The 144,179-nt window shown below is 43.8% G+C and overlaps 1 protein-coding gene across 1 annotated transcript; it reads right to left on the bottom strand.

Moving 5' to 3' along the window:
• Window positions 1-28,042: 28,042 nt before the first annotated feature.
• On the bottom strand, window positions 28,043-29,092 carry LOC141060646 (uncharacterized protein F54H12.2-like). The gene has a single exon (XM_073556962.1). The coding sequence runs from the start codon at window positions 29,090-29,092 to the stop codon at window positions 28,043-28,045; it is 1,050 nt and encodes a 349-aa protein (XP_073413063.1).
• Between the last annotated feature and the right edge of the window lie 115,087 nt (window positions 29,093-144,179).

Consider the following 144,179-nt stretch of genomic DNA (forward strand, 5'->3'; position numbering starts at 1 on the left):
TCTGCTACCCATCCGGGTTCCAGTACCGTCAGCTGGTTCTCGGCAGTGCCTTTGGCTTAGGTGCCTCCTTCTCGGTATCCGAGTTCCAGCAACGTCTGCTGGTCTTTGGTAGTGCTTTGTAGCACAGGTACCTCCTGCTTAGTAACCGGGTTCCAGTACCATCAGCTGGTCCTCGGTAGTGCCATTGGCTCTTGTTCCTTCTGCTGCCCCTCCTGGTTCCAGCACCGTCAGCTGGTCCTCGGTAGTTCCATAGGCTCTTGTAGCTTCTGCTACGCATCCGGGTTCCAGCACCATCAGCTGGTTCTCGGCAGTGTCTTTGGCACGAGTACTCCCTCCTGCCCAGCCTGGTTCCAGCATGCCAGCTGTTTCCGGGTAGTGTCAATGTCACTTTGCCACCAATACGTTGTCCTGTCGTGTTGCGGTCGGGTTAGCCGACTCTATAGGGCCTGCAGTTTAGGTGCTTCCTATGTGGGCTGCGGGATCTGGCAATAAAGGCTGGTTCCGTAGTGCCAATAGGGCAAGCACCCCCTGTAGGACTGTGGGTTTCGGTAACTGCGGCTGGCTCACGGCCTTGCAACTTTGTTTTTCATGGGTACCTTCTGCTACCCCTCCGGGTTCCAGCACCGTCAGCTGGTCCTCGGTAGTTCCATTGGCTTTTGTTCCTTCTGCTACCTATCCGGGTTCCAGTACCGTCAGCTGGTTCTCAGCAGTGCCTTTGGCTTAGGTGCCTCCTTTTCGGTATCCGAGTTCCAGCAACGTCTGCTGGTCATTGGTAGTGCTTTCTAGCACAGGTACCTCCTGCTTAGTAACCAGGTTCCAGTACCATCAGCTGGTCCTCGGTAGTGCCATTGGCTCTTGTTCCTTCTGCTACCCATCCGGGCTCCAGTACCGTCAGCTGGTTCTCGGCAGTTCCTCAGCCTTCTTGTACCTTCTGCTACATTTCCAAGTTCAAGCTTTTTGAAATGGTTTTTGGTAATCACTCTGGGTCTCGCTGACGATGACCCTAAAGACGACGACCCTGAAGACCACCCCAAAGAAGACCAAAAAGATGACCCTAAAGAAGATGACCAAGAGGACAAAGAACATGAAGACAACCACCAAGATACAGAAGACCAAGAAGCAGAAGACCAAGACGCAGAAGAACAAAAAGCAGAAGAACCAAAAGCAGAAGAACATTAAGCATAAGACTAAAAATCAGAGCAAAAGATATTATCTAAATTATAAGCAGAAGAAGACTAAGCAGTGTATGGGGATGAGTTCGTTCCTCCTCGTAGTGCCTCTGGAAAATGCCTGCTGCTGCAGGCCAAACTGAACGCGGACAAATCCTGTTGTAAATCTTTGGGACAGGCAGAATAGAAGGTGTAAGCTTCAAACTTTTAGGCTGAGTTCACACGTGGCGTTTTTTTCGCGTTTCCACTGCGGTTTTAACCGCGCAATATTGCCACGAAAACGCGAAAAATAAGCATCCCATGCATTCCTATGGGATTCCGCAATGCTGTGCTAATGCTGCTGTTTTTACCGCGGCGGAATCGCTTTGCGGTAAAAACCGCAGCATGCTCATTAATTTTGCGGAATCGCGGCGATCCCGCACCCATAGGAATGCATTGTTCCGCTTACTTCCCGCATGTGGCTGTGCACACCATGCGGAAAGTAAGCAGAACATTTGCGGATGGTACCCACGGTCCGGAGGAGAGGAGACTGTCCTCCGCCTCTGGGTACCATATCCCTGTAAAAAATAGAATTTAAAATAAAAAATATTGTTATTCTCACCTTCCGGCGTCCCGCGCAGCCTTCCCGCTTCTCTCCACGCTCTCTTTCCCAGTAATCCTTTGTGAAAATGCCCGCGATGGTGTCCGTTCTCTCGGGATCGCGAAGTCTCGCGGTCATTCGCGTGACTTCATCGCGAATTACCGCGAGACATCGCGATCCCGCGAGAACGGACGTCATTGCGGGCATTTTCGCAAAGGATTACTGGGAACGACTGCGCGGGACGTCGGAAGGTAAGAATAACACCATTTTTTTTTTTTTTTACATTTTATCTTTTACTACTGATGCTGCATAGGCGGCCTCAGTAGTAAAAAGTTGGTCACACTCGTCAAACACTATGTTTGACGAGTGTGACCAACCTGTCAATCAGTTCTGCAAGCGATGTTACAGATCGCTTGGAAAACGCTAGCAGTTTGCAAGCTAAATACGCTTGCAAAATGCTAGTTTTTCCATGGGAAAATCACTGGAATTTAAAATGCGATTTTCCCGCGGAATGGAATTCCGGAATTCTTGCGGTAATTTCCGCAAGAGTTCCGGTACGTGTGAACTTAGCCTTATAGATAGCAACTACATGAATGCCTGTCACAAATAAGAATATGATGAAGAAAAAGAATAGGAAGAAGATGAAGAAGTAGAATATGCAGAAGAATAATAGTTAAATAAGAAGAATATGAAGAATGTAAAAAAAAAAGAATAATAGGAAGAAGGTGAAGAAGAGGAAGATGAATAAGGTGAAGAAGTTGATGAAAAAGATGCTGCTGCTGCTGAGGATGATGAAGGAGAAAGTGTGGGAGAAGTAAAAAAGAAGGTGAAGAGCATGGAAGTAGTGAAACATACATATCTGACAAAATATAAAAAAGGTTAACATAGTCAATATCTTTGTAACTCCGAACGTCTTAAAAAAAAAAAATTATTCCTGCTATTCCATTTGATTGGGCTAAACCTCTAGGCCTTTAATGTCTCCTCCACCTCCCCCAATACATTTTACATTATTCTTAGTTGTTTTCCTTCATGTAGAATTAACCTACAAGGAAAGAAAGGGTTTATTTTAATTCCGATATTTCTGTCCCATTGACTTGCATTGGTTTCGGTATCAGAATCGGCGATATCCGATACTTTTTGGGTATCGGTCCGATCCAATCCGATCTGATATTTCCCGATATCGGAAGGTATCTCTCAACACTACTGAAGACTCTTTCAGATAACACACTATCAGCAGGGCAAGCGAGCTCCTGTAATGCATAGTGTGCCAATTCAGGCCAGGTGTCCAGTTTACAGGCCCAATAGTTAAAGGGGAATGACCTGTGAGGGAGAATATCGATATGGGAGGAGAAATAGTTTGTAACCATAGTTGACAACTGCTGTCTCCTGTCACTTTTAATCGATGCAGTATTAGCAGTCGTGTGAGTGGTACTTGAGAAATCATTCCACAACATGATCAACCCCTGTCTCCAATGCCACTTCGGCTCTGTGCAACGCGAACACCTCTTCCATTGTGCCCACTACGGCTCGTGGGAGAACCAGCACCACTGCTGTGTGCTGGGAAAGCCTCAAACAAACGGTTTACCAGAGTTGCTTGTTTGTTAGCCAATATTATCTCTAGGTTCTACTGTGGCATGATGTTGCATAATTTGCCTTTGTAGCGTGGATCGAGGATGCTGGCCAGCCAGTAGTCGTCATCCTTCATCATTCTGGCAATGCGGGGGTCCCTTTTTAGGATCCGCAAGGAATAATAGCACATGTGGGCCAATGTTCCAGGTGTCAATAATGCACTGCCACTGCTGGGTGGAGGTGCACTTTCTGACAAATCCACATCCCTACAGTCACGCACAAACACTGTACCTGACCTTGGAATGCCAACATTTTCTCTTGCCCCCTGAGAAGCATCCTCCTGCCCAAAATAATCATCCCCCTCATCCTCCTCCTCCTCCTCCTCTTCCTCTTCTTCCTCCACCTCATCCAGGACAAGCTTCCCTCCTCCTCCTACTCCTCCTGTTCCTCCTCCGCTGCAGACGCCAGATCCTTAATGTGCAACAAACTTTGCATGAGTAGATGCATAAGTGGGATGCTCATGCTTATGATGGCATTGTCTGCGCTTACCAGCCGTGTGCATTCCTCAAAACACTGAAGGACTTTACAGAGGTCTTTCAGCTTTCACCACTGCACACCCGACAATTCCATGTCTTCCCTCAACCTGCCTGCCCGTGTATCCTCCCACAAATGCATTACAGCCTGCCTCTGTTCGCACAGCCTCTCAACCATGTGCAGGGTGGAGTTCCACCTTGTTGCAACATCTATGATTAGGCGGTGAATGGGGAGGTGGAGCAATCGCTGCAGCTTCTGCATACGAGTGAAGTGGACGTTTGAGCGACGGATGTGCGAGCACAGTCTTCGCACCTTATGGAGCAGGGATGTTAACTCTGGATAATTATTAAGGCAGCACTGCACCACCAGGTTCAAAGTGTGAGCCAGGCAAGGTATGTGTGCGAGTTTTGCACGGGCTATGGCTGCCACAAAATTATGGCCGTTATCACTGACTACCTTGCCTGGCTCAAGATGTAGAGTGCCCAGCCATAACTCACTTTGTCACTGCAAGTAGTCGGCCAGTACCTCCGCGGTGTATCTGTTGTCGCCCAAAGACATCATCTTTAACACAGCCTGCTGACGCATACCACTAGCTGTTCGATAGTGGGACACCTCGTGTGCAACACTGCCAACTGCGCACTGTGGACGAGCTTTCGCTTAAGGAGGAGGAGGGTCGAAAGCCTACAGCCAACTGTTTCCTATACTGTGGGCTAGGCAGCACTGTTCCACCGCCGCTGTCCCCTGTGGAGCCTGCATCCACCACATTAACCCAGTGCGCAGTGATAGACACGTAACGGCCCTGGCCATGCCTACTGGACCATGCATCTGTTGTGAGGTGCACCTTTCCACTCACTGATTGCTTGAGTGCATGGTCAATGCGGTCTTTCACATGCAGGTGGAGGGCTGGGATGGCTTTTTGAGAAAAGAATTGCCAACTGGGTAGGTCATAGCGTGGGTCTGCATAGGCCATGAGCTCGCGGAAAGCTTTGCTTTCAACCAAACGGTAGGGCATCATCTCTAATGAGATTATTTTGGCAATGTAGGCGTTCAAACACAGTGTACGCGGATGAGAGGATGAGTACTTTCTTGTCCTACTCAGAGTGTCTGGTAGGGTGAGCTGGACTGGAGAGCTGCATATGGGGGAAGTAGCGGTGGACCGGACAGAGTAAGAGGGGGGTGGTGATGGTCTAGATTAAGTGTTGTGTTGCAATACCATTGCGATTCCCTGAGTGCTTTGGCCTTGTGACGACACCTCAACATTTAGTGCTGGTGGTGTGCTTAACGGTGGTGGTGGTCTTACATTGGGGGAAGCGATGGAGCATTGCTGGCTACCTTCAGTCGGAGCAGGTGCACATGTAGTCCGTCCACGCTTGCAAGTGCATGTTGATTAAATGTCTAAGCATGCAACTGGTATTCAAATTTCTGAGTTGTTTACCTCGGCTAAAGGTCCTTCCGCACTTCTAACTGGTAACCTTTGCCTCATCAGTAGGATTTTGGACAGAGAAGTGCCACACTGCACTCTTCCTAGTATGTTATACTGTTATGAATGAGTCACCGAGGAGGAAAAAGCAAAATGCAAGCTAAGCCCAGAAAACCGGAGAGGTTGGTAACTAGCGGATTGCAGACCCCTGATCCTATCCACAACAACTAGCAGTAGCCGTGGAGCGTGCCTGCGGTGGTCCTAGACGCCTCGTCATGGCCGGAGAACTAAATAAGCCTAAAGAAAGAAAGGGAAAATCTAAACTGCCCCAGAGCAGACCCCAAAGCAATAGACAGCCCCCAACATGTATTGTCGGTGAAACAAGATGAAAACACAGACACAGATAGAAAGATAGGCTGAGCAAACGATGGGGCCCTCACTACCAAGAAAGGACAGGAAAGAAAAGCTGCTGTCTGCAATCACGCAAAAAACCCTGCCAAAAAAAATGTCCAACACGTCTGACAGAAAAAGGCCCTGAAGTCGCTAGACTTCAAATAACTATATCAGCATTCAGGTATATTCTGAAGACAGAGCAAAAGAGATCAACTGATCAGAGACAAAATGGGGATTCAGCCCAGTCCAGGCCAGGGCTGGCTGAACACAAAAACTAAGTAAACCAGACAAAACCATTATGAACAATGGCAGAGAAAAACTTAGCTTTAGGAAGGCAGGAACCAAACTGGAAACCAGGAGCCACAGTCAGGAAAAATCACCAGCAAGAAACTAGGGAGTCGGCTGCCTTAAATCCAATCAGAAACTCCTGATGTCCAATCGCAGTCCTCTTCCCCAGGTGGCCGGTCTCTGCCATTTAGATCAGCTTCATTACCTCCCTTCACCAACAGAGGGAGTCCAGATAGAGAACTCACTACTCCTCTGTCAGCACAGCCAGCTCCATAACCCTCACCAGAAGCCAGAGGCAAACCCAAAAATGAGCTCACAACAGTATACATTTTCTGGCCTTGCACGCTGTGCTAAGTTGACCGTCTGACCAAGCTGTCCTGCAAATCTTTTAGTTTTTGGTCCACATTTTTGGACAGCTACGGGCCTGCCAGATAACCGCTGCTGCGATGTCAATGCCTGCTGCGGATCCTTCTCCTTATCTGAACTATTGCCAGCGCCACCCTCCTCCCCCAATGCATGCTAGTCCGGGTCAAGAACTGGGTCATCAATCATCTCCTCTTCAAAGTCATCTGCACCTTCCTCTTTACCTTCCTCTGTGTCACCGTGTAAGGTGGTATAGTATGCAGGAAGGGGCACCTGAGTTTCATCAGGGTCAGATTCTGGATCAGTAGACTGCGAGGGCAATGTAGTGCTCTGGGTAGAGTTGAGCGACTTTTGGTTTTTTAGGGTCGCGTTTCGTTTCGTGAAACCCGACTTTTCCAAAAGTCGGGTCGAGCAAGATCGTCCGATTATAGGGAAAAGTCGGGGTCGTCCCGAAACACGAAACCCAATGTAAGTCAATGGGGAATAAAAGTCGGCAGTGAGAGGAGGACAGGAAACACACCTACAGTGCCCATTTGAATGCCAAAAGCATCAATTCTTCTTACTTAAGCTTGTCAACCTTAATTAACTTCATAATACAAGTTACGCACTGAAAAATGGGGGTTATTTGGCTAAAGTTGTGGGGGGGGAGGGCTGGCTGCAGGTTTTCATGTGCCCTGGGCGAAAGAGCGCCCCTTTAACACATACCACAACTCATCATGCTCCGATACGGCAGAGAAATAGCGGTATAGTACAATGAAAAATACCTCACTTTTTACATCTCATGACGAGGCCCATCTATTTCTCCATACAGAATCATTGGTCCCATATAATGTTTGAAACAGTATATGATGAGCTCCACATAATGCTACAGTATATGTTGGTCCCCATGGATGAAGCTCCACTGTCTTATGGGCCCAAATAATGCTCCAAACATAATGGGCCCCATTTCTAATGCTCTAGTGTATAATGGGCCCTGTAAATGCTGCTCCAGTGTCTGATGTCCACCTTTGGAATGTTCCAGTGTATGGTGGGCCCCATCTATCATTCTCCAGAGTATAGTGCTCCCCAAAAATTGCTGTCCCAACATTGAAAACAATCAAATAAGTCTCCTCGCTAGGGAATCCCTGTACTTGTCTGGATTCCTCGTCGTCCCCATCTTCCATCTCACTGCACAGTATTTCAACTTTGCAAGTGCTGTGATCCTGAGCAAGCAGGGGGGGGCCACTCGTTGGCGACGGCACTGGCACAGGGCCCCTGATAGTACAGTGGTGTGTCTGATGGCGGGTGGGCCGAACCTGCACTTTCATCTGCAGCTTCCTCTTTGTCACCGTGTAAGATGGAACTGTATACGGGAAGGGTAAACTGAGTTTCATCAGGGTCAGATTCAGGTCGTGTAGCGTGCGAGGGGAATGTAGTGGTCTGGGTCAATGTACCAGCAGATTCATCGAGCAGTGGCTGGGCATCAGTGCACTTGTGTCGCCCCCAGGAGTACGGTCGCCACAGTGGCATTACCTCCTTCCTAGGGAGTGTGATGTCATGCTTGGGAGCAACGAACGATCTCTCTAGCAGGTTAACTGATTGGGCGGCGTTATTCCCACGAGTCATGACCCTCCAAACAGCGTTCATGAAGGCAAAGTGTTTGTTTTACGTGGGCAGTATGGTTGCAAAGCTGAACCTTAAAGGAATGTCCAGAAGGGCACCACCAGGAGTGGAGCCTACGGTTAAATTCGACTCCACCTGGGAAACCTCAACCATGACAGCTACAGAACAGATGCACACATTGCAAGCTTAATTCCGTTAACGAACGAGACTCCGTCATGCCCCGCGGTCCGAGTCCGGCTTACTAGAGGGACACGTGAGGCTCTGGCACATGAGATTGGCCAATAACTGGTGTGTCATGCCCTTACATGTCCGTAGATGCATGTGCGCTACACTGAAAAGGCCAGCGTTTGTCGCTTACAGGTGCAGATAACCCGCTGAACAACGTTAGTGATGGGGATCACTGATTACAATTATTACCCGCGAACAATGATTTCCCAGTAAGTGCAGGTCAACCGCAGTTCCGGAATTAGGCCTAACCGTCATTCCTGAAAAAATGAAAAACTTACGTGTGCAAACCACAGGTGCTGTAGCTTGCTTAACAGCTCGCCAGCCGTTCTCACGCCCAGTATGGATTACACGTGATTGCACAAAGGTGAGAAAGGGTACCGTATCCCCAGATAACATGTATGGATAGCGTACACATTCAAAATATATGTCTATACATCAGGAGGCAGGCTCAGACGGTGTTAGGCCCAGTATGGATTGCACGTGATTGCACAAAGGTTAGAAAGGGTACCGTATCCCCAGATAACATGTATGGATAGCGTACACATTCAAAATATATGTCTATACATCAGGAGGCAGGCTCAGACGGTGTTAGGCCCAGTATGGATTGCACGTGATTGCACAAAGGTTAGAAAGGGTACCGTTTCCCCGGATAACATGTATGGATAGCGTACACATTCAAAATATATGTCTATACATCAGGAGGCAGGCTCAGACGGTGTTAGGCCCAGTATGGATTGCACGTGATTGCACAAAGGTTAGAAAGGGTACCGTTTCCCCGGATAACATGTATGGATAGCGTACACATTCAAAATATATGTCGATACATCAGGAGGCAGGCTCAGACGGTGTTAGGCCCAGTATGGATTGCACGTGATTGCACAAAGGTTAGAAAGGGTACCGTATCCCCAGATAACATGTATGGATAGCGTACACATTCAAAATATATGTCTATACATCAGGAGGCAGGCTCAGACGGTGTTAGGCCCAGTATGGATTGCACGTGATTGCAGAAAGGTTAGAAAGGGTACCGTTTCCCCGGATAACATGTATGGATAGCGTACACATTCAAAATATATGTCTATACATCAGGAGGCAGGCTCAGACGGTGTTAGGCCCAGTATGGATTGCACGTGATTGCACAAAGGTTAGAAAGGGTACCGTTTCCCCGGATAACATGTATGGATAGCGTACACATTCAAAATATATGTCTATACATCAGGAGGCAGGCTCAGATGGTGTTAGGCCCAGTATGGATTGCACGTGATTGCACAAAGGTTAGAAAGGGTACCGTTTCCCCGGATAACATGTATGGATAGCGTACACATTCAAAATATATGTCTATACATCAGGAGGCAGGCTCAGACGGTGTTAGGCCCAGTATGGATTGCACGTGATTGCACAAAGGTTAGAAAGGGTACCGTTTCCCCGGATAACATGTATGGATAGTGTACACATTCAAAATATATGTCTATACATCAGGAGGCAGGCTCAGACGGTGTTAGGCCCAGTATGGATTGCACGTGATTGCACAAAGGTTAGAAAGGGTACCGTATCCCCAGATCACATGTATGGATAGCGTACACATTCAAAATATATGTCTATACATCAGGAGGCAGGCTCAGACGGTGTTAGGCCCAGTATGGATTGCACGTGATTGCACAAAGGTTAGAAAAGGTACCGTATCCCCAGATAACATGTATGGATAGTGTACACATTCAAAATATATGTCTATACATCAGGAGGCAGGCTCAGACGGTGTTAGGCACAGTATGGATTGCATGTGATTGCACAAAGGTTAGAAAGGGTACCGTATCCCCAGATAACATGTATGGATAGCGTACACATTCAAAATATATGTCTATACATCAGGAGGCAGGCTCAGACGGTGTTAGGCCCAGTATGGATTGCACGTGATTACACAAAGGTTAGAAAGGGTACCGTTTCCCCGGATAACATGTATGGATAGCGTACACATTCAAAATATATGTCTATACATCAGGAGGCAGGCTCAGACGGTGTTAGGCCCAGTATGGATTGCACGTGATTGCACAAAGGTTAGAAAGGGTACCGTATCCCCAGATAACATGTATGGATAGCGTACACATTCAAAATATATGTCTATACATCAGGAGGCAGGCTCAAACGTTGTCAGGTACAGTATGGATTTGACGGCCCAGACTACACAGTGGAGGAGCAGGGAGAGGTAAAGATTGCAAATGCTGGGGCCCTGCCCAAGCAAGGGGGGCCCACTCGTGGGCGTCGGTACTGGCACTGGGCCCCTCATAGTACGGCGGTGTGTCTGACGGCGGGTGTGCACCACCACCGTCAGAGACACTTGATTGCACTATGAAGGACCCTGTACCAGTGCCCGCGCCCAAGAGTCGGCCTACCCACCTGTCCAGGGCAACGGCACTCGCACGGTGTCGTGCGCTAGGTGGTGACCCCGGCCATGGGGGGGGAGGCAGCACAGTTAGGGAGTTTTATAAAGTGGCATATGTTGATGTTGGACATTCAGCTGATGCAAAAGGTGAAATAGGTCAAGTCCCAGGAAGAGGTGGACCAAAGCAAGCCATTTTTCTGTCACCCTATGTGTCATCAGAGGAAGGTGGGACGAAATCCTTGGAAACCCATGCGTGGTTCATTTTAATGAAGGTTAGATCATCCACATTTTGGGTTGACAGACGGGTCCTTTTTTCTGTCAGGATTGATCCAGCTGCACTGAAGACTCTTTCCGATAGCACACTTGCAGCTGGGCAAGCGAGCTCCTGTAAGGCATATTGTGCCAATTCAGGCCAGGTGTCCAGTTTAGCGGCCCAATAGTCAAAGGGGAATGACCTGTGTGGGAGAACATCGATATGGGAGGAAAAGTAGTTTGTAACCATAGTTGACAACTGCTGTCTCCTGTCACTTTCCATCGATGCAGTATTACCAGTTGTGTGAGCGGTACTTGAAAAATCAGTCCACAACATTGTCATGAAACCCATGTCTCCAACGCCACTTCTGCTGTGTGCACCACGAACACCTCTGCCAAGCTGCCCCCGGCCCGTACGGCTCGTGTGAGAACCATCACCGCTGCTGTGTGCTGGGAATGCCTCAAGCAACCGATTTACCAGAGTTGCTTGTTTATTAGCCAATATTAGGTCAAGGTTCTCCTGTGGCATGATGTTTTGTAGTTTGCCTTTATAGCGTGGATCCAGGATGCTGGCCAACCAGTAGTCGTCATCGTTCATCATTTTGGCAATGCGTGGGTCCCTTTTTAGGATCTGCAAGGCATAATCTGACATGTGGGCCAATGTTACCGGTGTCAATGATGCACTGCGAGTGCTGGTTGGAGGAGCACATTCTGGCAAATCCACATCCCTCCAGTCACGCACAAACCCTGTACCAGACCTTGCCACGCCAACATTTTCACTTGCCCCACGAGATGCATCCTCCTCCCCTAAGTAATCATCCCCATCATCCTCCTCCTCCTCCTCCTCCTCCTCTTCTTCCTCCACCTCGTCCAGGAGAGGTCCCTGAGCAGACAATGGCTGAATGTCATCAAGGATTCCCTCCTCCTCTTCCTCCTCATCAACATTGGCTGCAGACACCTGCTCCTTAAGGTGCGTCAAAGTTTGCATGAGCAGACGCATAAGTGGGATGCTCATGCTTAGGATGGCGTCGTCTGCGCTTACCAGCCGTGTGCATTCCTCAAAACACTGAAGGACTTTACAGAGGTCTTTCAGCTTCGACCACTGCACACCTGTCAACTCCATGTCTGCTCTCAAAGTGCCTGGCCGTGTATCCTCCCACAAATGCATTATGGCCTGCCTCTGCTCGCACAGCCGCTCCACCATGTGCAGGGTGGAGTTCCACCTTGTTGTAATGTCGATAATGAGGCGGTGGTTGGGAAGGTGGAGCAATCGCTGCAGCTTCTGCATACGAACGGAGTGTACAGGCGACCGGCGGATGTGCGCGCACAGTCTTCGCACCTTCTGGAGCAGGGCTGTTAACTCCGGATAATTTTTGAGGAAGCACTGCACCACCAGGTTCAAGGTGTGAGCCAAGCAAGGTATATGGCTGAGTTTTGAAAGGGCTATGGCTGCCACAAAATTACGGCCGTTATCACTAACTACCTTGCCTGCCTCAAGATGTACACTGCCCAGCCATGACTCAGTTTGTCGCTTCAAGTACTCGGCCAGCACCTCGGCGGTGTGTCTGTTGCCCAAACACATCATCTGCAACACAGCCTGCTGACGCTTTCCATTAGCTGCTCTATAGGGGGACACATCGTGTGCAACAGTGGCAGCTGCAGATGGAGTGCTCGTACGACTGCGCTCTGTGGACGAGCTTTCGCTTCTGGAGGAGGAGGAGGAGGAGGGTTGAACGCCTACAGCCAACTGTTTCCTATACCGTGGGCTAGGCAGCACTGTCCCACCACCGCTGTCCCCTGTGGACCCTGCATCCACCACATTAACCCAGTGTGCAGTGATGGACACGTAACGGCCCTGGCCATGCCGACTGGACCATGCATCAGTTGTGAGGTGCACCTTTCCGCTCACTGACTGCTTGAGTGCATGGACAATGCGGTCTTTCACATGATGGTGGAGGGCTGGGATGGCTTTGCGAGAGAAGAAGTGGTGACTGGGTAGGTCATAGCGTGGTACTGCATAGGCCTTGAGTTCGCGGAAAGCTGTGCTTTCCACCAACCGAAAGGGCATCATCTGAAACGAGATTAGTTTGGCAATGTGGGCGTTCAAACCCAGTGTACGCAGATGAGAGACTGAGTACTTTCTTGACCTACTCATAGTGTCTGGGAGGGTGAGCTGGACTTGAGAGCTGCATATGGTGGAAGTAGCGGTGGACAGGGCGGACTGAGAGAGGGTTGATGATGGTGATGGAGTTGGTGTTCTTTCTGATGGCCTAGAATCAGTCTTTCGTTGATATAACAGTGGGATTCCCTGACTGCTGTGGCCTTGCAACGACACCTCAACATTTGCTGCTGTGCTAACCGGTGGGCTTACAGTGGGGGAAACAATGTAGCGTTGCTGACTACCTTCGTTGTGATCAGTTGCACATGTGGCACTTGAGGTTTGGTGTTGTGTCCACGCTTGCAAATGCATGCTGGTTAAATGTCTAAGCATGCAACTGGTATTCAAATTTTTCAGATTTTTCCCTCGGCTAAAGGTCTTTGCGCCCTTCTTACAGATAACCTTGGCCTGATCATGAGGATTTTGGTCAAAAAAGTGCCACACTGCACTCTTCCTACTTTGGCAGACATTTTGCGGCCTAGCACGCTGTGATCTTTTGACCCTCTGGACAAGATGTCCAGCAACTCTTTTGATGTTTGGAACCTGTCTTTGGAGTGCTCCGGGCCTGCCAGATAACAGCTTTTGCGATGTCGATGTCTGCTGTGGATGCTCCTCATCTGAGCTATTGGAAGCAGCACCCTCTTCCCCCAATGGATGCCAATCTGGGTCAACAACTGGGTCATCCATCACCTCCTCTTCTATGTCATGTGCACCTTCGTCTGTGTCACCGTGTATGGTGGTATAGTGTGCGGGAAGGGGCACCTGAGTCTCATCAGGGTCAGAATCTGGCTCTGTACACTGCGAGGACAATGTAGTGCTTTGAGTGAATGTACCAGCAGAATCATCCATCAGCGGCTGTGCATCAGTGCACTCCATGTCAGATTCATCTTGGCCTGGGTAATTCACCATTTCACTTGATAATCCAGGCATGGTATGTGAAAACAGCTCCATGGAGTAATCAGTAGTATGGCCTGCGTCATCCTTCAATCTTGGTTGGGGTGAAGGACACAAGGAAAGGTGTGGTTCATGAACATGAGCCTCCAATGACGACTCAGTGCTTTTACTTTTTACAACTGAAGAAGAGGAGGCGATAGAGCTGGAGGCTGAGTCAGCAATGTAAGACAAAACTTTTTCCTGATGCTCTGGCTTTAAAAGCGGTTTGCCAACTCCTAGAAAACTAAGCGTTCGAGGCCTTATGTAGCCAGACGATGACGCAGGCTCAACACCTCCTGCATTCGGTCCTATTTTGCTCTTGCCACTACCATCAGATCCACCACCAACACCATCATTACCAGCTGCCAACCCCCGCCCAATTCCACGGCCTCTTCCACCAGCCTTCCTCATTTTTGGTAGAAATGTAGACAAAATCCAACAAACTATATAGTAATGTAAAACAAGGTACAAGGTGTCTATAGGACAGGGGAGATTTTGAATTTCTGCAGACACTTGTGGACACTGGACACTTTTGGATTGTGTGAGGCCCACTGATATCTGAGCGCTATGTCACAGGCTCGATGGCACAGCTGTGACAAAAGTGACGAGAGGATAAGGGAGATTTTGAATTTCTGCACACACTTGTGGACACTGGACACTTTTGGATTGTGTGAGGCCCAATGAATATCTGAGCGCTATGTGACAGGCTCGATGGCACAGCTGTGACCAAAGTGACTAGAGGATAAGGGAGATTTTGAATTTCTGCACACACTTGTGGACACTGGACACTTTTGGATTGTGTGAGGCCCAATGAATATCTGAGCGCTATGTGACAGGCTCGATGGCACAGCTGTGACGAAAGTGACTAGAGGATAAGGGAGATTTTGAATTTCTGCACACACTTGTGGACACTGGACACTTTTGGATTGTGTGAGGCCCAATGAATATCTGAGCGCTATGTGACAGGCTCGATGGCACAGCTGTGACCAAAGTGACTAGAGGATAAGGGAGATTTTGAATTTCTGCACACACTTGTGGACACTGGACACTTTTGGATTGTGTGAGGCCCAATGAATATCTGAGCGCTATGTGACAGGCTCGATGGCACAGCTGTGACCAAAGTGACTAGAGGATAAGGGAGATTTTGAATTTCTGCACACACTTGTGGACACTGGACACTTTTGGATTGTGTGAGGCCCAATGAATATCTGAGCGCTATGTGACAGGCTCGATGGCACAGCTGTGACCAAAGTGACTAGAGGATAAGGGAGATTTTGAATTTCTGCACACACTTGTGGACACTGGACACTTTTGGATTGTGTGAGGCCCAATGAATATCTGAGCGCTATGTGACAGGCTCGATGGCACAGCTGTGACCAAAGTGACTAGAGGAAAAGGGAGATTTTGAATTTCTGCACACACTTGTGGACACTGGACACTTTTGGATTGTGTGAGGGCAACTGATATCTGAGCGCTATGTCACAGGCTCGATGGCACAGCTGTGACAAAAGTGACGAGAGGATAAGGGAGATTTTGAATTTCTGCAGACACTTGTGAACACTGGACACTTTTGGATTGTGTGAGGCCCACTGATATCTGAGCGCTATGTCACAGGCTCGATGGCACAGCTGTGACAAAAGTGACTAGAGGATAAGGGAGATTGGATTGCTTTTAAAAAAGTAGTTTGCAGAGCAGTGGGTAAACAGCAATGCCAGCCTGTCAGGAAGCCTTAAAAGGCAGCCCAACAACCAACACCACTGATACACCACAATATAGCCTCCCCTTGCACTGCACACACAGTGACTGGTGTGTTGTGCAGGCCAAATTGCTAGCAGCAGAAGCAGTTTTTTTTTCTTCTCAGCAGGACAAAAAAAAATTGGCATTGCTTTTAAAAAAGCAGTTTATGGAGCAGTGGGTAAACAGCAATGCAGGAATGTCAGGAAGCCTTAGAAGGCAGCCCAACAACCAACACCACTGATACACCACTATATAGCCTCCCCTTGCACTGCACACACAGTGACTGGTGTGTTGTACAGGCCAAATCGCTAGCAGCAGAAGCAGTTTTTTTTTCTTCTCAGCAGGACAAAAAAAAAAATTGGGATTGCTTTTAAAAAAGCAGTTTGCGGAGCAGTGGGTAAACAGCAATGCAGGAATGTCAGGAAGCCTTGGAAGGCAGCCCCAACAACCAACACCACTGATACACCACTATATAGCCTCCCCTTGCACTGCACACACAGTGACTGGTGTGTTGTGCAGGCCAAATCGCTAGCAGCAGAAGCAGTTTTTTTGTCTTCTTCCCTGTCTAACGCTCTCCCTACAGAATCAGCAGCAACCTCTCCCTATACTGAGATCGGCAGAAGTAAGATGGCGGTCGGTGTGCACGCCCTTTTATACCCCCTGTGACGCCCACCAAAGCAAGCCAATCACTTGCATGCCCTTCTGAAAGATGGTGGTGACCCCTGCCTATGTCATCACGTTGCCCACAGTGTCCGTGGATCCTGATTGGCTGAAAAAGAGCGCAAAACAAACTTTTGAAACGCGACTTTGGCGCGTAAGTCGCCGACCTCGTGGCCGACCTCATCCTAGGGTCGGGTTTCGTTTCATGAAACCCGACTTTGCCAAAAGTCGGAGACTTTTGAAATTTTTCGACCCGTTTCGCTCAACTCTAGCTCTGGGTCAATGTACCAGTAGAATCATCTAGCAATGGATGTGCATCAGTGCACTCCATGTCACATTCGTCTAGGACTGAGGAATTCAGGATTTGACTGGATAACCCAGGCATGGTATGTGAAAAGAGCTCCGTAGAGTAATCTGAAGTTTGGGCTGCCACATCCTTAACTTTTGGTGGGGCTGAAGGACACAAGGAAAGGTGTTTTTCCTGACCAGAACCCTGCACTGATGATTATGTGATTGCAGGTTTCGAACTTTCAGAAGAGGAGGCAATAGAGCTGGTGGCTGTTTTGGCAATGTACGCCAAAACCTGTTCCTGATGCTCCGGCTTTAAAAGCGGTTTTCCTACTCCAAGAAAAGGGAACCTTACAGGCCTTCTTGGGCCAGACGATGACGCAGGCTCAACACCTGCCTTAGCTGCTATTGTGCTTTTGCCAGAACCAGCCGATGCACCACCACCATCAGTACCAGCTGTGCCCCCCTGCCCACGTCCGTGGACTCTTCCACCCTACTTCCTTATGTTTGGGAAAATGTACCAAAAACACCAGCAGAGAGATGGTACTGTATGAGGAGTGTCCAGCTGTGTAAGATGTATTAAAAAAATTAAATCTGCCTATATATTTTGTTAGTCATTGACGCTCTCCCAGTATGTATTTGACCATAATCCAACAAGCAGATATACGGAACTGTATCAGAAGTGTAAAGCTGTATACGTTTTTTGTGTAACTAACAATCTCTGTATATGTATTTACGGAGTGTCACACACACAAGCTGACTCTGTATAGATGTGACTGTAATGCAAATGTCAGATATACAATACTGTTTGAGAATTGGACAGCTCTATACGGTGTCTGTGTGGAAAATTGTCAATCTCCGTCTATTTTTATATGGAGTGACACACGCTGTCTCTGTATAGTTTTGACCGTGATCAAACAGCAGATAGGCGAAACTGTTTGAAAAGCGGACAGCTCTAGAATGTGTAGTTCTGGAAAAATGGAAAATCTCCTCGGTTTGTTTTTCCAGAGTCACGCACAGCTTGTATCTGTCCGTGATACCAGCCGGTACATGGTAGTGTGTGAGGAGCGTACACCGCTATACGGTGTGTGAAAAAATGAACGCTCGGTAACTCACCAGAACAAAATAATAAAAGTTGGAGTGCTTTGAAAAAAGCAGTTTGAACAGCAACAGCAGTGTGCACACAGCAATGCAGCTATCAGGTAGCCTTAAAAGGCAGCCTAATCACCGCCAGCGCTGCCGCACACAACAAAAATCCTCCCCTGTCACTGCACACTAACTGTACAGTGAAAAGCGCTATCAGCAGAAGCTATTTTTTTCTTCTTCCCTGCCTAACGCTCTCCCTTATTCATAATCAGCAGCAGCACCTCTCCCTATTCTAAGATCGGCAGAAGTAAGATGGCGGTCGGTGGTCACAGCCTTTTATAGCCACTGTGACGCCACACAAAGCCAGCCAATCACTTCAATGCCCTTCTCTAAGATGGTGGTGGCCGCTGCCCATGTCATCCCATTGCCCACATTGTGCATCCTCCATCATTGGCTGAGAAAAGGTGCTGGAAGCATTATTTGAAACGCGACTTTGGTGCTCGGCGACCTCATGGCCGACCTCACGCTATGGTCGGGTTTCGATCGGCGACTTTTGAATTTGACTGACCCGTTTCGCTCAACTCTAGTGTTGAGCATTCCGATACCGCAAATATCGGGTATCGGCCGATATTCGCGGTATCGGAATTCCGATACTGAGTTCCGATACTTTTAGCATATCGAATACCGGAATCGGAAGTTCCCATAATGCTATCAGCCAGTTTGATTTGATTCAGCCAATGAGGAATCCTCAGACGTGTGGGTGGGTCGCCCTCCCAGGGCTGTGGGGTACTCGGTACCGGGCCAGTGTCAGGGGAATGTGTCACAGCAGCGGTGACCCGGTCCGTGGCCCTGGGCACCCAAGCAATAGGGGAATGTAGTTAATGGAATGGAATAGTTTGTGACGCCACCTGTGGTATTTGGCAAGCAAGATGTTAAGCCAACGCTGCATGCAGAGCATGCAGATCCTCTGGGGCTGATGGTGTGTGGCAGCAAAGATGGTGTAGCTCCCCACAGGTGAAGCTGTAACCCCAGGGCAGTGTAGTTGCAATAGATGAGGATAGGCGCAGGCGGTGTGAGGAATGCTGGTACTCAGATGTAGCGGAGCTGATGGTGTTAGCACACAAATGAATGGAAGACACCAGGGCTTGCAGTTCCAAAGCTTTACTCACAGTCCGTGGTGTTGGGTCGCCCTCCCAGGGCTGTGGGGTACTCTGTACCGGGCCGATGTCAGTGGGATGTGTCACAGCAGCAGTGACCCGGTCCGTGGCCCTGGGCGCCCAAATCAGTGGTGGTTTGTGATATAGTTTATGTGATGAAATAGTTCATGACGCCACCTGTGGTGTTCGGCAAGGGAGATGTTAAGCCGATGCTGCAGACAGCTCTGCTGGGACAGATGGTGGGGTGCAGCCATGATGGTATAGCCCTCCACAGGCAGGGCTAATGTCCCAGGGCAGTGTAGCAGTGGTTGGCACGGTGATGTAGCAGTGCCGTAAGGGTAGGAAGCAGACAAGACACAGCAGGGTGCAATTTCTGTACCTTTACTTGATAACTGCAGTCCAGGGTCCTGATCACAGATGGTAACGGAGCAGGCTAGCCTGGAAGCAACTCAGGGATTCTCTCTCACAGATGGGCTGTGCAGTCTCCTTCCTAGCGCTTTGTGGTGTGAAGCACCCCAGTACTTAGTTACTCTGAAGTTCCTCCTGTCAGATGTTCCCAAGAACCTCACTTGCACGGCAGACAGCTGTAGCCTCTCTCAGGGACTCCTCTTTAGTCCTGGCTCTCTATTCAAGCTGCTATTGTGCCTCAAGTCTTAGATGGGAATAGGGCATTTACAGCCTCCTAGTCCTCTGGTATCTGCTGTAGGACCTTTAGTATCCGTACAGCCGTGGAGACCAGGCTCCAGTTCGTGCGCTCTCAAGCTGAGGGAGCTCTCCTTCCTAGCTCAACCTCCAGCTTCCTTCTACCCGTCTGCACACTTCACCCTCCGCAGACTGACTGACCACTCCTTCCTCTTGGCCCTCAGAGGGCACCCCTCAATCTTGGTTCAGAGTTCCCCCTGCTGGCCTGGAGTGGAACTGTGTTGCATGTATGGATTGACTGCGAGAGAGACTCCTTGAGGCGCCACATTCCCCTCTAGTGCAAGTCAGCACTCCTGGGCTGAACAAAATAAAACATGAATAACATATGAATAGTTACAATAATAATTTGTACAAGATTTGAAAAAGGGAAAAATGTACAAAAACCAAGAGCTCAAAAATGGTCCTATGATGATAAGTCCAGCATCAATGTCCATGGTCCATTCCTGGGCAAATGGTGAAAGTTTTTGACCACACACAAGTCCTGTGGTTCAGTATCCATAAAGAAAACAAGAAAACTCCAAGGGAACTCTTACAGGTTACCTGTAGGCACAAAAGCTTGAAAAACAGTTACATATTTACACAATTTCAACAATTACATTACTTTATATACGCTATCTAAGGGGCAGTATACCTTGTGTAGTGCGGGTAGACCTGCGTAAGACTGGTGCAGTGGGTAATGTACTGGATACACTACTGGGTGTTCTTTGTAACACAGGGATACTGGACTGACCTCTTAGACTCACCAAGGGTACAACAGGTTCACCACTGGCAGGGCGAGGGTTCTCTGGCTCCACTGCTGGTGTGGCATCTGCTACCCGATTTTTCTGATTCTCTTGAGTCACATCTTCCTGTGCTACCGATTGGGGAAACAGCAACACTGGCACCACTATAGCATCGTTCACTCTAGTCCAATTCGCAGGGAATTCTCCAAGCGCTGTGCTGACCTTCTCTTCTTCCTCTATGGGCTGGATGTTATCTGGTTCTCCTCTTCTTTCTTTCAACTGGTCAGGACACAACTTCAAATGATCTCTTGATATCGCTGCTGATGTCTCTCCTCCATCTTTACTCACAAGGCATACCTTCGTATTATCAAAGTTCGAGGGCAGAATGGTATAAGGTTCAGCTTCCCACTGATCATCCAATTTGTGCAATCTTCTCTTTCTTTTCAAGACCTGTTCTCCAGGCAACAAAGGAGCGGCAGGAGCATTTTGATTGTAAAGCTTCTCCTGCTTCTGCCTTGCCTGGGACAGACTCTTCTCCACACATTCTTGAACTCTCCTGTACTGTTGCTGCCTCTCCGTGTCCCAGTCAGCATCTGGGGACGCCACTTCTGGGGACAGGACTCCCATGTCCAAGTCAATAGGCATCTTACCAGGTCTTGCTCTCATTAAGCAGGCTGGGGTACAGTTGGTGGAGTTCACTGGAATATGGTTGGAAAGGTCTATCAGGTCGGGCAACTTCTCTAGCCACAGATTCCTCTCCTCCAAGGGCAAAGTCTTCAGGAGGTCAATCACCACCTGGTTCATCTTCTCGCACATGCCATTGGTCTGTGGATGGTATGGTGTTGTCCGGATCTTCTTTCAACCATACAGGTTACAGAATTCTTGGAAACTTCTGCCTCGAAAGCTTGACCTTGATCTGTCAGCACTCTTTCAGGATACCCATGTGGTCTACAGAAGTGCTGTTGGAATGCTCTGGCTGCTGTCCTGGCAGTTAGATCTTTGACAGGTACAACTACCAGGAATCTTGAGAAGTGGTCCACATGGTAAGTGCATAGATGTAGCCTGACCGGCTTGGAACCAGCTTCACATGGTCCAGGACTACCAACTCAAGGGGCTGTTTGGTGATGATTGGCTGTAGAGGAGCTCTCTAGCTGTCTCAATCCTTTCTGCACAGGTTACATTGTCCACACTCCCGGCACCACCTCTCAGTGGCTTTCCTCATACCAGCCCAGTAGAACCTCTCTCGGAGCAATACTTCCAACTTCTTCCATCCGAAGTGTCCAGCTCCATTGTAGTATGCTTCCAGGACCATTGATGCCTCTCTCTTTGGGACTATCACTTGCCAAACCAGCTCATGAGTGCGGGCATTGATACTCCTCCAACACAGCTTCCCTTCATAAATGAACAGCCGGACTCTTTCCTTCCACAACTGCTGAGTTTCTTCAGGAGCATCCGACTCTGGACATGAGTCAGCTCGTGTCGGCAGCTCCTTCACCAGGCGGACTGCAGGGTCACTATCTTGCGTTTCTGCCCAGTCATGATGGAGCAATGGATTCAGGGTGACCTCCTTCAATCCAGACCGTCTGTTTCTCACTCCTTGAGCACGCTGGGCCACAAGTGGCCGGTGGAAGGGAGGTATCTCTATCTCTTCAAGAGCCTCAGGGTCTTCTCCGGCATTTGGTAGGTTAGGCATTCTGGACAGCACATCAGCATTGGCATTCTTGTGCCCTGCCCGATACATGATGGTAAACTCATAATTCGATAGCCGAGCCATCCATCGCTGTTCCAGTGCACCTAGTTTTGCAGTATCCAAATGCGTCAACGGGTTGTTATCCATGAAGATAGTGAACTTTGCAGAGGCTAGGTAATGACTGAACCTTTCTGTGACAGCCCAGACTATGGCAAGGAACTCCAGCTTGAAAGAACTGTAATTATCAGGGTTCCTTTCAGTGGGGCGCAGCTTCCTGCTGGCATAGGAGATCACTCTTTCTTTCCCATTCTGTATCTGCAACAGTACTGCTCCTAGTCCCACGTTGTTGGCATCCGTGTACAGCATAAAGGGTTTGTCATAATCTGGGTAGGCCAGAACTTCGTCACCTGTGATAGCCATCTTCAACCGGGTGAAGGATCTCTCCAACTCTTTAGTCCATTCAAAGGTGGAATTTTTCTGTTTGGTCTTCTTGGACTGCCCCACCAGAAGATTTTGCTTAGGGGTGGCTATTTTGGTGAAGCCTTTGATGAATCTTCTGTAGTAGCCTACCAGTCCAAGGAATTGGCGTACTTCATGAAGGTTGCTGGGCTTCGGCCAGTCCCGGATGACTGTGACCTTATCAGGATCTTGTGCCACACCTTCTGCACTGACCACATGACCAAGGTACTACACCTTGGGCTTCAGGAGGTGACACTTGGAGGGCTTCACCTTCAGGCCAAAATTGGTCAAAGCTACAAACACTTCAGCCAGGTGCTCCAGATGATCTTCATAGGTTTTGGAGAAAACAATGACATCATCCAGGTACACCAGGACCGTCTCAAAGTTCATGTGTCCCAGGCAGCACTCCATCAGCCGTTGAAATGTTCCTGGAGCAGTGCAGAGTCCAAATGGCATATAATTTAACTCACAGAGACCCATTGGAGTGGTAAATGCGGTTTTCTCCTTGTCTGCCTCTGCCACGGGAACCTGCCAATACCCACTAGTGAGATCCAAGGTGGAAAAGTAATTAGCAGTTTTAAGTGCAGCCAAAGATTCCTCAATTCTAGGTAATGGGTAGGCATCTTTATGTGTAATGCTGTTAATTTTCCTGTAATCAACACACAGTCTCATGGTACCATCCTTTATCTTTACAAACACTATTGGAGCTGCTCAGGGGCTACAACTGTCTCTGATGACCCCTGCCTCCTTCATCTCCCTCAACATACTCTTAGCACACTGGTATTATGTTGGGGGTATAGGTCTGTACCTCTCCTTTATGGGTGGATGGTCCCCAGTGGGGATATGATGTTGAACCCCTTTTGCCTGCCCAAAATCTAGTGGGTGTTTGCTGAATACCGGCTCATACTCTTGTGTCACTCTGTAAACCCCATTTTTCTGGTATGAAGGTGTAGAGTCAGTTCCCACCTGCAGTTGCTGACACCACTCATCTGGCTGCTTCACAGAGCCATTGTCCTCCACCTAATCGGATGAGACCAAGGGTTCTGCTGACTGCAAAGAGTTGTTATTGACGGTGAGCAGCTTAGCAACTGTGGCGTACCGAGGTATTGTGGCTTCCTCTTCCCCACAATTCAAAAGGCGTACAGGTACTCTCCCTTTTTTTACATCAACCACCCCTCTGGCTGTCAGGACAGCGGGCCTGCTCTCGGAGTATACGGGTTCTACCAATGCCTGGTAATCTCTCCCTCTAAGACCTATAGCTGCCCGAGACCAAACCAACATTTCACATCTGGGGGGTATTTCAATGGGGAAGGCATCACTCTGACGCTGCCAATCTCTCCGCCAGAGAGTTCCACCTGTTGTCTTGCATCAGGGCTCGTATCTCCTTCTGCAGGACTCATTGTTCTCTAGAACCAGCAGTCTCAGCCACCTGTTGCAACAAGACAATAACCTCGGACAGACAGTTTTCAATTACATTTGTACCAAGAGTCATCATTGGATTACATTCACGTCTGTCAATATCAACAACTATTAAACTTTGAGACTTTAGCTCTACCCGCCCCACTTTGACAGTAACTTCTTTACATCCTATCTGCGGTAAAGACTGTCCATTACTGGCAAATACTGTCAGTTCATCAGTTGGGCCACGGGTAAGCTCTGAATCAGCCCAATATCTCTTGTACAGAATGTACGGCATAGTGGTCACCTGGGAGCCAGTGTCCAGCAAAGCGTTCATGGGGATGCTATCAATCACCACAGGAAGGATTGGTCTCCCTCCCACATACTTGGCTCTCCAGTTCCTTGGGCCTGGGGATCCTACTCCTGGGGGTTGGCCCTCTGCCCCAGGGGTTGCTCGTTTAAAGGACAATATCTTGCAAGGTGACCTGCCTTGTGACAGCGACGACAGATGGGATGTCCATCCTGGTCATAGCGATCGCTGTTCCTTCCTCGAAGTGGCGGGGCTCTCCTCCTCCGGAGCCATGGGACATCCTCTGGACTTGGAAGCAAGCTGGATCTTGTCTTTGGAGGACACCTGCAGGGACTGCACGGTTTTGGTGAGTGCAGCCATTCCTTTGGTCAACTCCTGGACCTGAAGACGTAGCTCCTCAGTGGGATCTTTATCCAGAGTTTGGGCATCAGCCTCCACGGGGATGGTAGGGAAAGTTGGGGCTTCCTGATGGTAGGTGATTGCTAGGCGCCTAGGGGGCGCTGGACGGCTGTCATTGTATTCCTGCAGTACCCGAATAGCCCTGTCCTTAAATTCAGCAAAGTCCAGATCAGGGTTTTGCAAGGTGATGATATGCAACTGTTCTCTGTGGGTACTGGACAGGAGTCCTTCAATGAACTGCTCCTTCAATAGTTTATCTTCTTCCTTTACGCTGTCAGGATCAACTTGCTTAACTGCTCGCAGCGCCTCCTGCAGGTTGAGAGCATAGTCCCTGATACTGTCCTGCGCCTTCTGCTTACAGCCAAAGAACCTCATCTTGATTTCAGCTACAGTGCAGGTGTCAAAGGTGCTCTTCAGTTTGGCCAGGACCTTTGCAACAGTCTCTTTATCAGTGTCCTGCCAGGCTTTCACTTCTCTCAGCGCTGCACCCGCTAGCTGTCGAATCAGGATATTTACTTTCTGGCTTTCAGACAGAGAGTAGACTTTGAACAAACTGCACAGTCTCTCTTTAAATTCACTCAGGGTGTGTGACTCACCTGAGTACTGCGGTAGCCAGGCCGCTCCCAGTATGTAGGGAATGGATAGCGGCATTATAGGGACCGCTGTGGCGGGCGCTCCTCCAGGCGGTGCTGCGGGGTTAGCAATGGCGCCTGCCGCTGCATCGCCGTTCGGCACGGACATCTTCTCCCCCCCTTAGTTAACGTTAGCCAGGGCTGGGGGGTTGTGTGAGCTCACCGGCGGCCGCTTCACAGGCCCGACGCTCCGGCTGTAGGCCTCAGCTCCTCCTCCTCTCGCGCGCTGTCCTCTCTTCCCGCGCGGCAATTCACTTCTTCGCGCTCTGCGGCAGGCTCCGCCCACGAAGGCCTGCCTCTTTCTTCCTGCGCGCCAAGCAGCACGCCAATGGCGGCAACTGGTGCCAATTACACACAGTTCACAATCACAGTCTACGGCACACAGGACCCGGGGATACCGGGCTCCATAATCCTGTTCGTGACGCCAAGTTGGGTCGCCCTCCCAGGGCTGTGGGGTACTCTGTACCGGGCCGGTGTCAGTGGGATGTGTCACAGCAGCAGTGACCCAGTCCGTGGCCCTGGGCGCCCAAATCAATGGTAGTTTGTGATATAGTTTATGTGATGAAATAGTTCGTGACGCCAGCTGTGGTGTTCGGCAAGGGAGATGTTAAGCCAACGCTGCAGACAGCTCCGCTGGGACAGATAGTGAGGTGCAGCCATGATGATATAGCCCTCCACAGGCAGGGCTAATGTCCCAGGGCAGTGTAGCGGTGGTTGGCACGGTGATGTAGCAGTGCCGTAAGGGTAGGAAGCAGACAAGACACAGCAGGGTGCAATTTCTGTACCTTTTACTTGATAACTGCAGTCCAGGGTCCTGATCACAGATGGTAACGGAGCAGGCTAGCCTGGAAGCAACTCCGGGATTCTCTCTCACAGACGGGCTGTGCAGTCTCCTTCCTAGCGCCTTGTGGTGTGAAGCACTCCAGTACTTAGTTACTCTGAAGTTCCTCCTGTCAGATGTTCCCAAGAACCTCACTTGCACGGCAGACAGCAGTAGTAGGTAGTGTACAGCACTCATCAACGCCCCTTTTTTGAAAAGTGACAGGTGCCCCGCCCACATTCCTGACATTCCAATCCCGCCCACATTCCTGGCATACCGCGCATTCCTGGCATACTGCGCATTCCTGGCATACCGCGCATTCCTGACATACCGCGCATTCCTGGCATAGCTCAGAAAGTGAAAGCGAAAGAGTTAGTGGTGACAAAGTGAAAGCGAAAGCAAACACGTGCGAGAAAGTGATAGGGAAAGAGTTAGTGGAGACAAAGCGAAAGATAAAGACAAAGTAAAAGCAGATTAAACCCTGTTTGACCTCGTGAGACAATCACGAAAAATAAAATGTTTGACCTCGTGAGACAATCACGAAAAATAAAATGCCTGGTCTTTGACCTTATGAGGTGGTGTCTGTGAATGCGGCATATTTCACTCCAAACCACATGTGAATGCTGCATATTTCACTCCAAACCACACACACTCGGCTCTGCCAACTCGTCTATACCATACACAGCGGTAAATGGGAAAAAATTGTGACGCTGGATAAGTTTCAAAGCTTTATTGATATAAAAAAGTGTTACAATAACCGCTCCCGGACATAGGGTCTTATTTACAACACATAATGCAGTGAAAATGTCACAGACATTAAAATAGACAGCGGCATCAATAGTAGCGTCATTCGACTCAAATCGATTCTTGTCCCTGTCTGCTCAGCTGATTCTGCCACTGCCGGTTGGGTAGGGGTTGAACGTATCTGGAGCGTATACTGGAAAATACATATATATAGATTAAAATAAAAAGACTAGGGGGTTAAAATAGATTCTATATACTAAATGAAGTGAATACATTTATTACAAAGTGAGATAACACAGTTAATACAATATATATACTGTACATATATATATATATATATATATATATATATATGAATATACGCACAGTTACGATTTGTGAAATAAATACATTTACTACACAAGGAGGTAAAATATAGTTACAGCATATATAAATAGCTTCTATATACTAGAGGTGGTGAGAGAGACTAGGTTTCAATGAAACTTGAAGAAAGGAATCTCAGTGTGCCTCACAAGCAAGAGCAAGCTGGGTTATTGCAGGCACCTGGCAGATGATGTGTATTGAAGAGTCTGCTGCGACAATGGTTTAGGGCAGATGCTGTGTGCTGAGGTGTGGGAATTGAAGCCAGGCATTCTCCCCAAGTACAATAGGGCAATAAAGTATCGTACTGAAACTCAAACAGTAGTAATATGAAGAGACATCTGTGAAAGTTAAGCATTATTAGAGTAAAAGCTGTGTGTTACATTCATATACATCGCCCCACTATATAATCTAAATATTTCTGCACAGACATTACTTGCAATACAGTTAAGCCATCAATAACAACGGTACAGCGATTTACAACTCTGGTTTAAAGAGCTACACATAGCGCTACACGTGTTAATACTGAAATGATTTTTGACAAAGTTCTGAACCAGGCGGTCGTTTCTCTTTAAGTCCCGTGTAAACACTGTCAAAATCTTATTAAAGGGGTAACCACAAGCTATATGATACAAAACAAACAAACAATAATGACCGCAACATGTAGAATTTGTGGATTGCAGCTGAGTATTTTGAAAAACGTAGCGTCGAGAATTTCTCTCTAGGAAACATTTAAAATGTTTAGGCAGTATACTAGAGTGCGGTGATAACCCGTAACTCTCGAAAAATATGGCTTCTTCTTGATATAACATGAAGAGCACCCAATGACGGCCCGGCTGTCTGGAACTATCAGTGTTCACGATAAAGGCTCTGGGCCGCTGTTTCACCAGCCGTCGCGGTAGTTCATCGCTGGGAAGCACGCCCCCAAATATTTTAGTGCTGGGACAGTCCGAATTCACAAATTCTGTAATTTGTATAGTATTCATGTTCAACAGCAGTTTGTAGAGATCTAGTTATAGTCATATAACACTTCTCGACGGTGGGTGATCTCTAGAACAGAAGAAGTCACGGCGTATACCAACATATTTATCGTGTGAGTGGTAGCAATTGAAAAACGTATTTCAGCCCGTAGGTTCCCCGTCTTTATGAGTGATAGATGGCCCCCGGCCTCCTGGTCCGGAGTCAGATCGAACGCGAAAAACGTATAGCCGTTTAAATATTCTTCCCGGTCGATAGCCAAGCCCGTATCTGAACCTCGCTTCCCTGAAACCTGAAGAAGGGCAAAATACTCTCTCACGGCGGATTGTCCCTCAAAATTCGGTGAAAAAGATTTTGCGGGTATTTGTTGACCGTCCAGATATAGGGCAATTTGGTTTATATCCTGATGGTGGAAGCAGAACAGATTTCTCTGGTAGTGGCCGCTAAATGCGTCGTTATCCACGAATGCGAGTATAACGGCTTTTGGTATTTGACCCAAAAACAAATTTTCGTGACTAGAATTTCTTGTTCCCGCTGGTATGCTGTATGCCTTCATACACACCCTATCGAGAGCGTATATGGCCGTGGTGTTCAGAAGCGCCTGTGCGTGACCTATTCGCACAGCGGGAGAAGCGAGAACTCTTTTCACATATAGGGACGCCGACAGGATCTGAACCTTAAAGGCTTCTTGCTCAGCGGACATAAGGCAGAAGGAATCCTTATTCCTCGAGAGCTTGATTTTCAGATCAAGGCCGTTCAGTATGAGTTTCGGTTGATTAAACACATCTCCGAAGAGGGGTCCGAGCAATTCTATAGGCCGCGAGAGCGCTGTGGCCCGTGCTCTTTTCACGAATCCCAAGTTCTCACCATCGAGAGTTCTGTCCTGGTGGTGTCCGGCCATGTCCTTATAGAACAGGCCTGCGGTCATCTGCGAATTTAGAGTTTGCGGGCTGTAATTGAGAAGCGTTTCAATGTAAGCGCGGTAAGCATACAGGTTGTCCAACTGCGAAATAAGACGATCCCCCAGAGTGACATCGGCTTGATTGAAGAGCGCGGCGATAGGGTAGTTAATAAACGCCATGCGTGAACCGGCGGGTATGGCCACGTTATCGTTCATCACAATGCAACAGCTCAGATAGAGGAAAGTGTTATTTAAATCGTAATAAAAATCACCGCTACCAGAGATAAAAAATTCCAGTGGCGCGTTATCGGTCAGGGCAGCTATAGGTCTCACTTCCACTAATAAAGACCTCTCTATGCACGTTTGCGTCGGCGGAATTTCAAAAATATCCAACTCAGACTTTGTGCATTCCGTAGAGGCCGCGTGTATGAAAGCCATTTTGGTAGTTTAGAATATGTCCTTCTTGGAGCGTCTTTTCACGTTCTGGCGGGTCCTTGGTATGCGCCGTCTACTCTTATGCGGTGGTCCGGGCTTCATGAGCCGGGGAGGGAACACGTGCTCTTTGTTTCTTTTTCGCTTGCACCTATATCTTGTAACGTACGCCAATCCGGAGCCTTCCTGACGCTCAGGGGTTTGATTGAGTCTATCCATAGCCGCCGTTGATAGGTTCAAGACCGCATCTCTGGCTATATTTTTCACAGCCGCTTTTACGTGAGGTTTCACCAAGTCAAATCCTTTTCTGAACAGGGGTACCACGCATCTAAACAGACTCCTAAACATGCCACCAAGACCCGATCCGTACATATATTCAGAGCCTCGGAAACCCTCCAGCCCTGCCCCGGCCTGATCGAGGTAATAACGGGTGTATACGGCAGCATCTCCGTAAACTCTATGATCCATCATTTCGGTTGCGATACAACCGCTCGCGGTCTAAACTGCAAACGTACTATGGTTTTCCCGTACCTGAATTTAACGGGTTTTGCTTGATCCGACAATATCGCTATCGTGATGCAATCAAAGTGCTGTTTGCAGAGGGGCACGTAGTCGGGGCGCGTATAACGGTGCGTGACAATCTCGTTGTTTTTACCGGATATTTCAACGGTTCTCAGAAGCTGCACATAGCTGTCGCCGACGAGCTGGTGTTGTATTATATCCGTGTACACAAACAGCGTGTAAAAGCCGCTATTTATATCAGTGTATCCCTTCTTACCCGGCATGATAGCCGCAGGGGTCGAGTTCTCTTAATACTTGGGAATGCCTAAAATTTCGGACAAGCGATCACCCGGAGCGAATTTAACAGTTGTCGTTTCACTACCCGTGACGACTCTCCTTACACCGTCGTAATGCAGTTTAAAGGACTCATCAGCGAGTTTCGAGCCTGAAATTTGCACATTGATGCTTCTTATGACCTCCCTGTTGTTGGAATAATATCCGAGCTTCACGTAATGTTCTTTAAATTCACCGCCCCGTTTAGCGATGTAAAAGTTTCCCTCAAACGGTTCGATGGTGTCCCACGTGTGGGGGTATTGAATCTCACTGAGGGCAACCTCGTACGGTCCGTGCAGATTAACAGATTTTGCCAATTTTGTTGTGTAATTCGAAATCGTGTTTTCGGGGTACATCTCGCTAGAGGCATTACACGGTAACGTGATATAAAATTCGCCAGCCTCCATACCATTACACGTCAGACAGCTGGTTTGCAGAGACCCAACTGTTAAAGGTTTTGGGGTATCCCAACCAAGAGACAAAATAGTGAGTTGTTTTTTCGCTTCCTTGTTTTTTCAAGATTTTTTTCGATTCTATAGACCCAGTCTACGTCTTTAGGCACCCGCTGCAGTTCCTCATCATAAAAAGTACCTTCTATCGTATCACCCGCTAGGTCTTTTAAAGTATAGAGAGGCCTCCAGAATTTCGTATTAACCGTGTCGATGACGAAAATTTGACGTGTATAGCTCTGCTCGTAGCCTTTAGCAAACGTTCCTTTACACTGCGAAATTCTGACGTGATCGCCAAGATTTAACAGCGGTTTGCCGCGTTTAAAGGATTCGTTATAAACTCGTCGCCACACATCCAGCGAGTTGTGTTTAGTGACTTCAAATGGAGCGCATCCGATGATAGGCTTGATTATAACTATTCACCAGTTCGGGTAAGGCGTTGATGTATCGGTAAGTATTGCGTTTTGTAAGAAAACACCACATACGTTCTTTCAGAGTCCTGTTAAATCGTTCAATCACGGCGGCCTTTACGCTATTCGTGGTGAAGAAATGTTGTATTTTATATCGTTTACAAAGTCTCTTTACGACCGTATTCATAAATTCGCGGCCACGATCCGTTTGTAATTTCAGCGGAGCGCGACGATCGGATTTAAAAATCTCTTCAAAAGCGCATGCTATTCCGGAGGCTGTTTTATCCCAAAGTCCTACGCACCATGCGTATTTCGATAATATATCGATAACAGTCAAAATATATTTCATACCGTCGTTGGAATCTGAATAAGCTGGTAAACAAACTAAATCCGCCTGCCATTGCGAATCCACAGCGCTGACGATTACGCGATTTCGAGCCGGTTTATGTGACGAATAGGGTTCTTGACCGCTTAACCATGCTGTTACCTCTTTCTTTTTCAAGCAGTATTTTTTACAGCTCTGTATAACGGATCAACACCGCCATAAGAGCTAGGGTGTACTGGATTATAATAAAGCTCTTCTAATATTCGCATATTTCTTGACGATAGAGCCATAGTATTCTATGATTGTGCTATACACGTGAAAGTGTATGCTCCATAGGGACACCTTGTGTCTGAATAGCTAACTGCGCTTTCATTGTTAAACAGTGTATTTGATTTTGAGGTTATAAAACTTCACATAGGTTGATTTTGAGGCTATAAAACTTCCCATAGGTTGACAATTACCAGGGCCCGCCCCCGAAACTAGGTTAAATGAGAATATCTCACTCGGATCCCACACACACGCTCATACAGGACCCGGCGAAGAACTGTAATCTCACACAGCATCCCCAAGGATACTCTACATTTTCAGAGTAAGTATCTCACTCACATGCAGGGTAGTAGCATGGGGCATATTCAAATATTCAACCGACGGCATATACTTGTGCTATTTAATGGTTTACTCATACGGCTGTTTTTGTTATTTATATATATATATATATATATATATATGTATATATACACACACACACACTTTTTACAACTTTTGTATATTTTCCCGTACATTTTTCCCTCTTCACCGATGTTCAGACCAGCGGTCTGTTTTTTACTTTGTATGACGTGACTAATTGTGAATGTGTTATTTAACCCGTGTTTTTATGCACAGATGTCGCAATCCAGCAATGCTTGGGGGTCAAGTTTGGAGGATATAATAACTGAATCGGAGCTCGGTAAGATATATAGATATATATATATATATATATATATTACGCGTGTATTTAAGGTTTCTGTATTACACATAGCGTATACTATATCACTGCATTTCCCCGCAGATTATATACATGATAAAATGTCTGAATCTGCTACGTCGGCCGAACCGCTGACTTTCTACAGCGAGTGGCCCGATATTAGGGAATATGCAAATAACGGATCTTGCGCTGTGTTTTCGGGAGATGAGGGGTGTATACCTCCGAGCGGCGTTGTGGCGGATGACCAGAACCCCGCAGAAACTGTAAATCCATACGATGATATGTTCAGTAAGTTATTTTTTACTACGTAAGTTATGAACTCTACGTAAGTTAGGAACCCTTTCAACGTTTCCACCACCTAGCGGATATTTTGTTTACTGCACAGAATGTTGTATTTGAAATACAGAGCCATCTAGCGAGTGGTTTTCTGTCGCGAGTTAACGGGGTGTAGCTGAAATACATAACCCCTGTTGTGGGTATTTTGTTTAATATATACAGGCATTGTGTTTTCGAGACGCGTAGTTAGTGCGGAATAATAGCGAGTCCGTATGTTTTACAGATCCCACAGAACCGGCAGTTTTTGTTACCGAAGACGCTGTAGAAGAAGTTACAAGCGCCGACGGAGGGCTTGAAATCAGGCCTGAGCAGGCACGGCGCCCCTCTTTGCTGACCTGTGAGTATCATTTTATTTCTTCTGCCTGTTTAAATACTTATTTGTTCAATAAGTTTTAACTGTATAAATCCTTTGCACTTCATAATTTAATGGAATTCTTTTGATCATAAAAGGGGCTCCGAAGAAGAAACCTCGGCGAGTACCGCTAACTGCCATCAATCAAGATACGTGTGACGCTTCGGGGGTTTTGGCAGCGTCCGAGAGTGGACCCTCTGGGTCGCGGAACTGAGGCCCCCGGGGCGAGCACTCCAGGTGGAACCGACCTCTATACAGGGACCGTTTGGGGCAGGCCTGTGGGGGATCAGACACCGCGACAGCTGAAACCAAGAGGGGCGGCTCAAAGGACCGAAGTGACCACAGGCAGGACTGAGAGACCGCACCGAGACCAAGGTGCGAGACGAGGAGACGTACACAGCAACAGTAACCGAGAAGATAGGGGAGACAGGAGGACCACAGGCTAGGAAACTGGACAGGAAGGGAACCAGACGCAGGGAGTGGGTCAGAACTGATGACTAGGAGACACAGACCAGCAGGGCGGAGGGCGGACAGGGCAACCAGGAGAGGGAGAGACGAAAAGACTAGGAAGAGTATAGGACAGGAGGAAAACCTATAGAAACCCTATAGGCGGCCAAATCATTGTATGGACTTCACACAATAACCAGGCGTCATCCCCTTATGGGAGACGCCTGATGTATCCCCTGCTGGCAGGAGATTGGCTAGCCGCTAATTGGCCGCCACCCACCGCAGGGTTAACCATCAGGACGGGCGCTCCCGCGCCCTAGTGTGCATGTGAAGGCAGGGAGCTGCCCGGCGGCCAGGAAGAGGAGAAGCACTTGAACAGGAGGAAGGAGGGAGCGCGCGTGCCGCCGGGTGAGTGAGAGCTGCGGAGGGAGCCGGTGCCCGTGGGATGGCGGCGGCCACGGCCGTCGTTGTCACAGTACTCCCCTCCTTACATCTCCCCCTTCTGAAGTCGGCAAAAAACTTTTTCAGAATTTGTGGGGCATTTATATTCTCCCGAGGCTCCCAGGACCTCTCCTCGGGACCAAATCCCTTCCAATCGATAAGAAAGAGGGTCCTTCCTCTGACCTTTATCATGGCCAAAATGTCCTTAACTTCAAAGATGTTATCATTCCCAATTTGCTGAGGGGACGAGATAGGAGCAGGACAGAACCGGTTAAGGATGACAGGTTTAAGGAGCGAGACATGGAAGGCGTTAGGAACTCGGAGTGAAGCCGGCAATCTCAATTTGTAAGCAGCGTTGTTAATGCGTCCAAGTACCTCAAAAGGTCCAATATAACGGGGACTCAACTTGTATGAGGGAACTTTTAGACGGATGTGTTTAGTCGAAAGCCAGACTTTGTCACCAGGATGGTATGGTGGAAGATCCCTTCGTCTTTTGTCCGTATGTTTTTTCATCCGGGTACTGGACTTCACGAGGGCTTCTTTGGTCTCCTTCCAAATTTACGTGAAGTCAGCGGCGAGAGCATCTGCCGCGGGCACGCCCGAAGACGTGGAGATGGGCAGCGGGATGCCAGGGTTTTGGCCTGAGACCACAAAAAATGGTGATTTGGAGGAGGACTCATTAGGATGATTATTGTGGTCAAATTCCGCCCAAGGGAGGAGCGAGGCCCAGTTGTCCTGGTGGGCGTTGGAAAAGTGGCGCAGGAAGGTCGTCAGAACTTGATTGACTCATTCCACTTGCCCGTTGGTCTGTGGGTGGTAGGCGGAGGAGAAATCCAAAGACGTACCCATGTGCCGACAGAGAGCTCTCCAGAATCGGGAGGTAAATTGAACTCCCCGATCAGACACGATCCGTTGAGGGAGTCCATGCAGTTTGAAGATCTGATGGATAAAGATTTCGGCCAACTTAGGAGCCGAAGGCAAGCCGGGTAATGGGATGAAATGGGCCATTGTGGAGAAGCGATCTATTACCACAAGGATAGTAGTGCACCCAGAAGAGGAAGGCAAGTCTGTCACAAAATCCATGGCAATTTGCTGCCAGGGGGCCTCTGGAACAGGTAGCGGATGAAGGAGGCCGGAGGGCAGATCCCTAGGTACCTTGTTCTGTGCACAGGCAGTACAGGATGCTACAAAATCCAACACGTCCTGGCGAAGAGAGGGCCACCAATAGTATCGGGAGAGAAGCAAGCGGGTCTTCTTGGTCCCGACGTGTCCTGCGATTTTGGACGAGTGCCCCCAGCGTAGCACCTCCAGTCTTTTGCCCTGTGGAACGAAGGTCCTGCCTGGCGGAAGGGTAGAGAGGCTCACGGGAGCCACGGTAATAACTTTCGCAGGCTTGATGATATAAGATGGAACCTCCTCCGTTTCTGGTGTCTGCAATGACCTAGAGAGCGCATCCGCCTTGGCGTTCTTGTTCCTGGGTCAAAAATGGAGCTTAAAATCAAAGTGCGAGAAGTATAGGGACCACCGGGCTTGCCGGGCGTTGAGTCTTTGGGCAGGCTGAAGATAGGCTAAGTTTTTGTGGTCCATGAATATAGTAAAGGGGTGAACTGCCCCCTCAAGCAGGTACCGCCATTCCTCCAGAGCCATCTTTATAGCGAGCAACTCCCGGTCTCCAATAGAGTAGTTGCATTCGGCAGAGGAAAAGGATTTTGAAAAAAACCCACAGGGTACCAGATGTCCGGATGAGGCTCGCTGGGAAAGTACTACCCCAGCCCCTGTGGAGGAGGCATCGACCTCAAGAATGAAGGGCCTACTGGCTACAGGGCGATGTAAGATTGGTGCTGAAGCAAAGCAGCGCTTCAGGGCAAGAAAGGCCTCTTCAGCCTCGGGAGGCCAGGTGTTTGATTTGGTTCCTTTTCGGGTCAAGAGCGTGAGGGGCTTAGTCACCGAGGAGAAATGAGGAACGAACTGTCGGTAATAATTCGCAAATCCGAGGAAGCGCTGAATGGCCTTCAAGCCGGCAGGACGAGGCCACTTGAGGACAGCAGAGAGTTTCTCGGGATCCATCTTCAGCCCAGAATCCGTGATGATGTAATATTTTGCATAGAGCCGGTTCTCCCAAAGACGTTGCAGGACCAGGCGAATGCTTCTTCTATGCGAGGAAAGATCGGGTGAAAAGACGAGAATGTCATCTAAGTATACCACCACGCAGGAGTATAATAAATCCCGAAAAACCTCGTTGACGAATTCCTGGAACACTGCTGGGGCGTTGCAGAGTCCGAACAGCATGACCAAATATTCATAATGGCCATCCCGAGTATTGAAAGCCGTCTTCCACTCGTCCCCAGCGCGGATTCGGATCAAATTATAGGCTCCTCGTAGGTCCAGTTTGGTAAAAACCCGGGCCCCTCTCAGCCGGTCGAAGAGCTCAGGGATCAGCGGAAGAGGATACCAATTTTTAACGGTAATATTATTCAGGCCTCGATAGTCAATGCATGGCCTGAGGGATCCGTCTTTCTTCCGAACAAAGAAAAAACCCGCGCCTGCAGGAGATGAAGATTTCCGAATAAAACCCTTGGCCAAGTTGTCGTGTATATACTCTGACATGGCCGAGGTTTCTGCTGGAGACAAAGGGTACGTTCTCCCCCTGGGGGGGTGGCTCCCGGAATCAACTCGATGGGACAGTCAAAGAACCGGTGTGGTGGCAAAGACTCCGCCTCCCTCTTACTGAAGACGTCGGCATACGCGTGATATGGTGCCGGGAGTCCCGGAAGATCGGCTGGTTCCTTTGGCAGATGAGAACGGGCCACTGACAACAGACAGCGTTCCTGGCAATTATGGCCCCAGCGCAAAATCTCCCCAGAGCGCCAATCCAGGGCAGGTTCATGCAATCTGAGCCAGGGTAATCCAAGGAGGACAGCGTGGGACAAATTGGGCAGCACGTAGAAAGCTATCTTCTCCAGATGAAGAGCTCCCACTTGAAACTCAACTTCGGCAGTAACCATGGTGATGAGCTCAGGAAGTGGTCTGCCATCCACAGACGCAATCACATGTGGGTTCTCCAAGGAAACCACAGGAATCTGGAACTTGTTAACCTCCTCTAGCCGAATGAATGAAATTGTCAGCCGCACCTGAGTCCACATACGCCTCCACAGATCTACGCTCCTGACCTAGAAGAATTAAAGCCAAAATGGTAAGGGGCAGAGAGGAATTAGAGTCACCTAGGGAAGCCTCTCTTACCTGGCCTAGGTGGAGGCGTTTCCCGGTCTCACAGGACAGGTGCGCAAAAAATGATTGGCAGCGCCGCAATACAGACAAAGGCCCTCCGTCATTCTCTCCCTGCGCTTTTGTCCAGACAACCTAACACGGTCTATTTGCATGGGCTCAGAGGCAGAGCTGGCAGAGGGTACGGAGGAACGTGGAATGGGGGCTTGATAGAGCCTAAAGGGTCTCCTCTCTCTGGCGGCCTCCCGAGAACGTTCGAGAAACCAGAGATCTATACGAGTGGCCAGGGATATGAGATCTTCCAGGGTGGTAGGCGTATCCCGTCCGGCAAGCTCGTCTTTTATCTTGCCAGAAAGACCCCTCCAAAAGGCTCCCACCAGGGCCTCATTATTCCACCCAAGCTCCGAAGACAGTGTCCGGAAGCGGATGGCGTACTGCCCCACGGTGAGCGAACCCTGACAGAGGTTAAACAGAGCCTCCGTAGTAGAAGCCAAGCGCCCGGGCTCGTCAAATACCTTGCGAAACATGTCAAGGAAACTCTGAATACTAGCGACCACAGGATCATCCCTCTCCCACAAAGGATTCACCCAGGCCAAAGCCTCTCCCTTAAGGTGGGACATGATGAACGCCACCTTGGCACGGTCGGAGGGGTATTGCTGGGGTAACAGCTCAAAGTGCAGTCTGCACTGATTCAAGAAGCCCCGGCATAGCTTTGGATCTCCGCTATACCTGGGGGGCTTTCCCAGGCGAGGTGGCGGTTGAGATGCCGGATCCCGGGGTTGGACAGAGGCTGCCGCCGAGGACTGTAGAGAAAGTAAACGGTCATCGACGGACGCCATGTAATTTAGGATGTGGGACTGGGCGTTGCGCTGCTGTGGGAGCGTGCCCTGGATCGGTGGTTTGAAGGGCGGCTAGCCGGGTGTCCATGGACTTCATAAAGGACATTATCCGGGTTTGGTTCTCCCACAGGAATAGTAACTCTTTTTGCGTAGCGGCCGCGGCTCCAGCGGGGTCCATGTCCTGGTTATACTGTGATGCTTCGGGGGTTTCGGCAGCGTCAGAGAGTGGACCCTCTGGGTCGCGGAACTGAGGCCCCCGGGGCGAGCGCTCCAGGTGGAACCGACCCCTATTCAGGGACCGTTTGGGGCAGGCCCATGGGGGATCAGACACCGCGACAGCTGAAACCAAGAGGGGCGGCTCAAAGGACCGAAGTGACCACAGGCAGGACTGAGAGACCGCACCAAGACCAAGGTGCGAGACGAGGAGACGTACACAGCAACAGTAACCGAGAAGATAGGGGAGACAGGAGGACCACAGGCTAGGAAACTGGACAGGAAGGGAACCAGACGCAGGGAGTGGGTCAGAACTGATGACTAGGAGACACAGACCAGCAGGGCGGAGGGCGGACAGGGCAACCAGGAGAGGGAGAGACGAAAAGACTAGGAAGAGTATAGGACAGGAGGAAAACCTATAGAAACCCTATAGGCGGCCAAACCAATGTATGGACTTCACACAATAAACAGGCGTCATCCCCTTATGGGAGACGCCTGATATATCCCCTGCTGGCAGGAGATTGGCTAGCCGCTAATTGGCCGCCACCCACCGCAGGGTTAACCATCAGGACAGGCGCGCGCCCGTGCCCTAGTGTGCACGTGAAGGCGGGGAGCTGCCCGGCGGCCAGGAAGAGGAGAAGCACGTGAGCAGGAGGAAGGAGGGAGCGCGCGCGTCGCCGGGTGAGTGAGAGCTGCGGAGGGAGCCGGAGATCCGGAGCCGGAAATCCGGAGCCCGCGTTATGGAGGCATGGAATGTATATTCATTTCTTCGGATGAGGAGTCTGAGACCCCACACGTGTTCGACTCCTTGGAATTCCCCTACAGGAAATGCCGTTAATGCGCCGCTGGGTAGCGGCCCGTGGATTACAAATAATGCGTCGCCGGCTAGCGACAAACTTGTGGAGTGTGAAAATTCATCTGGAGGAAATTTGGTAAATGAAAATGTATCTGCCGTGGTTAGCAACCCGTGGATTACAAATAATTCCTCGCCTGCTAGCGAGCCGTGGATTACAAATATTGCTCGCTGGCTAGTGGAAATCTTGTGGTGTGTGAAAATCCATCTGGAGGAAATTTGGTAAATAAAAATGCATCTGCCGTGGTTAGCGACCCGTGGATTACAAATAATTCCTCGCCTGCTAGTGAGCCGTGGATTACAAATATTGCCTCACCGGCTAGTGGCAATCTTGTGGTGTGTGAAAATCCGTCTGGAGGAAATTTGGTAAATAAAAATGTATCTGCCGTGGTTAGCGACCCGTGGATTACAAATAATTCCTCGCCTGCTAGCGAGCCGTGGATTACAAATAATGTGGAGTGTGAAAGCCCATCTGTCATTGTTGTAAAACCGACCACCATTACAAAGAACGATGCCGGCGCTTCATTGCGGAATATAACGGCTATGATAGTTAATGGTGGAATTACAGTTGCAACGCGGTCTGATGCCGCGGATGTGGTTAATACGGATGATGCTTTGCCTGATGCCCACGTTATTTCATGGGATTCTTCTATGGGACCTGGTGAGGATGTTGTGGACACGCCGCGAGCCGGTAAGCATGCGATAAATACGCGCATTGTTCGCAGGTGTGATACTATCATTGAAGTTGATGACAATGATGATGATGTTCGGTCTAGCGGTGATGAGGTTGTTGTTATTTCCCATGATGCTGTTGCCCATGATGCTGCATGTAACCACAAACAGCGAGACAATCTCCTTAGTCATAATGCAAAAAAGCGCGTACAAAAACAGAATTCATATACTAAGATAACTGTTAAAAAGAGCCGGATGGAGGGTAGTGAAAATGTAGACCCCCGTTCAACACGCTCCAATATGGCATTGAAAAAAAGAACTGTGAAAATAGACACAGAAAGCGAACCTCTTGCGTGTTGGCCGGACACTACTCTCTCTGAAATAGGGTTAATGATGTCCCGCTCAATCTCGATGGTCAGAGGGTATAATCGAATAAATTATTTTACGAGCCGCTGTAAAAGCCTGATAGAATCCGCACCAGACAGACAAAGTATAAAAGCCATAAGCGCTCTAAACGATGAATATTTGCGTGCTTGTGACACTATCGATAGTTTCTTAGAGCGCACAAATCCCCATAGTTCATGACTAACTATGACAGGCGGCGAATTGAATTTAACGAATAAAGCCACTTCAAAAAAGCGTAGCCTGTTGTGAGTTCATTTTTCCCTTCACCAGTGAGGTCTCATGAACTCCCTCTTCTGCCGAAGGAAGGTAGTGAGACTGATTACCAAACAGCTGAGCAGGTAGATGATGACTGGGTCACAGGAACTGATGACTGGATATAAGGCAGCCGACACCCTGCTGCCTTGCCAGTGATATTCCTGCTGGATTCTTGGAGAGAGACCAGTCTGATTTCTGCTTCTCAAAGCTAAGTTTTGCTCTGCCTTTTGTACACTTTAGTTCTGGTTTTGTTTGCCTTGTTTTTTGGAGTTCAGCTATCCCTGGCCAGGGGTGAGCTGAATTCCATTTTTGCCTCTGATCTGTTGATCTCTGGCTTTGTCTTCAGAATATACTTGAGTGCTGATATAGTCTTTTTGAAGCCTAGCGACTTCAGGGCCTGTTTTTCCTATCAGTCTGTTGGTTCATTTTTGGATAGGGTTTTTGCGGATTGCAGGCAGCAGCTTTTCTATCCTGTCCTATTTAGTTAGCTTGGACCCCATCATTTGCTCAACCTATCTTTCTATCTGTGTAAGTGTTTTTCATCTTGTTTCACAGTCATTATATGTTGGGGGCTGCCTATTACTTTGGGGTCTGCTCTGGGGCAGTTTTGATTTCCCCTTTCTGTCTTTAGGCTAATTTAGTTCTCCGGCTGTAATCGAGGGGTCTAGGGCACCATAGGAACCCCCCACGGCTACTGCTAGTTGTTGTGGATAGGTTCAGGGGTCTGCAATCCGATAGCTTCCAACTTCTCTGGTTTCCTGGACTTAGCTATTAATTTTGTTTTTTCCTCCTTCGGTGACTCATCCATAACAGAATCACCGGCCATACCGCAGATCCTAGGGTACTCAATAGCAGGAAAGAATTGTAAAAAAAAGAAAAAAAAAAAGGTGTCAGAATTTCTTTGTGTGTATTTTTTCCTCTATATCTGAGGCCGTAGGGGGAATTTTTTTTTCTCTCAATGGAGATGAAGCAATTGTCTGATCGTGTGGAGCAGCTCGCTCCGGAAGTGCGGGGAATTTCCGCCTATCTTACTCATTCACATGCTGCTGAACCAAAGATCCCCACTCCTGATGTGTTTTTTGGGGATCGGTCTAAATTTTTGAATTTCAAGAATAATTGTAAATTATTTTTTGCCTTGAAGCCTAACTTGTCGGGGAGCTCCGCGCAGCGAGTTAAAATTGTCATCTCTTTGCTGTGCGGCGATCCCCAGGATTGGGCGTTTTCTTTGAAACCTGATGATCCTATTCTAAATAATGTTGAAGCATTTTTTCAAGCCTTGGGGTTGTTGTATGATGAACCTAATGCTATTGATCAGGCTGAAAAGGCCCTGTTGGTATTGAGCCAGGGTCGGGATTCTGCAGAGTTGTACTGTCAAAAATTCTGAAAGTGGGCGGTCCTTACTACCTGGAATGATGATGCCTTGGCAGCTCTCTTTCGGAAAGGTTTGTCAGAAAGCGTAAAAGATACTATGGTGGGATTTCCTGTTCCCTCTGGTCTTGACGATTCTATGTCATTAGCCATTCAGGTTGATCGGCGTTTCCCCCCTTAGATGCTGAGGGTTCATCAGGGGCAAAAGAGCACAAGAGGTCTCATCACCCCAGCCGAATGATCAATGCCACACACTGCCCCATCTAAGAGGGGGAAACGCGTCGGGCTGGGCTCGATATCATCTGATGGCTGATAAGTATTTTTCTGAATTTTTATGCTGACAGACTGATGGATGGCAATTTGTATATTGGGTCATTGGGTTACCCCATGAATTAATTTAATGGTGTTCTTTGCCATCCTTGCTTATAAAAGAGACTATTGTGTCTATTGTGTATTTTGAGGACTATTATGTCCTTTGGATATGTTAGATCAGCAAATATATTTTTTTCCTGATGAACTCCTTTTGGATTTGATCTATGCATTGCTGTTATGTGTAAACGTTTTTTCATAGAAAGCTACAGTCTGTCATCTATGCAGCATTTAGCATTTTTTCTATGAGATAAGTTTCTATTTGAGCTGCAACCATAAGCATTTTTTACTACGAGATATTAGGGTGGACATATACCCACCACTCTGTTTTAGAATAGGTGCACTCCTAGAGACAGTATATAGTCTCTCCACCAGGGGTCATTTTTTCGGGAATTCTGTGTGTTTGTGTTTTTTTGTGTATCCTCGTCGTGGATTAGGGATTTTTAGGGTGTTATTAGGGTCATATTAGACCATCCTCTTCACCCTTAGGTGCTGGGTTTTTTTTCGTGGCTAAAAAAGATGGTTCATTAAGGCCTTGTATTGACTATCGTGCCCTCAACAAAATTACTGTTAAATATCAGTATCCATTACCCCTGATTTCTGATCTATTCTCCAGAGTTAAAGGTGCTTGCTGGTTTACCAAGCTTGACCTCAGGGGGCGTATGATCTTATTCGCATTAAGCATGGGGATCAATGGAAGACGGCGTTTAATACTCTGGAGGGACATTTTGAGTACCTGGTGATGCCTTTTGGGCTCACTAATGCCCCTTCTGTCTTCCAATCCTTCATGAACGATATTTTCCAAGACTTTGTGGATAAATTTTTGATTATCTATCTGGATGATATTTTGATCTTTTCCAAGGATTGGGACTCTCATGTGGAACATGTTCCGACTGCGTTCCGGATTTTGAGGGAGAATTCCCTGTATGTCAAGGGATCGAAATGCCTTTTTGGGGTACAGAGGATTTCATTTTTGGGATTCATTTTGTCTCCGTCAACAATTGAAATGGACCCGGTCAAGGTACAGGCCATTTATGATTGGGTTCAGCCCACTTCTTTGAAGGCCCTCCAGAAGTTTTGGAGTTTTGCTAATTTTTATCGGAAATTTATAGCTAATTTTTCTAGTATTGCCAAGCCATTGACTGATTTGACTAAGAAGGGTGCTGATGTGCTGAATTGGTCTCCGGAGGCTGTTTCTTCCTTTCAGGAGCTGAAGCGAAGATTCACTTCTGCTCCGGTTCTGCGGCAACCTGATGTCTCACTCCCATTTCAGGTAGATGTGGACGCCTCTGAGATTGGTGCAGGAGCTGTTTTGTCCCAAAAAGATCCTGTGACATCTAAAATGAATCCCTGTGCTTTCTTTTCCCGAAAGTTCTCCCCATCCGAACGTAACTATGATTTGGGGAATCGGGAACTGTTGGCCATGAAATGGGCATTTGAGGAGTGGAGACATTGGTTGGAGGGAGGTAAACACCAGGTCGTGGTCCTTACTGACCACAAGAATTTGATTTACCTGGAGTCGGCCAAACGCTTGAATCCTAGGCAGGCTAGGTGGGCCTTGTTTTTCACACATTTTGATTTTGTGGTCTCTTTTCTTCCTGGCACTAAGAATGTCAAGACAGACACCCTCTCTAGGAGATTCTTTGCTGATTCTCCTGTTGTGACCAAGCCTGCTACGATCTTAGGCGAAGGGGTAGTTCTTTCTGCCATCTCGCCCGATTTGAGACGTGCTCTGGAAGAGTTCCAGGAGGACAAACCTGAGCATTGTCCCAGTGGAAAGTTGTATGTTCCTGACCAGTGGAGGAAGAGAGTGATATCTGAAGTTCATTGCTCTGCATTGGCTGGTCATCCAGGTATTTTTGGTACTAGAGATCTGGTGAGTCGGTCTTTTTGGTGGCCCGCTTTGTCTCGTGATGTCAGGAATTTTGTGCAGTCCTGTGGGACTTGCTCCCGGTCTAAACCTTGTTCTCGCTCTAGTGGGTTGTTGATGCCTTTGCCAGTGCCCAAGAGGCCATGGAGCCATATTTCAATGGATTTTATCTCTGATATGCCTGTCTCTCAGAGAATGACCGTTATTTGGGTGATTTGTGATAGATTCTCTAAGATGGTCCATCTTGTACCACTCCCTAAGTTGCCATCTTCCTCTGAGTTGGTGCCCTTGTTTTTGCAACAGGTAGTTCGCTTGCACGGGATTCCTGAGAACATTGTGTCTGACAGAGGAGTTTAGTTTGTGTCTAGATTTTGGAGGACTTTGTTCCAAGCTGGGAATTCAGTTGTCCTTCTCCTCTGCGTTTCACCCTCAGACCAATGGGCAGACGGAGAGAACAAACCAGACTTTGGAGTCGTATTTGAGATGTTTTATTTTGGCCGATCAGGATGATTGGGTTTCATTTTTGCCCTTGGCCGAATTTGCTTTAAATAATAGAGCTAGTTCTGCCACTTTGATGTCACCTTTTTTTTGTAACTCTGGGTTTCATCCTCGATTTTCTTCAGGGCAGGTGGAGCCTTCTGCCCGCCCAGGTGTTGACACTGTGGTGGAGAGAATGCACCAGATCTGGGACCAAGTGGTGGATAAGTTGTCTCTCTCCAAGGAAAATGCCCAGCGGTTTTCCAACCGGCATAGGACCATTGGTCCCCAATTTAAGGTGGGTGATATGGTTTGGTTGTCATCAAAAAATATCGCTATGAAGGTGGCTTCTCCTAAGTTTAAGCCTAGATTTATTGGACCTTACAAGATTTTAGAGATTATTAATCCGGTCTCTTTTCGGTTGGCTCTTCCTGTCACGTTTAAGATTCATAATGTGTTCCATAAGTCCTTGTTGAAGACGTTTGTTGAACCAGTAGTTCCTGGGGTGGCACCTCCTGACCCTGTATTGGTTGAAGGTAACATGAAGTATGAGGTAGAGAAGATACTGGATTCCCGTCTGGCTAGACGGAGACTCCAGTATTTGGTTAAGTGGAAGGGTTATGGTCAGGAGGATAATTCCTGGGTCTCTGCCTCTGATATTCATGCCAAAAGATTGGTGCGTGCCTTTCATCGGGCTCACCCTGATCGCCCTGGTGGCATGGATGAGGGTTCGGTGACCGCTCCTCAAGGGGGAGGTACTGTTGTGAGTTCATTTTTCCCTTCACCAGTGAGGTCTGATGAACTCCCTCTTCTGGTGAAGGAAGGTAGTGAGGCTGATTACCAAACAGCTGAGCAGGTAGATGATGACTGGGTCACAGGAACTGATGACTGGATATAAAGCAGCCGACACCCTGCTGCCTTGTCGGTAATTTTCCTGCTGGATTCTTGGAGACCAGTCTGATTTCTGCTTCTCAAAGCTAAGTTTTGCTCTGCCTTTTGTACACTTTAGTTCTGGTTTTGTTTGCCTTGTTTTTTGGAGTTCAGCTATCCCCGGCCGGAGGTGAGCTGAATTCCATTTTTGCCTCTGATCTGTTGATCTCTGGCTCTGTCTTCAGAATATACCTGAGTGCTGATATAGTCTTTTTGAAGCCTAGCGACTTCAGGGCCTGTTTTTCCTATCAGTCTGTTGGTTCATTTTTGGATAGGGTTTTTGCGGATTGCAGGCAGCAGCTTTTCTATCCTGTCCTATTTAGTTAGCTTGGGCCCCATCATTTGCTCAACCTATCTTTCTATCTGCGTTAGTGTTTTTCATCTTGTTTCACAGTCATTATATGTTGGGGGCTGCCTATTGCTTTGGGGTCTGCTCTGGGGCAGTTTTGATTTCCCCTTTCTGTCTTTAGGCTAATTTAGTTCTCCGGCTGTGATCGAGGGGTCTAGGGCACCGTAGGAACCCCCCACGGCTACTGCTAGTTGTTGTGGATAGGTTCAGGGGTCTGCAATCCGATAGCTTCCAACTTCTTTGGTTTTCTGGACTTAGCTATTACTTTTGTTTTTTCCTCCTTCGGTGACTCATCCATAACAGTAGCCGCTCTAAACGCGTAAATAGGTTAAAAAACAAATCAAATTTCTTTACGCGTTCTAAACGATTAATGGCTGCGGTTAAAAAATACTTTGGTGCGAAGTTGTCGCTAGCCGCTCGAAAAATGCGAAGAAGCAGCCCTTCAACGAGTGAGACAGTGCACGAACGCTTTAAAAAAAGCGAGAATATGGCCCACTCGCCTTCGTGCAGTGATAACCCGCCAGAATCCTTTCACTTTAAACACACAGCCGATTGAGCAGGATTCACACTCGGAGACCGCTGCGGTGGAGCACCCACCCTCGCCGCATGGAGAATCACCCTCGCAGCATTTGGATGCCGCTGAGGAGGTGCTGGAGCACCCTGTCTTTTTAGAGCACTTTTTTGGAAGACGTCGCAAACTTAGAAATTTTTCAGCTTTTGAACACGTACAACATTTTAGGTTTGTGAATCTTCATTTGTTGCGCTCTTTGGGGTGGAAGCGATCCACGACGCTATTCAGAGGGAATTGGACCGAATCCTCGGGAGCGTCGAGTCCGGTGATTTGGTACAATTGCGCTTGGAGGGGGATGGTGGTTTTAACACTGTGTACTCGACTAAGCAGCCCAGAGAAGGATTCAGCGCCCAGGTTTTCTTGGAGGCTGTAGCAAACGCTCTGCAATCTAACGCCGAGTGTATAGCCAGTGGCTCTTTGAAATTTGTAATTACCGTAGTCTCTAACAGACAGGGCGGTTCCGGAGTTCGCAGACGTTTGAGGTCTATAACTTACTGTCGCATCACTCAGAAGAAGGCGTGTTGGCTGTATAACTTTAAAAATTATGATAATCTGTATTTTGCCACGTCCTTGATAGCGGTCATGTCTGCGGAATCCGTTACCGACGCTGCGGTGCTGACGAGCGCTAGGTCATTGCATGCCACTTTGGGCATGTCCACGGATCCGATGGTGAGTTTTAGCGATATCGAGGCATTTGAGAAACACCTGGATGTTGTTGTTAAGGTTTTGTACCATAGTCGTGGAGACTGGCGTTATTTTCACACCGGTAAAGAGAGTTCGGGTAAAGTTTTTTATCTCCTGCATCACGACATCCATTATTATGGGATAAAAGATGTGAAGGCTTTTATTGGTGCCAGATATTTCTGTAGTAAATGTGGGAGTGTATACCATCATAAAAACAAGCATTCCTGTCAGTATTTCTGTCCGTCCTGTTAGAGAGACGACTGCTCCGATATTGTGGCGGAGCACGGTCGCTGCGGCTGTTGCAGAATCTACTTCCGATCGCACGAGTGCTCGAGATTGCATAGAGCGCTAGCACGTGACGATTCGTCCTTTTGCAAATTGAAATGGTTTCGTGACAAATGTTACCGTTACGTGCAGAGAGGAGAGGACGAACACCAATGCCGTGGATTGCGCTGTAGTACGTGTCACTCATACGTTGACAAGTTTGACGAGCATCAGTGCTACATACACCGCTACCGCGTTGAGGACGAGACTGACGCGTACATTTTTTATGATTTTGAGTGTATGCAGGAGACGGGGAATCATGTGCCTAATTATATTTACGCAACGGATTTAGAGGGCTTCGCTTCTTGGGAGTTTGGGGGTGAGTCGTGCGTTCGTGATTTTGTACGCTATTTTGCCACGCTGGACTTTGAAAAATACACGTTTATCGCTCACAACGCAGGTCGTTATGATGGTTACTTTGTCGTGAGAGAAGTGATTCGTGAGAAACTGCGTGTTCGAATGATCACGCAAGGTGGTAAATTGATGTGCGTAACACTGATTGACCTGGGCATTCGTTTCATCGATTCTTTAAATTTTATTCCCATGAAGCTCAGTAAACTCCCACAAGCCATGAGATTTGAGGGTTCCAAAGGTCATTTCCCGCATTTTTGCAATACGGTCGAGAACCAGAATTATGTCGGTGCGATACCCGATGCGCACCAATACGGAATTGAATTCATGATGCCGGCGGAAAGAAAGGAGTTTATGACCTGGTACGAGTCGCAGAAAAATTGTATTTTTGATTTTAACGCTGAGTTGAAAGCTTACTGTATGCAAGATGTTGAGGTTCTGCGTAAAGCTTGCTATCTGTACAGAGAGCGTGTTATGGAAATGACGACCAAAAAAACTACGACCTATTGCAAACACGCCGAGAAAGAGGTTGTAAAGATCACGCGCATCAACCCATTCCAATTAGTCACGCTGGCTTACGTATGCATGGCCATGTACAGATTTAAATTTCTCCCCAAAAACAATAGCCATCATACCCAGCGACAATTACCACAAAGCCCAAAAACGCTATTCCACCCCCGCCATACAATGGTTAATGTATATAGCGCATTCGGAGAGCATCGAAATACAGCACGCTCTGCGCGGTGGTGAGAAACGGGTGGGTACCTACTTATTAGACGGCTATGCGTGTATCGCAGGTCGGCACACCGCTTTTGAATTTCAGGGGTGTTTTTACCATGGCTGCCCTGTGTGCTACAACGAAAATGACACAAACAAATTGACAAATACGACGTACGGTCAGCTGTATCGCTGTTCTCGAGCTAAAAAGCGCTATCTGCAGGGGATAGGCTTCGACGTATGTGTGGTTTGGGAACACGAGTGGTTGGAAATGGTTACAAAAGAAACAGCTGTTCAATCGCATCTAGCCGCAATGCAATTCCCCGAACCGCTGGACCCCCGTGACGCTCTATACGGTGGCCACACTAATGCCGTCAAACTTTACCACAAACCGGCAGCTGGCGAGACTATACACTATTTTGATTTCACCAGCCTTTACCCCTACGTCAACAAGACAAAACCATATCCCGTAGGGCATCCGAAAATCATTTATGATAATTTCACGTCCCTGAAAAACTACTTCGGCCTGGCAAAAGTGAATCTGAACCTGCCCAGAGATTTGTTTTTTCCAGTCCTGCCCATTAAAATTAACAAAAAACTCGTTTTTCCCCTATGCTACACATGCGCGCTCCATTCGCAGACGTCCGAGTGCCGTCACAGCCAAGATGAGAGGGCCCTGACCAGTACTTGGTGCACTGTCAAACTGGAAGTCGCTCTGGAAAAGGGGTATAGAATCGCGCAGATTTATGAAATCTGGCATTTTCCCGAGGTCCATGACACATTGTTTGCGAGCTACATTAAAACGCATCTTAAACACAGAATCGCGCAGATTTATGAAATATGGCATTTTCCCGAGGTCCATGACACATTGTTTGCAAGCTACATTAAAACGCATCTTAAACACAAACAGGAGGCTAGCAGGTATCCTAGCTGGTGTGTTAGTGACGAAGCGAAAAAAGCGTACGTAGATGCGTATTACGAGAAAGAGGGTGTTAAATTAGATCCCGACAATATAGAGGTCAACCCCTCCCAAAGACAAATCGCCAAACTCTTTTTAAACTCTCTCTGGGGTAAATTCGCGCAGCGCGCCAATTTACCGTGCACGAGCGTGGTAACAGACCCTGATGAATTGTTTGAGTACGCCTTTCTCCCGTACTACGATGTTTCGGAGTTAAACTTTATCGACGACGACACAGCAACCGTTAATTGACGCTACACAAAAGACCATCACTTGATCAATCGAAACACAAATGTTTTTATCACGTGCTTCACCACAGCCTACGCGCGATTAGAGCTGTATGCTCTTTTGGACCGGCTGCAGGAACGCTGCCTCTACCATGATACAGACTCTGTCATTTTCGTGCAACGGCCTGGCGAGTGGATGCCACCCCTTGGGGTATATTTGGGGGAGCTTACCAGCGAAGTACCGCATGGCACGCACATCACAGAACATACGCGTATCGCTTGAGTGATGAAAAGTGTGTTTTGAAAGTTAAGGGTATTACGCTGAATAGCGCTAATTCTCGAGTCGTTAATTATGACAGCCTTAGAGATGGTTCTGGATTACCCTCGCAACTCAGACCCCAAAACTCAAAAAACAATCTGCATAGAACAGAGCGGCATTGTAAGGGTTAAATAACATTGGGTGATTGAAACAAGGCCTCTCCGCAAGACACAAAGATGCGTTTTTACAAAATGACGTCTGTTTGACGATTTTACAACGCTGCCTTTAGGTTATTAAGATGTTTTTCTCACGCTGACAATCCATTATTCCCTGTCACAGGCTCTGCGAAAAGGGAACCTCGCCCCGCTGGCAACACTCGGGTTAATGTGAGATTATGAACACCTCAAGAAGCGCTTGTTTCACACTCCCATGAAACGGTAGCCGAATTCCTGAGACAACCCTAACTCTTTCGTGTTCTACAGCATCATGGACACACGGCTTAAACACCCTCTAAATTGCATATTAGCTGGGCCCTCTAATTCAGGGAAAAGCTATTTTGTAAAACAACTGCTGGAGCGAGCATCGTTATTGACTCACACACCTGAGAACATTGTCTATTTTTACGCATGCTGGCAAAAAATGTACGATGAAATGCTTAATTTGTTTCATAACATCAAATTTGTCGAAGGGCTCTCTGAATCATTTACGTACGATGTCCTGTTCCCGCCTGACAAGGTAAATTTGGCTATTGTTGATGATCTGATGGATAGCGCTTCCAGAAATAGCGAGATAGAAAAAGCATTCACAAAGTACGTGCATCACCGAAACCTGAGTATATTTTATTTAGTGCAGAATGTATTCGTACAGGGTAAAAAGAGTAGAACGATTAGTTTGACCACCAAGTACATGGTTCTTTTTAACAATCCTCGTGATAAATTGCAGATTATGACTCTGGCTAAGAGTCCGGTAACATACGATTCGTCTTACAAGCTTTTGAGGAAGCGACTCGGGTTCCTTTCGGGTATTTGCTCCTCGCTTTAAGAGGTGATACCCCTGAGGAACTACGATTGCGTGCGGGCTTGTTTCCACCAGCTTTACCTGTCGTGTACGTTCAAAAAGAAAAAACACGCCTTAAAAAGTGAGTTTTTTCACGTACCGGGTCTTTCACTCCTTGCGCGACCTGCCGACAAGATGTCTGAGAGAGTGCGTCGCAACTGGGGACTCCTGAAAAAGTTGGTCAAAGCGAGCCCGTCGGACAGAAAGCTTATTTTGAAGAATGCCGGGAAGGATTTGATAATAGCCATAGCAGAAATCGCTCTAAACATATTGAATGGTCGCATACCTCTTAAAGAACGTCAAAAAAACTTTTTGAAAAAATGGCGTTGCTCTATAAGGCGAGTGGGTGATAAGAAAGTATCCATTAAAAGGAAAAGACGCTTGATGAACCAGTCAGAAGGATTTATCGGTCCCTTACTCGCTGTGGCTGTTCCCATCATTACCTCGTTGATAGCGGGACGATGATGGAACACGTCGAGAAAATGTACTTGGTGCCCAAACACGAACTTAACAGACTTACGCAGCAACCCCTCGCTAGCGCTCCTGCGCGCCAGACGACTCTTTCCCGTCTCGACGGCGAAATTGCCGATATTCTGGCACACGCTGATTTAACGGAGGATGTAAAGATTAAACGTTACACAGAGATTCTGCAGAGGCACCTCCATCACGCCAGACAGGAAAGGAAAGAACTCGCTAATTTAATGCTTATCAAACCTTTGGGTCATCAACAAATGGCAAATGCAAACACTGACCGGTCTGAGGACCAGAGTGGTATTCTGGACCTCCTGAATCCTCGGTTCAGGCAAAGCGCATCCGTTTTGTTAAACGTTATGTCGCAAAACAAAGAGACGATGTCATGGAGTGACCGGGGCGAGCTCATCTATAAAGGGGCCCTCATTCCAGGATCTCACGCTCTGGACTTGGTAAAACACGCCACCCAAAGTCATACAACCACCAAGAGGTACGAACCCTCGGGCTGGCATGAGTTTTTACAAGGACTCGCGGCGATAAACTTACCCAGCAGCGTGCTTGGACAACCCTATAATAGAGCGCTTTTAACTGATTTTAACTCGCTTTGTAGTAAATGTATTCACTTTGCTAGTTATTTTGTATATAGAATCTATTTTTAACCCCCCTAGTCTTTTTACTTTAATCTATATATATATGTATTTTCCCGTTTACGCTCCGGATACGTTCAACCCCTACCCAACCGGCAGTGGCAGAATCAGCTGAGCAGACAGGGACAAGAATTGATTCGAGTCGAATGACGCTACTATTGATGCCGCTGTCTATTTTAATGTCTGTGACATTTTCACTGCGTTATGTGTTGTAAATAAGACCCTATGTCCGGGAGCGGTTATTGTAACACTTTTTTATATCAATAAAGCTTTGAAACTTATCCAGCATCACACTTTTTTCCATTTACCGCTGTGTATGGTATAGACGAGTCGGCAGAGCCGAGTGTGTGTGGTTTGGAGTGAAATATGCAGCATTCACATGTGGTTTGGAGTGAAATATGCCGCATTCACATGTGGTTTGGAGTGAAATATACCGCATTCACAGACACCGCCTCATAAGGTCAAAGACAAGGCATTTTATTTTTCGTGATTGTCTCACGAGGTCAAACATTTTATTTTTGTGATTGTCTCACGAAGTCAAACAGGGTTTAATCTGCTTTCACTTTGTCTTTATCTTTCGCTTTGTCTCCATTAACTCTTTCGCTATCACTTTCTCGCACGTGTTTGCTTTCGCTTTCAGTTTGTCGCCACTAACTCTTTCGCTTTCACTTTCTGAGCTATGCCAGGAATGCGCGGTATGTCAGGAATGCGCGGTATGCCAGGAATGCACGGTATGCCAGGAATGCACGGTATGTCAGGAATGTGGGCGGGGCACCTGTCACTTTTCAAAAAAGGGGCGTTGATGAGTGCTGTACACTACTTACTACTGACTGCTGTAGCCTCTCTCAGAAACTCCTCTTTAGTCCTGGCTCTCTATTCAAGCTGCTGTTGTGCCTCAAGTCTTAGATGAGAATAGGGCATTTACAGCCTCCTACTCCTCTGGTATCTGCTGTAGGACCTTTAGTATCCGTACAGCCGTGGAGACCAGGCTCCAGTTCGTGCGCTCTCAAGCTGAGGGAGCTTTCCTTCCTAGCTCAACCTCCAGCTTCCTTCTACCCGTCTGCACACTTCACCCTCCGCAGACTGACTGACCACTCCTTACTCTTGGCCCTCAGAGGGCACCCCTCCCCTTAATCCTGGTTCAGAGTTCCCCCTGCTGGCCTGGAGTGGAACTGCGTTGCATGTATGGATTGACTGCGAGAGAGACCCATCTTTGCCTCCAAGCCTGGCATTACCCTCCTCTGGAGGAAGGCAAAGCCACTGTGATGACCATACTCCTGGGGGCGCCACATTACACACTGGTGCCTGCCTCCGTGCTGTGTCCTCCGGGGCAGAGACTCAATCAACCTCCCGGGCAAGTCAGGGTTCTCCTCTCCAACACTCCGCCAACATGTACCTTTCTTGAACGACTCCTCTATTGCGCCTTAAGGTGTGAAGAGCTCCCGTACAGTGGTACTCTGGAGATCCTCCTGTCAGATGTTCCTAACAACTCTACTCGTATGGCAGACAGCTGTAGCCTCTCTCGGGGACTCCATTCTCTGGAGTCCTGGCTCTCTATTCAGTTGCTGTTGTGCCCCAAGTCTTAGATGGGAGTAGTGCATTTACAGCCAACTACTCCACCGGTGTCTGCTGCAGAACCATAAGCATCCATACAACCTCGTGGACCGGGCCCCGGCCTTGCGCTGTGAACCTATAGGCAGGGTTCCTCTTCTGACCCACAACTCCTCTCTGTTCTCCTACTCCTTCGTTCCGCACTGTTCCTTCTCTCTCTTATGGAAGCTTAGGTTGCAGTTCTACGTCTTTCTCCTTCTGTTCCTTTCCCGTGCCAGCTGGCACAGATCACTGAGGCAGCTGCAGCACTCCTTCTCCTCGGACCCATCCTCAGACTCTCCTGACTGACTGTCCAGACTGACCTCCCGTCAGACTACTCTCTAGACTGATCTGTAATTCTAAACCTTCCCAACCTTTTATATGAATCTCAACTCCACCCACCTCCCAGCACATCCAGTGTTCCATGCAGGGAACCACCAAAGGTGCTCTGCTACTCTCTAAGCACTGAGCCACAATGTGGTTGTGCAGAACTACCCTGTTGTGTGGGGTGCGAGTGTTGGAGTGTGGGAAGGAGCTCCCAACTTACTTAGGCAGTGGGGCACTACACCTTAGGAAAAGGTGCAGTACCTCTGTGGCAACTGAGCCTCAGGGGCGCCACATACCCCCCTGCCAAACACAGCACGTCCGCGGGCTGCAAGACAACAAAGTTGACAGTACAGGAACATGCAAAATTTTTATAATGCTGCATAAATAATTCTTATACTAAACTTCCTAGTATAGGAAGTACTTATTCTTGAACGTTACAAACAATTCTTAATTAACTATCTAAACTTCAAGTCAAAAAGTGCAATTTTTTTTCATTCTAAGTGCCATTATCTGTGACGCACTATCACTTCAGTATTATTCAGCTTTTCTTCTCTAGTACACATTTCGTTATCATTTTACTCTCTTCTAGACGCAAGATGCTGACCGCAAATACCTAGTCCATCACCTGTCTACTTTCAATTCTTTATTCTGTATTCTATATCAAAACATTCTCAATTCTCTGTAAAAGCCATTTCTCTAGTACTCTTATAAAACACATTATCAAATACTTCACAGTAAAACATTCAACAATTATTCTTGTAAGTGCTGGACACCGCTCCCAGTCGGGATTTCTTGCAGTGTCCTTTGAGGTAGACATCATCTTCGAAAAGTGTCTTTATGTAAAACACCATCTTTGCAAAGTGTCTTTCCATGTAAAACATTATCTTTGCAAAGTGTCTTTATGTAAAACCAAGAGAGCGCACCTAAAGAGGTGCAAACTATTCACAAGAAAGTTTGTAATACACTCCAAGTTCATGATCACTGTAGTTCAAAATTGAAGAATGCTGCCACTGCAAAAGCTAGGCAACAAAAGTGCTACCAGAAAAACAAAAACATGATGAACAAAAGGGCACAACTGGTGCAAACAAACCCTCCTGGGTACGAGATTTGTAAATTTTCTTAATGCTGGTCCCCTCCTGGGGTTCTGGAAACTTGGGTACCGCCACCAGATGCAAGGTACTCATTGGACATCTTCAAGTATTTCTCTTCCCATGGTGTCAAGTTGGGGACCTTTGGCTTAGGCTGCCGGGCTGGAGCTGGTGCTAGGGCAGCCGGTGTTCTAGCAGTCTGGGTAGAAACTGTGGGTGAAGGTGCAGCCGGTCGCTTCGCCTGTACCTCTCAGCAAGCTCCTCCGGGATATGACGTATATTCAGGGCATACCACCCCCTGAGCCCCTCATGCCGGGTGAATTTCACGTACTCCCCAGGTTGCAGATTCCGGTCCGGGTGTCCCTTACTCAGATGGGATTCAACGTCTTTCTGGCTAAAGAACAGGTCGGAGATCCATTTGGGGTCAGAGATAAACCCGAACCCCCGCTCCTGGTTCACGTTGAGAACCTGGCCCCATCCTGCTGAATCCCGGGGACCAAAGTGACCAGCACGGGTTTTCTCCTTTCGGGCTAGATCCGGGCCCAACACAACCATCTTTCTCTGCTCCCTCTCCCGATATTCAGCTGCCAGATGGTGGCCTGACAGCTGGCCCAGTTCTCTTCTTCCTCCCGGGACCTGCTCACACCCACCGGGGCCCGCGGCACCACCGTTAGGGGTTCAGGTGTCTCCCCCTTGGGGCTAGCATCCCGGTCCCAGACAAGGTCCAACACGACCTGTCCTGCCGCTACTACGGGCGTACACCCCAGGGCCTCCCCAGGCGCAGGGGCTGAAGTCATACCTGGGACCTCCTGACGGTGTTCCGGCTCCGGTACAGGTCTAAGAAGATGGGCCACTGCCGGGATATCTACCGGAATGGCTGGTCTGGGTGCCGGCGGTGGTGGAGCGGGTGATGGCTCCTGGTCCGCAGGGGTCTCCGATGGGACCTGCACAGTCGTGTCAGGTCCAGGCAATAGAGCGGCCTCAGCTCCCGGGGTCTCCGGGGACTGCTCCGGGCAGGCCGCGACCAGCTGTATGGACAGCTTGGAGATATAGACTGCCTGAGGACAGTCCAGTGCAACGGCAGCAGGTACTGGTGGAGCGGGTAACGCAGGCATAGGACCCTCCATGGCATATTGCCGGTTCAGCCTCTTCAAGGCCTCCTGTCTCAGGTGCAGCCGGGTGGTCAGCTTGACTATTTCTTCTTCCAGCTGCTGGCGGTTCATCACTGAGATCGGGTCAGAGCCTTCAACTATGGCGCCAGGGAGATCCGTCTCCCCGCGCTCCGCAGACCTCCTTCCCTCACTCTCCAAAAAGGCGTTCTGGCGTTCTTCCTGCCTCGACCCCTTTCCCGCCACTGGCTTCTTCTGCCCCTCTTTCCGGGGGGCGGCGTCTTCTTCCAGCGCCTCCATACCAAGCCAGTATGCCAACCCCTCGGGAGGTGGGCCATGTCGCTGTCACATAGTAATTCAGGCAGGGAAGGCCCCATACTCTTCGCGGTCTTTTCCTAGAACCTCCCATCTCTTCACGCCCTTCTTCTCCGCGCCAGCGGCCATTTCTAATGTCCATTTTACAGTCTATTAAATTGGGTCTTCTACACATTTCCAAAAGTTCAAAGTCTCACAAATTTCAGGCGAACAGAACACGATGGTATTGCGTCTCGTCATCCTGTTCGTGACGCCAAATTGGGTTGCCCTCCCAGGGCTGTGGGGTACTCAGTATCGGGCCAGTGTCAGGGGAATGTGTCACAGCAGCGGTGACCCGGTCCGTGGCCCTGGGCACCCAAGCAATAGGGGAATGTAGTTAATGGAATGGAATCGTTTGTGACGCCACCTGTGGTATTTGGCAAGCAAGATGTTAAGCCAAAGCTGCGTGCAGATCCTTTGGGGCTGATGGTGTGTTGCAGCAAAGATGGTGTATCTCCCCACAGGTGAAGCTGTAACCCCAGGGCAGTGTAGTTGCAATAGATGAGGACAGGCGCAGGCGGTGTGAGGAATGCTGGTACTTAGATGTAGCGGTGCTGATGGTGTTCTCGCACAAATGAATGCAAGACACCAGGGCTTGCAGTTCCAAAGCTTTACTCACAGTCCGTGGTACACACTGGTGCCTGCCTCTGTGCCGTGTCCTCCGGGGCAGAGACTCAATCAACCTCCCGGGCAAGTCAGGATTCTCCTCTCCAACACTCCGCCAACATGTACCTTTCCTGAACGACTCTTCTATTGCGCCTTAAGGTGTGAAGAGCTCCAGTACCGTGGTACTCTGGAGATCCTCCTGTCAGATGTTCCTAACAACTCTACTCGTATGGCAGACAGCTGCAGCCTCTCTTGGGTACTCCCTTCTCCGGAGTCCTGGCTCTCTATTCAGCTGCTGTTGTGCCCCAAGTCTTAGATGGGAGTAGTGCATTTACAACCAACTACTCCACCGGTGTCTGCTGCAGAACCATAAGCGTCCATACAACCTCGGCGACCGGGCCCCGGCCTTGCACTGAGAACCTATAGGCAGGGTTCCTCTTCCGACCCACAACTCCTCTCTGTTCTCCTACTCCTTCGTTCCGCACTGTTCCTTCTCTCTCTTATGGAAGCTTAGGTTGCAGTTCTACGTCTTTCTCCTTCTGTTTCTTTCCCGTGCCAGCTGGCTCAGATCACTGAGGCTGCTGCAGCACTCATCCTCAGACCCGTCCTCAGACTCTCCTGACTGTCCAGACTGACCTCCCGTCAGACTACTCTCTAGACTTATCTGTAATTCTAAACCTTCCCAAACTTTTATATGGATCTCACCTCCACCCACCTCCCAGCACATCCCATTCAGTGTTCCATGCAGGGAACCACCAAAGGTGCTCTGCTACTCTCTAAGCACTGAGCCACAATGTGGTTGTGCAGAACTACCCTGTTGTGTGGGGTGCGAGTGTTGGAGTGTGGAAAGGAGCTCCCAACTTACCTAGGCGGTGGGGCACTACACCTTAGGAGAAGGTGCAGTACCTCTGTGGTGACTGAGCCTCAGGGGCGCCACATGGGCACATCCTGTTAGGCATGTAGGCATGTTAACTAATTGCATGGCTGTGATTGGCTGCTGAAATGATGTCATGATGCACTATAAAAGCCGCCGCCATTTAGGGTTCACTCTGCTGTGAATTCAGTTAGGGACAGGCTGCTGTTCAAGACTCTGAGGGACAGTTAGAGATAGCGATTTTCCAAATAATATTGTGCTTTACCCAGGCTACATTATCAGTGTAGCTTTCTTTTGCCTTGAAGCGGTGTTCTCAGCTGTCTGCAAGGTCTGTGTGAGTGCAGCTCACGCTGTGTAGTGTGTCCTGCAGCCACCTCTGGTTGTAGGCCGCTCAGCGTGCATCACTGCCTCATACATATTTTTCTTTTATTGCTGCTCATTTTTCATTAATTCTCCTATTAGTGTGCATTCATCCGTATCCATATACATTGGTTGCAAACACTATATAGGAGTAGAGAGAGGAGCCTTTTTTCTGGCTTGTGCCCTGCAGCTGCAGCCAGATTAGTATTAGCCTATTTTTTGAGCCTCATCTATTGCATCGTAGGTTTCCTTGCTACATTGTATTAGCTCCAAAAAGTTTGTGATACTATCGCTTTCACATCTTTGGTCACATCCTTTTTGTTTTTTGAAAAAAAACACGTAAATAAAGTTCACCAAACACTCCACTTGACAGTTGTGTAGGCCACATTAGCTCATATTAAAATGTAGTCCACACACTTTATAAAATTAGTGTTTCTTATACCTGTTAGCAGCTGTTCAGGAATAAGCACACTAAGCCCCCCTTTGTACTTTTCTGCCTATCTTTATCAGTCTACCAAGATGAAGAAGGCAGGGAGTAAGGCACGTGGGCATGGGCATGGAGTTGCAGCAGGGAGAGGATATGGGGATTCAGCAGGGAGAGGACGTGGGGATTCTGTGCCTGCTGTGGGCACCAGTGACTCAGCATCCCTCAGTTTTATGAGGCAACTGTCCTTTATGCGCTGCTTTGTAGGACCTCGCCGTACCCCACTGCTGCGGGACGAATAAATTGAAGCTGTTGTCGGATGGATGAATGGCAGCTAACGCATCGACTTCAATGACTTCCACATCCTCTCAGGGCCAGAGCGCTGAAGAGCAACCATCTGTCTCTTCAACACCTGCCAAATTGCTCAGGCAGTCAGTGAGCCCTGTACAGGAGCTATCTCATTCTCTACTTCTGTTCTCTGAATCTCTTGGCTTGGAAAGAGGGGGCCAGCCAAGCAGCATTCTAGAATGTGAAGAGGGAGTATGCAGTGATGCGCAACTGCTTTGTCCCTCTGAATCTGAAGAGGCGGGTGGGCCAGTGCCTATGGTCAGCACACCTCAGTACGCATCAGATGACGAAACTCAGGTGCCACTTTCTGGTGCGTACGGTGCTGCCAAGACTACCCAGGAGAAGCAGGTGTTTGAAGAGGGGAGTGTAGATGATGAGGTCCTTGACCCATCATGGCATGAGGAACAGGAAGGTGGTGGGAGCAGCTCTGAGGAAGAGATTCCCCGAACGGCCAAAAGCAGGAGGGAGGGGGCAGACTTGGTTGCCTGTAGCCTCCACTTCGGCACCCGTTAGGAGCATTCCTCTTCCAAAAGCCAAAACGGGTGCTCCCAGGACTTGCAGTGCGTGGTCCTTTTTTGACACAGTTGCAGATGTCATTTGCTTTGTCAAATGCGAGCTGTCTCATCAGAAAGTCAAAAGAGGGAAAAGTGCCAGCAACCTCAATACCACAAATATGTGGAAACATGTGCGGCTCAAGCACGTGGTGGAGTTACAAAGACACACTGAAGACGTAGGCCAACCTACAGCACCACCTACCACCTCTTCAGCTCGTGTTGTAGCCTCTTCCTCCAGCTCACACACAGCTGGTTCGGCTTCCTCACAGGATCGCCATGAAAGAACCTCTGGCACTGTTGTCCAGAGACCCAGTGACATTCCACCCACAGCACCACGTTCCCTGTCATCCTCACACTCCCAGGCCACTCTTCAGCCATCGGTAGCACAGGCATGGGAGATAAGGCGGCCATACTTGGCAAACCATCCCCGAGCACAGGCTCTGAATGCTGGCATTGCCAAACTACTGGCCCTTGAAAAGCTCTCATTCAGGCTGGTGGAGACTGACACCTTCCGTAACTTCATGGCATTGGCAGTCCCACAATACACCATGCCCAGCCGCTTTTATTTCTGCAGGCAAGCCATCCCTGCCCTGAAAAAGCATGTGGAGGGAAAAATTAAACATGCGCTACTAAACGCCGTCAGTAGCAAGGTCCACCTGACCACCGATGCGTGGACCAGTAACCATGGACAGGGACGATACCTTTCCCTCACTGCCCATTGGGTCAATGTTGTGGAGCCGGGAACAGATCTGGAGAGTGGCGCTGTACGTGTTCTGCCAACTCCAAGGATTGCAGGAATCCAGTCTGTACACATTGACTCCTCCTCATACTCCAGTTCCTCAGAATCAGCGCTGCAGGAGCCTGTTACGACCGATATGAGCAAAGCCGTGGCCAAACGTCAACAGGCCGTACTGAAATTAATTTCTTTGGGGAATCGAAGCCACACAGCGCAGGAGCTCTGGAATGCAATCAAGCAGGAGAGCGACGTGTGGTTTGTGCCAGCGAATCTCCAGCCAGGTTTGGTAGTGTGTTACAATGGCCGAAATCTGGTGGCAGCTCTGTGCCTAGGCAACCTCACTCACATCCCATGTCTGTCACATGTGCTCAACTTGGTCATCCAGAGCTCTCTGAGGGACTATCCAGATCTTGATGCACTGCTGCACAAGGTCCGCATAGAGTGCGCTCACTTGCGGCGTTCCAGCATGGTAAGATCGCGCATTGCAGCTCTGCAGCGCCGATTCCGCCTTCCGGAACATTCCATCATATGTGACCTACCCACCAGGTGGAATTCCACGTTACATATGTTGGAGCGGTTGTGTGAGCAGTAGGCAGCAGTAATGTAGTACCAGCTGCATCAGGTGCAAACAAGTCGCACTGTGCGCCGGTCACACTTCAGCACCACTAAGTGGGCCTCTAAGAAGGACATCTGCCTTGTTTTGCGTGCCTTCGATGATTCCACGTGGATGGTGAGTGCAGATGATGCACTAGTCAGCATGACTGTCCCCCTTATCTACCTGCTTCAAAAAACACTGCAAGCACTAAGGGAGGAGGTTTTGGAAGAGGTGGAGGATGAGGAGTCACAAATGCCATCTGCTTCTGGACAGTCTGCGCAACGTGGTTCCTCACAAAGGCCTAGGCAGGGGACACTTTGTGAGGAGGATGAGGAGGAGTCAATGGAGGAGGAAGACATCTCTCCAGAGGAGGGAGGTACACAGTGCTCTAGTAGTCAGTATGTACAGCGAGGGTGGGGTGATGCAGAGCAAGCAGAGATGACGCCTCAAGCAGGGGACAGCATTTCTTGGGCAGTGGGTAGTCTGCAGCACATGGTTGATTTGATGCTGCAGTGCCTGAGAAACGACCGCCGCATCGCCCACATTCTCAACACGGCTGATTATTGGGTGTACACCCTCCTAGATCCTCGCAACCGGGACAACTTACAAAGCCTCATAACATCGTTGAACCGGGAGCGTAAAATGCGGGAGTACCAAGACACACTGGTGCATTCCATCATGTTCTCCATTCCACAAAGAGAGAGCATAGGCAGCACCTCAGCGCAAGGCAAGACCAGTAAGGCCCAAATGTGGCAAAGTTTAAGTAGTGGGAATGTCCACAGAGCAGGAGACATTGCTGGACACACATCAGAGGATCAACTGACGTTACTGAACCCCAGTAACACAGGAACAAGTGTTGATTGTGCAGATGGCACTTCTGAGCAGCAACTGGTGGTGTTGGAGGCCAGGGTAAATACTAGAGACAGTGGAGCCAGAGGCCTAATTGGAGCACGGTTAAAATCAGTAGTAGTCTACAACCGATATTAAACTTGATGAAATTAGGCCTCAGCCTACACCATGATTGACCCTGGGCTCCAACATCGCCAGTTGTTGCTTGGAAGTGCCGTCTGCACAGAGAAAAACACATGCTCCAGTGTTAGTGGGGTTCAGTAACGCCAGCTGCTCCCCTGCTGTGTGTGTACGGCAATATCTCCTGCTGCCTCCACATTCAAACTACATCACATATAAAACTTGCTGCAATTAGGCCTCAGCCTGCTCCATGATTGACCCTGGGCTCCAACATCGCCAGTTGTTGCTCGGAAGTGCCGTCTGCACAGAGAAAAACACATGCTCCAGTGTTAGTGGGGTTCAGTAACACCAGCTGCTCCCCTGCTGTGTGTCCGGCAATGTCTACTGCTGCCTCCACATTCACACTACTACTGATTTCAAACATGCTCCAATTAGGCCTCTGGCTCCACTCTGTCTCTTGTATTTACCCTGGCCTCCAACACCGCCAGTTGCTGCTCAGAAGTGCCGTCTGCACAATCCACACTTGTTCCTGTGTTACTGGGGTTCTACAACAGATATAAAACTTGATTAAATTAGGCCTCAGCCTACACCCTGATTGACCCTGGGCTCCAGCACCATCAGCTGTTTCTCGGCAGTGTCTTTGGCACGGGTACTCCCTCCTGCCCAGCCTGGTTCCAGGACGCCTGCTGTTTCCGGGTAGTGTCAACGTCACTTTGCCACCAATACGTTGTCCTGTCGTGTTGCGGTCGGGTTAGCCGACTCCATGGTGCCTGCAGTTTAGGTGCTTCCTATGTGGGCTGCGGGTTCTAGTAATAAAGGCTGGTTCCATAGTGCCAATAGGACAAGCACCCCCTGTAAGGACTGTGGGTTTCGGTAACTGCGGCCGGCAGCTTTGTTTTTCATGGGTACCTTCTGCTACCCATCAGGGTTCCAGCACCGTCAGCTGGAACCACGTTACCACGAAAACGATGACCCTGAAGACGACGACCCGGAAGACCACCCCGAAGAAGACCAAAAAGATGACCCTGAAGATGACCAAGAGGACAAAGAACATGAAGACAACCACCAAGGAGCAGAAGACCAAGGAGCAGAAGACCAAGGAGCAGAAGAACATTAAGCATAAGACTAAAAATCAGAGCAAAAGATATTATCTAAATTATAAGCAGAAGAAGACTAAGCTGTGTATGGGGGTGAGTCCGTTCCTCCTCGTGGTGCCCCTGGAAAATGCCTGCTGCTGCAGGCCAAACTGAACGCGGACAAATCCTGTTGTAAATCTTTTGTGACAGCCAGAATGGAAGGTGTAATCTTCAAACTTTTAACAACTACAGGAATGCCTGTCACAAATAAGAATATGATGAAGAAGAAGAATAGGAAGAAGATGAAGAAGAATAATAGTTGAATAAGAAGATGAAGAATGTAAAAAAAAAAGAATAATAGGAAGAAGGTGAAGAAGTTGATGAAAAAGATGCTGCTGCTGCTACTGAGGATCATGAAGGAGAAAGTGGGGAGAAGTAAAAAAGAAGGTGAAGAGCATGGAAGTAGTGAAACATACATATCTGACAAAATATAAAAAAAGGTTAACATAGTCAATATCTTTGTAAATCCGAACGTCTTTAAAAAAAAAATGTATTCCTGCTATTCCATTTGATTGGGCTAAACCTCTATGCCTTTAATGTCTCCTCCACCTCCCCCAATACATTCTACATTATTCTTAGTTTTTCTTCATGTAGAATTAACCTACAAGGAAAGAAAGGGTTTTTTTAATTCTGATATTTCTGTCCCATTGACTTGCATTGGTTTCCGGTATCGGAATCGGTGATACCCGATACTTTTTTGGTATCGGTCCGATCCAATCCGATCCGATATTTCACGATATCGGATGGTATCGCTCAACACTACTCAACTCTATACATGAATAGTATACATAAATGGTGTGAATGATCATTCACTATTAAAATTAAAGTGACAGTACATATTTAATGGTAAATAACTTAATCACAAGTCATATTTAATGTGACAGCGCTTAACTAGTCATAAATAGTGTAATGATTTAATCACCCACCATAACTAAAGAGACAGTGCTCAATCGCACATAATCAGTGCAAAGACATAATCAATCTTATTTTAAAATGACAGTACAATAAGCTTAATCACTGTGCAATTAATTTATAAAAGTGACAGTGCACAAATGTACATAAAAAAGTGACAAAGTGATAATACAGTTTATTATGTTTATGATATAAAAATATATGTATATATTTTTTATAAAAGTAACTGTGCTCCAAATAAGATAAGAAAATAAAAAACACCACTAAATTGCATGTATAATATCACAAAGCACCATGACAGAAAAAAAATCACATAATAAATAAAAAAATTAAAAAATAAAAATTAAAAATAATAAGAATATATAATGACACAAACAATAGTATATTATGCACCCAAGAACTAAAAGGGAAGGCATTCTTCCCAGTGGACCTGGATTCCTGATGTAACTGATATTCATGATAGCCAAAGTGTTGTGAACTCCCTTGCTCGGATTTCTGCGTTGAAGCTCCCTCTGCTCCCTCTGGTGGTTACTGAGAGTAGTGGAGCTGGCCAGGTGGATGGAGGTTCTCCACCTGACGATGATAATTGGGAATCTGGGAGCATATAATGGAGCTGCTGCTCTTGAAGGTTGCTGGTAATTTTTTCCTCTGTGTGCATTTGGAGCTCTTTTGTCCCCTGCCTGATCTGCATGTTCAACTAAGTGATTCTTTTGCTAATCCTTTGCATCTAATCTGGTTGTGTCTTTTTGCTTTCTGTTTTGCTGTTAGGGTTCAGCGTGCTCCCTGCTGGGGGGCAGCACTGGGCCCTTCTTCATATGTTGGAGCTGGTTCAATTCCCTGGTATGCTAGTATCTTTCTGCTTGCTGCCAGTTTATACCAGAGTTTTGATCTAGCGGGGGTGAGATGGTGTGATCTCAGGTTTTTTTGTATATCAGAAGTGTTGGACTTTTTCAGGGTTTTGTGCATGATTGCAGACAGTATCTTTTTCTGTTCTTTCCTGTCTAGACAGCTTGGGCCCCACCGTTTGCTCAGTCTGTTCTCTGCCTGTGTTTGTGTCTCATCTTGTCTCATCGACAATATATGTTTGGGGGCTGTTTATTCCTTTGGGGATTTGCTCCAGGGCAGTTTAGTTTTCATCTTTCTGGTTTTAGGCCTAGTTAGTCCTCCTGGTGTGACGAAGCGTCTAGGGCATCGTAGGAATGCTCCACCGCTACTGCTAGTTGTGCGGATAGGATCAGGGGTCTGCAAACCGCTTAGTTACCAGCCTCTCTGGTCTTTTGGTGGCTTAGCCTGTTTCTGCCATTCTCCTCGGTGACTCATTTATAACACCAAAGTCCAATAAAGTAAACATCAGCAACCAAAGTAAAAGACAGCTCATATACTGAAATAAAGAAAAAATATATTAAAATCTAGAACAAAACACAAACACAGTAAAATCCACCAAAAATAAACCCCTACCCATAAAAAGGATGCCGTTCACAAAAAAAGCAGAAAAACCCATGTTTTCATTCAATCCATATGGATTGAGAGTGCCCAGGCAGTAGATCCACCGACAGTCCAACTGTGAGAGAGATCTAAAGATGTCTCCACCCCTGGTTCCTAAATCCACCTGATCAATGGCCCTGACACGAAAACCACGAGGGTTGCAACCATGATATTTTTAAAATGTCTCGGCAATCCTCGTTGATTAAGGCCTTATCTATGTCCAAAACATGTTCTCTAACACAGACTAGACTTTTAATTCCCTTGTAGTTAAAACGACAAACTTTTTTACAGGGGCACTCCGCATGGTACACCCCCTTGGAAGAACATGTGAGATGTTTTCGGGTATCATATTGGCGTGATCCATCAAAATTTCCAAATTTCTTATATTTCACCAAATTCAGACAAGCCTTGCAGAGGCCACAAGGAGAAAAGCCAGCTGTTAATGGCCAAAGGTTAAGATTTCTTCTGTGTTCATAGTGACTATGTACCAATCGATCTTTAAAATTGGCTGAACGTCTGGCTACACACTGGGGAACCGAGGGTAAGGCCTTATTTAAAACCGGATTTGTAAGTAACACCTTCCAATGCTTGTTGATAATTTCTTTCAAGTTTTGCCACTGACCATTAAATGTTGAGATAAATCTCAATTGATTTGTTTCAACCTTATTCTTTTTTGTTATATAGTAATTCATTACGTGACGTACGGGCAGCTCTTTTATAACCCCTTCTAATCATCCTGCGGCTATATCCCCGATCTTCAAATCTCCTTGTCAATTCCAGGCATTGTTTTTCAAAGGTAGATGTTTCTGACCAGATTTTTTTAGCACGCAAAAACTGACCTATGGGAATTCCGTGAATGGTGCTGGCAGGGTGAGAGGAATCTGCTTGAATATATGAATGGGTGGCTGTGGGCTTTCTGAATATATCCGTGTGGATCGTTCCATCACTTGAAGCATCTATCCAGATGATGAGAAACTCCAAACACCTGCCAGTTTTACAGTTAGGTCCATATATATTTGGACAGACATTTTTCTTATTTTGGGTCTAGACATTACCACAATGAATTTTAAACAAAACAATTCAGATGCAGTTGAAGTTCAGACTTTCAGCTTTCATTTGAGGGTATCCACATTATAATTGGATGAAGGGTTTAGGAGTTTCAGCTCCATAAGGGCAGTTTCACACGTCAGTGTCTCCGATACGTGTAGTGACAGTTTTCTCATGCACCGGAGACACTGACACACGTAGACACATTCGAATAAACATGAGTTCCTTACTGATAGTACTGGCATCCTGAGAAACATGACCGGCATTTTGCTTAAAATTATCCCCTGCTTTTGAACACCAAGTCTGTTCCTTGTCTCTGAAATCCATTTGTGCGCTTGAAAAATTGGAAACTTCTTCGGGATAACCAGAAGTAATCTTGCTTATCTGAAAATAAATTTGGACATATGTAGGTGGCTTCTAAGTCCATGAGGGATTCTGATTTCCTTTTGGTATTCATCAAGCATTGCACAGCGTAGATCATATGAAAGTAATCTGCATTTTTCCCTTTCAAAGTCCCTTGTGAGTAGTTTCCTTGCTAGAGATATGAGAAAGTTGCCTGAGGTAATTATGTGGCATATGATTTTATTGGCTGTTTTAATATTTGCAATGGTTTAAGATAACATCTGGATACTGATGCTGACAACCAAAACAAAATCATCAAAATTGTAGAAGATTTTAGTGCACTCAGTAGAAAGAGAAGCAGGGAGGTGTTAGTCAATCAGGGTGTTGATCACCTGTTATTTTTATCCATAGATCAATGTATGCCACTTTATGAATTGGACACTATGAATCAGTGCTACATCATGAATTAATCTCTTTTCTGAACCATCCTACTTATGAATTTTCCTTCCAATGCAATACCTCTTAATTGGGGGTTACCCTAATTATTCAGGCTGCTATACCATATATATGTATATGTTCACCAAGTAAAATCATTTGTGCTGTGTGTGTTTACATATATATATATATATATATACTCTGTATGTGTGTGTGTGTGCGCATATATATGTGGATATATAAATATATAATTATTTTAGAGATTTATGTTTTTACTGATATCAATGTGTAACATTGCATGGGACAGTAGCCATAGGCAAGGTACTCTGCACCTGAGCCCTGACACGTTACATGAAAGTGGGGATCCTGGTGGTGTGTGGACTTGTGTTGTAGGGGTGGTAAGCCAGTGCAGGTCAAACGTAATCAATGCCACTGGTTTGCCAGAACCAGATGTTAACCAATTCTTGTAAGGAGATCACCATTTAAAATTGATGAAAAATAGTCGAGATTAAATGTCGAGTAAAAATCGATGGAAAAAGTCAAACAAAAATCGATGAAAGAAGTTGAGAAGAATCGATGAAAATAAGTTGAGAAAAAACTGATGAAAAAAAGGGGAAAAAACGTCGAGATTAAATGTAGAGTAAAAATCGATGAAAAAAGTCGAGAAAAAAACTATGAAAAAGTAAAGAAAAAATTGATGAAAAATAGTCGAGAAAAAATTGATGAAAAAAAATCGAGACAAAAAATTGATGAAAAAAGGTGGAGAAAAAAATTAATAAAAAAGTCGAGAAAAAATTGATGAAAAAAGTGAAAAAAAGTCGAGATTAAATGTCGGGTAAAAATCGATGAGAAATGTCTAGAAAAAAATCGATGAAAAATGTCGAGAAAAAAAATCGATGAAAAAAGTCGAGAAAAAAGTGACAAAAAAAGTTGAGATAAAATGTATGAAAAAAAGTCGAGAAAAAATTGATGCAAAAAGTGAAAAAAAAGTCGAGATTAAATGTCGAGTAAAAATCGATGAAAAATGTCTAGAAAAAAAAAATCGATGAAAAAAAGTTGAGAAAAAAATTGATGAAAAAAGTCGAGAAAAAAGCGATGAAAAAAACAAGAAAAGTCGATTAAAAAAATCAAGAAAAAATCAATGAAAAAAGCGATGAAAAAAGTCATGAAAAAAATTCGAGAAAAAATCAATGAAAAAAAGTCGAAAAAAATCAATGAAAAAAGCGATGAAAAAAGTCATGAAAAAAAGTCGAGAAAAACAATGAAAAAAAGTCGAAAAAAGCGATGAAAAAAATCGATGAAAAAAAGTCGAGAAAAATCGAGGAAAAAAGTCATGAAAAAAAACAATGAAAAAAACCAGAAAAAATCAATGAAAAAAACCAGAAAAAATCAATGAAAAAAAAACGATGAAAAAAGTCACGTAAAAGCGATGAAAAAAAGTCATGAAAAATTGATGAAAAAAATTCAAGAAAAAAAACAATGAAAAAAAAAATCGAGAAAAAAATCAAAAAAGCGATGTGAAAAAGTCATGAAAAATTGATGAAAAAAGCGACGAAAAAAAAAAATCGAGAAAAAATTCAATTAAACAATCGAAAAAAAAGTCCTGAAAAATCGATGAAAAAAAGTCAAGAAAAACCAATGAAAAAAGTCGAGAAAAAAATCGATGAAAAAAAGTAGAGAAAAAAGCTATGAAAAAAAATCGATGAAAAAGATTCGAGAAAAATCGATGAAAAAAGTCATGAAAAAAAGATGAAAACACGAGAAAAAAATCAATGAAAAAAGTCGAAAAAATTTATGAAAAAAGCGATGAAATAAAGTCGAGAAAAATCAATGAAAAGTCATGAAAAAAGTCATGAAAAATCGATGAAAAAAAGTCAAGAAAAAATCAATGAAAAAAATCGATGAAAAAAGCGATGAAAAAAGTCAAGAAAAATCGTTGAAAATAAGTCGAGAAAATATCAATGAAAAAAAAAAAAAAAAAAAAAAAAAAAAAAAAAAAAAAAAAAAAAAAAATCGATGAAAAAAGTCATGTAAAATCGATGAAAAAAAGCCTAGAAAAATCGATGAAAAAAAGTCGAGAAAAAATTGATGAAAAAAGCGATGAAAAAAAGTCGAAAAAAAAATAGATGAAAATAAGCGGAGAAAAAATCAATGAACAAAAGGAGAAAAAAGCGATGAAAAAAAGTGGAGACAAAAATTGATGAAAAAAAGTCGAGAAAAAATCATTGAACAAAAGGAGAAAAAAGCGATGAAAAAAAGGCAAGAAAAATCGATTAAAAAAATCAAGAAAAAAATCAATGAAAAAAGCGATGAAAAAAGTCTGGAAAAATCGTTGAAAATAATTCGAGAAAAAGTCAATGAAAAAAGTCAAGAAAAATCGAGGAAAAAAGTCATGAAAAAACAAGAAAAAAATCAATGAAAACAAGCGATGAAAAATTGATGGAAAAAAGCGACGAAAAAAATCGAGAAAAATCTATGAAACAATCGATGGAAAAAAGTTAAGAAAAACCAATGAAAAAAGTCGAGAAAAAATAGATGAAAAAAAGTCGAGAAAAAAGCGATGAAAAAAAATCGATGAAAAAAAGTCGAGAAAAATCGAGGAAAAAAGTCATGAAAAAAACGATGCAAAAAACAAGAAAAAATCAATGAAAAAAAGCGATGAAAAAAGTCATGTAAAATCGATGAAAAAAAGTCATGAAAAATCGATGAAAAATTTAAAGAAAAAAACAAAAAAAATCGTGAAAAAATCAATGAAAAAATTGATGAAAAAAGCAATGAAATAAAGTCGAGAAAAATCTATGAAAAAAAGTCGAGAAAAAAATCAGTGAAAAAAGTCATGAAAAATTGATGCAAAAAAGTCATGAAAAATTGATGAAAAAGTAGAGAAACAAGCGATGAAAAAAATTCAAGAAAAATCAATGAAAAATGCGATGTAAACAGTAATGAAAAATCGATGAAAAATTCATGAAAAATTGATGAAAAAACTCAAGAAAAAAATCGATTAAAAAGTCGAGAAAAAAGCAATGAAAAAAGTCAAGAAAAATCGTTGAAAAAAGTCAAGGAAAAAATCAATGAAAAAATGCGATGGAAAAAGTCATGAAAAAAAGTCATGAAAAATCAAAGAAAAACAGTCGAGAAAAAAAGGATGAAAAAAGTCATGAAAAATTGATGAAAAAAGCGATGAAATAAAATCGAGAAAAATTGATGAAAAAAAGTCGAAAAAATCGATTAAAAAAAATCGAGAAAAAAATCAATGAAAAATAGTCATGAAAAATTGATGAAAAAAAGTCGAGAAAAAATTGATGAAAAAAGCAATTAAATAAAGTCGAGAAAAAGCGATGGAAAAAAAGTCGAGAAAAAAGCGATGAAAAAAGTCAAGAAAAAAATCAATGGAAAAAGCGATGAAAAAATCAATGAAAAAAAGTCATGAAAAATTGATGAAAAAAAGTCAAGAAAAAATTGATTAAAAAAAACTTGAGAAAAAAAATCAATGAAAAATAGTCATGAAAAATTGATGAAAAAAAGTCGAGAAAAAATTGAAAAAAGCAATTAAATAAAGTCGAGAAAAAGCGATGAAAAAAAGGCGATGAAAAAAGTCAAGAAAAAAATCAATGGAAAAAGCAATGAAAAAATCAATGAAAAAAAGTCAGGAAAAAATCGATGAAAAAAAAGTCAAGAAAAACCACAGAAAAAAGTCGAGAAAAAAAATCGATGAAAAAAAGTAGAGAAAAAAGCTATGAAAAAAATCGATGAAAAAGATTCGAGAAAAATCGATGAAAAAAGTCATGAAAAAAAAGATGAAAACACGAGAAAAAATCAATGAAAAAAATCAATGAAAAAATCAATGAAAAAAGTCGAAAAAATGTATGAAAAAAGCGATGAAATAAAGTCGAGAAAAATCAATGAAAAGTCATGAAAAAAAGCGATGAAAAAAGTCATGAAAAATCGATGAAAAAAAGTCAAGAAAAAATCAATGAAAAAAAATCGATGAAAAAAGCGATGAAAAAAGTCAAGAAAAATCGTTGAAAATAAGTCATGTAAAATCGATGAAAAAAAGTCATGTAAAATCGATGAAAAAAAGTCGAGAAAAAATTGATGAAAAAAAGCGATGAAAAAAAGTCTAAAAAAAAAATAGATGAAAATAAACCGAGAAAAAATTAATGAACAAAAGGAGAAAAAAAGCGATGAAAAAAAGTGGAGACAAAAATTGATGAAAAAGAGTCGAGAAAAAAATCATTGAACAAAAGGAGAAAAAAGCGATGAAAAAAAGGCAAGAAAAATCGATTAAAAAAATCAAGAAAAAAATCAATGAAAAAAGCGATGAAAAAAGTCTGGAAAAATCGTTGAAAATAATTCGAGAAAAAGTCAATGAAAAAAGTCAAGAAAAATCGAGGAAAAAAGTCATGAAAAAACAAGAAAAAATCAATGAAAACAAGCGATGAAAAATTGATGGAAAAAAGCGACGAAAAAAATCGAGAAAAATCTATGAAACAATCGATGGAAAAAAGTTAAGAAAAACCAATGAAAAAAGTCGAGAAAAAATAGATGAAAAAAAGTCGAGAAAAAAGCGATGAAAAAAAATCGATGAAAAAAAGTCGAGAAAAATCGAGGGAAAAAGTCATGAAAAAAATGATGCAAAAAACAAGAAAAAATCAATGAAAAAAAGCGATGAAAAAAGTCATGTAAAATCGATGAAAAAAAGTCATGAAAAAAATCGATGAAAAAATTAAAGAAAAAAAAAAAAATCGTGAAAAAATCAATGAAAAAATTGATGAAAAAAGCAATGAAATAAAGTCAAGAAAAATATAAAAAAAAGTCGAGAAAAAAATCAGTGAAAAAAGTCATGAAAAAAGCAAATGAAAAAAGTCATGAAAAATTGATGCAAAAAAGTCATGAAAAATTGATGAAAAAGTAGAGAAACAAGCGATGAAAAAAATTCAAGAAAAATCAATGAAAAATGCGATGTAAACAGTAATGAAAAATCGATGAAAAATTCATGAAAAATTGATGAAAAAACTCAAGAAAAAAATCGATTAAAAAGTCGAGAAAAAAGCAATGAAAAAAGTCGAGAAAAAAGCAATGAAAAAAGTCAAGAAAAATCGTTGAAAAAAGTCAAGAAAAAATCAATGAAAAAATGCGAAGGAAAAAGTCATGAAAAAAAGTCATGAAAAATCAAAGAAAAACAGTCGAGAAAAAAAGGATGAAAAAAGTCATGAAAAATTGATGAAAAAAGCGATGAAATAAAATCGAGAAAAAGCGATGAAAAAAAGTCGAGAAAAATGCGATGAAAAAAAATCAAGAAAAATCGTTGAAAAAAAATCAAGAAAAAAATCAATGGAAAAAACGATGAAAAAAATCAATGAAAAAAGTCATGAAAAATTGATGAAAAAAAGTCAAGAAAAAATCGATTAAAAAATCGAGAAAAAAATCAATGAAAAATAGTCATGAAAAATTGATGAAAAAAAGTCGAGAAAAAAATTGATGAAAAAAGCAATTAAATAAAGTCGAGAAAAAGGCGATGAAAAAAGTCAAGAAAAAAATCAATGGAAAAAGCGATGAAAAAATCGTTGAAAAAAGTCATGAAAAATTGATGAAAAAAGTCAAGAAAAAAATCGATTAAAAAAAATCGAGAAAAAAATCAATGAAAAATAGTCATGAAAAATTGATGGAAAAAAGCGACGGAAAAAAAAAAAAAAAAAAAAAAAAATCGAGGGAAAAAAATCAATGAAACAATCGGTGAAAAAAAGTCATGAAAAATCGATGAAAAAAAGTCGAGAAAAAATCAATTAAAAAAGTCATGAAAAAAGCGATGAAAAAAGTCATGAAATATCGATGAAAAGCAATCGAGAAAAAAAAAAAATCGATGGAAAAAGTCATTAAAAATTGATGAAAAAAGTCAAGAAAAAAGCGATGAAAAAAAGTAAAAAAAAATCGTTGAAAATAAGTCGAGAAAAATCAATGAAAAAAATCGATGAAAAAGGTCATGTAAAATCGATGAAAAAAGGTCAAGAAAAAATTGATGAAAAAAAGCGATGAAAAAAAGTCGAGACAAAAATTGATGAAAAAAAGTCGAGACAAAAATTGATGAAAAAAACAAGAAAAATCGATTAAAAAAATCAAGAAAAAAATCAATGAAAAAAGTCATGAAAAAAATTCGAGAAAAAATCAATGAAAAAAAGTCGAAAAAAATCAATGAAAAAAATCGATGAAAAAAGTCGAGAAAAATCGAGGAAAAAAGTCATGAAAAAAACAATGAAAAAAACGAGAAAAAATCAATGAAAAAATTATGAAAAAAAGTCATGAAAAATTGATGAAAAAAATTCAAGAAAAAACAATGAAAAAAAATCGAGAAAAAAATCAAAAAAGCGATGTGAAAAAGTCATGAAAAATTGATGAAAAAAGCGACGAAAAAAAAAAAAAAAAAAAAAAAAAAAATCGAGAAAAAATTCAATTAAACAATCGAAAAAAAGTCATGAAAAATCGATGAAAAAAAGTCAAGAAAAACCAATGAAAAAAGTCGAGAAAAAAAAAATCGATGAAAAAAAGTAAAGAAAGCTATGAAAAAAAATCGATGAAAAAGATTCGAGAAAAATCGATGAAAAAAGTCATGAAAAAAAGATGAAAACACGAGAAAAAATCAATGAAAAAAAATCAATGAAAAAAGTCGAAAAAATTTATGAAAAAAGCGATGAAATAAAGTCGAGAAAAATCAATGAAAAAAGTCATGAAAAAAGCGATGAAAAAAGTCATGAAAAATCGCTGAAAAAAAGTCAAGAAAAAATCAATGAAAAAAATCGATGAAAAAAAAGTCATGTAAAATCGATGAAAAAAAGCCTAGAAAAATCGATGAAAAAAAGTCGAGAAAAAATTGATGAAAAAAGCGATGAAAAAAAGTTGAGACAAAAATTGATGAAAAAAAGCCGAGAAAAAATCAATGAACAAAAGGAGAAAAAAGCGATGAAAAAAAGTGGAGACAAAAATTGATGAAAAAGAGTCGAGAAAAAATCATTGAACAAAAGGAGAAAAAAGCGATGAAAAAAGGCAAGAAAAATCGATTAAAAAAATCAAGAAAAAATCAATGAAAAAAGCGATGAAAAAAGTCTGGAAAAATCGTTGAAAATAATTCGAGAAAAAGTCAATGAAAAAAGTCAAGAAAAATCGAGGAAAAAAGTCATGAAAAAACAAGAAAAAATCAATGAAAACAAGCGATGAAAAATTGATGGAAAAAAGCGACGAAAAAAATCGAGAAAAATCTATGAAACAATCGATGGAAAAAAGTTAAGAAAAACCAATGTAAAAAGTCGAGGAAAAAAATCGATGAAAAAAAGTCGAGAAAAATCGAGGAAAAAAGTCATGAAAAAAACGATGCAAAAAACAAGAAAAAATCAATGAAAAAAGCGATGAAAAAAGTCATGTAAAATCGATGAAAAAAGTCATGAAAAATCGATGAAAAAATTAAAGAAAAAAACAAAAAAAATCGTGAAAAAATCAATGAAAAAATTGATGAAAAAAGCAATGAAATAGAGTCGAGAAAAATCTATGAAAAAAAGTTGAGAAAAAAATCAGTGAAAAAAGTCATGAAAAAAGCAAATGAAAAAAGTCATGAAAAATTGATGCAAAAAAGTCATGAAAAATTGATGAAAAAGTAGAGAAACAAGCGATGAAAAAAATTCAAGAAAAATCAATGAAAAATGCGATGTAAACAGTAATGAAAAATTGATGAAAAAACTCAAGAAAAAAATCGATTAAAAAGTCGAGAAAAAAGCAATGAAAAAAGTCAAGAAAAAATCATTGAAAAAAGTCAAGAAAAAATCAATGAAAAAATGCGATGGAAAAAGTCATGAAAAAAAGTCATGAAAAATCAAAGAAAAACAGTCGAGAAAAAAAGGATGAAAAAAGTCATGAAAAATTGATGAAAAAAGCGATGAAATAAAATCGAGAAAAAGCGATGAAAAAAAGTTGAGAAAAATCGTTGAAAAAAAATCAAGAAAAAAATCAATGGAAAAAGCGATGAAAAAATCAATGAAAAAAAGTCAGGAAAAATTGATGAAAAAAGTCAAGAAAGAATCGATGAAAAAGTCAAGAAAAAATCAATGAAAAAAGTCATGAAAAATTGATGAAAAAAGACAAGAAAAAATCGATTAAAAAAATCGAGAAAAAAATCAATGAAAAATAGTCATGAAAAATTGATGAAAAAAAGTCGAGAAAAAATTGATGAAAAAAGCAATTAAATAAAGTCGAGAAAAAGCGATGGAAAAAAAGTCGAGAAAAAAGCGATGAAAAAAGTCAAGAAAAAAATCAATGGAAAAAGCGATGAAAAAATCAATGAAAAAAAGTCATGAAAAATCGATGAAAAAAAGTCAAGAAAAAAAATCGATGAAAAAGTCAAGAAAAAATAAATGAAAAAAGTCATGAAAAAAGTCATGAAAAATCAAAGAAAAACAGTCGAGAAAAAAAACGATGAAAAAAGTCATGAAGAATTGATGAAAAAAGTCAAGAAAAAATAGATGAAAAAGTCAAGAAAAAATCAATGAAAAAAGTCATGAAAAATTGATGAAAAAAGTCGAGAAAAAAGCGATGAAAAAAAATTGCGAAATCGATTAAAAAAGTGAAAAAAAAAAAAAAAAAAATCGATGAAAAAAAATTGAGAAAAAATCAATGAAAAAAATCGATGAAAAAAAGTCAAGAGAAAACCGATGAATAAAAGTCGAGAAAATCGATTAAAAAAAGTCATGAAAAAACGATGAAAAAAATTGAGAAAAAATGTATGAAAAAAGCAATGAAAAAAGGTCACATAAAATCGATGAAAAAAAGTCATGAAAAATCGATGAAAAAAACGATGGAAAAAAAAAGTCGAGAAAAAAAATCAATGAAAAAATCAATGAAAAAAGTCTTAAAAAATCGATGAAAAAAAGTCATGAAAAATCGATGAAAAGCAGTCGAGAAAAAAAATCAATGAAAAATTGATGAAAAAAAGTCGAGAAAAAAGCGATGAAAGAAGCGATGAAAAAAGTCGAGAAAAAAGCGATGAAAAAAAATCGATGAAAAAAAGTCGAGAAAAAGCGATGAAAAAAATCGAGAAAAATTGTTGATAAAAGGTAGAAAGAATTGATGAAAAAAAGTCGCGAAAAAATTGATAAGATAGAAAAGTTGATGAAAAAGTCGAGAAAAAAATCGATGAAAAGAAGGCGAGAAAAAAGCGATGAAAAAAGTTGAAAAAAATGAAAAGTAGAGAAAAATCGATGAAAAAAAGTCGAGAAAACGTTGACGAAAAAGTTGACTAAAATCGATGAAAAAATTCGAGAAAAAATTGATGAAAAAAAGTTGAAAAAAATTGATGAAAAAAAGCTGAGAAAAAATGCGATGAAAAAAGTCGAAAAAAAATTGATGAAAAAAAGTCGAAAAAAATTGATGAAAGAAGGTAGAAAAGAGTTGATGAAAAAAGTCGAGAAAAAAATTGATGACAAAGACGAGAAAAAAAATCGATGGAAAAAAGTCGAGGAAAAATTGATTAAAAAAAGACGAGGAAAAAGCGATGAAAAAAAAGTTGAAAAAAATTGATAAAAAGAGAAAAGAGTTGATGAAAAAAGTCGAGAAAACATTGATGACAAAAAGTCGAGAGAAAATCGATGAAAAAAAATTGATGAAAAATTGATGAAAAAAGCGATGAAAAAAGTTGAAAAAAATGATGAAAAGAAGTAGAGAAAAATCGGTGAAAAAAAGTCGAGAAAAAAATTGATGAAAAAGTTGACTAAAATCGATGAAAAAAAGTTGAGTGTTCTGTCCTCTTTATGTGTAAGGCGTACATAAATCGACATAAAGCTAACTCCCTTCACGCAACTCATTGATTGGAGAAGTTTCCGTATTCAACTTTTATTGCAATGAAGCAGAGTGAAACTGTGAAACAACAATAGGAGCATTTAGTACATGGTACATACATAGTAAAGTAATACATGAACTGAAATCACAGATATGTACATAAGTAGTTCCTATTTAAACGAAAACGAGATCTAACTAATGCTGACTACAAAGGAGAAACACAAAAGCGCTGACGTATAGATAGTCCTAAGTCAAAACCTGAATCTCCTTACCGACAGTGCTTCTGTAAGCCGGGAGGCAGAGAGATGCTTCAGTACCACATGGAATGAAAAACTAAAATGGCTCCTGGAGAATAAGGTTATATGATGTCTCCCAGGGGTCAAAGGTAGAGACTACGGTGGCCGGATAGATCAAACAAGAGAAGTAGACTAGAATGAACTCCAAAGCTGTTTGTACAGACAGCCAGTAGGTGGCGCTGTTGCATTATAAATGACAAGCATAAGAAATCACAGAAGGACAATAAATAAACAATTATGAAGAAAGCTGTTAAAGGCTTCACACTCCCCGTCTGATGTCTTGAAGATATCACTTTAACACACTTTAGGGGAAACTAACAGGATCAATTCAGTAACGGGTCTCAAGAAAAGTTTTGAGTGACCTTGCTTCCAAACTCTCACTTCTACTTTCCTAACTTTTCCATCTTCGCTTGGGAACACTTTGGTGACCAGTCCTAGAGGCCATTGGTTTCTCTTTGATTGAGGGTCTTTGATTAAGACAACACTTTCAACCTGCATGTTAGGTTTGTCAACCTGCCATTTGTCTCGTGTCTGGAGAACAGAAATGTACTGTTTTTTCCATTTCTCCCAGAAGGTATTAGAAAGAGTTTGTACTTTCTTCCACTGGCACCTGCATAGGTCTTTTGAAGGAAACTCATCAGTAGGTGCAGCAACTGTACCAACCTTTTGGGTGAGCAGAGTAGCAGGAGTGAGCAAAAGAGGATCTTCTGGATCATTGGATATCAAGGTCAAGGGTCTGGCGTTCATAATAGCTACCACTTCAGCCATGAATGTTATGAGGGTATCGTGTGTGATAGTCAAAGTCCCTAATTGTAAGAACATTGAGTCTAAGATTCTTCTGGCTATGCCAATCATGCGTTCCCATGAGCCCCCCATATGAGAGGAGTATGGCGGGTTGAACATCCACCTGCAACCTTGATCTGCGAGATATCTTCCTACACATTCATCGTCAATGTTTGAAGGGATCTTCAGTTCTCTGCAGGCTCCGACAAAATTGGTTCCTCTATCAGAACGGATAAGTTTTACTGGTCCCCGAATGGAAATAAAACGTCTAAGACAGTTTATGAAGCTAGAGGTGTCCAATGATTCAATCACCTCTATGTGCACGGCTCTAATGCTCATACAAGTAAATATAACCGCCCAGCGTTTGTTGGTGGCATGACCTCCTCTGGTGCGCCGTGCGATGACAGACCAAGGGCCAAACACATCTAGACCGACGTTTGTGAATGGAGGTTCTGTACTCAGTCGATCCCTTGGAAGATTAGCCATCTTCTGAGACTGGAATGTACCACGAAGCTTCCTGCAAGTGACACATTTGAAGATTAGACTACTCACGAGTCTTTTTGCTCCCACTATCCAGAAGCCTGCAGTGCGTAAAGCTCCCTCGGTGAACAGACGACCTTGATGTTTAACTTGCTCGTGGTAGTGTTGCACAAGTAAGGACGGAATATGATTACTCGGGAGTATTAACGGGTAGCTTTGGTTGCTCTCTATCCTTGCATTGGAAATGCGACCTCCCACTCTAAGCGATCCGTTTTTATCCAAGAATGGGTCGAGTCTCCTAAGATGGCTGTCTTTGGAGACACATCTTTGGTTCATTAAACATTCAAACTCTTGCGCGTAAGCTTCTCGTTGAACACATTGCATAATAAAGTCCTGAGTTTGTGAGAGTTCATCTGAGGTACAAGGTCTGCGGTAGCAATGCCAACCTTTGCAATGTTCTGACTGTGGTGATTCAGCTTTAAAGGATCTAGCTATGTGACGTAGATGGGTTATAGCTCTACACAATGACCGCCAGGTAGAAAACTTGTTGAAACGTCCAATACCGAGTTGCTTGTCTGAAACAACTGTATTAAGTGTAGAGACTTGAGGACGAATCTCTATGTCAGATTCTGGTTCTAGCAACTCAAATGAATTTCTTTCCAGAGTTTCAGGTTTTGTCTCATATAACGATACTGGTCCTGTGAGCCACATAGTGTCTCTGAGGCGAGACGCTGATACACCTCTCGTGGCGCAGTCTGCTGGGTTTAGGTTAGTTGACACATAGTGCCACTGGGTAGGTTGTGTTGACTTTCTGATCCTCTGGACCCTATTACTTACATAGACGTAAAACCTCCTGGTCTCATTGTGAATGTAGCCTAACACTACTTTACTGTCTGTATAAAACATTGTATCTTCGAGATCTACGTCTATTTCTGCTGCAATCAGTTCAGATAGTTCTACTGCCAGGATGGCAGCACAAAGCTCTAGTCTCGGTATCGTGAGTTCCAGACGTGGTGCCAACTTCGTCTTGCCCATTACAAAGCCGATATGAGCTCGATTTCCAATGTCTGTAGTTTTGAGGTAACCTACGGCAGCAATTGCTTTTTCGGAAGCATCGCAGATGTGTAGTCTCTTAGACTGGACCTCATCAAGAGGGACAAGTGCGTATGGTCTGGGTATGCGTAAGCTTGACAATACCTCTAGAGAATCTCTCCACACTGTCCACAACAGTTCCTTTTCAAGTGGCAGTGGAGTGTCCCAGTCACACGTATCTGTAATTAGCTCTCTGAGCAGAGCCTTACCTTGGATCGTCACTGGTGCTGCAAACCCAAGCGGATCGTATAAGCTGTTTATCATGGATAAGACGCCGCGTCTTGTGAATGGTTTTTGATCTCGGACAACCTGAAAAATAAAGGTGTCAGTATTGAGGTCCCAATTGAGCCCCAGACTCCGTTGAACAGGGATGGAATCTGTAGGCAAGTCTAGATCTTTCAGATCATTAGCGCGATCTTGCTTGGGGAAAGCTTGCACAACAATTTCGCTATTTGAAGCAATCTTATGTAGTCTGAGATTTGAATGGGCTAACACGTCCTGGGTCCTTTTGAGCAAATTGATAGCGGCTTCTGCTGATGGAAAAGACTTTAGGGCATCGTCCACGTAAAAGTCTCTTTCTACGAAGCGCCTGACGTCTTCCTCTCCTTTCTGTGCAGACAGTTTGAGTCCATAAATAGCAACTGAAGGGGAAGGGCTGTTGCCGAAAACATGTACTTTCATACGATGCTCTATGACGTCTTTGGTAGGATCGTTCTCTCGGAACCAGAAGAATCTTAGGAAGTTCCGATGCTCTGATTTCACTAAGAAACAATGGAACATCTGCTGTATGTCGGCGACGACGGCAACTGCTTCTTTACGGAATCGGATGAGGACCCCTAGGAGGGTGTTGTTAAGATCTGGCCCCGTTAAGAGAACATCATTAAGGCAGACGCCTTCATAACGGGAACTAGAATCAAAGACTACCCGAATCTGTCCTGGTTTCTTAGGGTGGTAGACTCCGAAGATTGGTAGGTACCAGCATTCTTCCTTTTCCTTTAAAGGTGGAGCTACTTCTGCATGCCCTCTCTCAAATATATTTTTCATGAACAGTAAAAAATGTTCTTTCATGTCTGGTCTCCTCTGAAAGTTGTGTCTGAGAGAAGTAAAGCGTTTTAGTGCTTGACTCTTGTTGTCAGGGAGGCAACGCCTCTGTGTCTTGAAAGGGAGTGGTGCGACCCAGCTTCCTGTCTCATCCTGGAGAAACTCATGCTCCATTATCTTTAGGAAGGCTTTATCCTCGATTGAAGGGGCTATCTTGTTATCTTCCTTTGTTCTGTGGAAGACTGTACATCCTAGATGGTCGTTGACTGTACCCTCCAGAGTAGTCTTCTCGCTCGTTAAAGGTAAGATGCACAGGGCCACTAAGATTCTCTTTAAATAGGAACTTTTTAGGGCAGAGTGGCAAAAAGGATGGGCGTCCACTCTCTAGTGAGTTTGTGTACAGAGAGCTCACGGTGGTTGGTTTGTAAAAATCCCTTAGGCAGACGTCGCCTATAATGACCCAGCCTAGGTCGAGCTTCTGCGCATATGGCGAATTATGAGGGCCGTTTACTTGCTGCCTCACCTTGTGTAACCTTATAATGTCTCTTCCTAGCAGAAGCATAATCTGAGCCTTTGGGTCTAGTGCAGGAATGTGGTCGGCTATGGCTCTCAGGTGTCTGTGATGTAATGCCGCCTCAGAAGTAGGGATCTCTTCTCTGTTGTTTGGGATTTGATTGCACTCAATCAGCGTAGGCAGAGGTAGAGATAGTTCTCCATCTATAGATTCAATTTGATAGCCTGTTGCTCTTCTCCCCGCCGTCTCACTCACACCTGTGCACGTCTTGAGAAGATACGTAAAGGTGTTTCCTTCAACTTTGAACATGTCGAAGAAAGCTGAGCTAGCAAGAGACCTGTTGCTCTGATCATCGAGGTTGACGTATATTCTTACCGCTTTTTCTCTCTGTCCAACGGGATAGACTACAGCAAGACAGATCTTGGAGCATGATTTGTTACTGAGGCCTTCTCCACAAACCTGGGTACATTGGGGCGTCACTTCGGGAGATGATGTGGCGTCTTCCTCCCCGCCGTGGTCCGTAGCCTGGTCTAGAGGAGTAAGGAACTTAGGAGCTGATCCTGGATGTAATACTGTGTTGTGCTCTCTGCTATCACATTCGGCACACTTGACTTCTGTTGTACAGTCCTTTGCCAAATGAGCAGTTGTTATACAGCACCTGAAGCAAATGCGATTTTCTCTAAGAAATATCTTGCGGTCTTTCAGGGGTTTGCTCCTGAATCCTCGGCACTTTAGTAGTGAGTGGGGTTTGTTGTGTAGAGGGCACTCTTTGCTTAAGTCTCTTGCATGGGGCTTCTCTGGGTCCTCTAAGGGTAGAGGATTGTGTAAAGAGTCTGATGAGGATACACTAGTTTTGTGGACAGCTATTGGCATGCCTTTCCCGCTGCGAAGTAATGTGGGTTTACCTACTTTAAGACAAGCAGCGTCAAGCGGAGACAGATCAAAGCTAGGATCGTTTCGGGTTTTTGCCTGTTGATTCACAAACTCTACGAAGAAGGCAAAGGGGGAAACAAAACACCATGTCGTTGTTTGTACTTTGAGCCTTGGGTGATCCACCTCTCCTGTAAATTATAAGGTAACTTTTGCACTTGGAGGTTGACCCCACGTGAAGTGTCTAACAGCGCGAGACCTGGTAGGTCGCCTTCAGATTTGGCGACTTGGAGCTCCATTAACAGGTCCCCTAGTTCTCTCAGCTTCTGGTACCCTTTGTTAGAAATCTTAGGGAAGTCTTCAACCCTTTTGAAGAGAGTGTTCTCTATCACTTCTGGTGATCCAAAACATTCATCGAGTCTTTCCCATATAAGGGCTCGCCCTCTACTAGGGTGGTTGATGCAAATGTCTCTAATTCGCTTTGCGTGCTCTGCGGAGTCTTTACCTAGCCATTTGATTAGGAGATCAACTTCTTCACTTGCTGACAGCTCGAGATCTCTGATAGCGTTCTTAAATGAAGAACGCCAAGCTCTATAACCTTCTGGACGGTCGTCAAATTTTAGGAGGCTCTTGGTTATAAGCTCTCGTCGTGCGTAAAACTTAAGAAAGTCAGGCATACCTTGATCTCTACTCATTGAGTTGTCATTTGTCGGGGCTGGTCGACCGTAGTAATCTTTACATTCATCTGCATAGTAAACATCATCTTTCTCGAAACCTGTGCTCATGTTGTGGAAGTTTGTTGATCTAGGTGACGTCCGCATTGCGGGTTCACGGTATACGGGATGATCATATTGGTCCATATAAGGAGTTTGGGTCATAAGGGTTGCGTTCAGTGCAATAGGTTTCTGTGTGAATTCATCGGCAGGAATTGGTGTAGTTCTTGGGTGCAAGTTGTCGTCTATTTTAACGTGTTGCGTTACGTAGTCTAGAACGCGCTGTGAGTGACAGGATATGCTGTCACGTTCTTTCTCTGACGCATCTGCGGCCTCTTGTAAGGCCTCTGCTTCAGCAATGGCGGCTGCAACTTCTTTCTCGGCTGCTAGTTTGTCTAATGCCATTTCTAGATGTGCTTTTTCTAATTTCAATCGTCTTTCCTCTTCTGAAAAGGTCGCTCGTGCCTTTGCGGCTTCGACTCTCGCGCGAGCTCTAGCAACTGCGGAGCTGGTCACTGACCTAGTCGAGCTTCCGGAGTTGACAGAGACGTGTGACCGTGTCTCACATTGGCTTCCCTCTGCTGCTGACATGTTGGTTCTAACGTCACTGATCTATAGTACTGATTGGGTTTGGTGCACTGCGTAGCTTCTAGAAGTGTCATTTCACTGTTCTGTCCTCTTTATGTGTAAGGCGTACATAAATCGACATAAAGCTAACTCCCTTCACGCAACTCATTGATTGGAGAAGTTTCCGTATTCAACTTTTATTGCAATAAAGCAGAGTGAAACAACAATAGGAGCATTTAGTACATGGTACATACATAGTAAAGTAATACATGAACTGAAATCACAGATATGTACATAAGTAGTTCCTATTTAAACGAAAACGAGATCTAACTAATGCTGACTACAAAGGAGAAACACAAAAGCGCTGACGTATAGATAGTCCTAAGTCAAAACCTGAATCTCCTTACCGACAGTGCTTCTGTAAGCCGGGAGGCAGAGAGATGCTTCAGTACCACATGGAATGAAAAAACTAAAATGGCTCCTGGAGAATAAGGTTATATGATGTCTCCCAGGGGTCAAAGGTAGAGACTACGGTGGCCGGATAGATCAAACAAGAGAAGTAGACTAGAATGAACTCCAAAGCTGTTTGTACAGACAGCCAGTAGGTGGAGCTCTTGCATTATAAATGACAAGCATAAGAAATCACAGGACAATAAATAAACAATTATGAAGAAAGCTGTTAAAGGCTTCACATTGAGAAAAAAGTGATGAAAAAAGTCAAGAAAAATCGATGAAAAAAAGTAAAGAGAAAATCGATTAAAAAAAGATGAAAAAAGTCGAGAAAAATCAGTGAAAAAGTGAAGAAAAAATCAATGAAAAAAACAATGAAAAAGTCATGAAAAATCAATGAAAAAAGGTCAAGAAAAAAGTCACGAAAAAAGGGATGAAAAAAAGTCGAGAAAAAAACCATGAAAAAAATCAATGAAAAAAGTCGAGAAGAAACGATGAAAAAAATCAATGAAAAAAGTCGAGAAAAAAACGATGAAAAAAGTCAAGAGAAAACTGATGAAAAACAGTCAAGAAAAAATCAATGAAAAAAGCATGAAAAATCGATGAACAGTCAAGAAAAAAACAGATGAAAAAAATCGAGAAAAAAATCAATGAAAAAAGCGATGAAAAAAGTTACGTAAAATCGATGAAAAAAAGTCAAGAGAAATCCGATGAAAAAAAGTCGAGAAAAAATCAATGAAAAAAAGTCATGAAAAATCGATGAAAAACAGTTGAGAAAAAAAAACGATAAAAAAAGACATGAAAAATTGATGAAAAAAAGTAGAGAAACAAGCGAGGAAAAAAATTAAAGAAAAATCGATGAAAAAATATCGAGAAAAAATCAATGAAAAATGCGATGAAAAAAGCAATGAAAAATCAATGAAAAAGTCATGTAAAATCGATGAAAAGCAGTCGAGAAAAAATTGATGAAAAAAGTCATGAAAAATTGATGAAAAAAGTCAAGAAAAAAAATCGATGAAAAGTCGAGAAAAAATCAATTAAAAAAAAAAAAATCGATGAAAAAAGTCAAGAAAAATCGTTGAAAAAAAGTCGAGAAAAAAATCAATGAAAAAAGCGATGAAAAAAGTCATGAAAAATCGATGAAAAAAGTCATGAAAAATCGATGAAAATAAGTCATGAAAAAAACTATGAAAAAAAAAAAATCAATGAAAAAAGCGATGAAAAAAGTCATGAAAAATTGATGGAAAAAAGCGACGAAAAAAAAATCGAGAAAAAATCAATGAAAAAAGCGATGAAAAATTGATGAAAAAAGTCATGAAAAATCGATGAAAAGCAGTCGAGAAAAAAAATCGATGAAAAAAGTCATGAAAAATTGATGAAAAAAGTCAAGAAAAATCGTTGAAAAAAAGTCGAGAAAAAAATCAATTAAAAAAGCGATGAAAAAAGTCATGAAAAATCGATGAAAAAAAGTCATGAAAAAAACTGAAAAAAAAAAAATCAATGAAAAAAGCGATGAAAAAAGTCATGAAAAATTGATGGAAAAAAGCGACGAAAAAAAAAACCGAGAAAAAATCAATGAAAAAAGTCATGAAAAAAGCGATGAAAAATTGATGAAAAAAAGTCATGAAAAATCGATGAAAAGCAGTCGAGAAAAAAATCGATGAAAAAAGTCATGAAAAATTGATGAAAAAAGTCAAGAAAAAAAATCGATGAAAAAGTTGAGAAAAAATCAATGAAAAAAATCGATGAAAAGTAAAAAAAAAAGCGATGAAAAAAGTCAAGAAAAATCTCAACGAAAAAAATCGATGAAAAAAAGTCGAGAAAAATCGATGAAAAAAAGGCGAGAAAAAATCGATGAAAAAAAGTCGAGAAAAATCGATGAAAAAATTGATGAAAAAAGCGATGAAATAAAGTCGAGGAAAAAGCGATGAAAAAATTCGAGAAAAAAGCGATGAAAAAAGTCGAGAAATAAAGCGATGAAAAAAGTCGAGAAAAAAGCGAATGAAAAAGTCAAGAAAACTCGTTGAAAATAATCAAGAAAAAATAAATGAAAAAAGCGATGAAAAAGTCATGAAAAATCGTTGAAAAAAGTCGAGAAAAAAATCTATCAAAAAAGTCATGAAAAAAATCGATGAAAAAAAGTCGAGAAAAAATCAATGAAAAAAGCAATGAAAAAAGTCACGAAAAAACGATGAAAAACAGTTGAGAAAAAATCAATGAAAAATTGATGAAAAAAGTCGAGAAAAAAGCGATGAAAAGCGAGATGAAAAAAGTCGAGAAAAAATGGATGAAAAAACGATGAAAAAAGTTGAGGAAAAAATCGATGAAAAAAATCAATGAAAAAAGTCATGAAAAATCGATGAAAAGCAGTCGAGAAAAAAATCGAAAAAAGTCATGAAAAATTGCTGAAAAAAGTCAAGAAAAAAATCGATGAAAAAGTTGAGAAAAAATCAAAGGAAAAAAATCGATGAAAAGTCAAGAAAAATTGTTGAAAAAAAGCGAGAAAAAATCAATGAAAAAAATCAATGAAAAAAAGTCATGTAAAATCGATGAAAAAAAGTCGAGAAAAATTGATGAAAAAATTGATGAAAAAAGCGATGAAATAAAGTCGAGAAAAAAGCGATGAAAAAAGTCGAGAAAAAAAGCGATGAAAAAAGTCGAGAAAAAAGCGATGAAAAAAAGTCGAGAAAAAAGCGATGAAAAAAGTCGAGAAAAAAGCGAATGAACAAGTCAAGAAAACTCGTTGAAAAAAATCAAGAAAAAATAAATGAAAAAAGTCGAGAAAAAATCTATCAAAAAAAGTCATGAAAAAATCGATGAAAAAAAGTCGAGAAAAAATCAATGAAAAAAGCAATGAAAAAAGTCACGAGAAATCGATGAAAAAAAGTCATGAAAAATCGATGAAAAACAGTAGAGAAAAAATCAATGAAAAATTGATGAAAAAAGTCGAGAAAAAAGTGATGAAAAAAGCGATGAAAAAAAATCGATGAAAAAAGTTGCGAAATCAATGAAAAAGTCGAGAAAAAATCAATGAAAAAAATCGATGAAAAAAAGTCGAGAAAATCGATGAAAAAAGTCATGAAAAAGCGATGAAAAAAATCTAGAAAAATTGTTGATAAAATGTAGAAAAGAATTGATGAAAAAAAGTCAAGAAAAAAGTCACGAAAAAAGGGATGAAAAAAAGTCGAGAAAAAAAATCGATGAAAAAGTCAAGAAAAAAATGAAAAAAATCAATGAAAAAAGTCGAGAAAAAAACGATGAAAAAAGTCAAGAGAAAACTGATGAAAAACAGTCATGAAAATCATGAAAAATCGATGAAAAACAGTCAAGAAAAAAACAGATGAAAAAAAATCGAAAAATAATCAATGAAAAAAGCGATGAAAAAAAGTCAAGAGAAAACCGATGAAAAAAAGTCGAGAAAAAATCGTTAAAAAAAAGACATGAAAAATTGCTGAAAAAAGTAGAGAAACAAGCGAGGAAAAAAATTAAAGAAAAATTGATGAAAAAAAAAAAAAAAAAAAAAAAAATCGAGAAAAAAAAATCAATGAAAAATGCGATGAAAAAGTCATGTAAAATCGATGAAAAGCAGTCGAGAAAAAATTGATGAAAAAAGTCATGAAAAATTGATGAAAAAAGTCAAGAAAAAAAATCGATGAAAAAGTCGAGAAAAATTAAAGGGAAAAAACGATGAAAAAAGTCAAGAAAATCGTTGAAAAAAAGTCGAGAAAAAAATCAATGAAAAAAGTCGAGAAAAAATCAATGAAAAAAGCGATGAAAAAAGTCATGAAAAATCGATGGAAAAAAAGTCAAGAAAAACCGATGAAAAACAGTCGAGAAAAAAGCGATGAAAAAAAGTCATGAAAAAAAGTCATGAAAAAAAAAAAATTGAGAAAAAATCAATTAAAAAAACGAACAAAGTCATGTAAAATCGATGAAAATTTTAAAAAAAAAAATCGAGAAAAAAATCAATGAAAAAAGGGATGAAAAAAGTCATGAAAAATTGATGGAAAAAAGCGACGAGAAAAAAATCAACAATCGATGAGAAATAGTCAGGAAAAATCGATGAAAAAAGTCAAGAAAAACCCGATTGAGGGGGGGGGAAAAAAAAAAAAAAAAAAATCGAGAAAAAATCAATGAAAAAATGGATTAAAAAAGCGATGAAATAAAGTCAAGAAAAATCAATGAAAAAAATCGATGAAAAAAAGTCGAGAAAATCGATGAAAAAAGTCATGAAAAAGTGATGAAAAAAATCTAGAAAAATTGTTGATAAAATGTAGAAAAGAATTGATGAAAAAAAGTCAAGAAAAAAGTCACGAAAAAAGGGATGAAAAAAAGTCGAGAAAAAAAATCGATGAAAAAGTCAAGAAAAAAATGAAAAAATCAATGAAAAAAGTCGAGAAAAAAACGATGAAAAAAGTCAAGAGAAAACTGATGAAAAACAGTCATGAAAATCATGAAAAATCGATGAAAAACAGTCAAGAAAAAAACAGATGAAAAAAAATCGAAAAATAATCAATGAAAAAAGCGATGAAAAAAAGTCAAGAGAAAACCGATGAAAAAAAGTCGAGAAAAAATCGTTAAAAAAAAGACATGAAAAATTGCTGAAAAAAGTAGAGAAACAAGCGAGGAAAAAAATTAAAGAAAAATTGATGAAAAAAAAAAAAAAAAAAAAAAAAAAAAAAATCGAGAAAAAAAAATCAATGAAAAATGCGATGAAAAAGTCATGTAAAATCGATGAAAAGCAGTCGAGAAAAAATTGATGAAAAAAGTCATGAAAAATTGATGAAAAAAGTCAAGAAAAAAAATCGATGAAAAAGTCGAGAAAAATTAAAGGGAAAAAACGATGAAAAAAGTCAAGAAAATCGTTGAAAAAAAGTCGAGAAAAAAATCAATGAAAAAAGTCGAGAAAAAATCAATGAAAAAAGCGATGAAAAAAGTCATGAAAAATCGATGGAAAAAAAGTCAAGAAAAACCGATGAAAAACAGTCGAGAAAAAAGCGATGAAAAAAAGTCATGAAAAAAAAAAAATTGAGAAAAAATCAATTAAAAAAACGAACAAAGTCATGTAAAATCGATGAAAATTTTAAAAAAAAAAATCGAGAAAAAAATCAATGAAAAAAGGGATGAAAAAAGTCATGAAAAATTGATGGAAAAAAGCGACGAGAAAAAAATCAACAATCGATGAGAAATAGTCAGGAAAAATCGATGAAAAAAGTCAAGAAAAACCCGATTGAGGGGGGGGGAAAAAAAAAAAAAAAAAAAAAAAAAAAAAAAAAAAAATCGAGAAAAAATCAATGAAAAAATGGATTAAAAAAGCGATGAAATAAAGTCAAGAAAAATCTATGAAAAAAAGTCGAGAAAAAAAATCAATGAAAAAAGCGAATGAAAAAAGCGAATGAAAAAAGCGAATGAAAAAAGCGAATGAAAAAAGCCATGAAAAATTGATGAAAAAAAGTAGAGAAACAAGCGATGAAAAAAATTCAAGAAAAATCAATGAAAAATGCGAAAAAAAGTCATGAAAAATCGATGAAAAGCAGTCGAGAAAAAAAATCGATGAAAAAAGTCATGAAAAATTGATGAAAAGTCAAGAAAAAAAAAAAAAAAAATCGATGAAAAAGTCGAAAAAAAATCAATGAAAAAATTGATGAAAAAAGTCGAGAAAAAGCAATGAAAAAATGGCAAGAAAAATCGTTTAAAAACAGTCGAGAAGAAATCAATGAAAAAAAAAAAATCGATGAAAAAAAGTCATGTAAAATCGATGAAAAAATGTCTAGAACAATCGATGAAAAAAAGTCGAGAAAAATTGATGAAAAATGCGATGAAATAAAGTCGAGCAAAATCGATGAAAAAAGTTGACTAAAATCGATGAAACAAAGTTGAGAAAAAATTGATGAAATAAGTCGAGAAAAATGATTAAAATAAGGGAAGAAAAAATCATGAAATAAAGCCGAGAAAAAAGCGATGAATAAAAGTCGAGAAAAAATTGATGAAAAAAAGTTGAAAAAAATTGATGAAAAAAAGCCGAGAAAAAAAATCCATGAATACAAGTCGAGAAAAAAGCGTTGAAATAAAGTCGAGAAAAAATTGATGAAAGAGTAGACTAAAATCAATGAAAGAGTCGACAAAAAAATGATGAAAAAAAGTTGAAAAAATTTGATGAAAAAAAGCCGAGAAAACAGCGATGAAAAAAAGAGAAAAAAAAAAATCGATGAAAAATGGTCGAAAAGAATTGATGAAAAAAGTCGAGAAAAGAGCGATGAAAAAAAGTCGAGAAGAAAATGATGAAAAAAGTCGAGAAAAAATTGATGAAAAAATTGATGAAAAAAGTTTACTAAAATCGATGAAAAAAGTCGAAAAAAATTGATGATAAAAAGTCAAAAAAATTGAAAAAAACTGAGAAAAAATGCGATGAAAAAAAGTAGAAAAAAAAATGATGAATAAAAGTCGAGAAAAAAATGATGTAAAAAAGTCGAGAAAAAATTGATGAAAAATTGATGAAAAAAATTGACTAAAATCGATGAAAAAAGTCGAAAAAAATTGATAAAAAGTCGAAAAAATTGATGAAAAAAGCTGAGAAAAAATGCGATGAAAAAAAGTCGAAAAAAAATTGATGAATAAAAGTTGAGAAAAAAATGATGAAAAAAAGTCGAGGAAAAATTGATGAAAATAGTCGAGAAAAAGTGATGAAAAAAAGTTGACTAAAATTGATGAAAAAAGTAAAAAAAAATTGATGATAAAAAGTCGAAATTGATGAAAAAATGTGATGGAAAAAAAATTGATGAAAAAAAGTTGAGAAAAAAATGATGAAAAAAAGCGAGAAACAATTGATGAAAAAAAGCGAGAAAAATTGATGAAAAAAAGTTGACTAAAATCGATGAAAGAAGTTGAGAAAAAATTGCTGAAAAAATTGACTAAAATCGATGAAACAAAGTTGAGAAAAAATTGATGAAATGAGTCGAGAAAAATTATGAAAATAAGAGGAAAAAAATGATGAAAAAAAGCCGAGAAAAAAGCAATGAATAAAAGTCGAGAAAAAACTGATGAAAAAAAGTTGAAAATAATTTATTTAAAAACAGTCGAGAAAAAAAAAAAAAAAAAAAAAAAAAAAAAAATCGATGAATAAAAGTCGAGAAAAAAGCATTGAAATAAAGTCGAGAAAAAGCGATGAAAAAAGTCGAGAAAAAAGCAATGAAAAAGTCATTAAAAAATTGATGAAAAAAGGTGAGAAAAATTGACGAGAAAAAATTGATGAAATAAAGTCAAGATAAAAGTGATAAAAAAAGTCGAAAAAAATTCGATGAAAAAAGTCAGGAAAAAATCGATGAAAAAAAAGTTGAAAAAAATGGATGAAAAAATGTCGAGAAAAAAGTCGATGAAAAAAGTCGTCAAAAAATTTATGGCAAAAAGGAGAGAAAAATCGATGAAAAAAAATCGATGGAAAAAAGGTCGAGAAAAAATTGATGAAAAAAAGTTGACTAAAATCGATGAAAAAAGTCGAGAATAAATTGATGAAAAAAAATAGAAAAAAATTGATGAAAAAAGGTAGAAAAGAATTGATGAAAAAAAGGTGAGAAAAAATTGATGACAAAAAGTTGACTAAAATCGATGAAAAAAGTCGAAAAAAATTGATGAAAAAAGTCGAAAAAAATTGATGAAAAAAGTCGAAAAAAATTGATGAAAAAAGTCGAAAGAAATTGATGAAAAAAAGCTGACAAAAAATGCGATGAAAAAAGTCGAAAAAAAATTATGAAAATAAGTAGAGAAAAATCGATGAAAAAAGTTGACTAAAATCGATCAAAGTTGAGAAAAAATTGATGAAATAAGTCAAGAAAAATGAAAAAATGCCGAGAAAAAAGCGATGAATAAAAGTCGAGAAAAAAAGTGATGAAAAAAAGTCGAAAAAAAAATTGATGAAAAAAAGGCAAAAAAAAAATTGATGAAAAAAGGTAGAAAAGAATTGATGAAAAAAAGTCGAGAAAAAAAGGCAAAAAAATTGATGAAAAAGTCGAAAAAAATTGATGATAATAAGTAGAGAAAAATCTATGAAAAAAGTTGAGAAAAAATTGATGAAAAAAGTTCACTAAAATCGATGAAGCAAAGTCGAAAAAAAGTCGAGAAAAAAATTGAGGAAAAAAAGTCGATGAAAAATTGATGAAAAAAGCAATGAAAAAAGTTTAAAAAAATGATGAAAAGTAGAGAAAAATCTATGAAAAAAAGTTGAGAAAAAAATTGATGAAAAAAAGTCATAAAAAGATGAAAAAAGGTAGAAAAGAATTGATGAAAAAAAGTCGAGAAAAAAATGAGCAAAAAAGGCGAAAAAAAATTGATAAAAAAAGCGAAAAAATTGATGTAAAAAAGCTGAGAAAAAATGCGATGAAAAAAGTCGAAAAAAAATTGATGAAAATAAGTAGAGAAAAATGGATGAAAAAAGTAAAAAAAATGAAGAAAATAAGTTAAAAAAATCATTAAAAAAAGCCGAGAAAAAAGCGATGAATAAAAGTCGAGAAAAAATTGATGAAAAAAAAGCCAAGAAAAAAAATCCATGAATACAAGTCGAGAAAAAAGCGTTGAAATAAAGTCGAGAAAAAATTGATGAAAAAGTAGACTAAAATCGATGAAAAAAAGTCGACAAAAAATTGATGAAAAAAAGTCGAAAAAATTTGATGAAAAAAGCCGAGAAAACAGCGATGAAAAAAGTAAAAAAAAAAATCGATGAAAAAAGGTAGAAAAGAATTTATGAAAAAAGTCGAGAAAAAATTAATGAAGAATAGGCGAGAAAAAAGCGATGAAAAAAAGTCAAGAAAAAAAATGATGAAAAAAGTCGAGAAACAATTGATGAAAAAAAGCGAGAAAAAATTGATGAAAAAAAGTTGACTAAAATCAATGAAAAAAGTCGAAAAAAATTTAAGAAAAAATGACGAGAAAAAATCGATGGAAAAAAGTCGAGGAAAAATTGATGAAAAAAGGTTGAGAAAAAATTGATGAAAAAAAGTTGACTAAAATCGATGAAAAAAGTTGAGAAAAAATTGATGAAAAAAATAGAAAAATATTGATGAAAGTAAAAAAAAATTGATGAAAAAAGGTAGAAAAGAATTGATGAAAAAAAGGTGAGAAAAAAAGCGATGAATAAAAGTATAGAAAAAATTGATGAAAAAGGTCGAAAAAATCAATGGAAAAAAATCGATGAAAAATCGATGGAAACAGTTGAGAAAAAGCAATAAAAAAAGTCGAGAAAAAAATCGATGAAAAACATCGAGAAAAATGTCGAGAAAAAATTGATGAAAAAAGTCGAAAAAAATCAATGAAAAAAGTCGAGGAAAAATCGATGAAAAAAGTGGAGGAAAAATTGAAGAAAAAGTCAAGAAAAAAGCGATGTATAAAAGTCAAGCAAAAATTGATGAAAAAAGTAAAAAAAAATCAATGAAAAAAGTCAAGGAAAAATCAATTAAAAAGTCGATAAAAAAAGTCGAGAAAAAAAGCGATAAAAAAGTCTAGGAAAAATTGATGAAAAAAAGTCTAGAAAAAAGCAATGAAAAAAGTCGGAAAAAAAGTAGAGATAAATTGAAAAAAGTCGAGAGAAAATCAATGAAAAAAGTAGAGGAGAAATCGATGAAAAAAATATAAAAAAAAGGGATTAAAAAAGTCGAGAAAAATTTGATGAAAAAAGTTGATTAAAAAATCAATGAAAAAAGTCGAGAAAAGCGATAAAGTCGAGAAAAAATCATTGAAAAAAGTTGAGAAAAAATAGATAAAAGTCGAGAAATAAAGCAATGAAAAAAGTTGAGAAAAAAATAAAAAAATCAAAAATAAAGTGATGAAAAAAAAATCGAGAAAAAAAATTGATGAAAAAAACGATAAAAAAGTAGAGGAAAAAAATCGATGAGAAAAAACGATGAGAAAAAATCAATGAAAAAATAAAGTTGAGAAAATAAGCGATGAAAAAAGTTGAGAAAAAATAGTCAAGAAAATCAAAGAAAAACATCAAGAAAAAAGCGATGAAAAAAAGTTGAAAAAAATTGATGAAAAAAGTCGAGAAAACGATGAAAAAAGTCGAGGAAAAATTAATGAAAGTTGAGAAAAAAGCAGTAAAAAAAACTAGAGAAAAAAACGATAAAAAAAGGCAAAAATAAACTTGATAAAAAAAAGTCGAGAAAAAATTGATGAAAAAAGTTGAGAAAAAAGCAATAAAAAAAGTCGAGGAAAAATCGATGAAAGACATTGAGAAAAAAGCGATAAAGTCAAGAAAAAAGCGATGAAAAAATGTAGGGGAAAAATCGATGAAAAAACATTGAGAAAAAAGTGATAATGTTGAGAAAAAAATTGATTAAAAAAGTCGAAAAAATATTGATGAAAAAAAGTCGAGAAAAAAAATCGATGAAAAAAGTTGAGAAAAAAGCAATAAAAAAGTTGAGGAAAAATCTATGTAAAAGATCGAGAAAAAAACGATAAAGTCGAGGAAAAATTGATGAAAAAAGTAGAGAAAAAAATTGATGACAAAATTTAGAGGAAAAATCAATGAAAACAAGTCAAGAAAGAATTGATGAAAAAATGTAGAGGAAAATGAATGAAAAAAAAGTTGAGGAAAAATTGATGAAAAAAATAGAGAAAAAAATTGATGAAAAAATGTAGAGGAAAAAAAAAAAATCGATAAAAAAATTGATGGAAAGAAGTCGAGGAAAAAAGTGCAGAGCTGAATTAATTCATTCTGAAGTAGTTTACAGTGGGGCTGGTCACAATAGCACCTGTCCTCATTGTAAACTATTACAGCTTGGGACATGACCGAACCTCAGAGAGGAAAGGATATGGTTGCTTTTTTATGTAAATTTTTGCAGATCAAGGTTTAATTTTGGAATAGCAGAATAATAAAAATTGGTCAAAAACTTGGTGTCTTTATTTCATTAAAAGAATTTTGAATTAATGTCTGTGTGTGTTTTTTAACCCTATCATAGTCTAGGGTTAATAATGGATCGGTGTCTTATTGACAACTTTCCATTATTAATCGGCTTAATGTGATCTTCCAGTCGCAAGATAACATTAACCCTTTGTTATTAACCCATTCGCCACTGCTACAGGAATAGAGAATGGGAATAGAGAGGATGAGTGCCAGAAAAGGCACATCTTATAGATGTGACTTTTCTGGGGTGTCTGGGGGCAGATTTTTGTAGCCAGGGGGGGCCAAAAACAATGGTCCCTCTCAAGGCTATTAAAATCTGCCCTCACACACCTGCTTTACGCCTCTGGTTGACAAATTGCCGCGGGAGCCCACGCAAGTTTTTACAGCGAATTAACCCCTTAAATTAACACCACCTCCCAAATTTTACACACAAACCCTCATCTAATTACTAGTGAAAGACATATAGAAAAAGCATGAAATGAAATGGTTTACTGTATGTAAACCATGTGTCATTTCATGTCGGGTTTTGGAATTATTTTAATGAAGCCGACAAATGTTTCAGCGGCTATGCTGCTAAGGCCTGTTTCACACATCCGTCTGTTACCATCAGTCAAAATCCGCCATTTTGCAAAAAAAATGGATCCGCCATTTTGCTTGGCGGATCCGTTTTTTTCCCATTGCATTACCGGCGGATCATGACAGATGGCCATGCGTTGGATCCGTTTTTTTGCGGATCCGCCAAAATTTTGGAGTCCGCCGACATGCCTGGACGGACAATGCAACGTTTTTTCGGCCGGCCGGATCCGCATTTTACATTGCGCATGCCCGGAGGACTTGCCTCGGCCGCAAATGTAACCCTAAACTCTGCTCTGGAGGCTGTAAAATTCTCTCTCTCCCTCTCCCTCTCCTCCCCAGGCAGCGCTTCCTTTAAATTTTTTCCTTCGCCGGATCCGTCAAAAAAAGCGGTCTGGTAGCACACGTTGACGTCCATACGCAGGCGGATCAGTTTTCCGCCATTTTGGCGGATTACAACTGACAGAAAAAACTGATGTGTGAAACAGGCCTAAGTAGAACTATATGACATATACTCGTATATCTATATATGTGTCTCTATGACATGTATGTGTATATATATATATGCATTCTATGTGCCTATATCTATTCTTTCATTTGTGTTTGAAAACCTGTCATTGGGCTCCATTATATGTCCATTTTGCAAGCCTGCGAGAAAATCTCAGCAGACGGGTGTAACACAGATGTCAAACGGATCCTTAGATGTGACAAAATCACATCCTCGCATTATAATCGGATGACATACGGGTGACTGTTCATGAAACATTTGCGCGATTTTGGTCCGTCAAAAACAGTCCGATTTTTTTTAATCGTTGTGTGTGACTCCAGCCTAAGCACGTTTATCTTAAAAAAATTACTGTGAAGAATGTATATGAAATGTTTATGTCTTTGTGCAATTGGCTTTTATAAACCAGTTTTTTACAGTAACTCCATAGAAACTTTGGAACATGGCTAAAAAAAAAAAAAAGGTATGAGAAAGTTTCATCACTCTTCCTATAATCTTTTGTTAGACATATCTTCCTTTTTGTACTGATTTAACTTGTCCCTATGGGACACTGACATTGTTGGGGAAAAAGAAAGCATTGACAGCCAGAAGTCTCCTGAGCATGAAATTGTTCCAGTTATTGCTTTTTGTTGAAGGTCAACATTAGACCGTCAAAAAGATTTTAGAAATGACTATTGACAAAGAAGATAAAAATATAGATGCAATAATAATGGGGTTAATAACAAGGATAACAAATGTTTCAATCACGAGAGGATAATGTGTTTATCATAATTGGTTGCAATATGTGGCAATATATCATATTTCAGATTGCTTTTTAAAAAATATTTGTAAAATTAAAAAGTTTAAATTTACAAGATATAGTGTATATGTCCATTTAGAGTGCATGTAGTTATTATTTGATTTACCATAAAAATATATGAATGAAAATGTCTGTATTGTGTATTAATCAGTCAATAGAAGGGGAAGACTTTTCTGGAGTGACCACAATCTGCTAGACGTTTTTTTCTACAGAGGGCACTGTAGGAGAAATATAGAATGATATAGTGAGCATTCAGATAAATAATTGTCCACATATGATAAAAATGTCTACAGTTCTCCAAAGCAGAAGCTGCACTTACAAAACAACTTTCCATTTTGGCTTTCTCTATGACATCTCTATGCCGCAAATAATAGAATAAGTGCAGAGATGGTTTTCTTCATAACACAATCCCTTTAACAGCGTAAGGTAAAGGAATACTAGAAAAGCACACACAAAAAAAGTTTACATCATTATTTTGCAGTAAGAAAGAATTTCTGTAAACATATAGTTGTGGTAGTTGAAAACTGAGAATCAATGATTTAAGTTAGTCCTTATCAAATTGTAGGTATGGATAGTTGTTTACTGGTTAATTTCAGAGTCAGAGTGGAGACCTATGCATTTTAACTCCTTTACCACCTTAGGGCAGTTTCACACGTCCAGATAATTCCGGTACCGGAGCTGTCCGTGTGTCCGTGTGCATACGGAGGTCATCCGTGTGACATCCGTGTGCTATCCGTATGTCCGTGTGTACCATCCGTGTGCTGTCCGTATGCTGTCCGTGTCCGTGTTTTTGAAAAATTATTTTTAATGTTAACCCTTTGACTTTTAAAAACGCACACGGATCGCACACGGACAGCACACGGACCCATTGACTTGTATGGGTCCGTGTGATCCGTGCTGTTGCACAAAAACGGACATGTCAGCGTGTTTTGCACACGGACACACGGTCCGTGAAAATACGCTGACATCTGCATAGACACATTCCTGAGAATGTGTCTACGTGTGTCAGTGTCTCCGGTACATGAGAAAACTGTCACTACATGTACTGGAGACACTGCCATGTGAAACTGCCCTTAGAAGTATAGTTATGTCAAAGGCCTGAGTCACACTGGCGGGGAATACGGGCGAGTGAGAGGCGCTAAAAGCACGCATTAGACACGGACAAATGATTCTCTATGGGGTCACTCGCACCAGGCGTATATTTCTCATCCGTATCCTACGCTCCGTGCCAATCGCAGCATGCTACGATTGTCAGCGTACTACGCCTGTAGTACGCCAATGCAAGTCAATGGGTGCGCAAAAAATACGGATTACACACGGAACACACGTGTGACCTGCGAGCAATACGCAGGTCTTTTGGCTGGTGACAGGAAATGGGCCATGGAAGCCTAGACGTGCAAATGAGCTCAAAAAGCGCTCCAGACATCCAGGAAGTACGCCTCCACGGAGTACAGCAGCAGCATGGCGTCCACATACATTAATGTTGAGATGCTAATTGTGCTGGTGCAGGAGCGTCCCGAAATATGGGACCCACGCGATGCAAATTATGCTAACCGGACAAGAAAGGAGGCATCATGGAGGCGCATCTGTCGCCAGATGTACCATGACTTTGGTGACAGACCACGTGAGGAGCAGCATAAAATTCGTAAGTGCAACTATAAAAACATCATTAACCTTAGCGCGCGTAAAAAAATGAATCTAGAATCAGCACCCCCCTTCCTGTGCATGTACTTTTATTAGCCTCATGAGGCCGTTACATTTGGATGTGACACGTGGCTTCACACAGCCATAATTTGGGGTTAGGCCACAAGCTCCTCATCCTCCTAGCCAATAAAATTAGTTTAAGTGTAGCTAATGAGACCCTGTGTATCGGCCCAATTACATAAGCCACCATGGGTATAACGCACACCCCAGAAGGCCCCATGCCTAGACTACTGTTAGAAAATGTGACCTCTCAAATATGTGATTTTGACAATATTTCCTGTCACATTGCAGTGGAAGATGTGATGAAACGCTGGCGAAGCATCCGGGACCAGTTCCGCCGGGAACGCCAGCAGCGGTCCAGGAGTGGGGATGCTGGACATGTCAAAAGAAAATACATATACTATGACCGGCTGAACTTCCTCGCCCCAATTCTGGATCTGAGACCGTAAGTACAAACCTCACACCACATTACACAAATACATTACACAAATACTTTACAGGGACAAAAATATTGATGTATTTTTGCCTCTGTTCTATTTCATAACAGAACTCAATCCTACCTTACGGCTCGAGGAACGGCCTCAGAGGCAGAGCCCATTATAGATCCTGTAGGGGATGAGGTGGCTGGCCCATCTTCTCCCCCTACAAGAAGGATGGCTGAAGATGAGGCATCACAAGACAACACAATGGCTGGCCTACACACAACACCACCAGGACGGTCTGCTGCTGCCACCTCACCCATCCTGGAAGAGCCGGGCAACTTGAGCAGCAGCCCAACTGCCCAGATCAGGTCCTCCCCACAGGCTGCTCTAACATCACGGCGAACAAGAAGAAGGCGCCAGGTCACTATTCAAGAGAGCAGGACCAATGTGGACACAGGGGTGCTCAATTATTTGTCGAGAGTAACTACAGATGATGGGGAGGAGGCCTATGCACGTAGCCTCACCCTTTATCTCCGTGCCCTTACCCGTGAGGTCCGGCTCCGTATTAGGGGATGTATTCCGATCCTGCTTGATGCAAGCACCCCCCAATACCCCATATGAGGTATTTGAATTTCTGGAGAGGTGGCAGCTCTCATCACAAAATTTAATGCGCATGAGACCATCCACACAGATGCTTGCTCAAGCAGGGTCCGAACAGCCCCTAATACGTGGGCCAACACCTCAACCCCTTCCTCCCCCTACCCAACCTTCTATTCCGCAGCCCCAAATGTCTTCCTCAAGCCAACCCCACCAATATGGCCACTTGTACCGACCCAGTGTTGGAGGCTGGTCCCAACCTGGTTGGGGACGATCTGGCTATCTTGGTGGGTATGAGCCACGTGCCTACCAGAGCCAACAAGAAGCCCCTCACCATCATCATTACTCTGGCCAGTATCCCCAACAGTCCCAGGAGGCAGGACAATTCCAGCATCATGGGCAACAGTATGGCCCCACACAGGGCGATGTTGGCCACAATGTCCAGCAGCACCCACAGGCTGTTCTTCCACGTTCCCCTTCCCCAACCTATGAGGATTTATGATTCTGATGGGTGGAGATGTCCAGTGAGTTTTAACTGGTGCTCCTAATAGAAATGAAAAAACAGGTGTTCTCCATCACCAACATTTAGAACATAATTTAACATTCACATTTTTAAACAATGTTTTCCAAACATATGAAACAATCCATCATGACAGCAACGCTACCTCACGCCTTTCAGACAGATATTACATGTGTGTACAAAAAAAGAATATATAAATGCGCTATACTGTAAAATGAAAGGATGAAAATACACTACTCACTTGCTAACGCCTAGGAAAGGCGTGCTCGCCTTAGTTAAGTAGTCACCTTTTTTGTTTGCAATCTCTAGTAAAAAAATTCAAGGTGACCAGCATTCAGAATATCACGCTCTCTCTATGTCTTAACAAGTGAGTTTTGTATTTTCATCCTTTCCAGTATAGCATGCTTAAATATTGTCTGTTCTACAGACAGGTAATATCTGTGTGAAAGCTGTGAGGTAGCCTTGCCTGTCATGGTGGAATCTTTCTATGATTGGATAACATTATGAGGAAATGTGAGTGTTATCTTGTAGCCTTTATTTTGGTGATGGAGCTCACCTTTTGTTGGCAAATCTAGCTTAATCTAGTCATGCAGCAATGTTGTTATTGCCTAATCTTTGTTGCTGTTTTGTTATGTAATGTTAATTTTACAACAAGTTAAAGAAGGCACAAAGGGTCATTTTGCCCATTGCCAAATTTTTCTTATGGCAATATTATGTTTGCCTTTAAGCAACAAAAAAAGGCAAAACTAAAAATTTGTCTACTCTAGTTAACGTCTGTGTGATTTTTCACAATCCCTCACAACATACTAACAGACACCAACCAATGCAATGAAACACTTATAGAATCATAAGGGCTTGAGTAATATATATTTAGACACACTTAAAGAAACAAATTATAACATAGACACAGCATGCTCTTGCCAAGAAGTTGCCCCCTCAGGTGAGATAAAGTAATTAGTGAAAATATCACGCACTTTTAGGCCAGAGAGCAGTCTATGTTGAGGGTTCATAGGTGGTCTCACCCTGCGCACATTGTCCGGCCTAACCACAACACCATCAGAGGAGGAACAATCATGTATCCTGGTGAAGTTATGCAGAACAACACAGGCTTTCACAACTTCATTCACATTTTGCTCACTCAACTGAATGGCAGACTGGAGTACCCGCCATTTGGCACAAAGAATCCCAAAGGAACACTCCACCAGTCGCCTAGCACGTGATAGGCGCAAGTTAAAAATTCTGCGCCTGTGGTCAAGGTTGCGCCGGGGATATGGCCTCATGACATTGCGCGATAACTGAAAGGCCTTATCTGCCACAAGGACATAAGGGACTGATTGTTCCGGGGAGCCTGGTAGCTGGCGTGGAGGTGGTAGATCCAACTGGTTGGTGCATAGCCGCCGAGCCATTATTGAAGTATTGAAGACTCTAGAGTCTCCCGTCCTTCCATAGGCCCCAATGTCAACAATTATAAACTTGTATTGAGGGTCTACCAGAGCCAACAATACAACAGAAAAGTATTGTTTATAATTGAAGAATTGGGAGCCTGAGTTCGGCGGCTTACGCACCCTGATATGTTTGCCATCCAGGGCCCCAATACAATTTGGAAACTGGCAGTCCTCCTCAAAGTCCCTTGATATCCTTAACCAGTCTTCCATCCTGGGCTCGGGCATGACCACTTGATGGAGTCTTGTCCAGATTTCTGCACATGTAGACCTCACTATGCCTGAAATGGTTGACTTTCCAATGAGAAACTCATGGTGGAGGGCGGCATAAGACAGGCCAGTGGACAGGAAGCTGTAGAACAACAGAAATAGTAAAGTTTAGAATGGCTAAAGTAAAAAAAAATCAGTTACATGCCGACCAAACTTGTTAGGAAATGAGAGAGAAGAACACACATATTTGGTGGCACAATGACTAAGTGATATGCAGGACATATTAGATGTAACATTCTGCTGTGTCAGGTGAAACATATTTGAAGTAACATGAGGGCATTAAACTTTGTCCAAGAAGGCCAAAAAACATAATTTAGCACACACATTATGAACATAGAGAATGTGGTTGTGTAGTACATACCGTATTGTGAGTAGAAGTCGCTCCTCTGCAGATATGGCTTTGCGCATCCTTGTGTCCTGAAAGGTTATCCCAGGGCGCACTGTCTCCAAGAGTCGATCAAATGTGGAAATGCTCATGCGACAGTACTGGTAAAATTTATCCGGATGCTCTCGCAGAGAAGAATAGAGGCGGTGAAAATGACCTCTTGTGAGTCGTTGCCTCAAAAGTGGATGGACCCACATGCGTCTCCTCCTCCGCGGATCCACTATCACAGGATATGGTTGCCCAAAGCGCCGTGACAAAAGCCAGGTAAAGAGAACCTGCTCAGTTGTATTGAATCGCAGACCCTCTGCCATGCTGCACAAAGAACACCAACACACCTCGTGAAAGCAAGGTGACAAATGGAAAGAATGTAGGCAGCCACCTGTTTCTGAGTGTCTAAATAGGGTGCAGGCTAATGATTTAAATTGTTTGCAGGCCTCAAAACCGTTAAATGTCCATTTTGCAAGGCTGCGAGAAAATCTCGCCATACGGATTGCATACGGATGCCACACGGATTACATACGGATGCAGACATGCGCAAAATACGCGACCTCACCTTGCTTACGGATGACCTACGGAGCACTATTTAGGGGTCATTCATCTGTATTACGCAAGTAAACTACGGACCGTATTTTGCGCAGGTTAGTGTGACTCCAGCCTAAGGTGGGCTCTCCCTGTTTGCCTCAGGCTCCCGGCGGTGAGCCCATAACTTTACTGGCACATGTCAGCTGATTTGAACAGCTGACATGTGCCCCTAACAGCCCTGCTCTGTGTAGCACAAACGATCGGAAGATCGCAGCTACTGGTCTTCCATGGAGACTATTAACCCCTTAGAGACCTTGCCCTTTTTTTGCTTTTGCGTTTGTTTTTTGCCCCCTTCTTCACAGAGCCATAACTTTTTTATTATTCTGTCAATATAGCCATGTGAAGGCTTGTTTTTTTGTTGGATGAGTTGTGCGTTTGAAAAACACCATTGGTTTTACCATATTGTGAACTCAAAAATGGGGAAAAAAATTCAAAGTGCGGTGAAATTGCAAAAAAAGTGCAATTCTACAACGGTTTTTTGGATTTTTTTTTTTACCATGTTCACCAACTGCTAAAAATGATCTGCCATTAGGATTCTCTAGGTCATTATGAGTTCATAGACACCAAACATGTCTAGGTTCTTTTTTTTTTTTAAGTGGTAAAAAAAAATCAAAAGCTTGTTTTTAAAAAAAAAAAAATTATGCCATTTTCCGATACCGTTTCCATTTTTCGTGATCTCGGGTTGGGTGAGGGCTTATTTTTTGCATGTTGAGCTGATATTTTTATTAATACCATTTTGGTGCAGATGCAATCTTTTGATCGTCCGTTTTGCATTTTAATGCAATGTCACAGCGACCAAAAAAACATAATTCTGGTGTTTTGACTTTTTTTCTCGCTATACCATTTAGGGATCAGGTTTTTTTTAATTGATAGATCGGATGATTATTAATGCAGTGATACCAAATATGTGTATGTTTGATTTTTTTATTGTTTTATTTTGAATGGGGCGAAAGGGAGGTGATTTAAACTTTTAATTTTTTTTTAATATTTTTAAAAACTTTTTTTATGTTTCGCATGCTTCAATAGTCTCCATGGGAGAATATAAGCTGCCATATCCCGATCGGCTCTGCTGCATACAGATGATGATCAAATCTCCTATATGTAGAAGAATTACTCACTTGCTAAGAGCGCCAAGCACTCATAGCAATCCAGCACTAACAACGATAAGGCTGGCGTCACACTAGAGAGAAATATGGACGAGAGGCGTTAATAAGACCCATTGCACACGGACCAATGATTCTCTACGGTGCAGCTCCCATCAGCCGTATTTTTCTCTCGTATATTTTACGGTCCGTGCCAATCGCAGCATGCTGCAATTGTCAGCGTACTATGCTAGTAGTACGCCAATGTAAGTCTATGGGTGCGCAAAAAAAACGCATTACACATGGACCAGATGTGTGACTTGCGAGAAACACGCACCCGGTTTCCTTTAGAAAAGCCGCTGATTTGTATCTGCGGATCCGCAGGTAAAACCGCAGGTAAAATGACCTGCGGTTTTATCTGCGGATTGGCCTGCGGTTTGCCACCTGGACTATGGAATAGGTGGCAAACCGCAGCGGAATCCGCAGAAAGAATTGACATGTCAATTCTTTCTGCGGATTCAAAACTGCACCTTTTCCGCAGTTGAAAAACCGCAGCATGTGCACAGCGGATTGTAAGTCACATAGACTTACATAGTACTGTACACTGCAGAACTGCTGCGGATCCGCAGAGGCCAAATCCGCAGCAGATCCGCAGCAGAATTCGCAGCGTGTGCACATAGCTTTAATAAAGAAATGAAAGAATAGATATATACATATAGAATACATATATGGCGCCCCTGAGGCTCAGTCGCCACAGAGGTACTGCACCTCCTCCTGAGGTGTGGTACCTCACCATCCAGGTAAGTTGGAGGCTCCTGACCACGCTCCAACACCTGCATCCCACACAGCAGAGTAGTTCAGCAAAGCCACATTGGTGGTTCCCTGCTTGGAACACGAAACGTGCTGGGAGGCGGGTGGAGTTAGAATACATAAAAGAGTGGGAAGGTTTAGAATTTCAGTCAGTTCGAGGTCAGTCAGTCATAAAGTCACTCACAGAGGAGAGAGGAAAGAAGATCCCTTGAAGAGGGATGGAGGAAGGAGGTGCTGCAGCAGATCTCAGTGACCTGGGTCTGCTGGCACGGGAAAGGAAAGAAGGAGAAAGACATTGAACCGAAACCTGATCTTCCATAAGAAGGAAAGACTAGTACGGAACGTAGGAGTAAAATCGAACAGAGGATGTGGGTTAGAGGAAGAACCCTGCCTAGAAGTTCTAAGCGCAAGGTCGGGGCCTGGTCCCCGAGGTTGTATGGACACTTATGGTTCTACAGCAGACACCGGTGGAGTAGTGGGCTGTAAATGCACTACTCCCATCTAAGACTTGGGGGCACAACAGCAACATTGATAGTGAGCCGGGACTCAGGAGTAAGGAGTCCCCGAAGCAGGCTACAGCTGTCTGCCATACAAGTGTAACTCAGTACTAGGAGTACTTCACACTTAAAGGCGCTGTAAGAGCAGACATTCAGAAAGGCACATGTTGGCGGAGTGTTGGAGGAGCATTCCATCTGGCCTGGAGGTTTGAATCCCTGACCCGGAAGACACAGCACGGAGGCAGACACCTGTGTGCACTACAGACTGTGAGTAAAGCTTTGGAACTACAAGCCCTAGTGTCCTCCATTCATTCTTGCGCCAACTGTTATAAATGAGTCACCGTAGGAGGCAAAAACAGAAATGCTAGATAAGTCCAGAAAACCAGAGAAGTTGGCAGCTATCGGATTGCAGACCCCTGAACCTATCAACACAACTAGCAGTAGCCGTGGGGGGTTCCTACGATGCCCTAGACACCTCGATCACAGCCGGAGGACTAAATAGCCTAAAGACAGAAAGGGAAATCTAAACTGCCCCAGAGCAGACCCCAAAGGAAAAGGCAGCCCCCCACATATAATGACGGTGAAGCAAGAAGAAAGAACACAACACAGACAGAAAGATAGACTGAGCAAAGACGGGGCCCAAGCTAACTAGATAGGAAAGGACAGGAAGGCTGCTGTCTGCAATCCGTGAAAAACCCTATGAAAATAAGAGCCAACAGACTGACAGTGAAAAAGGCCCTGAAGACGCTAGGCTTCAAAAAGACTGTCAGTACTCAGGAATATTCTGAAGACAGAGCAACCGGCAAAAGGAGATTCAGCTCATCCCAGCAGGGAATGGCAGAATCAGAAAAGCAAGGCAAACAAAAACAAAACACAAATGCTAAAAGGCAAAGCAGAAAACTTAGCTTTAGAGGAGCAGGAATCAGACTGGTCTCCTAGAAGTCCACAGAGAAATCACCCGCAGGGCAGAAGGGCGTCGGCAGCCTTATATCCAGTCCGTGACTCCACTCAGCCAGTCATCATCATTAGGCTCAGGTGCCTGATAATCAGGCTCATTACCTTCCTTTACCAGAATAGGGAGTTCACCACACCTCAGTGACGAAGGGGAAAATGAACTCACAACAGTACCTCCCCCTTGAGGAGGGGTCACCGAACCCTCAACCACGCCACCAGGGCGATCATGGTGAGCCCGATGAAAGGCACGAACCAATCTTTTGGCATGAATATCAGAGGCAGAGACCCAGGAATTATCCTCCTAACCATAACCCTTCCACTTAACCCTCCGTCAGGCGCAATAGATCTGACAGGCACACAGTAATTAGTTTCACTTCTCTCTCCTTGCCCACTTATCAGAAAACCCCACCCCTCCTAGTTATCTCCTGACTCTACAGGCTCTGTGAAATCTGATATCACAGTGACTCAGCAGACCTTCTAGTGAGCAGATATCAACACTTTGGCTTCTCAGGCATATTGCGCCTGATTTCAAAACAAATTGAAAGGTTAGTATTTTCTTTTTTTATTCATCACGATTGTGTATTTAGCTTGTTTTATGAAGGATTAATGCTAAGTTAGTGTACATAAGTACTGTTTTCTTAGACAAAAGGAGGGTGGCTTCTAAGGCACATTGCGCCCTAACACATACTCTTTCTCTCTTGCTTCAGATTTTCTGCTGCAATGGCCAGAAAACAGTATGATTCATCTAAACCCCTTCATTTAGAAGAAATGAAGATTTTTTTGTTAGAAGATGATGAGGAAGAACCAGCAGTAACTGAGGATTTAGAGGAATCTAGTGACATTTCATCTGAAGATGAGGTAGCAGAATGTAACACTGATTCTGGAACAGAGCAGGATGGTGATGACACTGATACAGAGGAAACAGACACAGATCTAGCTTATTATTTGGGCAAAGATAAAAATACATAGGACGTCCCAAGGACGTTCCCGAACAAACACCGACTCTACCACCTTTTAAAAGACGCAGTTGTACTACCTGCTCATTTGTATCTGGTTTCAGAAGGCTTTCTAAATATGACTGCAAAATATGTAAAGAATCAATCTGCCTTTCCCATGCAACTTTCGTCTGCCAGCCTTGCTTTTCTAAGTGTACCTGTGCTGCTTCTGCTGCAATTGAAACCACTGAAGATGAGTAGAAAATAATTAAGTAACATCTAAGTGCAATATCCTTTAAGTTTTTTTCCATAATTTTATATTTAAGCAATAGTTAAGTAAAGATAGCTGGAGCCTATTTGGCGGTACTACCGAAAAGTGGTACTTTTAGTTTTAACCAAATACTGGAGTCTCCGTCTAGCCAGACGGTAATCCAGTATTTTCTCTACCTCATATTCCATGTTACCTTCAACCAATACAGGGTCCGGAGATGCCACCCCAGGAACAACTGGTTCAACAAACCTCTTCAACAAGGACTTATGGAACACATTATGGATTTTAAATGTGACAGGAAGAGCCAAACGAAAAGAGACTGGATTAATAATCTCCAAAATCTTGTAAGGTCCAATAAATCTAGGCTTAAACTTAGGAGAAGCCACCTTCATAGCAATATTTTTTGATGACAACCACACCATATCACCAATCTTAAACTGGGGACCAATGGTCCTATGTCGATTGTAAAACCGCTGGGCCTTTTCCTGGGAGAGAGATAACTTATCCACCACTTGGTCCCAGATCTGGTGCATTCTCTCCACCACAGTGTCAACACCTGGGCAGGCAGAAGGCTCCACCTGCCCTGAAGAAAATTGAGGATGAAACCCAAAGTTACAAAAAAAAGGTGACATCAAAGTGGCAGAACTAGCTATACTATTCAAAGCAAATTCGGCCAAGGGCAAAAATGAAACCAAATCATCCTGATCAGCGGAAATAAAACATCTCAAATACGACTCCAAGGTCTGGTTGTTCTCTCGGTCTGCCCATTGGTCTGAGGGTGAAAAGCAGAGGAGAAGGACAACTGAATTCCCAGCTTGGAACAGAAAGTCCTCCAAAATCTAGACACAAACTGAACTCCTCTGTCAGATACAATGTTCTCAGGAATCCCGTGCAAGCGAACCACCTGTTGCAAAAACAGGGGCACCAACTCAGAGGAAGACGGCAACTTAGGGAGTGGTACAAGATGAACCATCTTAGAGAACCTATCACAAATCACCCAAATAACAGTCATTCTTTGAGAGACCGGCATATCAGAGATGAAATCCATTGAAATATGGGTCCATTGCCTCCTGGGGACCGGCAAAGGCATCAACAACCCAATAGAGCGAGAACAAGATTTAGACCGGGAGCAAGTCCCACAGGACTGCACAAAATTCCTAATATCATGAGACAAGGTGGGCCACCAAAAAGAGCGACTCACCAGATCTCTAGTACCAAAAATACCTGGATGACCAGCCAATGCAGAGCAATGAACTTCAGACATCACTCTCTTCTTCCACTGGTCAGGAACATACAACTTTCCACTGGGACAACGCTCAGGTTTGTCCTCCTGGAACTCTTGCAGAGCAAGTCTCAAATCGGGCGAGATGGCAGAAAGAACTACCCCTTCGCCTAAGATGGTAGCAGGCTTGGTCACCACAGGAGAATCAGCAAAGAAGCTCCTAGAGAGGGCGTCTGCCTTGACATTCTTAGTTCCAGGAAGAAAAGAGACCACAAAATCAAAACGTGTAATAAACAAGGCCCACCTAGCCTATCTAGGGTTCAAGCGTTTAGCCGGCTCTAGGTAAATTAAATTCTTGTGGTCAGTGAGGACCACAACTTGATGTTTAGCTCCCTCCAACCAATGTCTCCACTCCTCAAATGCCCATTTCATGGCCAACAGTTCCCGATTCCCCACATCATAGTTTCGTTCAGATGGAGAGAACGTTCGGGAAAAGAAAGCACAGGGATTCATTTTAGATGTTACAGGATCCTTTTGGGACAAAACAGCTCCTGCGCCAATCTCAGAAGTATCCACCTCTACCTGGAACAGGAGTGAGACAACAGGTTGCCGCAAAACCGGGGCGGAGGTAAATCTTCGTTTCAGCTCCTGAAAGGAAGCAACAGCCTCCGGAGACCAATTCAACACATCAGCACCCTTCTTAGTCAGATCAGTCAATGGCTTGGCAATACTAGAAAATTTTGCAATAAATTTCCGATAAAAATTAGCAAAAGCAAACAACTTCTGGAGGGCCTTCAAAGAAGTGGGCTGAACCCAATCATAAATGGCCTGTACCTTGGCCGGGTCCATTTCAATAGTTGACGGAGACAAAATAAATCCCAAAAATGAAATCCTCTACTCCAAAAAGGCATTTCGATCCTTTGACATACAGGGAATTCTACCTCAAAATCCGGAACACAGTCCGAATATGTTCCACATGAGAATCCCAATCCTTGGAGAAGATGAAAATATCATCCAGATAGATAACCAAAAATTTATCCACAAAGTCTCGGAAAATATCGTTCATGAAGCACTGGAAGACAGAAGGGGCATTAGTGAGCCCAAAAGGCATCACTAGGTACTCAAAATGTCCCTCCGGAGTATTAAACGCCGTCTTCCATTCATCCCCCTGCTTAATGCGGATAAGATTATACGCCCCCCTGAGGTGAAGCTTGGTAAACCAGCAAGCACCTCTAACTCTAGAGAATAGATCCGAAATCAGGGGTAACGGATACTGATATTTAATAGTAATTTTGTTGTGGGCACGATAATCAATACAAGGCCTTAAAGAACCATCCTTTTTGGCCACAAAAAGTAAACCGGCACCTATGGGTGAAGAGGATGGTCTAATATGACCCTTCTCCAATGCCTCCTTAATATAGGACCGCATAGCCTCGTGCTCGGGTACAGATAAATTGAAGAGCCGACCCTTGGAAAATTTACACCCCGGGCTCAGTTCAATTGCACATAACTCCTATGAGGAGGCAAGGACGCAGACTCATTCTCACTAAATACATCATAAAAGACCGCCAAATAGTCAGGAACATCATGCGACTGAGGAGAGGTGGAAAAAACCGGAGCCTCACTAAAGGCACACCGACAACCCCAACTCACCACAGACACAGATTTCCAATCCAAAACTGGATTATGAATTTGCAACCAGGGAAACCCCAGAACAACGGCATCATGCAGACCATGCAACACCAAAAATCTGCAATTTTCTTGATGGTCTGGGGTGACCCGCATGACCACCTGGGTCCAAAACTGAGGTTTATTTTTCGCCAATTAGTAGCATCAATCCCCCTCAAAGGGATAGGCGTCTGCAGAGGTGTCATCGGAAATCCACAACATTTAGCAAAATCCAAGTCCATTAGGTTTAGCGCTGCTTCCGAATCCACAAAAGCCTTGGCGGAAAATGTGGACAGTGAGCAGATCAGAGTAATTGCCAGAAGAAACTTAGGTTGAACACCACCAACAGAAAACGTGTGTGCAAAGCGTTTCTCTTGTTTAGGACAAACAGAAATAATATGCGAGGCATCTCCACAGAAAAAAACACAGCTTATTACGCCTTCTGAACTCCTGACGTTGCGCTTTAGACAAAACTCTATCACATTGCATAGGTTCAGACATCTGTTCAACCGGTGGCAACACCTCTCGTGCAATCCTGCGTTCACGTAAACGCCGATCAACCTGAATGGCTAATGACATAGAATCGTCCAGACCAGAGGGAACAGGAAATCCCACCATAGTATCTTTTACGGCTTCTGACAAACCCTTCCGAAAGAGAGCAGCCAAGGCATTATCATTCCAGGTAGTAAGGACCGCCCACTTTCAGAACTTTTGACAGTACAACTCTGCAGAATTTCGACCCTGGTTCAATGCCAACAGGGTCTTTTCAGCCTGATCAATAGCATTAGGTTCGTCATACAACAACCCCAAGGCTTGAAAGAATGCGTTCACATTAGTCAGAATAGGATAATCTGGTTTCAAAGAAAACGCCCAATCCTGGGGATCGCCACGCAGCAAAGAGATGATAATTTTAACCTGCTGCGTGGAGCTCCCTGACGAGTTAGGCTTCAAGGCAAAAAATAATTTACAATTATTTTTGAAACTCAAAAATTTAGATCGATCCCCAAAAAATACATCAGGTGTAGGGATCTTTGGTTCAACAGCATGCGAACGAGCAAGGTAGGTGGAAATTCCCCGCACTTCCGCAGCGAGCTGCTCCACACGATCAGACAATTGCTTTATCTCCATTGAGAGAAAAAAAATTCCCCCTACGGCCTCAGAGATATAGAGGAAAGAATATACACACTTTTTTTTTTTTTTTTTTTTTTTAAACACAATTCTTTCCTGCTATTGAGTACCCTAGGATCTGCGGTATGGCGGGTGATTCTGTTATGATTGAGTCACCGTAGGAGGCAAAAACAGAAATGCTAGCTAAGTCCAGAAAACCAGAGAGGTTGGCAGCTATCGGATTGCAGACCCCTGAACCTATCAACACAACTAGCAGTAGCCGTGGGGGGTTCCTACGATGCCCTAGACCCCTCAATCACAGCCGGAGGACTAAATAGCCTAAAGACAGAAAGGGAAATCTAAACTGCCCCAGAGCAGACCCCAAAGCAAAAGGCAGCCACCCACATATGACGGTGAAGCAAGAAGAAAGAACACAACACAGACAGAAAGAGACTGAGCAAAGACGGGGCCCAAGCTAACTAGATAGGAAAGGACAGGAAGGCTGCTGTCTGCAATCCGTGAAAAACCCTATGAAAATAAGAGCCAACAGACTGACAGTGAAAAAGGCCCTGAAGACGCTAGGCTTCAAAAAGACTATGTCAGTACTCAGGAATATTCTGAAGACAGAGCAACCGGCAAAAGGAGATTCAGCTCACCCCAGCAGGGAATGGCAGAATCAGAAAAGCAAGGCAAACAAAAACAAAACACAAATGCTAAAAGGCAAAGCAGAAAACTTAGCTTTAGGGAAGCAGGAATCAGACTGGTCTCCTAGAAGTCCACAGAGAAATCACCTGCAGGGCAGAAGGGCGTCGGCAGCCTTATATCCAGTCCGTGACTCCACTCAGCCAGTCATCATCATTAGGCTCAGGTGCCTGATAATCAGGCTCATTACCTTCCTTTACCAGAATAGGGAGTTCACCACACCTCAATGACGAAGGGGAAAATGAACTCACAACAGTCCAGCATGGTATATAGCCCCCCAGCATGGTATGATACAGCCCAGCATGGTATGATACAGCCCAGCATGGTATGTAGCCCCCCCAGCATGGTATAATACAGCCCAGCATGGTATATAGCCCCCCCCAGCATGGTTTAATACAGCCCAGCATGGTATATAGCCCCCCCCAGCATGGTTTAATACAGCCCAGCATGGTATATAGCCCCCCCCAGCATGGTATAATACAGCCCAGCATGGTATATAGCCCCCCCCAGCATTGTATATAGCCACCCCAGCATGGTATGATACAGCCCAACATGGTATACAGCCCCCCCAGCATGGCCCCACAGTCCAGCATGGTATATAGCCCCCCAGCATGGTATGATACAGCCCAGCATGGTATGATACAGCCCAGCATGGTATGTAGCCCCCCAGCATGGTATAATACAGCCCAGCATGGTATATAGCCCCCCCCAGCATGGTTTAATACAGCCCAGCATGGTATATAGCCCCCCCCAGCATGGTATAATACAGCCCAGCATGGTATATAGCCCCCCAGCATTGTATATAGCCACCCCAGCATGGTATGATACAGCCCAACATGGTATACAGCCCCCCCAGCATGGCCCCACAGTCCAGCATGGTATATAGCCCCCCAGCATGGTATGATACAGCCCAGCATGGTATGATAGCCCCCCCAGCATGGTATGATACAGCCCAGCATGGTATATAGCCCCCCCAGCATGGTATAATACAGCCCAGCATGGTATATAGCCCCCGCAGCATGGTATAATACAGCCCAGCATGGTATGATAGCCCCCCCCAGCATGGTATGATACAGCCCAGCATGGTATATAGCCCCCCCAGCATGGTATAATACAGTCCAGCATGGTATAAAGCCCCCCCAGCATGGTATAATACAGTCCAGCATGGTATAAAGCCCCCCCAGCATGGTATAATACAGCCCAGCATGGTATATAGCCCCACCAGCATGGTATAATACAGCCCAGAATGGTGTAATACAGCCCAGCATGGTATATAGCCCCCCCCAGCATGGTATAATACAGCCCAGCATGGTATATAGCCCCCCCCCAGCATGGTATAATACAGCCCAGCATGGTATAATACAGCCCAGCATGGTATAATACAGCCCAGCATGGTGTAATACAGCCCAGCATGGTATATAGCCCCCCCCAGCATGGTATAATACAGTCCAGCATGGTATATAGCCCCCCCAGCATGGTATAATACAGTCCAGCATGGTATATAGCCCCCCCCAGCATGGTATAATATAGCCCAGCATGGTATATAGCCCCCCAGCATGGTGTAATACAGCCCAGCATGGAATAATACAGCCCAGCATGGTGTAATACAGCCCAGCATGGTGTAATACAGCCCAGCATGGTATATAGCCCCCCCAGCATGGTATTATACAGCCCAGCATGGTATATAGCCCCCCCAGCATGGTATAATACAGCCCAGCATGGTGTAATACAGCCCAGCATGGAATAATACAGCCCAGCATGGTGTAATACAGCCAAGCATGGTATATAGCCCCCCAGCATGGCCCCACAGTCCAGTACTCACACTGATTTAAAAAAAAAACACTCCTCACCTTCTCCTCGTGCCCGCGCTGCTGGCTGCTCCTGTTTCCTCTCCTGCACTGTCTGGCACACAGTGAGAGCGCGATTACGTCATCGCGCCCCCGCTGTGTCAGAGGCAGAGCGGGGAATGATGGGAGAGGGAGCGTCAGCTGACGCTCTCTCCTCCATCACTGCCTCCTTCAATGCGGGGGGTGGGGGTGGAGTCGGCGCTGGGGGCAGGCGGGCCCCCCTGCCTAACGGGGCCCCTTTGCCTCCCACAGCGCTGCTCTCCTCATTGCACTACACATGGCTAATTTGAATTTTGACATAATTAGCCATGCGGTGCTGGAGGCTGGAGGGGCCCCCTCTCCCCAGGGGCCCGTGCAATGCACAGTCTGCTCGCGTGGTAGGTCCGTCCCTGCTGCATAGAATTTAACATGTACGGCAATAACAAATATCGGTTGCACTGTTACAAAATTACAGAAAATTATTAGCAATCAATTATCTGTAAAACAATACATCTTATTCAGCAGCTCTCAAACATTTTGGCAAAGACTTAATTTCTTTTGAAATATGGAGGGTTTGTCAGTCCTTATGGTACAGTTTTTGTTAAGAAAAGTATAGCGGATACTCAAACTTGAAAAGACACTACCTAAAAGCATCAATTTATGGCAGATCTATAATTTATTTATTGATAGCAGCTGTTTTGTTTTTTTTTTTCTACATATGTATTTTATATAATGCTGTAATTACGTTGTAGCCACACATGATTGGTTGTAATAATTTTAACCCCTTCCAGCCTATTTTGACCTTAATGACCTGGCCATTTTTTGCAATTCTGACCAGTGTCCCTTTATGAGGTAATAACTCAGGAACGCTTCAACGGATCCTAGCGATCCTGAGATTGTTTTTTCGTGACATATTGGGCTTCATGTTAGTGGTAAATTTAGGTTGATAATTTTTGCGTTTATTTGTGAAAAAAATGGAAATTTATCGAGAATTTTGAAAATTTTGCAATTTTCAAATTTTGAATTTTTATTCTGTTAAATCAGAGAGTTATGTGACACAAAATAGTTAATAAATAACATTTCCTACATGTCTACTTTACATCAGCACAATTTCGGAAACTTTTTTTTGTTAGGAAGTTATAAGGGTTAAAAGTTGACCAGCGATTTCTCATTTTTACAACAAAATTTACAAAACCATTTTTTTAGGGACCACCTCACATTTGAAGTCACTTTGAGGGGTCTATATGGCAGAAAATACCCAAAAGTGACATAATTCTAAAAACTGTACCCCTCAAGCTACTCAAAACTACATTCAAGAAGATTATTAACCCTTCAGATGCTTCACAGAAACAAAAGCAACGTGGAAGGGAAAAATGGACATTTTAATTTTTTCAACAAAAATTATCATTTAGCATCAATTTTTTAATTTTCACATGGGCAGCAGGATAAAATAGATCCTAAAATTTGTTGGGAAATTTCTCCTGAGTACACTCATACCTCATATGTGGTCATAAACCACTGTTTATGTGCACGGCAGAACTCAGAAGGAAAGGAGCGACATTTGACTTTTTGAATGGAAAATATGCTGGAATATTTGGCGGTTGCCATGTCGCGTTTCGAGAGCCCCTGCCTAAACATTGGAGCTCCCCCCCATGTGACCCCATTTTGTAAACTAGACCCACCATGGAACTTATCTAGATGCATAGTGAGCACTTTGAACCCCCAGGGACTTCACAAAATGATCAGTAAATAAAAAGTACTTTTTTTCACAAAAAGTTTCTTTAAGCGTCAGTTTTTTCATTTTCTCATGGGCAACAGGATAAATTGGATCCTAAAATTTGGAGGGCAATTTCTCTTGAGGTCACTGACACCTCATATGTGGTCATAAACTACTGTTTGGGCGCATGGCAGGGTCCGGAAGGGAAGGAGCGCCATTTGACTTTTTGAATGGAAAATTAGCTCCAATCGTTAGCGGACACCATGTCACTTTTGGAGGGCCCTTGTGTGCCTAAACAGTGAAAACCCCCCACAAGTGACCCTTATTTTGGAAACTATACCCCCAAGGAACTCATCTAGATGTGTGATGAGCACTTTGAATCCCCAAGTGCTTCACAGAAGTTTATAACGCAGAGCCATGAAAACAATTTTTCCTGAGTACGCTGATACCTCTTATGTTGGGGTAAACCACTGTTTGGGCACACATCGGGGCTCGGAAGGGAGGGAGCACTGTTTGACTTTTTGAATGCAAAATTGGCTGGAATCAATGGTGGCTCCATGTCACGTTTGGAGATCCCCTGATGTGCCTATACTTACCTTCCTCTGCTCCCTTGCAGCTTCTTGTTCCGGTGCCAGCAGCTGTTTTATGCTTGTAAGCAGCGCATGGCAGGGACGTCATGCGCTACTTACAAGCCAAAGGACAACTGCCGGAATACTCACTGCTCCCCACGCTGGGACTATGTGCAGTGAGTATTCATTGCTTCCTGTTGCTGCCAGGTGGTCACGTTTCCCCACTACTAAAGGGAATGACTATTCAATGCTCTCCACTCCCATAGGTGTGGAATACAGTGAATATTGATTCCCTTTAGTAGTGGGGACACGTGACTGCCTGGAAGCTGCAGGAAGCCTGCGGCTGACACTGTGCTCACTACTAAAGAGCATTGAATACTCACTGCCCTTTATGCACATAGTCCCAGCGTGGGGAGCAGTGAGTATTCCGGCAGCTCTCCTTCAGCTTGTAAGCAACGCATGATGTCCCTGCCATGCGCTGCTTACAAGCATAAAGCAATTGCTGACACCAGAACAAGAAGTTGCGAGGGAACGCAGGAAGGTAAGTGTAATGTTTTTTTTTTTTTTTTACTGTTTTTCTGATGGGGCCCTACATACCAGAATGGAGATGGGACCAACCATACCAGGATAAGGATGGGGCCATGCATATGTGGTAATGGCAGGTACACGGGATGCAGTGACGAGACGTGAGACGGATTGAACTTTAGGTGATAACTTTTATGGATTGATGCCGGTAGGTCTATTCTAAGCAACCAAACAAAATAACAGAAATTGTCCTCACAGGGACCCAAAACAAGCAAACACTGGTTATAAGTACACGACTACTCTGGCAAAGGCAGGTCACTATAGGGCCGTGGTATGGATGACTACGGGTCCTTAGTTATGTAGTGTCACTTATCTGTCCTAATGTCCCTCGGCGTCCTGGACGATGGTGCTTCGGCGTCGCAGCCGCTGGGCCCAGATGCTGAGGATCCTGTCAGTCTCAGCGGTCCGTCCCCTTACTCTGCTCCCCGGGAACAGACCCCCTTGGAACTTAGATGACGGTCCCCCTGGTTACGGCCCGGTCACTCGGCGGGGGCCCTTCCTCCTACATATACCAGGATGGGGATGGGGGCCAAATATACTAGGATAAGAATGGAGCCATGCATGCCAGGATGGGGATGGGGCCCTGACTACCAGGATTGGATGGGGGCCAATCATACTAGGATAAGGATGTGGCCATGCATACCAGGATGGAGATAGGGCCCTGCATAAAAGGATAGGGATGAGGGGGACCATTCCTACCAGGATAGGGATGAGGGGGCCATGCCTAGCATGCTAGGGATAAGGGGGACATGCCTACCAGGATAGTGATGAGGGGGCCGTGCCTACCAAGATAGGGATGAGGGGGCCATGCATACCAGGATGGGGATGAGGAGGCCATGCATACCTGGATAGGGATGAGTGGGCTATGCACACCAGGATGAGGATGAGAGGGGCCATGCATACCAGGATAAGGATGAGGGGGCCCAAGCACACCAGGATGGGGATGAGGGGGCCATGTATACCAGGGTGGCGGGGCACTGCATGCCATGATAGGGATGAGGGGGCCATGCACACCAAGATGAACATGAGAGCACCCATACATACCAGGGTAGGGATGAGGGGGCCATGTATACCAGGATAGGGATGAGGGGGTCATGTATATCGAGATAGGGATGAGGGGGCCATGCAAATCAGGATGGGGATGAGGGCATCATATATACTAGGGTAGGGGGGTATCAAGTACAGAATTAACCACATTTTTGCTTACATTTTTTCTAATTTTCTCCTCTAAAAACTAGGTGCATTTTATAGTCCGGTGTATCTTATAGTTAGTGTTGAGCATTCCGATACTGCAAATATCGGGTATCGGCCGATATCTCCTGCACTGCATCACTGAGAGGTTACTATGGTTCACTGGTCTCACTTTATGGCAAAAGCTGCGTGGAAACTTTCTCACACAGCAATGCCAAAAGTGAGACTAGGGACTATTTTTTTACAGTGGCGGAGGAATACAGTGCGGAAGGATACCTACCTCCCGTCATTGGATTCCTGGGGCCCCTAGAGAGTGGTCGCATCAGCTGATGCTGCTGTTCTCCACGGGAGATCGTCTTGGGACACTCGTGGATTTCTGCCGAGCAGGGAGTATATTGCTTGTTTGTTATTTTCATATTTTTTATAGATGACACTGGCTTCGGGGAACAAAGTGACAAGAGATGGTGAGTATGTACTCTATGTTATATGCACTGTATGTCTATATGTACGTATTGTATGAATGTATGAATGTATTGTATGTAGTATGTAGTATGTATGTAGTATGTCTGTAGCATGTTTTATGTATGTTGCATGTATGTAGTATGTACTATGTATGTATGTATGTATGTATGTTGTATGAATGTAGTATATATGTAGTATGTATGTAGTATGAATGTAGTATATATGAAGTATGTATGTAGTATGCATGTATGTTGTATGAATGTAGTATATATGTAGTATGTATGTTGTATGAATGTAGTATATATGTAGTATGTATGTAGTATGTATGTATGTTGTATGAATGTTGTATATATGTAGTATGTATGTAGTATGTATGTAGTATGTATGTATGTTGTATGAATGTTGTATATATGTAGTATGTATGCTGTATGAATGTAGTATATATGTAGTATGTATGTAGTATGTATGTTGTATGAATGTAGTATATATGAAGTATGTATGTAGTATGTATGTATGTTGTATGAATGTATTATATGAAGTATGTATGTAGTATGTATGTATGTTGTATGAATGTAGTATATATGTAGTATGTATGTATGCTGTATGAATGTAGTATATATGTAGTATGTATGTAGCATGTATGTTGTATGAATGTAGTATATATGAAGTATATATGTAGTATGTATGTTGTATATATGTAGTATGTATGTAGTATGTATGTTTTTTTTTTTACATTCAACACATTAGCCGGATGATGGGACTACTACTGTCCCATCATTGGCTAATGTGTCAATCACTGTCATTGTAGCAGGCATCGCCCGATGGGACTTGTAGTCCCATCGGACAATGCCTGCACACACACACAACCCCCAGCAGACCCGCACAGACCCCCGGCAGTCCGCACAGACCCCCGGCAGGCCCGCACAGACCCCCGGCAGTCCGCACAGACCCCCGGCAGCCGGCACAGACCCCCGGCAGGCCGGCACAGACCCCCGGCAGTCCGCACAGATTCCCGGCAGTCCGCACAGACCCCCGGCAGGCCCCTACAGACCCCCGGCAGTCCGCACAGACCTCCGGCAGCCGGCACAGACCCTCGGCAGTCCGCACAGACCCCCGGCAGGCCCGCACAGACCCCCGGCAGCCCGCACACACAGAAACGCACAGTGTCTGCCCACACTCTTCCCCCCTCCCGAACAGGATGTGCAAGTAAGGAAAGGTTTTTTTTTAATTCCGATATTTCTGTCCCATTGACTTAAATGGGACTTCCGTTATCGGAATCGGCGATACCCGATACTTTTTGGGTATCGGCAGATCCAATCCGATCCGATATTTCTCAATATCGGATGGTATCGCTCAACACTACTTATAGTCTGAAAAATATGGTATATTTGATATATTTACTATCATAAGCCTTTACTTTGATGGATCACATTATTTCTTCCTTACCTGCCTCAATTATAGCTGCTCTGTCTTGATCCATGCATGGCTCAAGAAACTCCAGCCATACTTCACCCAAAAGGTAAGCTGATTGCCATGTCTTCCTTTTTTTTCATTACTACAAAAGGATCGTTATTACAGGACAAGTCACATTATTACAGGATGAGCGATAATAATACAGGATGAAGAATATTATAACAGGATGGGTACCACAATGGGGAACTTTATTACAAGATGAGGACCATTACAACAGGACAGGTGACATTATTACCAATCAATCAATCAAATTTATTATCGCCAAGTACATATTACATATATACAAGGAATTCTTTGTGGCAAAGAGGCAACATAATATATAACAACAGATGCAACAAGTAACATCTAACAAGACATATACAGTATATAGTCTACACATGACGATTTAATTGTTGAACAGAGAGTGGATAGAAGCTGTTCATATGGCGGTTGGTGCTGCATTTGGGGACTCTGAAGCGACGTCCTGAAGGGAGTAGTTGGAATGAGGAGTGTCCCGGGTGAGAGGGATCGGATGAAATTTTCAATGCGTGGGATCGAATACTCTTATCATAGAGATCCTGGATTTTAGGCAGGGGGAACCTATAATTCTCTCTGCTGTTCTGAAAGTCCTTTGTAAGCAGAGTTTGTCAAGCGCAGTGGCTCCCCCAAACCAGACTATCAGAGAGGAACAAATCACAGATCTGATGACAGCATTAAAGAATAAGATCAGCAGATTCTTAGGCAAACCATATCTTTTCAGCTGACGCAGGAAGAACATCCTCTGTTGTGCTTTTCTTATAACAGCATCCACGTTTTTCCCCCATTTAAGATCATGAGAGATGATAACACCAAGGAATTTGGTCTCTGTGACCCTAAGAACCACTTCGTCATGGATGTAGATTGGAAGTATCTCATGTTGATCTTTCCTAAAATCCACAACCATCTCAGCAGTTTTTTAAGTGTTGAGTACAAGATTATTGGCTTTACACCAGTCACATATTCTTTTCACCTCACTCCGATTCAAGTCTTCAGCATTTCCCCTGATGAGAACAATCAGTGTCATATCATCGGCAAATTTCAAGATTTTTACTGAGTCTGCTGAAGAGATGCAATCATTCGTATAGAGAGAAAACAGTAACGGGGACAAAACACACCCCTGAGGTGCCCCGGTGTTTGTGACCAAGGTGTCCGAAGTGAATGGTCCAACTTTTACACTCTGTATCCTGGCTGTCAGGAAGTTATAAATCCACAAGCATAAGTTGAGAGGGCCTCCAAGAGCTACCATTTTCTTATGAAGTAAATTCGGATCAATGGTATTGAACGCTGAGCTAAAGTCCATGAAAAGAATCCGGACATATGAGTGCAGTTCATCTGTATGGTCCAAAATGTACTTCAGTGCCAGATTGACAGTGTCGTTTGCCGAACGATTCTCCTTATAGGCAAACTGAAGCGGGTCCCATAGCTTCTGCGTGAATTTTATCAGGTGGGACATCATAATTCTTTCGAAGACTTTCATAGCTACAGATGTGAGTGCTACTGGTCTATAGTCGTTCAACTCAGAGGATCCCACTTTCTTGGGGACAGGGATAATTGTGGAACTTTTCCAACACTGAGGTACAACGCACTCTTTCAGTGACACATTGTATATATTTGTCAGTATAGGGGCAAGCTGGGTAGCACATACTTTCAGACACATTGAAGATACACCATCAGGGCCAGGTGCCTTTTTGACCTTAAGTCCCTTCAGGATGCGTATCACCTCTGCCTCGGAGATCACTACTTGGGTGTTGCACAATGAATGATCTTTATATGAACAGACTGAGATGAATAGCCACTGTGTGTAGAGCTTGCCTCAAATCTGCAGTAGAATTCATTTAACTCTGCTGCCAGACTTCTGCTGGGGTTCCCTATAGTGGGGTGGCTTTTATAATTGGTGACCTCTCTTAATCCTCTCCATGCAGATTTAGTATCTTTTGATGAGAACCTTTCCTCCAGAATCTTTGCATACTCATGTTTGGCTAACTTGATCTCTTTAGATAGTGAGTTCCTAAGTTTCTTGAATTCAGTAATATCGCCTGCTTTATAAGCCTCCTCTTTTCTCTTACGGATCAACCTGACCTTATTTGTAAACCACGGCTTGTTGTTTCCCCGAAAGTGGACAGATTTGGATGGAATAAACGTGTCTTCACAAAAACGGATATATGAGGATACTGCATCAACCCATTCATCCAGACCCGAGCATGTTTCCTGGAATACCTCCCAGTCCGTGCATTCAAAGCATGCTTGTAGTTGCAATTTTGCCTCCTCAGACCATGTCTTCTTTGTATAAACTGTAGGTTTGGATGTTTTCAACCTTTGCCTGTAGGCTGGAATTAAATGAATTAGACAATGATCTGAAAAGCCCACTGCTGCTCTCCTCACTGCCCTGTAGGCCCCTTTTATGACTGTATAGCAGTGATCAAGCGTATTGTTCTCTCTCGTGAAGCAGTTTATATATTGAGTAAATTTGGGGAGATCCAGGTTGAGTTTTCCTTTGTTAAAGTCCCCCATTACGATCACAAATGCTTCTGGAGATCCTTTCTCCCATTCTGATATTTTGCAAGCTAATTCACCAATAGCAGCTTTAACAGATGCTTGAGGGGGAATATATACTGCAACCAGAACCATAGATGAAATCTCTCTTGGACAGTAAAATGGTCTACAATTGAGTGCAAGGTACTCTAGATCTGGAGAGCAACCTTTTCCCAGTATGTTACCATCACAGCACCAGCTAGTGTTGATGTAGAGACATACCCCACCCCCCTTTGTTTACCTGAAGCTACACAATCATGGTCAGCTCTGTAGATAACAAAACCAGGTAGATCCAGACTACAATCAGGGATGGTCTCATTCAACCAGGTCTCAGTAAAACAAAGAGCAGCTGAATTGGCCATATCAGATCTCATGTTACAAAGTAAGCTCAGATCCTCCATTTTTGTTAGATAAGGAACGGACATTAGCCAAGTGGAGTGAAGGAAGAGCTGTTCTGAACCCTCTCCTCTCCTACCTCTCTTGCAGTACACCTCCACAGGTTTCACAGAAGTAATCGATTTTATGTACTCAATTGTTGAATTAGCAATCATTCTCCAAAAAGGGGAGTCCATGAGAAATTGCGGATGATTCCAGAATAATAAATCATCCCTTGAAATCATAAGAGTGGGTTTACAGAGTGCAGTGGCCATGATTACACTCAGCTTGTAGCTATAAAGACTGAACAGTCACAGCTTAGCAGAGTTAAAAGTACAACTTTCCATAAAGGGTGCTCCCAGCACTGCTGGGGGGGAGGGCATGGGTGCAACAAGGCAGGGACATCAGGGGACACGCCAACAGTCAGTCCAAACCTGCCGAGCTCACTCCTTCAGCTCCACCTGGACCACAAGATCTCCAGAACATCTCCAGCACCGCACACTCCACCAGTTTGGGGGGTTGCAGGATGGAGAGTATTAATACAGAATGGAGACTAGTATGGGGGACATTACTACAATATGGGGACCTTTATTGCAGAATGAGGGACCATTATTACATGATGGGAGACCATTATTACAGACTGAAGAGATCTTATTAAAGGACAGGGGACCTTTTACAGGATAGTGGCAGAATTACTATAAGGGGCTAATTGTAAAACAATATTACTGCATTAGGCTGATTGGGGGACAAAAAAAGGAAAAAGAAATAAAAAAAAATAAAGTATGGAAAAATGGAAAAATATTTGGCTGCTAAAATGCTGTTTTATGTGAAAACTGAAGTAAAAGAGCAGACCTGTTTTTATAACCCATGTGATAAACACCATTGAAAGAATAAGAAAAAATGCCAATAACAAAAAAAAATGATGATCAAAAAGTCATGTTGAAAAATAAAGATATCACTGAAAATTTAATCTTCTCCTGTAAAAAAATTGTGGCCTTTCATATTTAAATTTTGTCTATATGCGGACCATTTACCAGGCTGATTTGGAGACCCCTGATTTAGACTATGACTAAGGCCGGCGTCACACTAGAGAAAAATACGGACGAGTGAGAGGCGTAAAAACCACACATTGCACACGGACCAATGATTCTTTATGGATCAGCTCCCAACAGGCTTGTATTTCTTGGGCGTATTTTACGCGCTGAGACAATCGCAGCATGCTGCGATTGTCAGCGTTCTACGGCCGAAATACGCCAATGCAAGTCTATGCGTGCGCAAAAAAATACGCACTACACACGGACCATATGTGTGACTTGCGAGAAATACGCAAGACTTCTTCAGGTGACAGGAAATGGGCCAATCCATTATCAGGAAGCTTAGACATGCTAATTAGCTCAAAAAGCGCTCGAGACATCCCTGAAGAATGCCTCCACGGAGTCCAGCAGCATGTCTCCACCACATATCAATGTGGAGATGTTAATTGTTTTGGTCCAGGAAAGGACCGAAATTTGGGACCAAAGGGATGCACATTATTCTGACCGGACCAGAAAGGAGGCGGCATGGAGACGCATCTGTGGGCAGATGTTTATAGATTTTGGGGAACGGCTACGTAAGGAGCAGCAACAAATGATTAAGTTAGCTCCTTTATTACCAATCATCTTAAAGGCCAGAGCTAGGCTTTTTTCAAAGTAGCCCCTAAAATCCTATAGTGTGTATGTAGTTATCATTATTTGTAAGCGAAAATGTTTTAATTAAAGCACACCCTACTAGGCCACATGAGTATGTGAAATGTTTAGAAAGAAGCTTGTCACATTTCCCAAAAGGTAAATTTACAATTTTCTTTCACATTGCAGTTGAGGATGTGATGAGACGCTGGCGCAGCATCAGTGACCAGTACTGGCGGGAAAGACAGCAGAGGGTCAGGAGTGGCATGGAGACGCATCACTGATTGGGTGGATCAAGGAAATGCTGTAGATATAGTATATCTTGACTTCAGCAAAGCATTTGACAAAGTATCTCATACAATCCTTATTGAAAAAATGACTAAGTATGGAATGGACAAGGCAACTGTTAGGTGGATTCATAACTGGCTTAGTGATCGGACCCAAAGAGTGGTCGTAAATGGCTGCACATCCAGCTGGAAGAATGTCTCAAGTGGGGTACCACAGGGCTCTGTCCTGGGCGCTGTATTGTTCAACATCTTTATCAACGATTTAGATGAAGGAATTGAGGGTAAACTGATTAAATTTGCTGATGACACAAAGCTAGGAGGGATAGCTAATACTAGAGAAGAGAGAGAGAGGATTCAAAAAGATATAAATAAACTGGAGCAGTGGGCAGCAACTAACAGAATGGTTTTTAACAGGGAAAAATGCAAAGTACTACATCTGGGCAATAAAAATGAAAAAAGCATATACAGAATGGGAGGAATAGGCCTAAGCAACAGCACATGTGAAAAAGACTTGGGTATACTAATAGATCACAGACTGAATATGAGTCAACAGTGTGATGCAGCAGCAAAAAAGGCAAATGCAATTCTAGGATGTATTAACAGAAGCATACAGTCTAGATCACGTGAAGTCATTATTTCCCTCTACTCCTCTTTGGTCAGACCTCATCTGGAATATTGTGTCCAGTTTTGGGCGCCACATTTTAAAAAAGACATTAACAAACTGGAGCAAGTTCAGAAAAGAGCGACCAGAATGGTGACCGGTCTGCAAACCCTGTCTTATGAGGAAAGGTTGCAGGATTTGGGAATGTTTAGTTTGCAAAAGAGAAGACTGAGAGGAGACTTAATAGCTGTCTACAAATATCTAAAGGGCTGTCACATTGTAGAAGGATCAACTTTATTCTCATTTGCACAAGGAAAGACTAGAAGCAATGGGATGAAACTGAATGGGAGGAGACACAGATTAGATATTAGAAAAAACTTTTTGACAGTTAGAGTGATCAATGAATGGAACAAGCTGCCACGAGAAGTGGTGAGTTCTCCTTCAATGGAAGTCTTCAAACAGAGACTGGACAGACATCTGACTGGGATGATTTAGCGAATCCTGCTTTGAGCAGGGGGTTAGACCAGATGGCCCAGGAGGTCCCTTCCAACTCTGCGATTCTATGATTATATGGGGCAGCAGCACCGACCAAGCGAAAATATATTTATTTTGACACACCTGGCTTTTTTGGCTCCTATTATGGATCTCAGACCATAAGTACAGACATTGCACCACATTACACATATGCTGTTTAGGGTCAGAGCTCCAACCTTTTTTTTAACATTTCCTAACAGAACTCAGTCCATCCTCACAGAGAGGGAGACAGGGACAGATTCTGAGGCCATTATAGACCCGGTCGGGGGAGGTGAAAAGGTGGCTGGCCCATCTTCTGATCCTTCCAGCTGCAACCCCCAAGCTCCACCAGCACCAGGACCAGCATCTGTTTCTGTACCTGGTCCAGAACCAGCAGCTCCACCAGCACCCGGCATAGTTGATGAACCCGGCAACAGCAGCAGCCCTACTGTCCGTCTTGATGTCTCCCTCCAGCCTGCAGTCGTAGGCTGCTGTGGGAGACATAGAAGAGATAACACTGTCTCTGTTACCCAGAGGCATGTAGACACAGGTGTCCTCAATTACCTGTCAAGGGCTGCCCTGGATGAGGGTGAAGAGGCTTATTCACGAAGCCTTGCCCAGGACCTCTGTTCCCTACCCCGTGAGGTGAGGCTACATTGCGAGGATCCATTCAGATCCTAATTGATGCATGCACACACACCAATAACCCATATGAGGTGTTTGAGCTTCTTGAGAGGTGGCAGCTCTTACCCCGTAACCGTCTCTGCCTTACCCCACACCCAGATGTGCCTGCTCAATTAGGATCTGAAGCTCCTCCTGTATGTGCACCTACACCTCAAAACATTCCCCCCCAAAACCAACCTTGGCCACAACAGGCCCAAATTGCGGCCTATAACCAACCTGCCCAATATGGCCACTTGTACAGACCCGGTGTTGGAGGCTGGCCCAAACCTGGATTTGCTTGACATGGTCATATTGGGGGGTATGATGGACGGGCCTACAATCAGCCACAGGAGTATAATCTCCAATATCCATATGGCCACTTCGGCACACAGCTACATGACCCTGGCCACATATTACCACAGGGCCAAGATTATCCACCCCAACAGGGTGATGGTCAAGCTGTGAACCCCACCCACCAACAAAGAGATGAAGACCTCCCGCCCTCACTTTCACCAACATACCAGCAATTATGAACCAAAAATGTTCTGTATTTTTTTGTGTTAGCAAATGAGGTTATTTTTTTATATATTTGGTTGTCCAAATTATGTATAATACATAAAGGCCCACATTTTAAGGGCAATATATGCCATATGAAAAAATATGGTAAACACCAAGTTACCTTTTGCATTTATAAAAAAGTTGAAAATGCAACATTTGGACTCTTGTTTCCTTATTTGAAATAATGGAACTATTTACACATCTTTAAGCCAAATTAACAGAACACACAAACGATGTTAAAGGCCCAAAAAAATTATATATACACACATAAGAACATCACAACATAGATACAGCCTGATCTTGCCAGGTAGTAGCACCCTGAGGAGAAAGAAAATGCTGGGTGAACACATCATGGACTTTGAATCTTGAGAGAGGACGTCGTAAAGGGAGCACATGTGGCCTATGCCTATCCCCATTGTCCACCACACCTTTAGCCACATCAGATGAGGAGTAATCATGCAGTCTAGTGAAGTTATGGAGGACCACACAAGCTTTGATGACCTCATTGACGTTGGCTTCACTCAGACTGGAGGACACACCATTTGGCACAAAGAATGCTGAAGGTTTACTCCACCTGTCTTCGGGCACGTGATAGGCGCAAGTTAAATATCTTGTTCCGGTGGTCAAGGTTTCGGCGCGGCTATGGCCTCATTACATGCCTGGTCAATTGAAAGGCTTCATCTCCCACTAGGACATAAGGCACCGCTTCTTGATTGGAGCCTAGAAGCTGATGTTGGTGGTGGTAGGTCCAATTGGTTATTCCGCAGCCGCCGACCCATAATGGAAGAATTGTGTCATGATCCCAGTGCAGGTTTTTGAGCTGCACGTCAGGGGTTAATGTCTGGAGCTCAGTGCAGGTTTTGACCTGCACACCTGGGGTTAATGATTGTGGCCTCTTTTTGGTTCTGGGAGAGCTTCTTAAACCCCTGGGAAGCTCCAATCCCTGCCAGTTATACTTTTGCCTTTGGCCGAGTGTACTGACCTCTGTGTGCCTGTGCCTGTTCGTTGTTATAGCTTGTTTATATGGTTCTGACCCGGTTCTGTTTCCCGTTGTGAGTTTTCCTGTTGATTCTGTACTGCGCTACCCTCTCTGTGTATGACTCATTGCCTGTGATCTGACTACTCTCTGGTCGCCCATCTTGTACCTTGCAGCTATCTCTGTGTATGACTCATTGGCTACGTCCTGACTATCCTCCCTGTCTATGCCCCTTGGTAACTTTGTCTCGCAGTTACCCTGCTAGGAGTTCTCTTGCAGCTCCTAGCTCTCTGAAGTTTAGGCCACGCTCCTAGCAGTCACGTGCTTCAGGTCCTGCTGTTCTGAAGTATACATCTACTCGGCTGCTGCCCACTCCACAGGTATATTTGAGCACAGTTTGCTTTACTCAGGACATGTGCACTGGCTCAGTGAGCAAGTTCAGTGCGGTGCTCCTGACAAATTGAAGACTCTAGAGTCTCCCCGCCTCCTTAAAAATATCCAATGTGTTCCATAAATCTCTGTTGAAATCCATAGGGTCTGTCAAAGAGGACTCTGAGCCTGTTGTTCCTCCAGTGCTGGTGAAGGGTCAATTGGAGTATGAGGTCGGACATATTGTGGACTCTCGGCGGGTGCGCCGCTCTTTGCAGTACCTGGTCCACTGGAAGGGATATGGACCAGAGGAGCGCTCATGGGTCCCTGCTCGCTCTGTACATGCAGATCGCCTGGTTCGTGCTTTCCATGCCAAGTATCCGGGGAAGCCTGTTGGTCCAGAGGCCCCCCGTTGAGAGGGGGGTACTGTCATGATCCCAATGCAGGTTTTTGAGCTGCACTTCAGGGGTTAATGTCTGGAGCTCAGTGCAGGTTTTGACCTGCACACCTGGGGTTAATGATTGTGGCCTCTTTTTGGTTCTGGGAGAGCTTCTTAAACCCCTGGAAAGCTCCAATCCCTGACAGTTATACTTTTGCCTTTGGCCGAGTGTGCTGACCTCTGTGTGCCTGTGCCTGTTCGTTGTTATAGCTTGTTTATATGGTTCTGACCAGGTTCTGTTTCCCGTTGTGAGTTTGCCTGGTGATTCTGTACTGCGCTACCCTCTCTGTGTATGACTCATTGCCTATGATCTGACTACTCTCTGCGCGCCCATCTTGTACCTTGCAGCTATCTCTGTGTATGACTCATTGGCTATGTCCTGACTATCCTCCCTGTCTATGCCCATTGGTAACTTTGTCTCGCAGTTACCCTGCTAGGAGTTCTCTTGCAGCTTCTAGCTCTCTGGAGTTTAGGCCATGCCCCTAGCAGTCACGTGCTTCAGGTCCTGCTGTTCTGAAGTATGCATCTACTCGGCTGCTGCCCGCTCCACAGGTATCTTTGAGCACAGTTCGCTTTACTCAGGACATGTGCACTGGCTCAGAGAGCAAGTTCAGTGCAATGCTACTGACAAATAGAAGACTCTAGAGTCTCCAGTTCTTCAATAAGCCCCACTGTCTACAATTATAAACCTATACTTACTTTCAACCAGAGTCAACAAAACTACAGAAAAATATTGTTTATAATTATAGAATTGGGACCCTGAGTTCGGCCGCTTACGCACACGGATGTGCTTCCCATCCAAGGCTCCAATACAATTGGAAAATTGGCAGTGCACCTCAAATCCCCTGGCAATCCTCAACCAGTCTCCCATCTTGGGCTCAGGTATGACCACTTGATGAAGTCCGGTCCAGATTTGCGAACATGTATCCCGGACTATGCCAGATATGGTCGATCTCCCAATCAAAATCTCCAGATGGAGTGCGGCATAAGAAAGTCCAGTTGTGAGGAACCTAAAATTAAACAAATGGATAAAAAATATACATTACTACATGCAAAAGGATGCACATATTACATATAGATCACCAGAACAGTGGGTAGCTAAGAAGCTAGGCTTACACTACATATATGTGGCACCCCTGAGTCTCAGTCGCCACAGAGGTACTGCACCTTCCCCTAATGTGTAGTGCCCCACCACCTAGGTAAGTTGGGAACTCCTTTCCACACTCCAACACCTGCACCCCACACACAGGATAGTTCAGCAGGAACACATTGCGGCTCCATGCTTAGAGGGTAGCAGAGCACCTTTCGTGGGTCCTTGCTTCGTAACACGAGATGTGCTGGGAGGTGGATGGAGTTGAGATATATAAAAGGTTGGGAAGGTTTAGAATTACAGGTCAGTCTGACAGAAGGTCAGTCGAGTAGGAAGTCACTCAGACAGGAGTGAGGATCCCTGGAAGAAGGGATGGAGGAAGGAGTGCTGCAGCTGCCTCAGTGGTCTGAGCCAGCTGGCACGGGAAAGGAACAGAAGGAGAAAGACATAAAACTGCAACCTAAGTTTCCATAAGAGAGAGAAGGAACAGCGCGGAATGAAGGAGTAGGAGAACAGAGAGGACTTGTGGGTTGGTAGAGGAACCCTGCCTATAGGTTCTCAGCGCAAGGCCGGGGCCCAGTCCCCGAGGTTGTATGGACACTTATGGTTCTGTAGCAGACACCGGTGGAGTAGTTGGCTGTAAATGCACTACTCCCATCTAAGACTTGGGGCACAACAGTGTTATGAGTTCATTTTCCCCTTCACCGTTGAGGTCTGATGAACTCCCTCTTCTGGTGAAGGAAGGTAGTGAGGCTGATTACCAAGCACCTGAGCTGGGAGAGGATGACTGGGCAACGGGGATCTCTGACTGGATATAAGGCAGCCGACGCCCTTCCTCCTCGCTGGTGATTTCTCTGTGGAATTCTAGGAGACCAGTCTGATTCCTGCTCCTCAAAAGCTAAGTTTTCTGCTTTGCCTTTTTGCATTTGTGTTTTGGTTTTAGTTTGCCTTGCTTTTCTGGATTCTGCCATTCCCTGCTCGGGTGAGCTGAATTCCTTTTTTGTCAGTTGCTCTGTCTTCAGAGAATACCTGAGTACTGACATAGTCTTTTTGAAGCCTAGCGTCTTCAGGGCCTTTTTCCCTGTCAGTCTGTTGGCTCTTATTTTTATAGGGTTTTTTGCGGATTGCAGACAGCAGCTTTCCTATCCTGTCCTATCTAGTTAGCTTGGGCCCCATAATTTGCTCAGTCTATCTTTCTATCTGTGTTAGTGTTTTTTCTTCTTGCTTCACTGTCATTATATGTTGGGGGCTGCCTATTGCTTTGGGGTCTGCTCTGGGGCAGTTTAGATTTCCCTTTCTGTCTTTAGGCTAGGCAGTTCTAAGGCTGTGATCGAGGGGTCTAGGGCATCGTAGGAACCCCCCACGGCTACTGCTAGTTGTTGTTGATAGCTTCAGGGGTCTGCAATCCGATAGCTGCCAACTTCTCTGGTTTTCTGGACTTAGCTAGCATTTCTGTTTTTGCCTCCTACGGTGACTCATTCATAACACAACAGCAACTGAATAGAGAGCCAGGACTTCGTAGAAGGGAGTCCCCGAGAGAGGCGACAGCTGTCTGCCATATGAGTAGAGTTGTTAGGAACATCTGACAGGAGGAACTTCAGTGTACCACGGTACTGGAGCTCTTCACACCTTAAGGCGCAATAGAGGAGTCGTTCAGGAAAGGTACATGTTGACGGAGTGTTGGAGAGGAGAATCCTGACTTGCCCGGGAGGTTGATTGAGTCTCTGCCCCAGAGGACACGGCATGGAAGCGGGCACCAGTGTGTACCATGAACTGTGAGAAAAGCTTTGGAACGGCAAGCCCAGGTGTCTTCCATTCATTTGTACGCCAACACCGTCAGCACCGCTACATCTGAGTACCAGCATTCCTCACACCGCCTGCGCCTATTCTCATCTATTGCAATTCCACTGCCCTGGGGTTACAGCTTCACCTGTGGGGAGCTACACTATCTATGCTGCAGCACACCATCAGCCCCAGAGGATCTGCACGCAGCGTTGGCTTAACATCTTGCTTGCCAAACACCACAGATGGCATCACGAACTATCACATAAACTATATCACAAACCACCATTGATTTGGGCGCCCAGGGCCACGGACCGGGTCACCGCTGCTGTGACACATCCCACTGACACCGGCCCGGTACCGAGTACCCCACAGCCCTGGGAGGGCAACCCAATTTTGGTGTCACGAACAGGATGATGAGACCCGATACCATCGGGTTCTGTGTGCCTGAGATTTGTTTGACTTCATACTTTTGAAAATGTGTAGAAGACCTGATTTTATAGACTGTAAAATGGACGTTAGAAATGGCTGCTGGCGCGGAGAAGAAGGGAGGTCCTAGGAAAAGACCGCGAAGAGTATTGGGTAGTGTTGAGCATTCCGATACCGCAAGTATCGGGTATCGGCCGATACTTGCTGTATCGGAATTCCGATACAGACTTCCGATATTTTTTCAATATCGGAAGTCGGCATTGGAATCGGAAGTTCAAAGTTGATTGACAGCCTGACGTCATCATGATGCGCGGTGTGTGCGCATCATGATGCGCCGTCATTTCGGGCCTTCCGGGGGTCTCTGCCGGCCTGCCGGGGGGCTGTGTGGACTGCCCGGGGTCTGTACCGGCCTGCCGGGGGGCTGTGCCGGCCTGCCGGGGGGCTGTGTGGACTGCCCGGGGTCTGTACCGGCCTGCCTGGGGGCTGTGCCCGCCTGCCGGTGGTCTGTGCACCCTGTGGGGGTCTGTACCGGCCTGCCGGGGGGCTGTGCCGGCCTGCCGGGGGGCTGTGCTGATGTCCGGGGGTCTGTGCAAGCATCGTCCGATGGGACTATAAGTCCCATCTGGCGATGCCTGCTACCATGACAGTGATTGACACATTAGCCAATGATGGGACAGTAGTAGTCCCATCATCCGGCTAATGTGTTAAATGTTAAAAAAAAAAAAAAAAAAATACTACATACATACTACATACATACTACATGCATGCTACATACATACTACATGCTACATACATACTACATATATACTACATGCATGCTACATACATACTGCATGCTACATACATACCACATATATACTACATACATACTACATGCATGCTACATACATACTACATACATACTACATACATACTACATGCATGCTACATACATACTACATGCTACATACATACTACATATATACTACATGCATGCTACATACATACTACATGCTACATACATACTACATATATACTACATGCATGCTACATACATACTACATGCTACATACATACTACATACATACTACATGCATGCTACATACATACTACATATATACTACATGCATGCTACATACATACTACATGCTACATACATACTACATATATACTACATGCATGCTACATACATACTACATGCTACATACATACTACATACATACTACATGCATGCTACATACATACTACATACATACTACATGCATGCTACATACATACTACATGCTACATACATACTACATATATACTACATGCATGCTACATACATACTACATGCTACATATATACTACATGCTACATACATACTACATGCATGCTACATACATACTACATACATACTACATGCATGCTACATACATACTACATGCTACATACATACCACATACATACTACATATATACTACATGCATGCTACATACATACTGCATGCTACATGCATGCTACATACATACTACATACATACTACATGCTACATACATACCACATATATACTACATACATACTACATACAATACATTCATACAATACATACATAGACATACAGTACATATAACATAGAGTAACATACTTACCAATACTTGTCACATTGTTCCCCGAAGCCATTGTCTTTTAAAGGAATAAATATTAACATAACAAACCACAAAAATACTCACCCACGATCCGAAGCAGTCCACGAGTGTGTCCCACGACGATCTTGGGTAGAGAACTGCAGCATCAGCTGATGCCGCCGTTCTCTACGGGCTGCAGGAATCCAATGACGGAAGGTAGGTATCCTTCCGCACTGTACAGCAATGGCATAAAGTGAGACTAGGGACTTTTTTTTTTTTAAGTGGCGGAGGAATACAGTGCGGAAGGATACCTACCTTCCGTCATTGGATTCCTGCAGCCCGTAGAGAACGGCGGCATCAGCTGATGCTGCAGTTCTCTACCCAAGATCGTCGTGGGACACACTCGTGGACTGCTTCGGATCGTGGGTGAGTATTTTTGTGGTTTGTTATGTTAATATTTATTCCTTTAAAAGACAATGGCTTCGGGGAACAATGTGACAAGTATTGGTAAGTATGTTACTCTATGTTATATGTACTGTATGTCTATGTATGTATTGTATGAATGTATTGTATGTAGTATGTATGTAGTATATATGTGGTATGTATGTAGCATGTAGTATGTATGTAGTATGTATGTAGCATGCATGTAGCATGCAGTATATATGTAGCATGCATGTAGTATATATGTAGTATGTATGTGGTATGTATGTAGCATGTAGTATGTATGTAGCATGCATGTAGTATGTATGTAGTGTGTATGTAGCATGCATGTAGTATGTATGTAGCATGTAGTATATATGTAGCATGTAGTATGTATGTAGCATGCATGTAGTATATATGTAGTATGTATGTAGCATGTAGTATGTATGTAGCATGCATGTAGTATGTATGTAGTATGTATGTAGTATGTATGTAGTATGTATGTAGCATGCATGTAGTATGTATGTAGTATGTATGTAGCATGTAGTATGTATGTAGCATGCATGTAGTATATATGTAGTATGTATGTAGCATGTAGTATGTATGTAGCATGCATGTAGTATATATGTAGTATGTATGTAGCATGTAGTATGTATGTAGCATGTATGTAGCATGCATGTAGTATGTATGTAGTATGTATGTAGCATGTAGTATGTATGTAGCATGCATGTAGTATATATGTAGTATGTATGTAGCATGTAGTATATATGTAGTATGCATGTTGCATGCATGTAGTATATATGTAGTATGTATGTTGCATGTAGTATATATGTAGTATGTATGTTGCATGTAGTATATATGTAGTATGAATGTAGCATGTATGTAGCATGTAATTTTTTATTTTTTTTTTACATTCAACACATTAGCCGGATGATGGGACTACTACTGTCCCATCATTGGCTAATGTGTCAATCACTGTCATGGTAGCAGGCATCGCCCGATGGGACTTGTAGTCCCATCGGACGATGCCTGCACAGCCCCCCGAAGCCTGCACAGCCCCCCGGCAGGCCGGCACAGCCCACCGGAGCCTGCACAGACCACCGGCAAGCCGGCACAGCCCCCCGGCAGGCCGGCACAGCCCACCGGAGCCTGCACAGACCACCGGCAGGCCGGCACAGCCCCCCGGCAGGCCGGCACAGCCCACCGGAGCCTGCACAGCCCCCCGGCAGGCCGGCACAGCCCACCGGAGCCTGCACAGCCCCCCCGGCAGGCCGGCACAGCCCCCCGGCAGGCCGGCACAGACCACCGGAGCCTGCACAGACCCCCTGGCAGGCCGGCACAGCCCCCCGAAAGGCCCGTACAGACCCCAGAGAGGCTGTACAAGGCAAAAATAGGGTTTTTCTTATTCCGATACCGGAAGTCCCATAGACTTGAATGGGACTTCCGGTATCGGAATCGGCGATACCGATACTTTTTTTTAAGATCGGCCGATCCATTCCGATCCGATACTTTGAAGTATTGGACGGTATCGCTCAACTCTAGTATTGGGCCTTCCCTGCCTGAATTACTATGTGACAGATACATGGCCTACCCCCGAGGGGTTCGTATACTGGCTTGGTATGGAGGCGCTGGAAGAAGACGCCGCGCCCGGAAGGAGGGGCAGAAGAAGCCAGTGGCGGGAAAGGGGCCGAGGCAGGAAGAACGCCAGAACGCCATTTTGGAGAGTGAGGGAAGGAGGCCTGCGGAGAGCGGGGAAACGGATCTCCCCGGCACCATGGCTGAAGGCTCCGACCCGATCTCCGGAATGAACCGCCAGCAGCTAGAAGACGAAATTGCTGAACTGACTACCCATCTGCGGCTGAGGCAGGAGGCCTTGGAGCAGCTGAGATGGCAGCATGCCCAGGAGGGGCCTATGCCTGCGGTATCCGCTCCACCGTTACCTGCTACCGCTGCACCGGACTGTCCTCTGGCAGCGCTGATTTTCATCTCCACGCTGTCTGTGCAGCTGAGTGTACCGGAGGACCTGAGAGCTGCGACCATGCTCTCGCCCAGACCTGTTGCGGCTGCGCAGGTCCCGACCGAAACCCCCGCGGACCCAGAGCTGCCATCGGCCTCCCCACCACCGACGCCTGGACCAACCATTTCGGTGGATATCCCTGCAGCTGCCCACCGTCACGAGCCCGCACCGGAGCAGAGACCGTACCACCAAGAGGCCTCAGGTACGTCAGATGTTCCTCCACCTGGGAAGGCCCTGGGGTGCACCACGGCTGCAGAGGCTTGTCAGGTGATGCTAGACCTGGTCTGGGACCGGGATGACTGTCCCCAGAGGGAAACATTGGAACCCTTGACGGTGGCGCCGCGGTGTAAGACAAGCTTGGAGTGGTCCCGGGAAGAGCGGGAGGAAGAAGATGAGAACTGGGCCAGCTGTCAGGCCACCATCTGGCAGCTGGCAGCTGAATATCGGGAAAGGGAGCAGAGAAAGATGGCTGTGCTGGGCCTGGATCTGGCCCGGAAGGAGAGGGCCTGTGCTGGTCATTACGGCCGCCGGGATGCAGCTAGATGGGGGCAAGTGCTGAATGTGAACAAGGAGAGGGGTTTTGGATTTATTGCAGACCCCAAGAGAATCAGTGACTTGTTCTTCAACAGGAGGGATGTCGAGTCACATCTGAGGAAGGGACATCCTGACAGAGACCTGCAGCCTGGGGAGTATGTGACATTCACCTGGCATGAGGGGCTCAGGGGGTGGTATGCCCTGAATGTACGTCGTATTCCAGAAGAGCTTATTGAAAGGTACAAGCCGAAGCGACCTGTTGCTGCCCCTCCACCCACCATTGCCACCCAGACTGCTCAGGTACCTGCTCCCAGGAACCAGGCTGCTCTTGCATCAGCTCCAGTACAGCGGCCCAAACCAAAGATCCCTGGCTTGACACCTTGGGAGGAAAAGTATTTAAAGATTGTCAATGATTACCTTGAATCTGGTAGCAGTTCCAGTTCAGCTTCCAGAACCCCAGGAGGGGAGCACAAGGAAAAGAAAATTTACAATTCTCCTTACCCAGGAGGGTTTGTTTGCACCAGTTGTGCCTTTTTGTTCATCATGTTTTTGTTTTTCTGGTAGCACTTGTGTTGCCTAGTTTTTGATTGGCAGCATTGTTTTCTGATTGGAACTGAGGAGATCTTGGACGCTGAATGATCCAAAACTGTGCTTGTAAATAGTTTGCACCTCTTTAGGTGCTCTCTCTTGGTTTTTCATATACAGACACTTTGCGAAGATAATGTTTTACATATAAAGACACTTTGCGAAGATGGTGTTTTGCATGGACACTTTTCGAAGATGATGTCTACCTCAAAGGACACTGCAAGAAATTCCGGCTGGGAGCGGTGTCCAGCACTAACAAGAATAATTGTTGAATGTTTTACTGTGAAGTATTTGATAATGTGCTTTATAAGAGTACTAGCTGAAGAGCCTGGCGCTGGCCGGGCATAGTAACTAACTGTGGTTAGTTATAGCAAATTATAATTATCCTCCATCCCATAGTCCCGTGCCCATATACCCATCATACATATCCATGATCCCATAGTCCCATGCCCATATACCCATCATACATATCCTCCATCCCATAGTCCCATGCCCATATACCCATCATACATATCCGCCATCCCATAGTCCCATGCCCATATACCCATCACACATCCTTCATCTCATAGTCCCATGCCCATATACCCATCATACATATCCTCCATCCCATAGTCCCGTGCCCATATACCTGTCATACATATCCGCCATCCCATAGTCCCGTGCCCATATACCCGTCATACATATCCTCCATCCCATAGTCGAGTGTCCATATACCCGTCATATATCCTTCATCTCATAGTCCCATGCCCATATACCCATCATACATATCCTCCATCCCATAGTCCCGTGCCCATATACCCATCATACATATCCGCCATCCCATAGTCCCGTGCCCATATACCCATCATACAGATCCACCATCCCATAGGCCCGTGCCCATATACCCATCATACATATCCGCCATCCCATAGTCCAGTGCCCATATAACCGTCATACATATCCACCATCCCATAGGCCCGTGCCCATATACCCGTCATACATATCCTCCATCCCATAGTCGAGTGTCCATATACCCGTCATATATCCTTCATCTCATAGTCCCATGCCCATATACCCATCATACATATCCTCCATCCCATAGTCCCGTGCCCATATACCCATCATACATATCCGCCATCCCATAGTCCCGTGCCCATATACCTGTCATACATATCCACCATCCCATAGGCCCGTGCCCATATACCCATCATACATATCCTCCATCCCATAGTCGAGTGCCCATATACCCATCATGCATCCTTCATCTCATAGTCCCATGCCCATATTCCCATCATACATATCCTCCATCCCATAGTCCTGTGCCTTTAAACCCATCATACATTATCCTCCATCCCATAGTCCCGTGCCCATATACCCATCATACATATCCACGATCTCATAGGCCCGTGCCCATATACCCGTCATATATCCTTCATCTCATAGTCCCATGCCCATATACCCATCATACATTTCCTCCATCCCATAGTCCCATGCCCATATACCCATCATACATATCCTCCATCCCATAGTCCCATGCCCATATACCCGTCATACATATCCACCATCCCATAGGCCCGTGACCATATACACGTCATACATATCCGCCATCCCATAGTCCAGTGCCCACATACCCATCACACATCCTCCATCCCATAGTCAACCATTATGACATCATAATGAGCGGCGGGGCTTGCAATCTATGATGACATCGGCGTCGCCATGGCAATCATTGTGGCATCATAATTAGGGGCAGGGCTTGATACGCACACACTGTTTCCCCAGTATGTAGACAGAGGCATTATGACATCATAATGAGAGGCGGGGCTTGACGCGCACACACTTTTTCCCCAGTATGTAGATAGGGGCAAAATTGTTTGGTGAATTGGAACGCGCGGGGTTAAAATTTCGCCTCACAACATAGCTTAGGACGCTCTCGGGGTCCAGACGTGCGACTGTGCCAAATTTTCTGGCTGTAGCTGCGACGGTGCGGATGCCTATCCCGGACATACACACATACATACACACATACATACATACATACATACACACTTTGAGCTTTATATATTAGATTAGTAACTGAGAAATGGCTTTTATAGAAGAATTAGGAATGTCTGATATAGAGATGAGTGATATGAATAAAGAATTGAAAGTGACAGGTGACGAACCAGGTATTTGCGGTCAGCATCTTGCGTCTAGAAATGGAGCATTGAGCACTTAAGAAAAATTGTACTGGAGTACTGTACATGCTGATTATTTTCTAATCATCAGAAAATGTATGTGTGGTCCCCCCCCGTCCTGTCCAGCTCTGTGTGGCTTCCCCTGTTGTATGCATGGCTCCCCTGTCCCATCCTTGTATACATGGCTCTGCGCCCATCCTCCCATCCTTGCATACATGGCTCCGCTCCCACCCTCCCATCCTTGTATACATGGCTCCCCTGTCCCATCCTGTATACATGGCTCCGCTCCCATCCTCCCATCCTGTATGCATGGCTCTGCTCCCACTCTTCTATCCTGTATACATGGCTCCCCTGTCCCATCCTGTATACATGGCTCCGCTCCCACTCTCTCTCCCCTGTATGCATGGCTCCGCTCCCACTCTCCCTCCCTTGTATACATGGCTCCGCTCCCACTCTCCCGGCCTCCTTTGTATATATGGCTCCGCTCCCACTCTCCCGGCCTCCCTTGTATACATGGCTCCGCTCCCACTCTCCCTCCCCTGTATATATGGCTCCGCTTCCACTCTCCCGGCCTCCTTTGTATATATGGCTCCGCTCCCACTCTTCTATCCTGTATACATGGCTCCCCTGTCCCATCCTGTATACATGGCTCCGCTCCCACTCTCCCTCCCCTGTATATATGGCTCCGCTCCCACCCTCCCTCCCCTCCCCTCCCTGTATATATGGCTCCGCTCCCACTCTCCCGGCCTCCTTTGTATATATGGCTCCACCCCCACTCTCCCGGCCTCCCTTGTATATATGGCTCCGCTTCCAGTCTCCCTTGTATATATGCAAAACAGAAGCCGCGGAGACACCATCACGTGTTTCTCAACGCAAGCAATGACCAGCCAGGTCTTTGCCTGGGAAGGAACAACCACGGGAAGGGCAGTCTCCAATGAAGGAAACCACCTATGCCAAAACATGGTATCCATCCACATACAGCTGTTTCGGGTATTGCCCCTCATCAGTGTGGAGTAGGAAACTGGCTGGTAGGAGCAATGCCTAGTAAAAAGACTATGAAAAGGAGGATGAATGAACTCATGGAGATCAACATCCGACACTGCGGAGACACCATCACGTGTTTCTCAACGCAGTGATTCTAGAGCACTGCCCCCATCCCTTATGGGAAATATGTAAAACATGCAAAACAGAAGCCGCGGAGACACCATCACGTGTTTCTCAACGCAAGCAATGACCAGCCAGGTCTTTGCCCGGGAAGGAACAACCACGGGAAGGGCAGTCTCCAATGAAGGAAACCACCTATGCCAAAACATGGTATCCATCCACATACAGCTGTTTCGGGGTATTGCCTCTCATCAGTGTGGAGTAGGAAACTGGCTGGTAGGAGCAATGCCTAGTAAAAAGACTATGAAAAGGAGGATGAATGAAATCATGGAGATCAACATCCGACACTGCGGAGACACCATCACGTGTTTCTCAACGCAGTGATTCTAGAGTACTGCCCCCATCCCTTATGGGAAATATGTAAAACATGCAAAACAGAAGCCGCGGAGACACCATCACGTGTTTCTCAACACAAGCAATGACCAGCCAGGTCTTTGCCCGGGAAGGAACAACCACGGGAAGGGCAGTCTCCAATGAAGGAAACCACCTATGCCAAAACATGGTATCCATCCACATACAGCTGTTTCGGGGTATTGCCCCTCATCAGTGTGGAGTAGGAAACTGGCTGGTAGGAGCAATGCCTAGTAAAAAGACTATAAAAAGGAGGATGAATGAACTCATGGAGATCAACATCCGACACTGCGGAGACACCATGACGTGTTTCTCAACGCAGTGATTCTAGAGCACTGCCCCCATCCCTTATGGGAAATATGTAAAACATGCAAAACAGAAGCCGCGGAGACACCATCACGTGTTTCTCAACACAAGCAATGACCAGCCAGGTCTTTGCCCAGGAAGGAACAACCACGGGAAGGGCAGTCTCCAATGAAGGAAACCACCTATGCCAAAACATGGTATCCATCCACATACAGCTGTTTCGGGGTATTGCCTCTCATCAGTGTGGAGTAGGAAACTGGCTGGTAGGAGCAATGCCTAGTAAAAAGACTATGAAAAGGAGGATGAATGAACTCATGGAGATCAACATCCGACACTGCGGAGACACCATCACGTGTTTCTCAACGCAGTGATTCTAGAGCACTGCCCCCATCCCTTATGGGAAATATGTAAAACATGCAAAACAGAAGCCGCGGAGACACCATCACGTGTTTCTCAACGCAAGCAATGACCAGCCAGGTCTTTGCCCGGGAAGGGCAGTCTCCAATGAAGGAAACCACCTAGGCCAAAACATGGTATCCATCCACATACAGCTGTTTCGGGGTATTGCCCCTCATCAGTGTGGAGTAGGAAACTGGCTGGGCATAAGGGATGGGGGCAGTGCTCTAGAATCACTGCATTGAGAAACACTTGATGGTGTCTCCGCAGTGTCGGATGTTGATCTCCATGAGTTCATTCATCCTCCTTTTCACAGTCTTTTTACTAGGCATTGCTCCTACCAGCCAGTTTCCTACTCCACACTGATGAGGGGCAATACCCCGAAACAGCTGTATGTGGATGGATACAATGTTTTGGCATAGGTGGTTTCCTTCATTGGAGACTGCCCTTCCCGTGGTTGTTCCTTCCCGGGCAAAGACCTGGCTGGTCATTGCTTGCGTTGAGAAACACGTGATGGTGTCTCCGCGGCTTCTGTTTTGCATGTTTTACATACAGTGGGGAAAAAAAGTATTTAGTCAGTCAGCAATAGTGCAAGTTCCACCACTTAAAAAGATGAGAGGCGTCTGTAATTTACATCATAGATAGACCACACCTATGGGAGACAAACTGAGAAAAAAAAATCCAGAAAATCACATTGTCTGTTTTTTTTTTCATTTTATTTGCATATTATGGTGGAAAATAAGTATTTGGTCAGAAACAAAATTTCATCTCAATACTTTGTGATATATCCTTTGTTGGCAATGACAGAGGTCAAACGTTTTCTGTAAGTCTTCACAAGGTTGCCACACACTGTTGTTAGTATGTTGGCCCATTCCTCCATGCAGATCTCCTCTAGAGCAGTGATGTTTTTGGCTTTTCGCTTGGCAACATGGACTTTCAACTCCCTCCAAAGGTTTTCTATAGGGTTGAGATCTGGAGACTGGCTAGGCCACTCTAGGACCTAGAAATGCTTCTTACGAAGCCACTCCTTCGTTGCCCTGGCGGTGTGCTTTGGATCATTGTCATGTTGAAAGACCCAGCCACGTTTCATCTTCAATGCCCTTGCTGATGGAAGGAGGTTTGCACTCAAAATCTCACGATACATGGCCCATTCATTGTTTCATGTACCCGGATCAGTCGTCCTGGCCCCTTTGCAGAGAAACAGCCCCAAAGCATGATGTTTCCACCATCATGCTTTACAGTAGGTATGGTGTTTGATGGATGCAACTCAGTATTCTTTTTCCTCCAAACACGACAAGTTGTGTTTCTACCAAACAGTTCCAGTTTGGTTTCATCAGACCATAGGACATTCTCCCAAAACTCCCTGGATCATCCAAATGCTCTCTAGCAAACTTCAGACCGGCCCGGACATGTACAGGCTTAAGCAGTGGGACACGTCTGGCACTGCAGGATCTGAGTCCATGGTGGCGTAGTGTGTTACTTATGGTAGGCCTTGTTACATTGGTCCCAGCTCTCTGCAGTTCGTTCACTAGGTCCCCCCGCGTGGTTCTGGGATTTTTGCTCACCGTTCTTGTGATCATTCTGACCCCACGGGGTGGGATTTTGCGTGGAGCACCAGATCGAGGGAGATTATCAGTGGTCTTGTATGTCTTCCATTTTCTAATTATTGCTCCCACAGTTGATTTCTTCACTCCAAGCTGGTTGGTTATTGCTAATTCAGTCTTCCCAGCCTGGTGCGGGCCTACAATTTTGTTTCTGGTGTCCTTTGACAGCTCTTTGGTCTTCACCATAGTGGAGTTTGAAGTCAGACTGTTTGAGGGTGTGCACAGGTGTCTTTTTATACTGATAACAAGTTTAAACAGGTGCCATTACTACAGGTAATGAGTGGAGGAAAGAGGAGACTCTTAAAGAAGAAGTTACAGGTCTGTGAGAGCCAGAAATCTTGATTGCTTGTTTCTGACCAAATACTTATTTTCCACCATAATATGCAAATAAAATGAAAAAAAAACAGACAATGTGATTTTCTGGATTTTTTTTTCTCAGTTTGTCTCCCATAGTTGAGGTCTACCTATGATGTAAATTACAGACGCCTCTCATCTTTTTAAGTGGTGGAACTTGCACTTTTGCTGAGTGACTAAATACTTTTTTTTCCCCACTGTATTTCCCATAAGGGATGGGGGCAGTGCTCTAGAATCACTGCGTTGAGTAACACGTGATGGTGTCTCCGCAGTGTCGGATGTTGATCTCCATGAGTTCATTCATCCTCCTTTTCATATCCCTTGTATATATGGCTCCGCTCCCAGTCTCCCGGCCTCCCTTGTATATATGGCTCCGCTCCCACTCTCCCGGCCTCCCTTGTATATATGGCTCCGTTCCCACTCTCCCTCCTTTGTATATATGGCTCCGCTCCCACTCTTCCTCCCTTGCATATATGGCTCTGCTTCCACTCTCCCTCCCTTGTATACATTGCTCCGCTCCCACTCTCCCAGCCTCCCTTGTATACATGGCTCTGCTCCCACTCTCCCTCCCTTGTATATATGGCTCCGCTCGGCTCCCCCATCCTCCCCCATCATACTCACCCTCACATTGCTGACCTTCCTTCCCGTCGCTGAACTTCCCTCCCTGCATCTCGCGGCGCTTCAGCTCCTGTGCGGAGCGGTCACGTGCTACCGCTCATTAAGGTCCATGAATATGGA

Source organism: Dendrobates tinctorius, unplaced genomic scaffold, assembly GCF_039654945.1.
Source record: "Dendrobates tinctorius isolate UK_male_01 unplaced genomic scaffold, ASM3965494v1 ptg000241l, whole genome shotgun sequence".
NCBI classification, from domain to species: Eukaryota; Metazoa; Chordata; class Amphibia; order Anura; family Dendrobatidae; genus Dendrobates; species Dendrobates tinctorius.

Coding starts and splice junctions, on each gene's coding strand:
- LOC141060646 (XM_073556962.1), bottom strand. CDS start 29,092: ATGGCGTTTATTAACTACCCTATCGCCGCGCTCTTCAATCAAGCCGAT.